At 42.1% G+C, this 121896-nt stretch overlaps 1 protein-coding gene across 2 annotated transcripts; it reads left to right on the forward strand.

The window, feature by feature from the left end:
- Window positions 1-25262: 25262 nt before the first annotated feature.
- Window positions 25263-113977, forward strand: ELFN2 (extracellular leucine rich repeat and fibronectin type III domain containing 2). Of its 2 annotated transcripts, none has more exons than XM_069968855.1 (3): window positions 25263-25352; window positions 111160-111338; window positions 111591-113977. In XM_069968855.1, the coding sequence occupies exons 2-3, from the start codon at window positions 111335-111337 to the stop codon at window positions 113948-113950; spliced, it is 2364 nt and encodes a 787-aa protein (XP_069824956.1). In that variant the 5' UTR covers window positions 25263-25352; window positions 111160-111334; the 3' UTR covers window positions 113951-113977. The 2 variants fall into 2 exon arrangements, with proteins under 2 accessions (XP_069824956.1, XP_069824957.1); XM_069968856.1 differs by lacking the exon at window positions 25263-25352 and adding an exon at window positions 40570-40641.
- Window positions 113978-121896: the final 7919 nt, after the last annotated feature.

The following is a 121896-nucleotide window of genomic DNA, read 5'->3' on the forward strand; positions in this document are numbered from 1 at the left end:
TATAATGACAGACGGAAAAAAAATAAAAAAAAAGGAAAGCAGACAGCTGGTAAATGTGACAATGAAAAAATAGGTCAAACTTTATTTTGCACAGGGGAAGCGGCTGTATCCTGTCCCTTATCCACACCAGATCCTATAATTTCTTGTTGACATGCTATACAATCGTTGTTGAACCAAGTTCTGTTAATTATAGGGTGTACAGTTTTATTCCCTATAATAATTGCTATTGGTTGCAGGTTAGTCCTTTCCTATTTTCAGCTGAATTAAATCCCCCCCCCCTACTTGCAACCTCTATTAGATAACATGGTCTTCATGTCTATTAGGACTCTAGGTAGAAGTCCAATACAGTCCAGTGGGATGGCTTATTATGATGAAGATAGTAATCCTTAGGTGTCATGGACTGGTCATGGTGGTCATATTAGTTGGGTCTTTCCGCTAGACCTTCTTCACTACTCGGAGTTTGTGGAGCCTCATTTTAAAGTCTTGGGACTAGCCAGATATCCATCCAGGGAAGGACCTAGCCAAGGGGTGGCTCCTGTAACTACTTGGACTTGCATAGTAATAGGGGTGTTGAAATTGATAGTAGTCTTTCAGGATATTCCCTGTGTAGGTGCAACATGGGGTGCCATCAATGGTGGAGTGCAAGCAATTACCAAGAGACGGAGGTAACGTGGAACAGTAAACTCATGATTTTTCATTGCTTTGCCAAGTTACACTTCCACCATCAATATGGAGGCAAGTTTTTTTGGGTCTGGAGCAGGTTTTCTTCATTTTGCAAACTATTTTTCTCTCTCTACTCCTTCGTAAACAGGTTTCTCAAGGTTCAGACAGACATGCAATTTCTTTCCACTCAGTCTCAAAGTCCGTGTAATTCCAAGCTACATGGCACACACACGTTGGCACTGCAATTCCCAGCTGCGGGTTGCAGATGTGTACCTACAAATCCATAATAGAGACACAGAGTCTCTGCCTCCGTACAATCTCGATGCACATGGCTCTTCCATGTGTATGAGGCATGTGTATGTGAGTTGATCTAAAACCCTGCAGAGGTAGCCCAGGCCTCTTATAGACTTTTATGAATCCATTCCCGTATGAAGACAAGGTTTGAAGTTGACAACATGCCTTGAATATTTTTAAAGTATTCTTTCCACCTTTGCTCCATCGCCAGATGTTAAAGTGGAATCGTCCTATTGTCAAATCTTCAATAGAGCTATCTTTCAATATGAAACCCTTTGCCTTCACACAGAGCTCAGTTCTCTCAGATAAGAGAATTGATGGGCACCTGCGGATCGTGTCCACAGCTTCCTCTATCCATTTTAAACTTTTGTCGGAAGTGGTCGTGATCCTAACTTTTAACAGAATGGAAGCTTTTTACTGTATTTTTACCCTTGAAACTATTAAACATGACAACACCCAACATAGTCCAAGAACCCTTCGGATATCCTAGAGACTTTTTATTTCTATGGCAATATCTTGTATGAGTGCTACCACCTGGACCCGTCACATTAAACAAACATTTCTTCATCGCACAATGAACAGTTTTTCCTTTCAATCAGCCCATAAGACCATAAAATCAAGCAGAACAGTAGAAAACTGGCAAGAGAAAAAGCTAAGTGCAAACACGCTCATTTTTCTCTCAGCAGTCGGCACAATTCAGTAGCTGCAGAGGTAAAAGCCCCACAACTTTACTAAATATCACCCGTAACCCACCAACACACAAAAGGCAAACGGCATGCCCACCGCTCCTTCTACCCATTACACAGCTTGGTGACTCTTCCCCACTGGTTTGTGACGTCACCGGTTTGAAAGGAAAGGCCTGAACCCATGATTATTTTTTAATTTTTTCATGTTCATAAATGACTCATTGTGTGTCCCTGTTTATTGCAGGATAATCCATCCCAGACTTTTCCTCTGTCACCGGCAGCGTGATTAATTTATTTATTTTGTTTTCGTACACAATTCAGTAGCGAGCGATTAAAATAGAAAAGATTAAAAGATTAAAGAGAGCTGGAGAGAGTGGCCCTCTCTAATGTAGGAGCCGTCTGCTACCCTATCCCTCCACGCATTTCGCATTTCCATTTCTTTTATGTTCCTCGTACCACATGTTCCTCCACTTTCAACTTTTTAATCATTTTTTAAATATGATTTTTTTTTAGCATTTTGTGTATTTTGCTTTAGCCTTCACGTAATTTTTCAAATTCCCAAATCGGATGTCGTCCGATTTATTTTTACACCCCATCTGATTTCTTCCACGCTTCTCTGGTTCCTTCATGCCTTGATGTGCGTTCCCTCTCGCCCTCCTCACATCTGGTCTGCTCCACCCCAGATAGCCTTTTCTCTTCTGTGCAAGTGGGTCACAGCTCTGCCTGAACATTACAGCTGTGCTAACCCTTTCAATGTCCAGCAATTGAATGCTCCGACCATGGGGCTATACCTAGACTACAACTAATGATTTTTTTTCTTTATTACTGCAGAAGACTATTTTTAGTCCCTGCATTTTTTGTTGTATTTTTCTTCATGGCATTTTTCCCTGATTATTCTTTCATTTTGATATTCACATGAATATTAAAACCCTCTACTGACCAATAACTTACAGTAACAGCATCGGTAGGGTGAGTCGAGACCATACCCCACTCTTATCTGCAGCTGATACCCATCAGTAACGTCCGCATTGGATATCACTCTGATGTTGGTCATTTATTTGTTTGAAGTGAATTTGTATCACTGGATGCACAAAACTACTGGTACTGCTCTGTTGTGGTTCTTAATCCACGACTGGTCCCAGGTCTGTCTGTCTCCTGAAGCTGGAATCCGGGCTTAAAGCAACTTTTATTTCACAGTGTCATTGAGGCGGGGCCTAAAGAAACCCCTCCCCTCTGTGACACTGCTCCATTAATTGTATTGGAGCGAGGTGCTGTGAGCGGGAATCGGAAAATTGTACATTCGCTTTAAATGCTGTGATCAATAGTGATAGAGACTTTTCTCATTTTAATGTAAATTACTTTAGGCAAAAGAATACAAACTGCCCTGAAAAAAACCCCGCTAAACCAAAAAAAATCCTGGGGGTATTGCATTTCATTTTTACCCAATGACTCCCAGCTAAGAAAAATGACATATGCCAAAGTTTTCTTTAAAAATGTCCGGCCCTTAGAGATTATAAAGCTTGATAGTTCCAAAGGCTGATAAATTGAATTAAAATAATTTTTCTGGAAACAGTGCCATCCTCATCTGTAGGTTGTGTCTGGTATTGCAGGTTAGTCCTATTCATGGGAATGGTAGCTAAGTTGTACTACTGAATAGTCTATGAAAAGGAGTGGAGCAGCTTTATATCTGAATATACATCTAAATATCTAAATATTTACAGTTATGTTTATATAATACATCTACTGTACAAAATTTTATATACTTTTTAAACTTTTGTAAAAACAAAACTCCTAATATCCCAGGTCCTGTACTCGTATAATCACTGTAACATAGCTTGTATGCTTTAGGCTAATCTTTATATCACATGACCTGGTTACACTCATATGTTCTATGTCTGACTATTCACTACGCTGAGTTTGACATTCCTCAGGGCGATTGCTATAACATGACTATCATGTACTGTTCTGAGCCAGTATCCCCGTAACAGTGATTCAGTGCAGTGCTCTAGGCCAGTAACATTCATGTTGCTGTTGTATGTTCCTCTAGGTAGCTGTAACATTGATAAGTAATGTACACTTATTTGGTCCGGATTGCGTATAACATTAATAAAGGTGTATTACCATCTCTAATATTTTTTTCAAACCATAGGATATGCCATAAATGTCTGGTGGATGGTCATCTACCTTTGCAACTTGCACATATTTTGAGAACAGGGCCCATCCTTCCAAAACCCTAGACCCATCTGGCCGACTGGCTGCAGCCTTAGGTGATCACCATGTGAAAAAACAACAGGCTAATTTATGTAGCTCCCATAGAGGTTAATGGGATTTGTATAAATTACCCAGCACCACAAGTTACTGTATTGGATTGTTTATCATTTCACCAATTTTGCCTCTGAATACTTCATCTATAATTTTCAGTTTTCTCTGTGCTAGTGAGTGTAGACTAGCTGCTATGAGGTCTCCCATACACTGAACAGAGAAGAAGGGATCCTGCTGCTCTATATCTCTATGGGACATCCTCAGAAGCAGCAGCCCTGAGGTCATTATAGAGCAGCACAGAGCAGTACAAGGTGTGCATCGTTTTCATAAAAAGTTCAATGTATCTATAAAAGTGTAATGCTGGTGGTCGGAGCCCACCAGCGTACAGCGTGCTTTAACACTCACTCTCCTTCAGCACACTTTTTCTGTTCCATCTGTCCACTGACTGCCATATCCTTCCACCACTGGCAATTCTCTTGCTGTTTGCAACATGCCTGCAGTTCCTGGTCTGTCCTCTAGGGGCTACACACATGCTGTGGCTGCAACTTATAGAGTTAGGGTATGTTCACACTGCGTAAAACAGGCGGAATTCCGCCTGCCTCAGTGTGACACTGCTTCCCTATGGGAAAACGTGCACTCCTCCGCTGCCACCGCTCTCCACTTGAAGGAGTGACATGTCACTTCTTTGAGCGGAGAGCCACGGCAGCGGAGGAGCGTGTTCTCTCTCATAGGGAAGCAGTGTCACACTGAGGCAGGCGGAATTCCGCCTCTTTTACTCAGTGTGAACATACCCTTAGTGCATGCCTCTCTAAGGTGTTGCCCACCTACATCCGTCTGGCTCCATCTATTTGGGGTGACTCTATCCGCTTTCCTAGGCCTGAGCAACGACATAGTACTGCTACTGTGACCAGTATCCTGTATTTAACCAGTTCCTGTTTCCTGACCTTGCTTCTGCCTGACCCTTGTGTACCTTGCATATTCTTCTGTGTATCATCAGGCCAGTTGACTCTGCTTCATCTGGCTATAGCCACTCTGTGCACTCACTTAGCTCTGCTACACAATATGCTGTGGACTCTTCTGCATCCATGCATCTGGCTGTAGTAGCTATCACCGATCATCCAGCTCTGCAAGCTGTCAGCTCTACTGCATCATCTTCTGCTCACCTGCGCCACCTGCTGGATCTGCTCCACACAGCTACGCTGAAATGTGCTAACCCTCCTGCAACTGTCCCTACCGCACCTGCCTGCCCAACCGTCATCTCTACAGGTGACACAATGGATCCACACCTGTGAGGTTGTAACAAATTGAAACCAAAGCTATTATTTAGCAAAGACTTAAAGGGGGACATTTATCAAACTGGTGTAAAGTAGAATTGGCTCAGTGGCCCCTAGCAACCAATCAGATTCCACCTTTCATTTTCCAAAGAATCAGTGAGGAATGAAAAGTGGAATCTGATTGGTTGCTAGGGGCAAATGAGAAAGCTCTACTTTACACCAGTTTGATATATTTCCCCCAAAGTTTATAAATATGCACAATTTCCTTTAGGTAAAACAGAGACATTTATTTCTTTTCTTTCTTTCTTTCCTTCAAAAAACAAAACAAAAAAATAGCGGACGCACATGCTGTCTGGAGCATCACAGGACGGCAGAAAGGTATTAACCATAATCCCTAGCGCCCGTCCAATCAGCTACAGGCCCCTCTGTGATGTCAGCACCTCCCCCTCTATATAAGGCGGTTCGGTAACGGAGGTGGTCAGTCGGCTGTATGTGGAGGAGAGAGCAGGATGGCAGCAGGCAGTTACAGCAGAGCAGAGAGAGACTAACAGAGCGATATAAAGATAGAGTAGAGGAATGGAAGAAATTGGATGACTGGCTAATTGACATTTTTTTAAATTGTGATTTTTCGATTTTTGACACTTTTAAAACAACATGCTTTCACAAATTCGCCGTTCTGTAATAGTCCCAGTAATAGTCCTACTATAGTTTTGGCTGTTGAAATTCGTTAAGATTCAATTCAGGATTTACGAGCTTCACAAATTTTTGGTAAAACTTATTAAGATTTGTGAATCGAATCTTAACTAGTTTGACTGAAAATTTGCTAAACTCGCAAAATGAATTTCTAGCTTCTTAGCTCATCTCTAGTTGAGATGATATAAATGTTCTGGAGGACCCAGAAAATCAATGCATTTTGTGGCACTGTATCTCTTTTTTTTCTAAAGGGGGGGTCTCCTAAAAAGTTATTTCACTAACCACACAATGTGTAATAACTAGTTGATCGTCGGGGGTCCAACTAGTGGGATCCCTAGAGACCACAAGAACAGAAGTCTCTAGTATGCTTGGTACAGTAAATAATGTGCCAGTATTCTATCAACAAGAGATCTTTTGGGCTATGTTCACACATTGGAGTTTCATTGCAGTACTTTAGCATCTTCACAGAAATTATGCAATACTTCAATTGTGGTGAGCTCCTGGATAGTGTTGTAGAGGTGGGATGGCCAGTCACTTGCTAGATGGATGTGTAATGCCCCCTATGGTGGTGGATGGCCGTGATACAGACGGATCTTAAGTGTTTGTCACGTGATACCAGTGCCTGGTGGGCACACAGGTGTGATGGCACGCCTGCTTTTAAGGAGTTTGGGTGGTTGTACCCTTCTCCCCTTTGGTCGGTGTCCTGTTGGGTTGCTGTAGGGTCCCTTGGGAAAGTGTGTTCACAGGTGGCCAGAGCGGTGTAATGACCCTCCCGAATAGTAGAACCCGCCACCCACAGAAAGGGGAAATGTCCCAAGGTTGCGGTGTAAGTGCTGTGCATGTGTTAGTGAATAATCACAGACTCTAGTGATAACGTTGACTTGATTTACTACTTGTAAATGTGCAGCAGGTAATACAACGGATCTTGACATACACATACAGTTCTAATAAATACTCGAACATAGAACCACCAGATCTGTGTGACAAGTGCTGAGTAGCATATAGTACAGTTGGTAAGGTTGTACTGAGGTAGTGTAGTAGAGAGGAGGGTGCCGTGAGAGTCTCAACCCAGGTAGTAATGTGCTCTGCTGGGATGTTGGAGTGTTTAGAAGAATACTTGTAGAAGAAGAAGACGACAAACTGTGCCTGTGTTTTGACCTTTGCTATAGTCTTCACACCACCTTATGCCCACTAGTTTTGGCTGAACGGTACTGATGGGTGACACAGGCCCCAGACCTAGTTACCTGGGATGAGCATAGTGCTGAGGGTTTCCTGTTGACACTTGTGCTGCGAGATGGAGTTCATAGACTTTCCAGTAACTTTGCTCCACCCGGATCCGTTCCTAGCTCTTTGGCTCTTTTATGAATACTGTCCTGCAATGTAGGTTACTCCTAGTCCTCGACGTGGGTTGAGGTGATCTGTTGGCTAGTCCTCTCCTGAAGGGTTTAGCACTTCATCACTCAGCGTGTTGCTGCTTCAAGAAAGAAGTTTGTAAGCGGTCACTGTCCTGCGTCCTACCCATGCGGGGTACTAACTAAGACTAGGACTTCTCTGTAGAGGGGACCTGGCAGAGGGCCAGGGCCTAGGTAGAATCACTGTGGAGAGCTATCTGAGCTGTGTCCTCTCTCCACCAAAGCTCAACTAAGACTCCTCCTTCACCCAAGGGACTAACTTCCTGGCACATACAAATACAAAAACCCTTTGAGATACCTCAGCCGTGCAGCTTCTATACTTCAATATACAGTGCAGCGACATCTAGTGGTCATCTTTCAGTAATACTTTGGCTGCAATAGGAACACAAAAAGTAAAGACTTTTACGAAGGGTGTGAACAGTAGTAACACCCCTAGTGGGATACCACACACTGAAACTGCAATATGTGATCACAGCCTTAAACAAAAAGAAGGTTGATAGCTGAAAATCCTAATAAGTAAATTGACAAGTATGTACTGTATATGTGAAATTTCATGATGGGAAAAGTTGCACCCTTCTATAGTACAAATGCAGGCGTATAATATAGTAATAAGAACACATGCAATACAAGATAGATGTATACTAGAAATAAAAGATCAGTGTAAACTGAAATCAGTGTAGACAATGTTGTTTGCCGTCTTTTCCTTTTAGGCACTGCTACTGTGGACTAGCCAATCTGTGGCTGTCATGGAAGAACATCACCCATTCTTACAGACTGCCTCTAAATTTATGGATGGTTGGCAAGTGGCAGCCCTGCAACTTTATGAATACTTGGCTGATACTCAGCAAAGGGCCTTGTGGGGATTTTAATACTTCACAGCTGCTCTCATCTTTTCTGGTGCGTTTCCTTCAACATGATGTACTAGTATGGCTGCGCTGACAGGGGATGCTGTCTGCTATCATAAGCTCATGAGCTGCTAGGTTATTATACTGAAGCTTAAGTGCATTAGTATAGAAGAAGATCAGTCTGGAGGAGATGGGCCTGAGCAGACAGTTGTTAGCTATGAATGCAGCAGGGGCAGACTGGGGACTTAAAAGAGTTAAGGAATTGTCCAGTATTTTTTTTTTTGTCAATTTACCAGCGTGAGATTTTTCTTATTTATAATCTTTTAATATATTTAGTATATATACTATACATACTATACTATATATACTATACTTAGTTGTTTTTATTTAATTCAGCCTAGCCCATAAAAAATGCACACAACAGAGTTAAAGTAACTCAGGAAAAAACATTAAAAAGCGGCCTCACAATATAACATAAAAAGTACTATCTTATCGGTACACAGGGGCTTATAAGGTATGGCAGCTTTGTGGTTAGTAACAGTGGCGTAACTACCGGGGTCGCAGCGGTCGCCGCTGCGACCCGGCCCGCCACGAGGGGGGCCCGCAGGGCCCCTGAGCCCCCCACAGTCAATCCCTCTTGTGACCGCAAGCATTGTTTTGCTTGCGGTCACAAGAGGCTGACTCCGTCTTCCCCCCGGCTGATGTGCGGCTGCCGGGGGTGTCCGAAACTATCCCCGGCAGTGCGCGCATCTAAACTCCCTGTGCCGCCTGGGGCCCTGACTTCCGGTACAGAGAGCGTCTCGCTTCCTGTGCCGGAAGTCCCAGCCCCGGCGTACAGGGAGTTCAGATGCGCGCGCTGCCGGGGATAGGTCCGGACACCCCCGGCAGCCGCACATCAGCCGGTGCTATATATGAGGGGAGATGGGGCCATCTATAGAGAGGGGGGAGAGGGGGCCATCTATAGAGAGGGGGAGAGGGGGCTATCTATGAGGGGAGAGGGGGCCATCTATAGAAAGGGGGGTAGCTATTTTAAATCCAGGGAGTGAAGAAAAATGGCCTCTGCAGTGTATTACTTTTGATGAACTTAACAGCCTGGAAAACATGGACTCCTTGGTTCAAGAATCCAACTTCTTCTGCCACCAGTAATGAAGTCTTCCAGTACTTATCAGCTGCCAAATGTAATTCTGATGTGCGGCCTGGTTGGTGTGTTGGCATTTAGCATCTTGAATTAACAAGTTTCAAAAAGTTATATAGATTTGTAAATGTAGAAATATCAAGCCTTCCCATACCTATAAGTTCTCTGCTGCCATCTCTGTCCATGTCAGGAACTGTCCAGAGCAGGAGAGGTTTTCTATGGGGATTTGCTACTACTTTGGACAGTTCCTGACATGGACAGAGGCGTCAGCAGAGAGCACTGTGTAAGACTGGAAATCATATATCACTTCCTGCAGGACACACAACAGCTGATAAGTACTGGAAGACTTGAAACCCACAATATTGTGTGTGCACGTGTGGTGACCTCCTGCGGTGGTGTGGAGGACGTACGGCCGGTCACTTGCCAGAAGGTAGAGTGTGACGCCACTCCGGTGGTGGTTGGTCGAGATATAGCCATGCCCAGAGATGTTATGTTGTGATGCCAGTGCAGATTGAGCACACAGGTATGGTGGCATACCTGCTTTTATTTTAGAGGGCCGGCTATATCTTGTTCCCTTGTGGTCAGTGACGTGCAGGGCTGTTTCGGAGTCCCTTGGGTTGTAGTCACAGTGGTTCGGAGTGGAGTAGTGACCCACCCGGACAATTGGCACTGCCACCAACAGAAAGGGGAGATGACCCAAGGAATGTTCGTGTACTGTGTTGGTGGGGGGTGAAAAATCACAGAGTCTCTATCATAAATAAGATTTGCTTTACTTGGAGAATACTTGTGTGCAGCAGGGCATACAACTTTGCGTTGACATAGAACTTCACACTTAATAAGACACTTGAAAGGTTAGGATCTAGATCTGCAGTGAGCGAATACGAAGCAGTACAGTTGTGTGGACTGAGTAGCGTGCTGAGAATCGAGAATCATAAGAGTAGAGAGGAGGATATTGTGAGAGTCCCAACCCAATTAGTACTATGCTCTGCCGGGATGTCGGAGGATGAGGTAGAAGAATACTTGAGAAGAAAGAGAGAATACTTGTGCCTGTGCCTGGGTCTTCGCACCACAAGTGTCGGGGGACCTGTCCTAGTTGGTGACACAAGCCCCAGACCTTGTTTCCTGGGATGAGCGGAATGCTGAGGTTTTCCTATCCACACCCACGCTGCGAGATAGAGTTCATAGGCTTCTAGCAACTTTGCTCTATCCGGATCAGTTATTAGCCTTGCTTTGTGGATACTGTCCTGCACTGTGACTCTCCTTGGGTTGAGATGATCTCTAACTTGTCCTCTCTAGTAAAGGGTTTAACACTGCATAGTGTCGAGTGGAGTTACTTGAGAAGGAAAATTTAACTTCATGTGCCTAAGTCTGCTTCTGGACTTCACACTGAGACTGGGGACCTGGCAGAGGGCAAGGGCCCAACTAGACTGCTGTAGAGAGCGTTCTGGCTTGTGTCCTTCCTCCACAGAGCCCAGTGACAAAAGACCTCTACAATTCCTCTACCCATGTGACTTCCTATCTACAGCCCCCTATATGGTGCACTGTGAATGGGTGAAGAGTGCATATAGAAGACGTTAAGAGAGAAGTCATAGGACAGAAGACGAGAACATGCTCGTTGGTCTACAGATCCATGTGACATACCAATAAACAATAACCTTTCAGTTCCACAGCTGTGCATCAACTAAGTATATATACTTACAATAGCAACATCTTGTGGCGAAATTTTAACACTACTTCATCACCACTGACACACAAAAGTACAGGCTTTTGCAAAGGGTGTAACTAATAGCAACACCTGTGGTGGTGTTGTTTCTATATAACTGTGTGGCTACATGTAGTTTTATTATTTGTTTACCTGGAGTTTTTTTGTAGAGTAATGTGAACTTTACTGTCAATGAAAGAAACATATTACAGACTGTTCCTTTACCCCATTTAATGGCTTTTATTGTGTGTAACATAATGTAACTTAACAACAGTCATGTTAAAACCATTTAAAAAGCACAGAACAATGCCATGACCTCTGATTGGGTCAAAGAACAAACCCCCCATGGTTACCCTACAATACAACAAGGCACAGTTTACACTGTCAGTGAACTAAGAAAACATTTTTAGAAAAAAAAGAAGTATAAAAAACAGAAAGTAATCAATAAAGGAATAAAGTCAAATAACAGAATAAAGTCAAATAATACAATATACATTAAAAAGGTCCGTATAAACCAATTCACATAGTACCCATAAAAGAAAAAAAAATACTCATAAGACTCCCTTAACAAAGCTTTACATGCAAAACATGCCTAGAATGTTTTATTCCTTGTTATATTTTTTGTTATCTTTGCATACAGAATAATTATGTTTTTGCATTTCACTTGGTGTTTTGGGTCCATCCACTGTAAAAAAAAATTTTGTTTTTTGGTACGGTACTTTTAAGGGATTTTTTTTTTATTATTTTTATTATGTTCAACATATCTCATTTTTGTGGCTAGGTTTTGGTTGCCTTTTATGACTTCATGTGGGTGTGACAGCCCATTTTTATTAACATAATCTTTTCTTTGATGCTTCCCTCAGACACAAATATTGCTCAAAAAACTTCCAGCAGTTTCTCCTTCTGTGGACCACGCCAACAAGTCTTTTGACGGCTGTTTTTTTTTTTTTTTTTTTAAATGGCCATAGTTTTGCACCCAAATAATGGTTGTTGCTGTTATTTAGGCGCAAAATGGTCAAATGGCCAAAAAAAGATGTGTGGTTGTTGTCTTTTGGTATTTTGTTTCTGGCAATGTTTCTGCAAATATGATGGAAACGCCAAACTACCTGGGGGGAAAAAAAACCAAAAAACACCATAGCAAAAAACATCAGGTAGGTATTGTGTTTCATTTTTCCCAACTGACTCTCAGCTAACATCTGGTTGCAACATTCACCAATTGTGGCATGTTTTTTGGGGGCAAAAGTCCAGCCTTTGGCTATGTTCACATACAGTATTTCCCTCAGTATTTTGGTCAGTATTTTTCCAAGCGAAACCAGGAGTTTATTGAAAACACAGAAAGACTACAGTATGTTCACACATTGTATTTCTGTAAGTCTTTTTTCAACCAAAACCAGTAGTCGAACTGAGAAATTGCAGTATGACAGTGACCTGTAGCAATGTGAGGTGAGGACATTGTTTACATATGTATTTTGTGTTTTTAAAAATATTTAAACTTGTCTGATTCTTAGCTAGATTATCCAAACGATATGTTTATCAAATGTGGTAACACGGACAACACGATGACTCTATTGATATGTATACTTTGTGGTGCCCAACTTTTCAGTTTTTTTTTTTTTTACATAGAGATCTACAGTGATTAAAGATCTATTCGGAAGAACCACTTCATGGCTTTCTACAACCAGCCTTTGTATGGTGCTCCATGTGACAATATATAGTATTATGGGGTTATTCTGCTTTGCTTCTAGGGCACAATAGAATCAAATGATGCATGCAACATCTGTTTGTAGCTCTAGCTAGCACATATTAGTTATTTTAAGATGTCTTCTCCAGAGTTTTTCTTTATTTTTTTTAGAGATGAGCAAATCCTGCATGCTCAGGTTTAGACGAATCTGAATGTGCTCGAGGTTCGCTCTTCACTAGTTATTATTTTTAGGGTGCCTTCACAAACAACGGATCCGCAGCAGATTTCACACTGCGGATTCGCAGCAAAATTCGCTGGGGATCCATTGTCAATGCGTCCCTAAGAGAATACATTGAAATCCTGCTGTGTGTATGTAAGTTAACCCCCTGGCAGCTGGAGCATACATCACCTACTCTCACTCCGGCTTGCTTCAGGGGTACTCGGCTAGACATCCCGCTCAGCCAATCAGTGCGCTGCGGCGTGGCAGCACACTGATTGGCTGAGCGGGATGAGCAGACGTCGGGAGCCCCTTAGCGAGCCGGAGCGGGGAGGAGGTGATGTATGCTCCAGCCACTGGGGGGGTGGATGTCAATCCTGCTGCGAGTATGTATTTTCATAGGGATACACTGCGAATCCGTAGCGTGAAATCCGCTGTGGATCCGGTGTGTGACAAGTCACCCTTATTATTATTATTATTATTATACTTATTATTATATCTGTTTTTGTATCTATTTCAATATACATATTGAAATATATTAGTCTGATTATTATAGCTCCATGGTGAATGGCATAATATCTTAACCAGAAAGTGTTTAATGGACATAATGTCTAATTAGATAGATTGATCAATCAAAATCCGGTAGTGTTTAAAGGGGCTTTCCCCTTCTTTTTATGTGGGTGGGACCTGCTAGTTCAGCCAGTCACTGAGTTGGCAATTTCTTCCTGCATGAAATTCCATCAGAAGCAGGAAGACCAGGGCAACATCAGGGGAAGCAGGAGAGGTGAGTACAGTTTTTTTTTTTAATGCAGCTGAAACAGGTAACTAAAAAATATTTCCATGCAGAACACCCCTCACCATTGTATGCTGGTCTTCCAACATGTACCCCCAACAATGTTATGTGAATGGGGCCTTACATTTGTGAATGGAAAAAAACAAACAAAAAAAAACTTAAATTATAAGAAGCAAACTAGAATTTTTTGGTCATCCCCGATTCTATTATGTCTGAAGCCAAGTAAAAGCAGAATTCCATAAATTAGGTAGTATTGCCATGATGTATGGATGCTGTGTTGCCTCAGGATCTAGACAGCTGGCCATTATTGAAGGAACCATGAATTCTGCACTGTACCAGAAAATTCTTAAGGAGAATATCTGGCCATCTGTCTAGAAGCTGGAGATGAAGTGTAACTGGGTTATGCAGTCAGACAGTGATTCAAAACACAAAAGAAATATACGTGTGAACATGGAAAGGCTTAGGTGAAAAAACATTAAGACAAGTCAATCTCCTGACTGGGCACTGGATGGGTGTGTAAGCAAAACTGGAGATGAAAGGTGTCTGATCTGTGGAACAAATGGGCAGAAATGATCCATGGGGCAAATAAATATTTAGAAAAAGTCCCAGGAAAAAATGTATGATGGACTTCACCTGTTACTGCTATAACAAGACACATCATGTCCATCAAAATACCGGACAGATGTCTTCTTCTTTACCTTTCTTCTTGGATCAAGATATTTGGAGATGAGTAGTGTAAAATGAGCAGATCTGAAAAAAAATAAAATAAATAAATTCCGCAACATGAAACGACTGTCAGAATATCGACAATTTATTTAGGTAATTCAAGCTTCTCCTGGAAGAATATTTAGCTGTATATTTCTGCCTGTGGCTTAGAACAGCTTGGTTGAATATTCTATAAGGCAGTAAGGAATTGTGGCCAACTTTAAAAAGAAAAAAAAAAAAAGTAAGTGTTAAAGGGGTATCCCAGAAGATAAATTTAAAACATTTTGCCATGTTGCACACACTCTCTCCAATCATGAGATAAAGCTGGGAAGAGAGTGAGGCAATGTGTCTTCCTTTCCTGCCCCGGTGCTCCATCTTACTGATTGCAGGAGACAGGCTCCATTATAAGTCTATGTTGGCTGTCGCTGTTGGATTGAGTGCCGAGCAGGGGGGTGTAGTGTGCTGTCGTGTGTCTTTTATATGCTGTCAGACAGTCAGCGAGTAGAAGATTGAGACAGGCCGGACTGAAAATTACTTATGACCAATCAGTCCAATTAAGTACGGTGTGCCACTCGCGACACAAAAAGTCTAGTCTATGGCTGAGTTCACACTATGTCATTTTCCAGCCGCCATTGTTGTCGGCCGTCAAAAAGACGTCCGATATTTGCTATCGGATGTCTTTTTGATGGCTGTTGGCAATGACGGCCAAAAATTACGTAGTGTGAACTTAGCCTATATGTATGTTCACATCACCACCAAAAACTATTAAGTGCTTGCAGTGCTCACAAGTCAGAGAATGAAGGGCCTATCACACAGAGAGATTATTTGCCAAATCAGGGATGTGCTCACCAGTCGGCTCATTGCTCATTATAAACACATCAGAGGATAATCTGCTGTCGGCCGCACATCTGTCTGTGTACCAAGTGCAACCAATGGCTAATGAGAGAAAAGGGCTGCACGGACATTGCTAGCCATGTTTGTGAAGCCCTGGCTTCATGGTTTTCAAGCCGTGTAATAGGCTCTCTAAGCAAGCAGCTATCTAGCAGATAGGTGCTTGCTTTACCACAGGTCAGGCCATGTACTACACTGCCTAAAACTGCTCAATGGGAGCTGTGATCTATCATACTTACTTACCTTCACAACTCTATCCTGTATAAGAAGTCTTTGCCTGAATTGTGGGTAAACTTTCAAGTATGTATTGTATGTATGTACTATATGTATCATTGCAGCACCTTCCTTGACAAGGGGGAATGCTGGGCTCACAAAGGACCACCAGGTAAGTAACAACACTCTGCAATGTGTCTTAAAGGCATACTCCGGTGAAAAAAATTCTTTCAGATTAACTCAGAAAGTTATTTAGATTTGTAATTTACTTATATTTCTACTCCTTTCTTGAGTCTTCCAGTACTTATCAGCTGTTGTATTTCCTGCAGGAAGTGGTGTATTATTTCCAGTCTGACATGGTGATCTCTGCTGCCACCTCTGCCCATGTCAGGAACTGTCCAAAGCAGGGGAGGTTTTCTGTGGGGATTTGCTACTGCTCTGGACAGTTCCTGTTATGGACAGAGGTGGCAGCAGAGTGCACTGTGTAAGACTGGAAAAAATACATCACTTCCTGCAGGACATATAGCAACTGTTATGTATTGGAAGACCTGAGATTTTTAAATAGAAGTAAATTACAAATGGATGACTTTCTGATTTGAAAGAAAAAAGTATCACTGGAGTACCCCTTTAACGCTACTACTCCCACAGCATAACACTCATCATCCCCATGGGTACTAATCAACAGAGCAGTTTTCCCCATCACTGGTTAGTGGCAATGTTATACTGTACTGCACATGCACTTTACTAACACAGTACCCAATGAATGTACCCAACACAAGACACTGATTGCCTAATAATAAGCATTGTACATGCGAGATGCCCAAACTGATTGGCTAGGTTTTCTCACCAGATTGCATTATGGGAGCTCAGATAATTAGAACTAAGCACAGCAGCTGATAGTTTCCAATGGAAACTAATAGAAATCTGATGTAAATTCAAACAAGCATAAGTAATTGTAGATGAAAACTTGGAAACGTAAAGTAAAATGTCACATTAATAAGAAATGGGATACGTATACAGTAGGTAGAAAAAATGAAAGTTTTATCCATTTACCTATTGCATCTATTTAGCTGTGATTTCCTTTCCCCTCATTTTTACATCCTTTTGATGAAGTGCTAGCGTTTAATGAGACATGATAAGCACTATTATTCTTATTAATATCTCATTACAGCCCCTTATATACATAGAGGTTTATTTAATATCATGTTGTATTGTATTAGTGTTTTGATGTGTTTCTATGTTATACATTTTTATGAGAACGAACGTTAACAAGGTCTTAGCTGTTGTATATTATATAAGCCGAGTTCTGTCAGGAGATTTGGTTTTCTAGTAGTGTGTTTTCTCTCTTTTATAATGGATTACATGACAATGGATTACAACAATACATTACATTATCCTTAATATTCAAATAGTCAATGATTACAATATTTATTTTTAATGAATGGCTTTTCTATCGCTGTTTAGATTCATTCTGACTATTATATTCCTAATTCTTATTATAATGTTAGATGCATGTATTGTAATTTCTGCATTTTTTTTTCTTTAAACACACAGGTCATAGATATTAGCATAAACTGAATAACCCCAGATGGACCCTGACAGTAAATGCAATGAGGATGCCCTCAGCTGAACATCCCTGTGTCTGGACAACTTTGGTTCAGGAGATTTATAAGCAATCATACAAGTCCGGCGATTTTTAAAATTTGACGGCCGGTAGGGGTAGGGTAGGAATTTAATTAAACACCAATAGAAAAACAACTGAACCTCTGATATATTACAATATGTATAAATTTTATTGTTAAAAACACAATACAATAACAATTCATGAGAAATAGTAAATAAATACACAATGAACCATGGCTGAAAGAATGTTAAAAACAACGACTGCTGCAGATGGACACAAGTAAATGGATAAATAAATAATTAATAATAAATACAACACAGTAAGACTATAAGAGAAGTAGTAATATATAAATAAACAAGTAAAGTGCTATAGAAAGTTCATAAAGCCCTAATAATATAGAGCTACTAAAGTGTTATACCAATAGTGATGGGAAGTCCAGGTGTCCACCGGCGGCCCCCACCCCAACGCACGTTTCGGCGTAGCCTTTTTCAAGGGGTATAAATACCTAAAGTGCTGCATGATTGCCCAATCGCCCACCCGCTTCACATGTATAACATATTAGACATAATGTAATTACCTGCCGTACTGGAACACTAGTTCCGAGTTCGATTGACGTCAGCGCTGGTGCCGCGGCGTAATGACGTCCTGGCAGCCAGTCACATGATGCGCGCCGATATACGTAAGTAGCGTGGGCGCGCGCATGCCCATTCCATTGAAAGTTGAAAAGACAAAATTCTGCTGCCATCTATTGGCGAGAAGATAAACAGCTGATATAGAAGAAAAGTCAAGATGAGACTCTGACATTGCTATTATCTGACGTACCTATGAACAAGTCTATATGTGTAATTAATAAGCAATAAGCCACTCTGATATAATTTAAATGTGCTACCGGACCAAAATCCAATTAAATTATGTATAAACATAAATAAATAAATAATGAAAAAATAAATAATAATAATAATAAAAATAAATTAATAACAAATACGATCCTACCTCTCCCCATCCCCGTGGTGAGCGGCGGGACTGGCCTCTGGACCCTTGCCTGACCCAGTTGATAGACTGGCCTTTCAGCCAATCAGTGACTACCAGTCATTGAATGGCTGAGCGGCCAGTCCATCAGCCAGTTCATGATGTGTCAGCGCTGGGAGATCCTGGAGCCCAGCGGGGATCCCGAGGCCAGTCCTGCCATTCACTGTGGGCACAGGGAGAGGTAAGTTTGTACTTCTAATTAAAGTGCCCTCTGCCCCTGCCAGCTGCAAAATCTTAAAAATCCCTGGACTTCTCCTGCATAGCCTGACTAGGTACATACAGTGTCAGACTGGCCCACCAGAGGACTGGAGAATCCTCCGGAGGGCCCCCAGCATTGGAGCCTGCACTAACACTGACTGACATTTAATTTCTCACTGGTTCTTCACTGGTGGGCCCCCAGGATTATTTCCTCTGGTGGGCTCCAGATACAGGTACATAGGCTTCTTCAATAGTTTACATTAATATTGTATCACAATTTCGTATATTGAGAAAATCCCAAAGGTTGGCTGTGGATGGATATTGAGCCAAGATGAAATTATTTTAATCAAAAAATATGATTTTATTGTTGTGTGTGTGTGTGTGTGTGTGTGGGGGGGGGGGTGAAATTTATTGTGAAATTTATTGAGCAAACTGACTCATACAGCTTAAAAGGGTTGCCCAGTCCAAAAGATTCTCCATGACAGGGGGGAGGGGGGGGGGTGTTGTTAAAATAATAAACAAGCTATTCTCACCTATCCTATCACCTGTCACAGCCGCAGTTATGCCGTCTTCTAGGCCCTGGTTCTCTTGGTTTCTTCTTGGTTTCTCTGACCTTGCGACCATGAATAAACTTGCCTGCTCAGCCAATCAGTGGCAGTGGAAGTATCTTACCAGCGATTGGCTCAACAGTTGGATCCTCACAGGAAAAAAAGAGCTGACCAGCAGAAAATTGTGAGCAGCATCGACTTGGGGTGGTGAGTATAACTTATATATTATTTTTACAAAGCTTCAGGTTTGGAAATTTTATTTTTTCCATACAAAGTTCTGTACAAAGTCTGGTATAATGATGACAAATCACTGTCAAATGTAAATTACTAGAGCAAGTTCTTCATCCTGCAAAAGCATTGGGAGGGGGAAGTTGGCTCTGATGTGACCAGAATTGTAATACAGCCATGGACAAGTACATAGTCAGAGAAGCAGTGTTTGAACTGTAAATATGTGTGTGTATATATATATATATATATATATATATATATATATATATATATATATATATATAATGTGTGTGTGTGTGTGTGTCAGGATTCACCGTATGTACCTCGCTCGTACATACCCCCTTTGCCCCTTATAAAAATTTAAATTCTTAGCAAACCATTTGATCAAATAGAATGCACCAACTTACTGTGTTAAGGTGAACCCCCTCGGTCTATAAGTCTACAAAACTGGACATATAAGATCCACTTTACTCTGTGTAAAACAACCACAAAAGCTGGGTGAAGTGCACGGCTAAAAGAAGGTAGTCACACACCCCACATGTGACACAAAAAGTGTGTGTGTGTGTGTGTGTGTGTGGTTGTTTGTCTTTTCCCTTCTTTCCTCCACAATTTTCCAATACAATATGTTTGATGACTAAGACCCTCCACCACTTGTACCTCATCTTTGGATCCTTTCTATTTTATCAATACACCGTACACACATGGTTATACTGCTATACTGGTTATACCTCTAGCTATACAGCCCAGCACACAATTTGCTTTCTCTACCCCCTGGTTGCACTGGTTTGACTCATTTTAAAGCTGTCAGAAATCACTGTCCCCTTCTCTTCTAAAGTCTTTGCCAACACAGAATTTCTGATATGATACTCGGGTAGTGGATTCCTTCTGTTTAAAAAGGGGCACTATGCCAACACTGTCTTTGTAAATTTTTGGTGACTGGCATTACTTTTCCATCTTCTTAACCAGTCGTTTTCAAAGATTTAATAGTTGAAGTAATAGTTACAAGATAATTATACTTTTATCTAAATCAGAATTCTACATTTCTAAATAAAACTACTTAATATGTTTGAAACATTGCCTAAATCTTTATGCAGATTTCCCATTCCCTATAGATTACAATGGTTTAGATGATTTCTGGTCTTTTTGGCTTTTTCAAAAAGCTTCTCAGTATGACAGGCTCTTTAATAGGATCTTGTGATTCTCTCATAGGTCAGGATTTTTTTTAAAGCCATCTTTTTTCTCGGTTCTTGCCCAAACACACTTGGTCAGTAGATATGAGAAAACAAAGATGGGAGTTCTTCCATAGCAGTATGTCATCAAAGCTGTTGGTTTCCTATCGATTTTTCCTTTGTATTTCTGCCTTTATTGATATAAGGAGTAAGATAAGGAATGCTGACATTTCAGTCCTAGAGAGTTGGTACTAAGATTTGGGGGTATAAACGTCTAAATGATGGACGTTTTGATCAAGAATCTGAGTGTTGTCCACCTATTCATAGCAAAGGGTTCTAATCACTGGACACGCCAATGCTGGGACTCCACTGATCAGGAGAACAGGGTGCCAATATCCACCATTTGAATAGAATAGAGGTCTGGCATACTCACTGCTGCTCTATGTAATGTCTATGAGAATGACAGAGATAACCGAGCACTGTACTTGGTCAATGCCAAATGGAACAATAACAACCATGCCAGAGCATCATTGGAAATTAAACAAATTGAGCTATCATTCTCATGAATGGTGGTGGTGGTGGTGGGGGTGGTCTATGTCACAGCAATAGACACTTAGCATCTATCCTGTACCTAGTGTTCTTTTTGTGAGAAAAAAATCCCTTTAAGCATTAGTTCTACAGCTGAGTGGTGTAGGCTAGGTTCACCCCACATGTGTGTTAAATGTTTGGTAAATGTATATGCCATGAAAATCTCAAAATTAATGATATACATATTGCCTATATATGCTGGTTTACCATTGCTTAAAGGTTTGATCAGCAAGATTGGTGCTCATTTTCAAGACATGATGAGTTGGGCAGCCATTAATATCCATTGTTATGGGCCAAACATCTCCTGTTTACACAGACCACCAGTCAAAAGTTCCAATCAGCCGACAATGGCTACTACAGGGACTCTTGCCCCTCATCAGAACAGAGGCCCTTGTTGTGGGACTGAAGTAGTAATGTATCTTCTTGAGCAGAACACCAAAACGACTGTGGAATCTTCCAGGCCATGCAAGCTTGAGAACTTGTTCTCTGTCCACAGATGGGTAATGTCGCCTTCTGAAATAGATTGTGCATGTATTATCATAGTCATAAACAATTCATTCATTCGGGATTATAGTACAGGTGGATATTTACATATACACAAATCATACAGTTGCATAGTCTTACACCAAAACTAAGATTAGATTTGCTAGGTCTTAAACTTCCATGAAGTATAACATTATATACACCTAAATGTTCTTCTTCAGCGATGTTCTTGGGAACCACAGTCGTTTCAAAACATCCATCCCACAACCGAGATCTTATTGTAGATCTTAAAATAGGAATAAATTTATACAGTGAGAATATTACACATATAAGACTTCTAGTGCTCAAATATATCAGAGCACTTGCCAGAGAATCCTACGGTTCATCAGATGGAGGCAGATATGGATGATGGGTGCTTGAAGTATCAAGGAAAGTGTGAAATCTATTTATTTGAACCAAAAAGAGACATTTGTCATGTCCAAATATACAGTCACATACGGAAAAAACATATATACATTTATGCACATATTTACCAAGGAAACCCAGAATTCTCCTAGTGGACAGTAAGAACCTATTGCACTGTAAGAACCTAATATTTATGTTGTACTGCTGAATGAGACTCACTGGCAGCAGCGCCATCCTGTCGGCTCCTTTGCTATGGTCCATGCTCGTCTGGGGATGCTTGTGTCTTCTGGCATTTTCTTTCTTCTTCTGCTGCAATAACACCTCTGCCCACTAGGGTGCATATGCTCTTATAGGGGCAGCTTGTCTCCACCTGCTACTGCCGTCTTCCAATACAGAGCCACCTGCACCTATTTAAACTAGCTTCATTTGCCCCTCCCTACCTGAGTGTTGTTGCATTCCAGCACATGTGGCAAAGGTATTTGTCTGTTCTTCCTGCTGAATTCTAGTATATCCTCACATGTGCCTGTTGTCTGGATTACACTTTCTGCCTGACCGTTGTCTCCTACTTGCCTCTCTTGCTGCTAACTCGGGTTGCCTGACCCTTCGCCTGTCTAACCCACAATTCCTGTCTTGTTTCTGGTAATGCACTGACTCTAACACTAATGACCTGGCCTGCTGACCACATATACTTGACTGTTCCCTGGTGGCTTGCACAAACTTTTTTTGGTCTTTGGGGGCCAGCTGCTGCTCACATATGGACCATGCTTGTAGAACGACCTGGTGTCCTCTAGCTGAGTCGAGCTTTCGCATCCTGGAGTGGGATAAATGGTGAAAACCTAGTGGGCACTTCACTCCCTGGCGTAGCCCAAAGCCAATCCGGTTGAGCAGCCCATGTTGCACTTTTTTCTCATAGATGCCACATGCCCTCGTTGCCAAGTGAGATTTTCTCTTAATGGGTTTAATCAGCAGTCATGAGGAAAGCAATGGAGAATTTCCTCTAGGAATCATATGGAGTTAAAACATTACATAAGGCCAGATTTACCAAACATGGTGTAAAGTGACCCTGGCCCAGTTGCCCCTAGCAACCAATCAGATTCCACCTTCCATTCCTCACAGACTCTTTGAAAAAAATGAAAAGTGGAATCTGATTGGTTGCTAGGGGCAACTGAGCCAGTTTCACTTTACACCATGTTTGATAAATCTCCCCCATAGTTTCTAAGGCTAAAAAATGTAATGTGTCCATCTGGTTCAGTCTATTGTCCTGTAATGTTGTTCTAGATTAGGGCAACAAACCCATACAAGATAGAAACCAATTTTTCTTCCCTTCCAGACTCTAAATCTGGCAAACAGAAAAAATCCCCCTATCAAGACACTTTCCAGAATCTAATCACTATAGCCTGTAATACTATTATTACACTCCAAAATCCATCTAGACCCCCTTACTGAACACACCATGAGCACTTACATAGTCTCACTGCTCTTACAGTAAAGAATCACTTTCTGGGTTGTTGTGGAAACCTTTCCTTTAGACATAGAGGATACCCCCATGTTATAGAGTGGCTTGGTAAGTACCCACAACTCTATAGGACAAACCCATGAGGACTCAAAAAGCTACACCTAAATGCTGCTAATCTCTAAAATAGGGTCGGACATTAAAAATCCAAACCACCGGACTCTTCTGTCCACCGACATCATCCATCAGCGGAGAGTCAGGAGGCCGCCATATACCTTAGGCTTAGGTTTATATTATAAATGATTCCATGTGTTTTTTCATGGTTCTCATGAATTTCAGAAATTTCCATACAATTTTGTTTTTTTAATTTTTAATTATGTTGATGCTTACAGAAAGCAGGTGACACCACTGAGGCCATTGCTTGGCATATGATTCAGCTAATCAGGAGATCACAGTATTTGTTTGGCTCGAGTAATATGGCATAGAGCTAGCTCGGTATAACATGGTATATTGGCGTCTTGCCGCTCTGGACCTGGCTTGCCGTTGCAGGATAATTCCTGTATTACACATTTCCCTCTCTCTCTCTTGTATTCCACTCTCATTTAATTTTGATTGATTGATCTGCAGGTCACAGAGACTTGTAGGGGAGGCCATAATCTCCCTGACACTTCTCATTATGTAGCAGGTGATTCAGACTATAGGAAGGAGGTTCCATATGTACAAGGACAGGGAGGACCATTGGTCATTAAAGTGACATCTCTAGAAAATACAAAAAATTCTATCTATCTATCTATCTATCTATCTATCTATCTCCTATCTATCAATCTATCTATCTATCTATCTATCTATCTATCTATCTATCTATCTATCTATCTATCTCCCTCCTATCTATCTCTCTATTCATCATCTCTATCTTTGCTACTGAAGGAATTCTTGGCTTTGTTCCATCCAGACGAGCTTCTCTGGTACCTTCTCCAGGGGATTGTGGGATGATGGCACCGCGGTGAGATACACAGAGGGCAGCTAATGACTGTATATCTGGACATGACAAATAATGTTCAGGACAGTCAGTGAAGTGGATCATATACTCCTATTACCAACTAGCTACCTATAGAGACTGATGATGTATACAGATGTACTATTGCAGCACACATGGCAGTGCCTTGTGGCTGCCTGTCCCATTTGTTCTGTCATTCTCCTAACATGGTGTGTGTGTATATTTTATCTCCATTATCTTTCACCCTCCTGTAATGCCGCCTGCCCCCTCCTCTCCTATCACATACAGTACACTGTACACACAATCTGGGCTCCTTCCAATTCCTCCTTTCCTTGTCTTTCCTTCCTCCTTCTCTCTCTTTTCCTTCATTTATTTTTTTCTCCCCATGTCATCTCTCTCCTGGTTTTCTTGGCACTCTCTGATTCACACAGTCTCTCTCTTCATCCTTTCCTCTCTGGCTTTTCAATCAGGTTTGACCCACAATAATCTCCTCTCTGGCTTAGCGTGGTGCTGCACTGGCGGAGTCTGTTCATGATTTGCAAGGCTTCTGTCCCCACCACTTTGATTTTATGCTCCCTCTCCCTCTCTCTCTCTCGCTCAATGTGCGCCTATCATCCATCATGCTACTGCCTTCTATTTGCTAGATGTCCCTCATCTCTTATGCAGTGTCTAATGCCTCATTCACGCTGATTTTTTTTTCTTCTCCTTATAGATCTTTGCTATTCTAAATTGGTATAATACGTTATTTTTCCTCGCAGCCTGCTTCTTCTGCCATCCATCCTCTTCGCTCCATCGCTGTATTCTGTTTGCTGTATTCTTTCCCCTTTTCTATCCTCCTCCTATTTTCGCTCCCCTCCCTTCTTCTTCTTCTCCTTCTCCTTCTTCTCCTCTCTCTCTCTCTCTCTCTCTCTCTCGCTTGCTGTGTGGGTGCCTATATGTTGGAGTAAGACAGCTGGAGAGATCTGGAAAGATTTCTGTCTGGGTGCCTGTCTCTGGCGCCGCGAGGGACACAGCTCTGCTGGTGACACCGTATAGGGGGGAGCGTCAGTGACAAGAAGAGCAAGAAAAGTGACAGGGACACCGGTTGCTAAGCGGATGAGCAGATCCCTAATGCCATAGAGATGAGAACCAGGGACCGATAATACAGAGACACTGATAAACTGCGTGAGTGGTCACATAGATCTTTTTTTTTCTGCGTCTATCTGTATATATGTGGATGTCTACGAGGGCACATCTATATGTCTAAATGCATGCATGCCTTCCATCCAGTCTTTGCTGCATTTTACATATGCATCTCTTCTATTAGGTGTGAGCATTTTGCAATGGAGTATGAAACCCATGTGATAAAGCCGTGATCCCAATACCATGTGAAACACGTGAAGGTGTCGGATTGTGTGATCACTTTGGGTGTGTTCTGATTTGCGATGGGTTATTTAGCTGGGATATTGCATGTGTAACTATTAAGTGTGTCTGCTTGTGTTAATCGGTGCACCTCACTGGATATGCAGATCTCCCGTCTCTCTACGCCAATTCAATGCCAGTGTGTGCAGATCCATGTCTATGCTGTAGTATCCATTCTGTCATAGACTCATCCATGCTGCTTTGTTTTTTATGATATTTGCATATGGTAATTGTGTTTCAAGGCATCTGTTACCCCCGTGTCTCAGCGTAGTCTTATTGTATGACTTTCCGGATATTGGAATTTATGACGGGTTTACAGTACGTGTAGGTCAAGCGAGCTGTTTATTGCTTTGTATAGACATTTATGTGTCTGATTTGTATTCATTCAAGGCTACTGTATGTGCATCTGTGCGTAGCTGTGTTTTACTATGCTTGTGCATGCTCTAAGTGAACGAAGGACTGTAAATAGGATTGAGGAATATATTTATTACCCATTTTCTATCTGTGATCTGGTCTGTAATGCTTGCAAGAGTCCCAGCTAGGGTTCCACATAGTTCATACGTTCATTGGTGTTTGAGGGTAGCCACCTTCTTAGCACTTGGATGGAGACCAGATACCGTGCATTCCTTTAGTCATTATTTGGATCCGGATAGAAGCATCATTTCCATAGTGTGATGATGATTAGAAATTTTCCAACTCCCATGCATGTCCGGTCATGACGATTATGTGGGTAGATCCAATATTTTTCCAAAGGGTTTTCCCATATGATTCAAAATGTAATTTTTTTTTCCCAATTAAAATCTGAATCCTGAATCTCCTATGTCTTATGATGGATCACAGCTTCATATCTTTGCTTTCCTTTATAGTAGTAGATCTAAGGTTGTATAAAATAAATTGACACTAAAGGTGCACTTTTTACTCCCATTTACACTTCAGGTCTTAAGTTGGGATGAGACGGAGGGACATATTGTATTGGCTTCTATGTGCACAACCATGCAACAGTCTCTATGGTAACACTGTATATACAGATTTTTATATACAGCCTGTCCATGGATAACGCTCTATGGAAGTGTGACACCCCGTCTCTAGACAGTCAGTAAGGTGTGCTAGTAAGTGTCAGCACCTATTGTTGGGTAAAATAAATGTGATGCGTGGACACCTCTTAAACCGGCAATATATTTAGGCATTTTACTGTATTATAACCAATCTTTCACCATGCAAATTGCTATAAAGTTTATATGGCCCTCATAATTTCCATTGACTTCCTCAAGTCAGAGAGAAATTTAAGAGTTTGTGCTCTCTCTGTAGCCGCACCGCTTCTTGCATCTGCTGTGAGACCCATTGGAAATTAGGGTCTAATGTTGATTGTGGCAGAAAATCCAATATGGCGACATATTGGTGGCTCCATGACTTAGAGTGATATTGTCACCCCTTTACTCTATGTGTGGTTCTCTGCACCATCCACAAGCTTAGATGCTGCACATTGGATATATACCTGTATAAAACTTGTCTGTGTCTTCTTTCTGCTCTAAAATCGCTTAATTTCATTGATTGAAAGTGTCACCTAGGCGGGGCTTCATGACAGTTAGGCCCTCTCTCAAGAGGAATAAGGCCCAACTACCATGAAGCCCCGCCCAGGTAACACTGTTCACTGACGAATTGAAACTGTCCACCGATGAAGTGGAGCAATTTAAGAGCACAAAGAAAAAATTATTTCACAGGTATATATCGAATAAGCTTATGGATGGTAAGGAGAACAGCACATGGGGGGGGGGGGGGTGACTATATCACTTTAAGGGAATAATGACTGGTTATGTAATAGTGTTTGAAGTGCCACTCGGATATGAGTTTAATCATGGTTTTCCACTTATGAGCAGATCTCTAGGAGATAACTCCTTACTGTTGATTGGTGGCTGCATGGGTTTACATTCGGTCTCAAGGGGTCCCTTGAGATGACTGTAAGGGTCTCACTATAGAGAAGTCCTGTGATCAGCTGTGTTAGCAACATTGTTCAATGCTTTAGCAGGATTGCTTAGAATATATATCACTACAGGGAGCTTGGAAACATTTTTGGTCATCCACAATGTCGTTTTTTTTTAAATGACTTTTTTCGAGGATCAGGACATCCTCTGAAAATCCAGCCGGCAGCATCCACTGAATAATCTAGCCAACACTGCACAGAATAATCAACTTTTTTTTCCTAGGCCCCCTCACATACTAGGTATCAGTAGCGCTATCTCTTGAGCGAATGTGCTAGTTGTCCACTAGATGAACGCCCACCAACCTGTGGCTCTCCAGATGTTGCAAAGCTGAAGATCCACAGGTTGGAGGACGCTGCCCTAGACAATCCCCGCAGGTCCAATTCCAATGGGAAGAGGGCTTGGTTTCACGCCTAGTTCTATGGATATCTTCAATCTAAGGATATTGCTGTAGCTAGAGGTGAGCGAAGCAAATCTGGCGAATCAAGATTTGCTGCGAATTGCGCATTTGTTATGCAAAGCAAATTTCTGCCAATTCGTTAAGGAAATTCGCAAAAAAAACAAAATGGCGACTGCACATGCTGTCTGGAGCGTCACTGGGCGGGAGAAAGGGATTAACCATAATCGTTAGCATCGTCCAATCAGCTGCAGGCCCCTCTGGGATGTCAGCAACCCCCCCTCACCCTCTATATAAGGCAGTCCGGTAACAGAGGTGGCCAGTCGGTTGTGTGTGGAGGAGAGAGCAGGATGGCAGCAGAGCGGGAAGAGACTTAGGGCCCTATTCCACTGGACGATTATCGTTCAGATTATCGTTAAATCGTTCGAATCTAAACGATAATCGTTCGGTTGAAATGCAGTTAACGATTAACGACCGAACGAGAAATCGTTGATCGCTTTATAAGACCTGGACCTATTTTTATCGTTGCTCGTTCGCAAATCGTTCGCGTTGAATAAGACATCGTTCGGTCGTTCGCAATAGATACGAATGCAATAGCGAATAAATAGCGAAGAAAAAACGATCGCAATTACGATCATAAGTAACGATTATCGTTCAATGGAAATGAGTGAACGTTTTCAGGTCTTTCGCAATAGTGGTCGTTTGCGATCGTTAATCGTTAATGATATGCAAACGATAATCGTCCAGTGGAATAGGGCCCTAAGAGTGATATAGGGACAGAGAGGAATGGTGAAAATTGGGTGATTGACTGGCTGATTGACTTTTTTTTTTTTCATTGTGATTTTCCAATTTTTGACACTTTTACAGCAACATGCTTCAACAAATTTGTCTTTCTGTAATAGTTCCAGTATTAAAGCTTCTATAGTTTTCGCTGTTTTAAATTCGTTAAGATTCCATTCACGAATCTTAACGAGTTTGACCGAAAATTCACGAAGCTCGCAAAACAAATTTCCAGCTGCTTCACTCATCTCTAGTTGTAGCCTCTGGACTGTTAAGAGGCAGGTCACTACCACTGGGGAGTGAATATAAGACATAAGAGTTAGAGGCCATACAGTTGAGGGTATAGGGAAAAAAAAAAATCTGATTCATCTTTGCAGCAGTGACTTTGAATGGATGCTGCAAAGTGGAATATTCTGGTAGATGACAGGCCCTCCCATCATATTGCGTTATCCTCTATCCACGGGATAGGAGATAACAAGCAGATCAATGGGGATCTGATTGTTGGGAACTCATCAATCACAAGAATAGGGATATAATTTTCCCCAAAATAAATGAATATCTAGTTTTTTTCTGTGTACACCCCCAGAATTGTTAAGTGCTGTGCAGTGGAGGATTAACTTTATCATAGGCCCCGGGATGTTCACCAAGCCTGGGCCCCCCACCCCACTGTAACTATGGCAGCACTAGCGTGGTGTTTATAGTACAGGATAATATAATTGCAAATCATGGCAGAAATGTAGCCAGGAGACAGTATACCACTTAAAGTATAATTCTTTTTGAGTGGCCATGGGCCCCCCAGGAGCTCAGGGCCCCGGGCTACAACCCGAAAAGGACCTATTATAATCCACTATTGGTGCTGTGGAATCTGTTGGCACTATATATATATATATATATATATATATATATATATATATATTTGAATATTATTATTATTTCATATTATTATTATCCGTAGACTGGTGGGCAGGCACATGAGGTGCGCTCCATTAATTCCAGTGACAATAATGTCCCTTTTCTTCGGATTGGTGGGAGTCCCAGCAGTTGGACACACACAATCTGCTTGTTTACTCTATCCTATGGATAAGTTAGAGCGGTACCCAAGAAAAGAAAAAATAGCTTTCAGATCAACTGGTGTCAGAAAGATACAGATTTGTAAATTTGTATTTCCGGTATCTATCAGCTGCTGTACGTCCTGTAGGATGGGGTGTATTCTTTCCAGTCTGACACAGTGCCCTCTGCTGCCACCTCTGTCCGTAACCGGGACTGTCCAGAGTACCAGCAAATCCCCACAGACAGAGGTGGCAGTTACAGCAGAGCAGGGGAGACTAACAGAGTGATATGGGGACAGAGGCGAGGAATGGTGGAAATTGGATGACTGACTGGCTAATTGACTTTTTTTTTAAATGGTGATTTTCCGATTTTTGATACTTTTACAACAACATGCTTTAAAGTGGCACTTCTCAGAGAACCTGCTGATATGCCGCAGTAGTTGTGTCCCTCAGTGTCAGATATCCACTACTTACACCCCTCTCCTCCCCCGCATTGTTTCTAAAATCGCTAAATGCTCTTATGCAAATTACTTGCTTAAGGGCATTGCTCTGGGCTGGAGAGCATTGCTGCAACCCGCCCAGCCCGCTCCCTCCCATCCCGCCCACTATGCATATTCATAACTGCATAGTGGGCTCTCTACACGCCAGCTGCGCAGGTTAGCTCTCAGAGACAGGCTGCTTCGCGTGCATACGTGAATCTCCCAGGCCTCCGCCGATCCTCCCGGAGGTTCCTCGAGACGTAGGTATGTACGCTTTGTACACGATAGTGCCACTTTAACAAATTCTCCCTTCTGTAGTTTTTCCAGTATTGTAGATACTATAGTTTTGTCTGTTTTAATGAAATTCGTTAAGATTTCGAGTTTGACCGAAAATTTGCGAGGCTCGCTAAACAAATTTCCGTCTGCTTCGCTCATCTCTAGTCTTGAGCATAAATATTGGTGGAAAGGCAGCATCCAACAACCATAAGCAATCCCTGTTTAGCTCCTGATAGCAGTTCCAGGTAACCCCTACCTTAGAGGTTAATAGACTCCGATACATAACTACACCAATGAGCCAGCCCAATATTGGGACAGCAGCTCTTCCTTGCAGATGGTGCATTATCTCATTTCACCAGTTGCTTATAACAGGTTCCATTACTAATTTGGTAGCAGCTATTTTTACAACGTGAAAAGTATAGTACAGACAATGTGAGAAAAAAACAATGCAGTCTGTAACTTCATTATGTATCATAGTTGGCCAATCGATAGCTATACTGTATATACATTAAGGAGATTCGCTCGATCTGAACAGCCCTAATAAATCAGTGTATTGTATTAGTAAAACGTTGTAGCGGGGACAGGCACGTATGCTTATAATGGGTGATCGGTCATGGAAATCCTGCTAATACAACATAACATGGAAAAAGTAAATAGCTGTGACACAATAACGCACAAAACAATGGAAAATACAGAATACATAGGGTCAGTTCTTGTAGGCTCCATTAAAGAATAGGTTTATGTTTTACGCTGTACTGAGCAATTATATTCTTCATAGCAGATTCAGTTCAACAGTGGTAAATAGAGCTGGCGGGTTCACTGCATGTCAGGCACCAACAAAGACCTTAGAAAAAAAAACATATGTCTCTATTTGTGCCTTTACTTCCCCCCAAGTCCTGCTGTGATCCATCTGGTCCCCTCTTCTTCCTGCCTCTATGAGTGCTCAATAAGCTTAGCCAATCATAGGCCAGGACAGGAGACTGCTGTGGCTAGTGATTGGCTGAGCTGGCAAGTCCTGCTCCCAAGGGCTCATCTAGTAAGGCTGGGTTCACACTTCACTCTTTCAATCCGTTTATTTTCATCTGTTTTTGCAAAAAAAAAAAAAGGATTGAAAAAAGGATGCTTTTGTTTGCATCTGTTTGATCCAATTTTCCATTGACTTTCATTTAAAAAAAAGGATCAAAACGCATCCTTTTTTTTTACGTACACAAAAACATAGCCGATCTTCTTTTCGTGAATGTTAAAAAAAACAAAAACAAATGTGATTTGATTATGTTTTTTGTTTTATAATGAAAGTTAATGGAAAAAATGGATCAAAATGGATGTACACAAAGGCATCAGTTTATCCATCTATTTCTTGCAAAAACAGATGAAAAAAAAAATCAGGATTTTAAGAACGTAGTGTGAATCAAGCCCAAGGCCTTATTCACACATTCAGTAAAGTTGTCCGAAATTGTGGATCCGCAATCGCGATTCAACTTCAAGCACATTTATTTATATTGGGCTAATCACACAGTCCGTTTTAATTTTTTATCCATAATCTGTTCCGTTAAAAAAGGACATGCACTAGTGCGGACTGTGATTGTGGAAAGGATTACCAATTGAAGTCTATGGGATCCATATTTTTTACGGACTCCACGGATGTCACATCAGTGACGTCCACAAAAAACATGGATCAAATCTAGTACTAAAACTAGTACTATTTAACGGATACGGAAATAGGAACAAATGAAAAAACGGATGAATTTATACTGATAGCGGAGTAAAAATAGCAGAAGATTTTGCAGTCCAGAAAAATTACTGAGCATGTGAATGAGGCCTAAGCGGAAAGAAGAGAGATCGCGGACTGGGATTTTATCTATTAAGTATAGGATTTTATCTATTTTGTAAGGGGCCCAGTGCAATATTAATTTTAGGCCTCAGGCCAGGATACCCCTGTAAGCTGACCATACACAATAAATAAATCTTGGCAGTTGGATTTCAACTACCTGATCCTTTTGTTCTCAGGAAGATATGCCGCCACCTTAGAAGTCTAGTGGTGTCTCCTCTCCTATTGATAGGATCTGACTACACGGCTGTTCTAATGTATAGGCCCTATTCCACCAACAGATCTGATGACAGATTATCTGCCAAAGATTTGAAGCCAAACCCAGGAACAGACTATAAATAGAGAACAGGTCATAAAGGAAAGACTGGGTTTCTCCTCTTTTCAAATCCACTCCTGGGTTTGGCTGTAAATCTTTGGCAGATAATCTGTCGTCAGATCTGTTGGTGGAATAGGGCCTTATGTAAGGGCTCAGTATTGACACAATAAAATCTATCAACAGCCTCTTACCTGCTTATTATAACAATTTGCTGTACAAATAAATAAGTCAAAATTGCTAAAGAAGTTATAACTATACATTACAAAAATGGACGGTTTTAGCAGATTTGCTATTTGCTGATTTGTGGGAGAGCTTTATTTTAGAAGGGATCTAATCTTTTCATACGTAAAGCTGTTTGGTCGTGAAATGAAAAATAAATCATTGTGTGACCTAAACCTGCTCTATTTAGTATGGTTTTCTATTTGGATAAATGTACCAGCAAAGTTACCCTGAGATGTGTTCTTTTTGATTGCTATGGCTATGTGTATGGACATTATATATATATATATATATATATATATATATATATATATATATATATATATATATATCATACAGCACATAAATATATGCAGGCTTATGAAACTTGTTACTCTTACTCCATTCTATACTATATACATGTATGGGAGGTTTAGTGAAAATATAAAAACTCAAACCTCATCTCAGCATGTAAGTTTGCAAATTGTTTGGGATCTGTGTGTGTTTATGAGCTATGGTAAGTAGCTGAAATCAAAGAGTTACACTAAGCAGTGAGCAGCTACTGAGACACTAAAGGGAGGGAAAGATCACACTGCAGCGTTAAGGACATACATCAGTTGATACCCTGAGATTGTGGTGAGACATGAGAGTGAAGCCTTGATTTGACTTTATGAATCATAAGCAGAAGCCAAGACTGGCTCACCTTTAAAGGAACTCAAAGCCAAGATTTCTCAGTCTCTTTTTGCTCCTGTATATAGCAGTAGCTATCTCTCATTCCATTTCCTGTATCTTTTACTGGGTCTCTCTTACTAGAGACAGAAATCTCCTGACAACAGGCAGTGGACAGCAGTTTGCTAAGAAGGGAGACATCTAGTGACCACAATTTTAAAGCTGTAATTTTACATGAAGTTATACAGAAATATAATGAGAATCACATTGGCGACAGCCCATTTATGGCTTTAAAGCCAAAGTCAAAAGTGTATACACCAAGAGGGAAATTTTAAATTCTTCCTTTAAATTTCTTATTCCTTGTGATTTACTTTTGGCTCATAAAATTGCTAAACAGCCTACTATAGTATTTTCAAATGCAATCGTTTGCCCAACATTCTGCATGAAAATCTATGGTGAAATATTAAGTGCACCATAAACAATAGCTTAGATTTACAAATACTATCTAAAAACCTGATTACATGAAATGATTATCGACCTTACTTGGCTTAATACAGGCTGTTCAGGCCAATAAATGTTTGGTGTAATAGGACATGTTAAAAGGCAAGTAATCATGGTTTTTCAATATGTTGAAAAATCCTGATCATGTCAGCGACGGTCTGCTGTGTGTTGCTCGGTGCAACAGGAACCGCTGCTGACTTCAATGGGCAGCCCGAACGATCTAAGGATCATTCGGGCAGTCCCTTCCACTCCTCCCCGCTCCTCCCTGCTCCTCCCCTCTCATTTTTTGTGCATGTAATAACACAGGCAGTGGCCGGGAAAGAGGGGGTAGCGAGCACTGAACTGACAGATCGGCACTCGTTTCCCCCTCATTTTCATGTGGTGTAATATGGCCATAAGTTTTAGACAGTGTAAGTTTATACTAGGCTAAAAATGCACAAGATTTATCACGATGGCTCAGGCTGATAAATTTGGCACATTTTTACACTGTGTAGTCTAAAGACCAACTATTACAGTATTTTGCCTACTTTACACCAAAATAATACCCCACAATTTTGGCAGCACGAAGCTAGTTGCGAACATGTTCGGAAATGTTTGTATGTTCGTTTGAAGATGAGACTAATTGTTTGGATCCTCAAAAGTAAAACCAATGTCTTCCAAGAGCTGCTTCAAAGGCATCTCACCCATCCAACCACATGGCTGCATTCATAAGTAGCAGATAGAGTTGAGCGAGCATGTTCGGTCTAGCATAGTGCTCGATCAAGCATCGGGTTGAGAGGCCTTTCAACAAGCTTTAAGGCTGTGGAAGTGCATAATACATTTCTATAGCCTTAAACCCATGGGCATGTGTGTGTTAAATTATACCCACCACTCCGTTCTTCTATGTTCACTATCACCATCAATTAGCGACTAAGGCGGGACACTGCTGCAGCCCCTGATTGGCTGAGTGAGGATAATGAAGTTAGAGGAATGGAAGTATAATTTCAACCCCCCCAGCACAGTCTGGCCCCTAGGAGGTTAACTTAACCCCCCTGAGGGCCAGACTGCAAGGGAATGTGCACACTATGGAAACCTGGCGGATCAACCGCCGCCGAACTGGTTCATTCTTTGGGCAGACGGCAGAATCTATCTAACCATAGAATGGAGTCTATGGCAGAGGCTAGTGAAGCGGGAGTGCGCGGGGATGAGAGGCGGAATCTGTGTTTTACTCAGTGTGCACATATCCTCACTTTGTAACTTCTGGGGTTAACCAGGTACCCTAATCAAGTCTCCCATTATTGTAAGTTGGGCTTGTTACTTGAATTGTCCACTTGAGCACTAAAAAATGCTCGACTCTAGTAACGAACCCTCAAGCATTTTGGTGCTTGATCAACAGTAGTAGCAAAAACTCTGAAACAGTACTGTCTACAGGTGGACGTTGCTGGTTTGGCTGATATCCTTAGTCATGTTTGGAGTCTCTTCAATAGGTAGGATATTGTTACCTTTCGACAACACTAGAGACCTACCTAGAAGAGCTAATTAGAAAATGTACAGGACACAAAAGAATTCGACCTCCTTTATTCTGTCTTTTTAAGAACAGGGTTAAACTGGATCTCGTTCTTGGTATATTGAACGTTAATAGCAACTTGATATAAATGGATGGGTAGCAGTACCTTTCAACAGGATGCAAAGACTTGACATGGAAAAATCTTGTTCCTGGTCCTCCTGAAGCACATTTACTTAGAATCTATAGTGTTCATAGAATTATAGGAGGGGTCAGCTGTAACAACAGAAGGCCGTACTCTCATATTCATTAGTATTTTGATTTCTTGTTTGTCTGAAACTGGAAAATCCTGGTACAGATAAATGGATAAATCAAACCTATGACAAATCAGTCTGCAGTGCCTTAGATGTGAATTGCAAAGATGAACATGACTCAACCTTTCCCGAGATTGAGTAAGTGATATATTGGTCATTGGCAATAATGATGGGTGTCTGGAACATATCAAAGCAGGGTGGGTCATACAGATGGGTTATTTATGAGTGAGTTATATATATCCTATTTGTGTACACAATCTAAAAATGCACATTTACATCTCGAAGCTCTCCCTCCCGGCCGAACCAATCCTCAGCCGGAGATAATGCTTACGGAGCATGACCTCATGAGACTCCAAAAACTGCAGCAAGTATGATGTTGATATATATATATATATATATTAAAATATATATTCTACTCTCTAAATCAACCATTACCTAAAGGTGGCCAGCCCTCTATAAGAAGCTTAGCATAGGATGGATTCGCATACAGTGTTTTAGCCATTTGACATTGCATGTGGCCAGATGTTATGTATAAGTGAACAGGAACATATTAGAGGGATTGTAAGCTTTGGGCAATCTCTTCTTTTTAATAGAAAGGTCTAACAATAAACTGATTGCAGGGTGTCCTGCTGCTACGAGCCAAAGCGATCAGTCTTATCTGTTGGGGTCATGGTAGAAAGTGTTCAGTTTCTGTGCAGCCCCACCACAGGGAAAAGGACGCTTTATGTAGTGCTCATTGAAATCAATGGGCTACCTGTACTTTACAAGGGGAAGCTGGGTCCCCTAGAGGAACAGGAGCTTTTTGTGGGTCTGGTTAATAGATGAGTAACCTGAATAGAAGACCCCACTCTATTAGATTAAATGAGGTAGAATAGTTATAAAATGGGTCTAAAGAGGAAACCCCTTAGCATTCTGCTCATAATATACAGTACCACTGCCATTCAGGTGCCAGTCATCTATATATAAGTGTCTATTAGTGAAAATATGTAGATTCTGTATTCAGATCTGATAATAGTGTGCGCCTATGACCAATAGTGTACCCTTAGTCATGCATACAGAATATCCCATACAATCAAGAAGACAGACTTCCACTACAAATACTCTATATTCAAGAGCCTTGTTTTCATATTCCATATCTAAGTTTAGTTTACTCATCAAAGACATACAAAGAAGATCTCTGCCATCTTTTAGATGTAGCTTTACTTTTAAGCCAGTATGTCGCTCCAACCAGGAGCCATCACTGGAGGAATATCTGGCTAGTCCTGTGTTTTAAGACTCATAAATGAGTTTTTTGCACATCCCAACCAGGGGTCTTACAACATGACTAGAGATATATGTCAAGCCAGAAGGAGAAAATTTTCTTGAAGGGAAATCTACATTTTAAAGGTGGGATTAGAGTGCTGCTTTAGGTATACTTCTTCTCAGAATTCTCAGTGGAGTAAGAATGGCCTTTAGGGCTCTATAAGTCTTTAAGATGCTCTCCCCAAAGAGAAATGTTACCCCATTGGTCTCATTAAAGGGGTATTCCACTAAAACATAACTTTTTATATGTTGCTGCCCATGGTGAGACTAACAATTCCTTCCATACTTGTTATTATCTATTCAATCTCCTTCCCCCAGTTCTGAGCTGCTGCTTTCTAAAAAAGGCACAAAAATCTGTGTGTGACCTGTTCTCTCTCCCTCCCCCTCCTCCCCCTCCCTTCTGAGACCGGTGATGTAAAACATTGTAGCTTCTTTGTAATGCTGGGAGAGATAATCTGAAATAAAGTTGCTGATAAACTCACTGTGATAAGCCCTCCCAGTATTACAACTTTGTAGAAGCTACAAAGTTGCAGATAAAGCCTGTCGGGAACTTGTTTACATCAGCCATGTCAAACCAGAGGGGGAGGAGGGGGAGACACACAGATTTTTGTGTTTTCAGCAGAAAGAACTAGGGAAAGGAGACTGAATAGATAATAACAAGTATGGAAGGAATTGTTAGTCTAACGATGGGCAGCAACATATCAAAAGTTATGTTTGAGTGGAATTCGCCTTTTAATGCAGGGATGGGGAACTTTTGGCCCTACAGATGTTGCATGCTTACAGTTTCCATCAAACCTAGTGAGCTAAATCTTTGGCTATCCAGATATAATGGGAGTTGTAGTTGTGCAATAGCTGGAAGGCGGAAGGTTCCCCATCCCTCCATCAAAGACAGCACTTTGTAGAAGGTGTGAAGGCAGTTATTGCACTAGACAATAAGCCTTAGGCTACATTCACACAACGTAAATTTTCTATTAATCATGGCCAATGTTGCCGATTTGCAAGAACGGACTTGATTATTGGAAAACTTATGTTGCACTGCAGTCCCGGCCGGGATCCCTAGCGGCCGCAACGACAACTGACATGTCAGTTTTGTGCAGCCGCTATTCATTAAATAGAAATGAAGTTTATCCGAGCTGAGATAAACTTCACTGACACCAAGCGTTCTGTGACATGGCCGGGTCACAGAACAGCCAGTTTCATACTAAGTGTGAACTTGGTCATAGGGCGCTTACAGGATTTGCAATATCTATTACTCACCTCAAATCTGCATAAAAATACATGTGAATTGGGTTATAAAGACACGAATAACATTTATAAAAGATGTCACTTCTTTAATTTATAAGAAATCTGCACAATCCGCAGGTAAATATGCATGTAACACAAGCAGATTTAGCTGCAGAAACACTGCAGAATTGGGCATGGAATCGGGGCATAGAAATTCTGAAACATCGTGATGAAATGAAGAGGTATCAATAATAACCACTAAATGTAATCTAGGGCACCATAATAGATAATCACACCTGACGGCCTGTAATAAGGGTAATAATGTATGCCCATAGTCTACATCAGAAGTAACACAAGGGTACAGTTAGAGAATGTTAGAGATAAAGAATATAATTCATATACTGTAAATATAGGCAATCAGAAATCTATGCATATAAAAATCTAATGCTTCCATACATCAGATATATTGTGGAGCAGTGATCCCCAGTCCTCAGGTACTCCCCGTAGATCTTGTTTGGAGAATTTTCTTAGTATTGCACAGGTTAATGCATCTATAACTTTGGAGTTCTTGACAGTATATCCTCGAAACTTGACTTATTGATGTAAGAGTAGAACACCCAAGCATAATGACATCATAATGACATCAATTGTAAAGTTTCAACTCTTGTTCTGTTAAGGGGACCATACACCTTCAATAGAAAGGCTTGGCTGACAACTATCTCTCCAACTCCCTCCAGATATGAACATTAGGCTTGCCCATATGTTTTGTGAATGAGGCGAGGTAAGATGCTGACGAACAAAAAGTTCTCTTCTCCCACCATCATTAATCTGGTGAGAGTCAGGAGACCCCCATACACATTGGAGAGTCGGCAGGTCTCAGCGTCAACCAACTCTTCACTAAAGTATTTGGAGGCTTTAAAGGGAACCAATTACGCAGAAAATCACCCTAATGATAAGAAAATGTGCTGGCACATCACCCAGCACGCTTCCCAAACATCCCCCTGTACCCTCCGTGCCCCCCCTCTATTAGATTGTATTCTTACTTTTATGATGTCCCGCGCTGTATGTAAATGCCGGGCAAGTAGTCACGGTGGGCGGTCCTGGGCGCATCTAGTCACGGTCCTGGGCGGTGGAATAGCTGTAATCATGCCCAGAGGGGCGTGATTGAAAGACCTGCGTTCCGCCGACGTCACTTGGGGGCTGCATTCCACGTCGTCGGCGTGCCAATGTCTTCAGGATGCCGTGCATGCGCAGTGCGTCAGAATCTTCTCCCGCCGTACATGCTAAAAACGTTGCCGCGCCGCCTACGTGAAACGCAGGCCCCGGATGATGTAATCGAAACACAAGTATTTCATTTACGCCCCTCTAGGCATGATTACAGCTATTCCACCACCCAGGACCGTAACTAGATCCGCCCAGGACCACCCACCGTGACTACTTGCCCGGCATTTACATACAGCGCGGGACATCATAAAAGTAAGAATATGATCTAATAGAGGAGGGCACGGAGGGTACAGGGGGATGTTTGGGAAGCGTGCTGGGTGATGCGCCAGCACGTTTCCTTATCATTAGGGTTAGGGATGGTCCGATCCTGCCGAGGTTTGGGTTCGTACGAACCCGAACTCTCGGCAATGATTCCCGCTGTCTGCCCGCTCCGTGGAGAGGGTGGACACAGCGGGAGGACCGCCTGGAAAACTGGGATACAGCCATAGCCATAGGCTGTATCACAGTTTTCCAGGCGGTCCTCCCGCTGTATCCACCCGCTGCACGGAGCGGCCAGACAGCGGGAATCTGATGACGAGCGTTCGGGTTCATACGAACCCAAACCTCGGCAGGTTCAGACCATCCTTAAAGGGTGATTTTCCGTGTGATTGGTTCCCTTTAAAATGTTTTGTCATTAAAGGATAACTCTGGTGCAAAAATAAATAAATAAAGGACTCTCAAATATAATATTCATACTTACGGATACATTAGGTGAAATAACAAGCAGATTCCAAATGTACAAGCATTGATGAACGTGTCCTGTTTGAGACATATGATGACTTACTAATATATGGTGTGGCTGTATTGTTTGATAACCTGCTGCCCTTGCCCTGCAAACTCCAGGAAGTACTGGCAGTTGGTCTCCCCTAAGCCTGCAAGCAATGGGGGATTATGGGAAAGTGTTTGTACTGTTGCATGGTAACAACAGAGCCCAAGTTCAGAGAGGAAATCAGGAAGTGAATAGATCCATGGGGGAGAGAAACAGTCCAGGGGTGTAAGTTACTTTAATAATACTACATATATATATATATATATATATATATATATATATATATATATATATATATATATATATGTTACACATCTGATTTTACCAAGTTTGCTATAGAACACAACAGATTGTTTTACAGTTTGCTTAGTCCAATGACTGGTTGCCTGTTTCCTGGTAATGTTTTCAACTCTTCTAAATCTACTAACCCTAAATGTTGGAGTGAGGGACCTACTCTAATAAAGGGGGTTGGTTGCTTTATACAGTGGCCGAGAATGTATAAGAATTATAAATGATCAAATACAGATGTAGCAGGTGCCACCATGAGTAATGCATATATAGCTATTTTTATACGAAATTACAGCTCAGAAAAGGGTGTGTGAACATAGCCTTGGTTCAAGTGAAGCCAAGTATTATACATTGCCCACCAGTTTCAACAAGCAGCATGTAATACTTTATTTCCCCTGTTGGGTAGTTGAACACTTGCCACCATGCTTTCCTGTTCTCAAAGACCTATTGGATAGGCCATTTCTTTTTTTAAAGCTAGCTGACCCCTTTAACATTCCTTACCACACGCCGAGATATGAGCATGAATAAGAGAACGCGATATAAATTTTGTTGACATACTTTATGCACTTTAGTGCGAATATTGATCAGCAAAGTTATTTTCGAGGCTGACTGGATAAGACTCTTAGCTTATTAGAAAAATTAATTTACGTGGATAAAAAAGAGATAGGCCAGCCCATATTCCTAACCCTCACAGCGTCTCCGTGAAAGCTTAGGGTCAGGACTATACAATATAAATGGAAAAGCTTTAATGAAGATATACAGAACAGTTCCAGAAGGGCACGCTGCTAAGTGATGCCAGGCACGTCACTCGCTAACAAGGCGCATCTCCTTTAATGCATATCCCCAAGCGGGTTGAAATATTCAAATCGGTTATTAAGTAATTCTGGCACCGCTCTCACTTAGTGCATCGCCCCTCAAGTAAGGACAGGGAAGGCAGAAAGCAAAGAGGACGAGCACAAACACGGAGACGATAAAGACATAGCCATCTCGCACCGAGATAGTGATGCCCTGATACTAGTATGGTGCTAACAGGCTCCAGGTCCCATTTAATTATACGCCGAGCATGAACAGAGTCCCACAGCACATCATCCTTCTGGAAATGCATTAAGGGCTTAACCAATCAATTTTCTCCTACTGCATCTTAAAATAAGATCATTGCTTTTCTTAACCTACTGCTACTGCATTAAGGTCACTGCACATTAACAGAGTGACACTGCTCGGAATTAACCGGTTGATATTTTCATCAATGTCATAGACAGTCATTTAACCACCTAGGTTGCTTATGTAGCACATTAACGTGCGCCGTCCCCTGCCATGGCGGCGAGATTGCAGTTATCTATTCATTGACATCAAGAGATGGGGAATATTTAGCCACTGGATGGTGCGGATTGATCGCCCTTTAGGCCTCAGTCAATCACGTTCAGCCAGATCTCCGTGCATTATTCAGCCTGCACTGCATTAAATCACTGCACATTAACTCACTGTCACAGGACTGTATAATTCCAGCGGATTTGCTGGGAAACCTGCTTTAGCGACGTCGCTTTAAGAGACTGCACATTAACACAATGGCATTACAAGTCATTTCCAGTATACTTAATGGCTTTGATCTAGGCCTTTAGAGCGGGGATTAAAATTTGCACTCTTGTATTACACAGCAGGTGTTGCTCTCTGGGCCCTAGAACTGCATTGAGGTCCCTGTACATTAACTTCCCAGCGCTGCATTAAGAGCAATGCATAAACTCTTATTCGGAATAAGGAATTGGTTTCCATGCAACCAAGAGCAACGCTACTCGATGGATGGGGGATTTGGGGGTGATGTTTGCAGGGGTGGTGGATTTTCCCAGTTGCTATAGAGACATGGTTTGATGTGTGTGTATATTCCTCAGGGGCCTTCCTGTATTCATCGGTTTTGAATACTAACATAAAATGTGAGAGTATAATGTATTGGGACATCAACATATTAATCCTCGAAACACAATGATAACGTTCATGGCAAGAATTCAAGGTCTGCCTTGTGACTGCTATAGAGTTGTCATCTATGCTGAGATTTATGCGACTTGATTTCTAGAACATTCTCTAAACTGTTTCCCTTAACTGTGTTGTTTTACGTTAACCCTGCAATTCATATTTGTAAGAATTTAAAGGGAATGTACCATCAGGTACATAGCTTTAAAGGGAACCAATCAGCCTAATTGGGCTGATATGGTTCCCTGGAGCAATGTATAAAGCTTCGGCAGCAGCCGTGGGACGTACCGGCCGCAGCTGCAGTGGGAGCTTTATACCGGGGAAAAATGACTTTTATTCCTCCGCCTCGTGACAGACACGGATGGGGAAGTAGTCTTCTGGGCGGCTCCCTGTCCTTGTCTAGTCACCGCGTTCTGCCTGTCAATCATCCTGCCGAGCGCACTGACAGGCAGAGCGATGTGACTAGACATGGGCGGGGAGCCCACCTACAGTGCTTAAGACCGGGCCAGTGCCTGGGAATAGACTGGCGCTATGCGGGCATTCCCGTGCCAGTGCCGTTTTATTCATATAAAAAACCTAAAGTGATGTACCTGATGGTACATTCCCTTTAATGGTAATTACATGGGAAAAAATTTGACTATATGGGACACTATCATTGGGGTCATTGATCAGACCATGTATAAAAAAACAAAAACATTTGTTCATCCGCTTCAGGCTTGGTTCGGCAGCTTATCTCCCCATGTTATAAGGGAGGGCAACGAATGGCAGCAGTAAAAGGCCACATGAATGTTCCAGTGATTGTTTGTGCTCCCATGATCATCGAGCCTCATAAACAGGTGCACATCCATGAGAGCACATCAGTGGGATATTGTACCCTTAGGGAGGCATTTTTTGAGCCAAAAAAGTAGTATTTTTTGGCTCAGAGGGGCCAGATGTGAATATATTTATTCGCAAAAGCCTGTTTTGCTAATAGATTTTCACATCTGGCCCCTCTACGCCCGTTGTGCCAGAGGGGTGGGGAGGGGGTGGGGCGAAAAGGGGCTCTGAGTCCGCTAAATAAAGAAACCTATGCCAGGTCTGAGCTGGCATAATTTTCACTCCGTGCGCACAGGATTTATGTAGATGCATTGTACCTCTACATGAATCTGCGAAGCACTGGCGCTGACCCCCCCCCCCCCCCAAACCACTTGTACCTTCGATTAGCTGCTTTTAATCCAAGATCTGTCCTGTGGTCCGTTCGGCAGGTGATGCAGGTATTGTCCTAAAAAAAAACTCTTAAACTTGCAGCCCTGTGCCCAACGGGCATGGCTTAGAATATCTGTGTCCTAACTTTGCACCACCCCTCCGTCCCTACTCCCGACCCTCTTCATTAGGAATGCCACTGAAACATTTTCTCCTGTCTGAACATTGCACAGGTGCCTTAACGATCCAGCCCATGTGCCGGGCTGACACAGGTGAGGAATAGGAGACAATCTGCCTGGAGCATTCCTAATGATGAGGAGGGTGGGGAGGAGAGAGAGAGAGGGTCTGCCAGCCTAATGCATACACAATCTAGGCCACCCGTGTACGGGGCTGCAAGTTTAAAAGTCACCTGCCGAATGGCCCCCAGGACAGATCTTGGATTAAAAGCAGCTATCCGAAGGCACAAGTGGTTTGGGGGGGGGGGGGGGGGGCAGATTGTGGGTACAGATTTACTTTAAGCCAGATTTAAAAAATGCCAGACTTAATAAATGTCCCCCTTAGACTTGTATTGGAGTGTTCTCCATATAAGCAAAATGTTTGGTCTCATTGGCCTCATTTAATGGATTGTCAAACTAGTACAATCCCGTATGTATTGAGCCCTCAAGGATCAGATCTGATCATTAAAACTTCCAGTTATCAACTATGGCTGTACAGTTTTCCTGCCACTTAGGGCCCTATTACATGGAGAAAATATAGGCCCTGGGCAATAGAACCATATGCTTTCTGATCAGCTGATCACATTATTTTAGCTTGCTAAAAAATCATTGTTCGCACATAAATGGCTAAATCTCCCTGCATGATAATCGAGCCTTGTTATAGGCTTGCTGAATTCCTATCTTTAGGGCACATGTCTAGTAGGGCCCTTAGGCTGCGTTTACACACACAGATATCTGACCAATTTATCTGACAGATTTTTAAAGCCAAAACCAGGAACAGACCATAAACAGAGAACAGGTCATAAAGGAAAGACTGCAAAAGAAGAATCCATGGAACTTTATTGAAGAGTCTCAAAACAAAGGACTAGCCAGATATCCCTCTGGGAAGGACCCATAAAGGAAAGACTGAGATTTCTCCTCTTTTCAAATCTATTCCTGGCTTTGGCTTCAAAAATCTGTCAGATAAATTGGTCAATTATCTGTGTAAATGCAGCCTAAGTAACGATTCAAATAAATGGGGGGCAGTATAAAGGAACTGTATGGGGTAAGGAAATGTATTTTCTTTTAGAAACAGAGAGACACTTGTTTGTTGGTCTAGTTTAGCAGTTCAGATATGCGGAGGTAAATAGAACGTAAAGGGTACGCCTGTGGAAAAAAGAATTCTTTCAAATCAACTGATGTCAGAAAGTACCTGAGATTTGTAATTTACTTCTATTCAAAAATCTCAAGTCTTCCAGTACTTATGAGTTGCTGTCTGTCCTGCAGGAAGTGGTGTAATATTTGCAGTCTGACACAGTGCTCTCTGCTGCCACCGGTGTCTGTGACAAGAACTGTCGCAAACAGAAGCAAATAATCTATAGAAAACATTTCCTGCTCTCCAGTGGTGAAAAGAATACACAACTTTCTGTATACAGCAGTTAATAAGTAAATAACAAATCTCTGACACTTTTTGGCACCAGTTGATTTAAAAGATTTTTTTTTTTTTTTGCTGGTATACCCCTTTAAAGGTCCTTTCTATGGGGCAAATTTCCAATAGGCCAATTATTGCCCTGCATTAAAGGCACAAAAGCTGGCAAGCTGGCAAACTGATCACTGGGATTGTGTGGTCCTAAAATCATTGGTGGTCTGCCGCACATCCCTCTGTGTAAAGAGAAGTTGTGTAGCTGACAGTAATGTGATCGAAGGGGTCAGTTATCCAGCAATTCTTCCTGCAGCCCTGCCAGTGGTATTATTGTACAGTGTAAATGACTTATTACACGAGGTCCGATCTGCTAGATTAGTGCTCATATCCGACATATTTACAGTGAATTGTTCCTCTGTTTAATAGCTTGGGGTCTCCAGTGGGACACTCCACCCCTTGGCATCCATATGTCCTAGTAAAACATATGGAGAGGTGTTGTCTAACAGGTGCTGCCTATACCTAATTGGTGTCTATGGGGATCAGCACTTCTCCTTTTTAGTTTTCTGATGATTTTTTTTTTTATTTTAGTTAGAAAATAAATCCTGTAGACTTCATCTACCTTAAATTCCCCTCTTTCATAACTTATAATCGTTCTACATAGTGGTTATGACCCGTTTTGTGCTTTTATAAGGTGTTTTTAGTTTTTTGCTGCTTCCAAACTATAAGGGTCCATTTGCACATAAAGATTATCTGCCAAAGATTTGAAGCCAAAGCCAGGAACAGACCTTAAACTGAGATTAGGTCATAAAGGAAAGCTTGAGATTTCTCCTCTTTTCAAAACCATTTCTGGCTTTGGCTTCAAATCTTTGGCAGATAATCTTTCTGTAAATGGACCCTAAGGGCCGCTCTGGCTTTTCCCCACCCTGCTAAGTTTAATTGACAGATCTATTGGTGCGTTTACACGGAATGATTATCGTTCGAATTTTCGCAATAACGATTGCATTTGAGCGATAATCTGCTCGTGTAAACACAGAAAACGATCAAGCGACGAGCGGGAAATCGTTCAATGTGATCTTTCACCATGTTCTCAAGCCTATGTGTGAGATGGGCTTAAGCGATTTTAAAAACAATTTTACTAATCATTTTTCTAACGATTTAGTCTTCTAAATGCTGATTGTTATATAAACCAAATTGTTGCTTCAAAATCCTTAAACGATCGATTGGGCGAATTATCGCTCTGTGTTAACGTAGCATATCTCTATCTGCATATAAGGAGACACCTGGTAATCAACTGGTTTTCCCCAGTGGGGTCGGGCCCTGGAAGGCCACGGGGGAATTTATGTAATTATTTAAAAACTGATTAACAGATTTGTGTATATGCTGATTGAGTAGTAGAACATGATCGGATAGGCTTTACTATCACACAGCTGAAGGCTTAAAGGGGTTGGCCACTTTATAGTAAAATAGGTCAGTACAAAGTATTAGTAAGTGTGCTCAATGTATATACTGACAGCAGCTCCCTGTGTACCTCATAGAGCTAAAATCAGACTCCCCTTCACCAGGCTGTGGTGCCCTGCTCTGTTTTATTTCAGTCCACAAAATGGCCGACATGGAGGAGCATGTGACCAGGCCCTGGAGGAGGGGAGTCTGATATTAGCTCTATGAGGTACACAGGGAGCTGCAGTCAGTATATACAGTGAGTACACTTACTAATACTGTACACTTACCAATTTTACTATAAAGTGGCCAACCCCTTTAAGGGATGTCAAGTACATATTTGGTCTATCGTATGCATTTTTTCACTTATATGGACTGCACCACCATTAAAGTGTGAATTGTGCCAGTGCTAGCTGTTGGCCAGAGTGGGGCAGATGCCGACAGTGTTACCGACCCACCTCTGTCACGGTATCAACCTGGAATAAAGAACTTTGTTACTTAAGAAACCAGATCACATAGCATCACACATGCATGCATATCCACGCTGTCAGTTTTCCCTTTAAGACGTATCACCTCAAAAAGGTCCCTGCTTCTAAAGGGAATTGAGTGTTAGTCTTTAGAGATGAACGAAACTCGAGTTCGCTCGTCCAAACTTGAGCATGTGGCATTTATTTACCGGTGTCTCAAGAAGTTGGATGCAGCCCTAGGGAGTCCTGAAAAACATGGATACAGCCTGTGGCCTATGGCTGTATTCATATTTTCCAGTTAGCCTTAGGGCTGCATCCAACTTCTTCAGCCACCGGTAATCCAATGCCATACGCTTAAGTTTGGACGAGCATACTCAATGCTTTCTCATCTTTAGTAGTCATTAGAGATGAGCGAACCGGGTTCGGGTTCGAGTCGATCCGAGCCCGAACCTTCGGCATTTGATTAACGGTGGCTGCTGAAGTTGGATAAAGCCCTAAGGCTATGTGGAAATCATGGATATAGTCATTGGCTGTATCCATATTTTCCAGACAACCTTAGAGCTTTATCCAAGTTCAGCAGCCCCAGCTAATCAAATACCGAACGTTCGGGTTCGGATCGACTCATCTCTAGTAGTCATGCATGCTCACTGCTGCTCAATTCGCTCAATAATATCTGGGGGAAATTGTACAGCTCTTTACTTGACTATATCTGGGGGGGCTTCATGGCCAATGAATAAATTACTTCATTTACAGAGAGACATCAGACCCCAGCAGTCAAACCTCCTGTGATCATTCACTCATGGATCGGAGATTGGTCTTGATAGTGGGACATCCCCTTTAAGTGCAATGGCTTGTCTACCGTGAGAGGTTTCAATGCATATGACATAAAAAATAGACCCAATTTATTCTATCTATCAAAAATGGAAGGTTCTATGACTGAAGCCAGTACTTAGAAAAGATAGAATCTGTAAAGTTAATATAGATTAGGAGTCTAATGCTGAGAGTGCACAGATGTCACAGATGGAGATGAGAGAATCAATAAGGAAAAATGAATTCAAGTTCCCCATGCTTGAACAGTTTGTCCAATTTAATACCTTGAATTCCCAATTGAAAAGCCATTGATATAAAGCAATATGGGTAATTTCATCCAACTGCATCATAACCACTTACAGAACGGGAATGCAACGGCAAGAATTACAAATGGTAGTCGCATCGTCCTAAGAGCAAAGAGGGACGTGATTACAAGGTATACGAGGTACAACTGGAGCACCGATACAAGGGGTATAATAGATGGAGAGGGCTCTCCTACTTATCACATGTATATGAGCAGACAGACTTCTACTACACTACATGTTCTATCTCAAGATCCCTTGTCGACACAAATATTTGTTAAAGGGGAACTTCAGCAAAACTCTTTTTTTTTTTTTTTTCAAATCGACTGGTTTCAGAAAGTTATATAGATTTGTAATTTAAAGTTCCCCTATTCTATTCTATTTAAAAATCTCAAGTCTTCCCATACTTATCAGCTGCTGGATCTCCTGCAGGAAATGGTGTTTTCTTTTCAGTCTGACACAGTGCTCTCTGCTGCCACCTCTGTCCGAGACAGGAACTGTCCAGAGCAGCAGCAAATTTCCATAAAAATCCTCTCCTGCTCCGGACAGTTCCTGACATGGACGGAGGTGTCAGCAGAGAGCACTGTGTCAGTCTGGAAAGAACGCACCACTTCCTGCAGGACATACAGCAGCTGATAAATACTGGAAAACTTGAGATTTTTTAAATAGAAGTAAATTACAAATCTAAATAACTTTCTGGAACCAGTTGATTTGAAAGAAAAAGATTTACACTGGATAACTCCTTTAAAGGGGTTACAACGGACTGCTGAGCTATCCAGCTAGCCACACTTATTCTACACAGGTGATGGAGGTCTATAGATTTATATAGGTTTATCATGTATATTGGGACTTTTTCCAATGCATATGGAAAATGGTTAAAAAAAAAGCCCTCAACAACAATAGTGTAATAATCCTGTGTGGATGATGGAAGACAACAGTCTTTGCAGATATGACGCGCTAAAATCTGATTAATAAGAGATGGAAGGTGACGCAACCGCCAGTGAATTGGAGTGGGCAGCCTGGCAGCCCTGATTATTTAATCACTATATGAGTCTTGTGGCACAGGAATTAAAGATAGACTCATTCAGAATACTAGATGAAAGGATCACTGGAGATTTTCATAGAGAATATTATTATTATTATTATTATTATTATTATTATTATTATTTGTAGACATTTTCTAAACATTCATTCATATCACTTAAACTATTTATTTTGGATTAAAAAAATGTACACTCTATATGGAGAAAAGATGGTATTAAAGGGAATCAATCCTATATTACTCTAATATAGGGAAATAAAACAAATAACTCCAGTCTCCTAGCTGTTGGCTATGTCCAAAGTTATAAAAGTCATATTTTTCTTCCAAGCTCAAGTGTCATAGAGGCTGGGCTGAGCTGCAGTATGCGCACCTCGCTCCCTGCAGCTTAGAGCATGGTATAAAACTGACAGCTGAAATACCCCTTAGAAAGTATAGCTGATTTCTTCTTAAAGCAGAGTTGTGACATAAATATGTTGTCCTACAGTATGTCAGGATAGTTTATTATAAGGACAGGTCCACTACAATATATTGTGCTGTTTCACTAATAGAACCAATCAAAGAATACAGCAGACTCGCTGATAGGATTGACTGTGGTGTATGGACTGTGCAGGGGCAAGAGGAGGCAAGTAGGATGACTCTGTGTTCTTACATCTCTCCTTTTCATCTATTGTTTGGACTAATAGGAAGACAGACCTGTTATAAGTAATATGCTGTCTTGCATAGGACACAGATGTGCTGTCAGGGTTTCCAGCAGGCCCTGCCCCAATGCGTGGGTTCAGCTTATAGGTGATGGCATGCCTTATAACTCTGTAATAGAATATTTAGGATTTGTGAAAATATAGACATATCATTTCAGAAAAAGGAGACTGTGCCCATGCAGCTGCCCCGTAACTAATGTCTGGGACCTCATTATTAGAACCCACATGCTCCTATCTTAATGACGCCTTTGAATCCTAAACATAAGAAGTGATGGCATAATACTACATTATACCATCAAGGCAACTGCTGCAGATCCTTTAGTCTTCCCATCCCGGCTACTGCTATCGAGTCCCCCATAAAGTTCAACATTACAAGGGAGGGAAGGGGGGGGGATTACAGTGCCGGACAAGATGGGGAAGGGGGACTTAGGGTACTATAACACCAAGTGATTTTTTTTAGGACTAACGATTAACGATAAACCATCTCAAACGACCGCTATGGCAAATGACCCGAAATCGTTCGCCCAATTACACGGAGCGATGATCGTTTCTTATGATCGTTCTTACGGTCGTTTTGTCGTCGCTATTGCGTACGTTTTAGCTATGACTTCTTTTCCGAACGATCAAACGATAAAATATGCACAAGCCAAAAAGACAGAAATGGCTGCACATCGCACCCATGGCTGACACGAAAGCTTATTCAGCTACATTTTAAACCAACATCAGAAGTTAGTATATAATTTGGCCAAACCATATTGCCTCATGTACCACGTGCAGGTCTTCTGATACACATGAGTCCCTAACCAAAAAACATCACTGTGACGGTCAGCGACCACAATCCCCGCAAAACATGTGTAAGCAGAGAAGGGGGGCCACGGAATGGCCCTGCAACCCCATTGTCACAGGACCAGATCCTAAAGGGCCCCCCCGGACCCCGCAGGCGCCACCGGCGAAAAAAGTGGACGCCAAGCAACACAAGTGTGAACAAGCTCTTACCTCTCTCTCCATTCCTCTGCAGGTAGAATGGGAGAATACTCGGAGATCCTCCCCTTATGTACACAGGTGTTTCCTGCTAATTTGGATCACATGGGTCTTACAAAGAATGAGTGCTAACCACAATGAAAAAAGGGACAGAATACATAAAATATGCACAAGCCAAAAAGACAGAAATGGCTGCACATCGCACCCATGGCTGACACGAAAGCTTATTCAGCTACATTTAAAACCAACATCACAAGTTAGTATATAATTTGGCCAAACCATATTGCCTCATGTACCACGTGCAGGTCTTCTGATACACATGAGTCCCTAACCAAAAAACATTACTGTGCCGGTCAGCGACCACAATCCCCGCAAAACGTGCGCAAGCCGGGTGCTGGCCGGGTTCTGGTGTGGCATTTTTGGGTCTGGTCCTGTGATATGGGGATCGCAGGGCCGTTCCATGGCCTCCCTTCCCTGACTGTGACTGTGGCACAGTGTGCACTTAGTGTAGGGACCCATGTGTATGAGATACCTGCACGCGGTACATGGGGCAGTGTGGCTTGATCAATTTATACACAAAATTCTGATGTTTTTTATGCAGCCGAGAGGCACTAGTGTCAGCCATAGGTGTGAGGTGCAGCGCTCTTTTCTCTCCTGTATTGCATTTTGCTTTCTTTCTTTCTCAGTGTTTTTGCACTCCTCCTGGTAAGACCCACATGACTGCAATTAGCAGGAGACACCTGAGTGCACATGCTTTTAATCCCTCCTGTTTGTCCCATTCTATCTGCAGTAGCTATGGTGAGTGCATTACCTCATTCAGACTCGTGCTGTTTGGGGGCGACCTTCTCCGCCGGTGGTGCTGGCCGGGTTCTGGTGTGGCATTTTTGGGTCTGGTCCTGTGATATGGGGGTCGCAGGGCCGTTCCATGGCCTCCATTCCCTGACTGTTCACGCCTGTGGGGGTGGTGGTCACTAACCGGCACAGTGTGGACTTAGTGTAGGGACCCATGTGTATCAGATACCTGCATGCGGTACATGGGGCAGTGTGGCTTGATCAATTCATACACAAAATTCTGATGTTTTTTATGCAGCCGAGAGGCACTAGTGTCAGCCATAGGTGTGAGGTGCAGCGCTCTTTTCTCTCCTGTATTAGATCAAACGATAAAAATAGGTCCGAATTTTATCAAATGACCAACGATTTCTCGTTGGTCGTTTAATCGTCGTCTGCTATTACACAAAACGATTATTATTTAAATCCGAACGATCTAACAATTTTTTGAACGATAATTGTCCTGTGTAATATGGCCCTTAAGGAAGAAGTTCCACAAAACTAAAAAAAGGCAGGCAGGCAGGCAGGGAGGTACGGGAAAATAATAAAGAAAGCAAACCCATCCATCCTCATGCCTCTATAGCGCTGCTTCCAGGTTCTGTTGGTGGCTGCCGGCTGTAATTTTTGTCTGGAATCCAGGTATGTCACGTACCTGTCTCCTCCAGCTGTAGTGTCATAGCTCGGCTGGGCGATTGCTGTTCAGTCACTGGGGAGGTGTCCTGCCACAGTCACTGATTAGAAGAGCAGGCAATCACTCAGCTGGGTATGTGACGTTGCAGCTCGAAGCTCAACAGGACTCTGGAGCACTATGGGGCATGAGGATAGGTAAGTTTACTTTGTTTAGTATTTTCCCGCACAACCCCGCCTACCTTTTTTCAGCTTCGGTGGACTTCTCCTTTGTGACACTGTCATCCCGGTGGCACCAACATTTAGAACTTTTTTTTTGGCAAAAAGAAGCCCCAGACTTCCCTAAAAAAAGATAAAGGTGCAATGTGCAGCAGTCGCTTCTGCAAACGCCGTCCATGCAAACACGGGTAACACTATCACTTTAAGTACATTTTTTGTAAAATGAAATAATACCCCCTAGGGCTGCTCACTGCACATCCCAATCTGTTTATTACAACAACAACAAAATGTAATTAACCCCTAGACGACCCAGGACATAGAATTATGTCATGGAAGTCTGTCACCAGACGACCCTGGACGTAACTCTACGTCCTGGGTGTTTCTCCGGCTATGAAGCGCGCTCCGGAGTGGAGCGCGCTTCACAGTAGGTGGGGGCCGGCTGCAATCAGCAGCCGGGACCACACCGGTAATGACACGCTGCAGCGATCGTGCTGCCGCGTGTCAGTAACCCTTTAAACGCCGCGATATATATATACGAGCAAATATGTTGTTTTCAATAAAGTTACTTACACCCCTGTACTGTTTTTCCTCCTTATGCATCTAATTGCTTCCTGGGCTTAGTGGAGACCACCATCAAGTACTTCCTGGAGATTGCAACTCATAATCTTTCAGCAAGCAGGGGCTGGGAGGAACATAATAAACAAGCTGTACTTACCTCTTCCCGTGCCTCCACTGCACCGGGCACCTGTGTCTCCTTCTGAAGAGACATCGCAAAATGGTTAATGGACTGCCTGCTCAGCCAGTCAGTGACTGAGGTGGGACACTGGTGTAGTCACTGACTGGCTGTGTAGGCAATCCATCAGCCAGCTCAGGTATTTTCTCTGGGAAAAATAAGTTCTGGCGGGTGTCCCAGAGTGGAGGCACAGGGAGAGGTAAGTACTGTTTGTTTATTATGTTCCCCCCTGCCTTCTGAAAAATTATGGTTTTCACTGGATTTCTCCTTTAATTATGCATTATGCACCAGTTAAGACCAAGGTTTCTTAATGTCACAACCCTTTAAAGCAACTCTGTACCCACAATCTGTCCCCCCCAAACCACTTGTACCTTCGGATAGCTGCTTTTAATCCAAGATCTGTTCTGGGGTCCGTTCGGCAGGGGATGCAGTTATTGTCCTAAAAACAACTTTTAATCCTGCAGCGCTGTGTCTAACGGCCGGGGCTTACATTTGTATATGCATTAGGCTGGCACCACCTCTCCGTCCTTCCTCCCCACCCTCCTCATCATTAGGAATGATCCAGGAACATTTACTGCTGTTTGAGCTTAGCACAGGTGTATTAACGACCCAGCCCATGTTCATTATACACACATGTGGGGAATAGGAAGCAATCTGCCTGAAGCATTCCTAATGATAAGGAGGGTCGTGAAGAAGGACAGAGAGGACAGAGAAGGACAAATGCAAGCCCCGGCCGTTAGACACAGCGCTGCCGGATTAAAAGTCGTTTTTATGACAATGACTGCATCCCCTGCCGAACGGACCCCAGGACAGATCTTGGATTAAAAGCAGCTATCCAAAGGTACAAGTGGTTTGGGGGGGGTCAGATTGTGGGCACAGAGTTGCTTTAAGTAGACAAGTGGCTGGTTCTACACAGTGATCTGTGTATGAATATGCATATAGAAAAAGAGTAGGACCGCCCATAGTGTAGCCTATAATGAGTAGTGTTTTACAAATATCCTGTAACTTTTCCCCTAACATTATATATATACAGTATATATATATATATATATATATATATATATATATATATATATATATACAGTACATATATCAATCAGTCTGTTTGGCTATAAAACAATGCCTGCAGATAGAACTTGAACACAGCCAGAAGTAAGAAGCAAAAATGACTTCATATCAGGATTGTATCTGTTAAATTGTGGCACGTGGATGTAACTCTTTCCAGTATTAATGGTATTACAGCTCAGTTCCATTGAAGTGAACGCAGCAAAGTGGCAATACCCAACACGTCCTGAGGACAGGTAGGGCGCTGTTTTTGGAAGAAAGAAGTCATGTTTTTTATTTTTTTTTTATTTTAATCTTTCACAACCCCTTTAATGTTTGAATTAAAAACTTTTCCCTGTATCATGTGGCTATACCCTAATGGAGATTTCTTATATATACTTATGATTAGTTGATATTGAGAAGGCGAGACACATTCTTCTTCATTTGTTGTATTTCATCTCCGACGGCAGGAGCTTTGAAGAGCAATTTACGCTTTTTAATTTTGTATAAAATATTCGGTAACTTTGTTAATACTTTGCCTTACTTATCTTGTTCGGCTTTTGAATAACATGATATTTTCTTCTCGTTTCAACTTTGAAGCTAAGTTGAGAATTTTGCCGATGTGTGGTTGGTGTTCAGATGAAAGTTACAAAGTCAGATCTAAAGCTGTTTGGTCAGATGTCTGATAGCGGAAAGAAGGGAAAACGCAGACAAGGGCAACCAGCGATAGAGTAACTTTTTATTAGTACAAAAGCTGTAAATCAATAAAGTGTTTGTTAGGTTTCTCAGTGTCTATACTTTGGGTGATTCTTCACGGCAGTATTTTCTATCAGTATTTTGTAAGTAAAAACCAGGAGGGAAACTGACACAGAGGAAAAGCTGTAATGGAATGATTTGCTCGTCTACTGTGTTTTGGATGCTCTCCTAGTTTTCACTTACAAATACTAATGGAAATATACTGAAGGTCTAGGGTTCCGTTCACATCACATTTGGCTATCCTGTTGAAACATCTGATTGATTTTTTTTCTTCCCAAACCAATCCATTCCTTTTTTAACCTTTTAAAGGAGCACTCCAGAGAAAAGTTTTTTTTTTCAAATCAAATGGCGTCAGTTATACAGATTTGTAAATTACTTTTATTTAAACTTGTCTTCCAATATTTATCAGCTGCTGAATGTTCTGCAGGTAGTGGTGTATTTTTTCCAGTGTGACACAGTGCTCTCTGCTGCCTCGTCTGTCTGTGACAGGAACTGTCCAATTCAGGAGAGGTTTTCTATAGGGATTTACAGACCGAAGAAACAGTACCAGGAACTCCCAGCTTTAAGTATTCCCGATGAGGGTGCAGGGGAAATGGGGATAAAGACTTTCAGGGGTGCTGAATCTCATATTATAAAGTCAGACAATCCGAATAAAAAAGAGAAAAGAGAGTGCATTCCAGTGTACATGACAGCTGTTTTGTGTAACCAAGACACTTCCTCTGACGTCAGAGGAAGTGCATTGATTACTTGAAACAGCTGTCACGTACATTGGAGGTGTCGGCGTTCAGCCACTTTTATGGACAGGATTGAAGTACCGAAATAAAGGACATTTTTAGGGTAAGTGCACTCTCTTTTATTTTTTTGTGTTTCGTAAAAAAAAAAAACTTCATTTTATTATAATCTATACCAAAAAGGAAATAAATTGTTTGTGAGGTGACGTAAAATTGCCATGTTATCCATAATGCTCAGGTTGTAGTATTTAGGGTCTCTGTCATAGACTCCATTCACTGGGGGCAAACAGAGCGACCCCATCTGCTGCGCAAGGGACTCCAACAGAGCCTGACAACAAAAGCCTGAATGTATTCTGCAAAGCAGATGTTAGCCTAGCACAGTTTAAATACCTATAAAAAAGGCAAAAAAAAAAAAAAAGGATCAGTTTAAGACTATGGGGGAGAGGTGTAAAGTGAAACTGTCTCAGTTGCCCCTAGCAACCAATCAGTTTCCACTTTTCATTCCTCACAGACTCTTTGAAAAATGAAAGGTGAAATCTGATTGGTTGCTAGGGGCAACTGAGACAGTTTCACTTTACACCATGTTTGATAAATCCCCCCTCATGTTCACACATAGTATTTTTGCTCAGTATTTTGGTCAGTACTTTTCAACCAAAGCCAGGAATGGATTAAAAACACAGAAAGGCTATGTTCACACACTGTTGAAATGGAGACCGCCATTTCATGACAAATAATTACCTTTATTTTAAAACAACGGTAAAAAAACTGTCTTTTTTTTTTATTAAATTGCGGCTATCCATTATATTTTAACGGTGTGTGAACATAGCCTTTCTGTGTTTTTATCCACTCCTGGTTTTGGTTAAAAAATACTGACCAAAAATACTGTGTTGGCCTAAAAACAGATGAAAACTGATTTAAATGGATCTATCAAAAGAGAATTGAGAGTGTATAGCTCCATTAGGGGAGCTCTATTGCACAATTAGCGCATTTAGCTGAACCCAAACAAACGAATCTTGCTAAATAACCAAACACCAGACAGGAACCCGATAGAACCCAATAATATCTGGCACCATTTTTAAGGCGTAAATGGACATAAACATTATAAGAGAAGTGTGGCGGATTATAAAATCCGGCAGCCAGCAGGGGGAAAACTGATTACAAGTACTAACTTACCTCTCCCTGTACCCCCCCGTAGAGTGGCAGGGTCAGCCATGGGACCCCTGTCGGGCTCCGGGATCTCCGGCACTGACATGTCACGACCCGGCTGATGGCCTGGCTGATGGACTGGCTGCTCAGCCAGTGAGTGATTGGGGTGGGACACTGCTTCAGTCACTGATTGGCTGAGCAGACAGGTGACATCAACACAACTCAGGGGAAAATGCCTTTCCCTCAGTCCCACTGATCCCCATGGACACGGGGAGAGGTAAGTTCATACTTGTAATCAAATTTCCCTCTGCCCCTGCCAGATTTTATAATCTGTCGGACTTCTCCTTTTAAAGCTTCCTGATATTTCCTGTAAAAAAAAAATGCTTTTTTTTATTTAAAAAAAAATAAACAAGATAGAAAAGAATGTTTCAATAGGATACAAAAAGACATGATGTGAACCTAGATTTCAGCTTTGTTCTCATGTGCTTTGGTGGTTTCTGTTGGGGTTTCCGTGATCTTTTGATAGCAAGAATAGAGCCGCATATGCTTTTTACAGGCCCATCGGTGACTCTTTAGATCTGTCACAGCATCATGGCTAAAGTCCAAACTAAATCCCTATTTATCCTACAGAGCTTGTTAATCGGAAACAGAAAATCACCAGGGACCACCTGCTCTGTGATGGGGGGTGGGCTCCATACAACCTCCTATATCTCAGCTTTTCAGAGTGGTTTAAAACCATGCACACTTGAATTTTCAGCTATTAGCGGTTTACGCATTTACATTACTAAAACAGTTTATACCGTATTTCAGGGTTTTTCGATTTTTTTTTTTACTTTATACTCAGTTTTGCTCCTGCAGTCTTCCTCTACGTTAAGCATTCTTCTGTTACTTTGATAGTTCAGGATTTGGCTCGCTTCTCTAATACTTTTGCTTTTCTCCCCCATCAAGCATTCCTCTGGTACTCTAACATGACAGCGGTTTCCACACTCAATACGAGTGCTATTTTCATATTCCATTTCACACTCTTGTAGCTGTTTGTTTTTTGTTTCTATGTTAGCGCGCTCCCATAGCACCCGGGTCTACTGGAATATTACTTTATCTCTATAGAAGTGGAAGAAATAGGCAGAACTGAGCAAAATTCCTTCTATTTGATGGGCTGAAGCACAGTATGTACTTATCCCACAAGGAGGTTATAGACTTGGAGGGATCCAAATATAGATTTCTAGATGTCCCAGTAATCAGGACTATGTGGAAACGGTTATTATTAAGCAATGTGCTGTATTTTACACCCCCCCTCCTTTAATAAGGTGAAAAATAATACACAGTAATATAGGATGTTCTGAGCTGTATCCATACTACATTGATAGTCGCATCTCCTGCATGTGAGCAGAGTTGATTTACTATTATATATATATATATATATATTTTTTTTTTTTTTTTTTTTTTTTTTCTCTATCATTGACCCTTATGATATAAGGTATTATGTAATATTCTATTACAGTCATTTTTGAAGCTGCATCAATGGATACATCATGAAGTTGTATAAATAGTCATTCTGGAATATAATGTTATTATTAGCAATGCTTCATTTATCTGCTGAACCGTGACAATGACCTGAGCTAGGAGGATTTTTATTTAAATACATGTATATTCTTCAAGCCTCTAAATAAACAAGGAAAATTTCCTGCGGCTACTTTGCTTGGGATCAGTACCAGAGAGAAGACACTACACGCCATCGAAAGAGCTCATGCAGCAAGGGTGAACCCCTACAAAGTGGGACAGCTCGGGCCAAACCACTAAGAAGAACAAGAGGAACAGGGGGATGTCATCAAGAAATAACTCTTTAAACATGTTTGCCCCTTTAAAATACCACTAGAATATGAAGATTGGGGATCCCCACTAATTGTGAGAATGAAGGGGGATGCAGTCCTGGTTTAGTGATATACAGTATGTATTTGATTATTTTCCGTGGTTGTGCAGGGAACTGCCCCTAATTTGAGTGAGTGGGATCGGCTTTACAGCTAGGTGACAGGAAGCGCCATTGTGTGGGGAAAAACTCAAAACAGAGTGCATTGATGGCGTAGCTTCATTCTCAGGATTGGTACGAGTTCCAGAGGTTGGACCCTTGCTGACCATAAACTGATGGCCAATTCTAGTGTTATGTTATGACTTTATTACATGGGAATATTCTCTGGCCATACAAGCTAGGCAGCAGTATGGCCAGCCCAAAAACTGCTAGATCAAAGTGGTGGTTCGAACCTAAAAAATTCACAGCAAGAAATCAGCTGCAGATCGGCCCTATGTGTTTGTACCCTAAACAGAGACAGCGAAATATGTATATTGACTTTCAGGCTATAAGAAGATATGGCATGTCAAAATCCAATATACCCAATTCTTGTTTGCCTGACAGCAAATGTTCGATGTGACCGAGTGAGCAAATCTAAATGGCCACTTTACAAAGGGGTAAAAAGCTGTGAGCCTTCCTAACCCAGAAGTGGGGTGATGGCAAGATTTTGTACTGGAGAGGAACGAAGCATTGAAAAATTTGGTTCAGATTTACCACAAAGTTTGCTAACTTTGCGAACTGAACGTAACAAATTTATATATACCTGCCATACCCTTAGTCAATCACTGGCCGCAGCGCTGCCCATTCTCAGTTAGTCAGTGATTGGCTGAGTGGAGAGTGACAGGCCACTCAGTCAATCACTGAATAACTGAGGACGGACAGCACAGCAGACAGTGGTTGACTGATTGGGTTGTCACTCTTGTGTCTCGAGAGTAACAGCCAATCACCGGCTGCAGTGCTGTCCCTCAGTCAATGATTGCAGCGGCTGAAGGCACAGAAGAGGACACCGGGGGAGCACGGACAAGGGATACATTTTTATTTTGGTGAATTTTGTTAACAAATTTAGCAAAAATTGGCTTAGTTAATGAATTCATTTCACTTCACTCCACTCTACTCATAACTATGACTACAAGACTACCTCATAATGATATTTTCTCAGAGCTACAGAGATATTACCTCACCCTGATTTTAATGGTGCCTTTCCTTACTTGCTAAATCCCTCAGACCCTGAGATAAAAGGGTTTTACTGTTACATTCACTATTTGCATATTTTATTATACAGTCAGATAGACGGGATCTTTATTTTATAATGCGATGTGAATTGTAAGCTAAGGGGATTAGGAGGCTGTGGGTAATAAATCATGTTCAGGGGGTAGTGGTTATGAAGTTCCTAATCACGTCCCCAGAGCCTCTTCATTTTACAATAATATTCCCGCCCATCTGGCTCTTCAGTAAAGTGCGGAATGTCAAACGAATAGTGAATATTATCAGTGTAGTTTTTAGAATATTCTTATCATGCAGGATTTCTCTGTTCTGGCACTGTGCTGCCACATATGTCTTTCCGTCGTATTTCGTAGCTCTGTCCTTCTCACTGAATGTTCTTGTATTAGAGGGGATGCCAAAATCATCTACTACATTGTTTTTTTTTTTTTCCATTTCCAATTCGGTGCTCTTAATCGTCCGCCTAGGACGTTTTTAATAGTGACCTCCCGCCGCAGCCATGTGTATCGTCTCTGGATTAGCTCCACCATTCTGGTCTTTTCTATTTAGCCTGTCCGCTTGTAATCCCCACATTTCTGGATTTAGTCCACTGGTTACGTGAACACATCCAAACTGTCTGATCTAGCGTTTAATCAGAGCGCCGCTCCCCGTATTATATGGAAAGAATATTTCCCGATATCTGTGATCATATTTACATCCTAGACTACTCGGTTTATTAGCACACATCTATGTTCATCCGTCACGATTCGTTTCCTATCCCTCATATCTTTTAATTGACTTTTTTTTCCCCCCTTTCCTTGGCCTTTCGCTTCCCTAGCCATATTCCGATTGCTCTCTCTTTCTTTTCCTCATTAGGCACCCCCTCTCTGCTCTTTTTCCCCACTGATATAAGGCAGTAGAATAGCGGGGAGCTGTCTTTCAGCATCACGTAGAAAAATGACACATCTTTTCCCACTCCCTCCTTCGCATTCATACACAAGGACCCACACCTTCCTTTCTAGCAGTATAATCCACATTTCAGCGTGGTGCAATGCTCTGCTTGTCCCTCTGCATTGGAATTAACCCTCAGCAACACGTTATAATCACATTCCCCGGCCCCTCCCCCGCCGTGCTGCACACAGCTCTAATTAACTGCCTCGTTAGGAGATGGAGAAGCATTACCATATGAAAACACCAGGCACTGTTTGTTTTAGTCTGTGTGGGTGCGAGGGAGGGAGTGCGCTTGTCTGAGGAGGGGGCGGCCATGTGTTTCGGGGAGACCCTTAACTTTTTCGCTGCCACATTGACCTGCTATTCATTCCTTTGGCAGCATGTACATATTTTAAGGAAGGAGGCAGAAAAGCAGTCATTGAGATGTCGCAGTCATTCGACTTCGAATACCATTTCTTCAGCCCTTCTTTTCTGATATTGTAAGGGTCTCCATGACATGCACTTTTCAGTATATTTAAATGCTGGTATATTTCACGTCGTGAATTTCAAACATTTTTCACGGCGTTTCTGTGCAATTTTTATTTTTTTTATTTTGTTACATTGGTAACATGTAATTTCTTTTCTACTATTGTTCAAGTCCTCTTGAGAGGCTTGTGGGCAAAGTGCCAAGAGAATAACATTTTTCATTTATGTATGTAGGCTTTTCAATAGTTTCTTAAAGGTTTTTTTGTGTCTTTTTTTCAATGTAAATATCAGAATAGGAGAAGAGTGTAAAAAACATACTCCCCTCCCACTGATCCCCTATTGGTGCTGTTCTGAAGGTGTCATCCCTGCTGCCCGGAGCTTCCTGACATACAGGAAGTACCTGCACAGCCAATCAGTGGCCACAACACTTTGCTGAGCTGGCATAGAAAACAAGATGCTCCGAGCAGCTAAGATGGCACCAGCACAGCATCTGCAGGGGATTGGTGGCAGGGGAGTATGTATAGTTTTATTTTGTCTCCACACCCTAAGGACTTTTTCATATAAAGAAATTTACTCGAGCAACCCCTGTAAGCCAATTTTACTCTTTGGTCCTGGATTACTTGCTCATTCTTGATTATTGACGTATACATTCATTCCTGGTTGTTCCCCCATGTATAAGGCCCTGCGATCAAAAGATTGAACGCTCATGTCAGCAGCACACCCCCTCTGTATAAACACGGGATGTGCTGTCGACAGTAATATATGCGAACAACCGCATAAACGATTGATCATTCACGCAGCTTTTCCCTCCCGACAATTGTGCTGTGTAAATGGTCCTACCAACAGGAGCCGATCAACTTGTATATAATCAATTTTCACTCGGAACAGGCAATAATCTTCTTGTATAAGAATTCCCTTGTATGTAACATCTGGCCGCAGTGTTTCGACCTAACAATATCGTGCAAAACGCTGCATGTGAATCCAGCCTTAATGTTTTTGTAAATCCCCTTTTATATGGTCGAGTACAATAGAGAATTTTGACTCCTCTGCGCCTTGCACTGTGTGTCCCTATCGCTCTTATTCTTTCTCTATTTATATCACCATACTGCTGATTCTTTGCTTCTGCCATTCTTAACACCTTCTCCTCTCGCCACCACCACACACCTCAGCTGCTGTCACCATTCTCTTTTATTTTCCAGCACACTCATTCTTCTGCCTCTTTCTTTTCCATGTTCTGTTCATGTTTCAACATCTTGTATTCCCATCGCAGAATACCACTCCCTCCATATACCTTCTTCCCATACTGTATCTCTGAGCGTCTCCCCCCACACACACATCTGCCTCTTTTTGTTCTTTCGCACTCTCCTCCTCCTCCACCCTCTCCTTTCTCTCATTCCTTTATTTTCTCCTTCATCAAGTGCCATACTCTGTGGTTTATTCGCTCAATGCAAGGAGGCCTATTCTTTTTAGGAGGAAAGGCAGTTTTTTTTTTTTTTATACAAAAGGAACATATACCTACAACCAGAAAAATGTATATATGTTATAGAAATGTAGGATTTTTTTTTTTGTGTGAACTGCTAGATTTTTTTTTTTAAAAAAGCAGACTTACATCTTAGGAACCTGTAGGCATATAATGGTCACACCTAAAGTGAAAAGTTGCCCTTGAACACCATTTATATTGCTACTTAAATTAATAATTATTAATTTATTAATACATTTATATATCAATCAAAACTTTCATTTTCTGATACAGAACAAAATATCTTACCTGCCTGCAGCCATCACTAAAAAATTATGCACCTAAGCTCCCTCCAAAAGTGAGTGTAGGCAACTACATCTATGTGTATTTAGGGTATTAAGAATTCTATATTAGAACAATGACGTTTCGATTGATATAGAATTACTGTTTTTAAACAATTAAAAATTATTGTTTGATGTTGAAAAGGACAACCACTTACATTAATAAATGGCTTTCAGACATTTGCCAGGGATTCCATAGTCTGCTACTTGTTTACCAAAGCTATGATCCTACAGTTGTGATGCCCCTTAGGCTCAATGCTGGATGATTTTATATGCTTCTCATTGCTTCCGCTCTCTGCTGTTTTCTCCATATGCAGTTGCAGTTTATGCTACCTACACTTATTCATTTCAACAACCTACTGGGAAATCAACAAGACAATACATGTCTATAGAGGAATATGGCAAAAGCAGAAAAACTTTTTCTTAAAAAAAAAGTAATTCCCTTTGGGTCCTATTAGACGAAGAGATTTTAAACGATTAGCAATTAACGGTAAACAATCGCAAAACGAGATTGTTTATCGTTAACCTGAAATCATTCATCATATTACACAGAACGATAGTTGTTAGTTAGGATTGTTTACTCTATCTGATCCCAGCATAAGAAGGAACTATTTGAAATTACACTGAACGATTAGTGAACGAATGCGGAATTACAGCGAACGATTAGCGAACGATTAATAATGATTTTAGGGTCAGATCAAAATAAACAATCAACGACCGATTGATTTTTCGATCGTTGCCTGCAATTACATGGAACGATTAAATTTGAAAGATACAATGATTTTTGTGCTCGATAATCGGCCCGTGTAATAGGGCCCTTATTTCTGATACTGATGAAAATGTAATTGGTTCCTGTGGGTGTCATTCTACCCTCATATGAGGTATATCGATACGAATGTGTCTACCCTTACCTTTTTGCAAATATCCCACTATTCTGCAAATACCTTTCTGCAAATCTTGACATCAAAATATATCCAGAACCCCAACAGATAACTACTGGGTGGTCATACAGTAACATACATAGCATGTATATCTCCTGATGTCACAGATCTCAGGACATGCTGAGCTAAAAGAAAAAGTTGGCCTGGCTCCATTGTGAACTATCCTTGACAAGACCATAGAATTGTCATCTTGCACTTCCTCTCGCTCCTATGTGGGTCCTCTTCTTTTATGCATACGTCTCTATAATTTACATATACACACTTAGATATGCATTCATATGTAAATGTTTTGTAAAGCAAGTGCCTTTCCTTCAGGGCCATGCTGTGTCTATGGGTAAATCTGCTCTTAAAGCTATAGAAGAGTAAAGCACTTAGTTATATTACAGTAGGTAAGTAAAAGGCCTTGTAACATAGTAACATAATAACATAGTTTATAAGGCTGGGAACAGACAGATGTGTATCCAGGTCGCCTATTAGTCTACAAAATTGATCCATTGAAGGTAAACCCACCTTTGAGACTAGAAGCCAATTTTTCTTCACTAAAGTCTGGTCAGAATACATCCCTGGATCAGCAACGCTTCTCCAGATTATTATACTTCAGAAATATATCCATTATTGAATTTCAGCTTTTTTCGGCAGAGAGTTTCGTAATGCCACTCAGTGTTGGACTGGGATATCTAGGGCCCACCAGAGGAAATGATTCTGGGGGCCCACCAATGAAGAACCAATGAGAAACAGTATGTAAGTCAGTGTTAGTGCAGGTTATAAAGCTGGGGGCCCAACGGAGAATCTCCGGTCTCCAATCCTCTGGTGGGCCAGTCCGACTGGTCACTGCTTTTACAGTAAAGATGTGCAGTAAGCCTGGTGTGAACTGGGCTTGTTTTTAATTTTTATGTGACACACCCGCTTGCTTTTCAGCCTATTGGCAATGCAGGAGTTACACTGTTCACTGCTAGCCTTGATTGCGGCAGCTGAGCAGTGTTCTTTGATGGACACATGCCTCTGCCTGTCCGGAAACCTTGAGGATCAGAGCACCGGTCAAATGGGGATCCGGACCGGGCTCTTAATCCTCATAAATGAAAGCAAAGCCAGTCCTTCCCTGCTGTCTATCAAGGTTCCTTCCCTGATCCCCCTGCGATCCCCGTACCTAATTCCTCTGCCTGATTTACCTGTTACCTGACCTCCTGTCTGACCTTTGACTATCAGTTTCCTCTCCGACTTTGTACCGCGTTGCCCATTTGGTTCTGACTTGGCTCCCTGACTCCCATTGTGTTTGTCTGTCTGTCTTGTTCTGTGTTGCACGTATCTAGTACAGGGAACGTCTTCCTGGTTGTCCGCTGCTGCCTAGGGCCAATTGAGGCAAGTAGGTAGGCACAGTGGGTGGGTTCAGTGTCAGGGACCACTGTCTCATCTTTTGCTTACCTCCCTGTCCTGAAAAAAGAATCCTCTTCTATGTTGGGTTACAATCCTTATTACCTCCAAACATAGAGGATGCCCCTTTGTTATGATACAGTGCTGAGTATATTCTATGTCTTTCTTGTGCACTGCTGGCCAAAATTGCACACAATATTCCATGTGCGATCTGGCTAGTGATGTGTAAACTGGTACAACTATCTTACCCTTTTGCGCATCTATGCCCTTTTTGATGCACCCGATGATCTTACAGGCCTTGGCAGCAGCTGGCTGATGCTGAGAACTACAGTTACACTTACTGTCACCTAAATATCCTAAGTCCTTTTCCTTGTCCGATTTACTCAGTGTTTTCCAATTTAGAAAAAAATCTTGCAGTGCATTTTCTCTTTCCATGCGAATACTTGTACCTTTATCATTAGGGATAAGCAAACCTCTCGACATTCATGCCCAGAGTTTTTGCTCTAATCTGGTTGTCAGATATGCTTAATATTCCTCCTGGATTCGGTTTTCATTACACCCAATGATCAAGTGATCAACAATTTTATATATATATATATATATATATATATATAGCAAAAATACTCTGCAGCACTCGGAAGTTCTTGAGCAAACGTGACGTGGGTTTATTTCAACATCGTAAACACAGCAAACAAGAAGTAAAGAGACACGACGTTTCGGCGTACCTTACGCCATTTTCAAGTGAGGTACGCCGAAACGTCGTGTCTCTTTACTTCTTGTTTGCTGTGTTTACGATGTTGAAATAAACCCACGTCACGTTTGCTCAAGAACTTCCGAGTGCTGCAGAGTATTTTTGCTACATAACTACTTCGGTCCGTTGTCCAGGACCCGTCTGCGGGCACCTATCTCGTGCATTCAAGGTGCTGCCTACATTTCTTAAGATATATATATATATATATATATATATATATGTATATATATATATATATATATATATATATATATATATATATATGTATATACAGTTTCTCTTCATAAATAAAAAAGATGATAAGGGTAATATAATAAGGCCTTCACATTACTTAGCTCCCTTATAACACAGGGGTGAATGCCCTTTGGATCTAGTGCTCCATCTATGCTAATATTTTTAAAGGGAAATGATCAGCAGGTTAGAGAGTTAGACAAATCTAAACCGATGATATGTCACTATAGCACATGGGGTACTAAGGATGAGGGTACGTTTCTAACCTTCATTCTTGATGTTGTTTTCATGCACTTTGTAGTTAAATCCCTATTCTAATAAGGTGGTTAGGTGCACTGGGGGCCAGGGGACACCCCATTACCCCCCCCCCCCCCATCTTGTTTCATTTCATCTAGGCTGTGCTTCACAGCAGTTAGGCACCATCTCAGGAAGAATGCAGGGGGAAGGCCCAACTGTCTTGAAGCCCTGCCTAGATTACGCTGTCCACTGATGAAATGAAATTATTTTAGAGCAGAAAGAAGACAAAGACAAGTTTTATACAGGTGTAGCGTACAGTGATGCATGGGAGTGTGTTTCGGTTGTGTCCCTGCCGGGTCAGTTGATACGGTGGTGTGGTAGCTGAGTGGGTCTAAGATCACTTGGGCACTTGACATGGTAGCCTCGAGTGGTTTAGAACCCACCCCGGACAGTTTGGCGCCTCACCAGCACACGAAAAAAAAAGGTTAAACCAAGTGTACAGGTGTGTGAGTGTGGGTGCGTATAAAAAAGGGCAAGAGTCCAATGCTTAGAATCAAAACTAGAACTGTTCACTTGGAAGGAGAGTGCAATACAATAGTACCTTGGTAAGAAGTTCAGTACAATACAAACGTACAATCTTGTAGGTTACTTAGGTGCTTGTAGTTAAGGTAGAAACAACATGTTTTTAAGAAAAGAGCTTTGTAGTAGAGAGAGGAGAGGAGAGGGGGTGTCTGAGGGGCCTTGTCCAATGTAGAAGTGTAGTCTGCCTGGAACAGTTGTAGGTGTGTAGAAGAGATAAATAGAGAATACTCGTACTCACGTATAGACTCTAGTCTGACCTCCTTCTGCCCTACAGTTGCAAGCTACTTGTCCTACTAGGGTACTACGAGCCCCAGGCCTTGTTATCTGGGCTAAGCAGACTCCAGAGACTTCCCAGTCATCCTGCACTGCACAGTGGAATACATAGACTTTCATTAACTTTGTTCTACTGGGGTCAGTTCCTGTGACTGCTGAGGTAACTGCTCTGCATGTTTACAGAGGTTCCTGGTGTGGATAAGGTGATCCCTGTGTGGCTTCTCTTCCCCTGGTTCTTCCTTAGCACTGCATCGAGCTTGTGTTACTCATAAGGAAGAATCTGTGGCTTGCTTGGTTGTGTCCCTGTCACAGGACCTGGCTGCTTCTTCTTACTCTGAATACAGACTCTAGACTGACTACACTCCTCCCACAAGAAACTAAGTCGTTCCTACAGGGGTCTGTCTAAATCTGTCTGTGATTGGTGGGACTGTCTGTGTGTGTGTAGAGAGAGAGAGAGAAGGCAAAGAATAGGATAGAGAAAGGGGAGAAAGCACCTGCACCTGTTAATGGGTGAAGAACAACATGTCAGTTAACCCTTGGTCTACTTCAGCTGTGCATAGGACAAAACAACAGACACTTTAGTAACACCTAGTGGGAAAAACACAAACTGACAGGGATACCTTATCCCACGTGTGTGAACCCGGGGGAGTTAACTTACTCAGGTAAAATAGAGGTTTAGGGGCCCGTACCGGGTCACTGTTGTTAGTTACTCTTTAAGGTGCTGTAATTTTTCTTCCTTGGTCAAATAGGGGATAATAAATATAGAGTTCCCTTTACCCCTTTCTATTTTACCTGACATTTTACTCTGTGAACACAACAATCTCTTTCTCATTGCCTAAAGAGTCAACACTTTGTTTCCTTTTGCTTATTTTGATCTTTTTATTATTTATTTAATTGAAATACATTTAGTGTTAGTTTTACTAGTTTTGGCAATGAGCGTCTGTCACCATCTTTGCTGCCTTGATAGTGTTTTTTTTTAACATATTTGCTTTCCTTATAGCTTTTCAGTGCTTCCCTGGCACTCCTGTAGTATCTCATGTTCTGCAGCCCACAGGCAGGTCACAGTCCCGGCAATGGTGTAACATCTAATCTGAGGTTGTTGAGGTGATGTAATCGTTGCTATTTGCTAATTGTTCAGTTCCCACATTCACAGCAAATCATTTGCATTGTGGTGAAATAATGCAGAAGGGATTTTTTAAGATGAGTTCATCTCTTATTTATAGGCTAAGCTGTTTAGTCATGAAAAAAAAACTTGGTGTAAAGTTTATTTCTATTGTGCATTATTTCATTCTGGTTGTCATGGTTATGGCCTGGAATATGTATATGCTGTATCTCTGTGTGGAAGTTCACTTCTCTAGTCTGTATTAGATAAAAAAAAATATAAGCATAACATTCAAAAGTTATACTGAAATAAAAAAAATATTGTTTTGCTCCCTCATTTTACCATGGACCAGGTCTACGACCTATACAACTCACAACATGGCATCTTACTGTGGGCCTTAGGGTTTCCTTAGTTGCCCTGAAATTACCCAACAGTTATTAAAGGACAACTCCCGCGGGACCCCCCCCCCCCAAAAAAAAAACACAGACACACACAGACACCATACTCACCATCCCTCCGGTGACGATCGCCACTCCATTCGCTCGCCGTCCGCCTCACCGTCACCGCTGTCCGCCGTCCAGCGATGTCTCTGATTTCCGGGTCCTGGGAATGGAAAAGGCTGCCAGTGCGCTTGCGCACCGGCAGCCTTTTCATTGGCTGGAGCGCATCACATGGCTTCCAGCAACCTCAGCCAATCAGGGCTGACGAAGCTCGAAGCCATGTGATGCGCTCCAGCCAATGAAAAGGCTGCTGGTGCGCATGTGCACCAGCAGCCTTTTCCGTCCCATTCACTCTCTATGAAGACGCCGAGGAGGAAGAAGACCCGGACCGCCCCCCGGCTCTGACGTCGTCGTCACCAGATGCCGCCCGGGAGAAGAGGACCGTGTCGATCGTAATAGGTAATGTATATATTCTTTAACTTCCGGGCGGGGGGGTCGGGGGTCCGAAAGTGGGGGAAGGGGGCCAGACCGGGTATTTAACCACATTACAAAGTTATATAACTTTGTAATGTGTGTTAAATAAGCTAAAAAAAATTTTCGTGGGAGTTGTCCTTTAAGAGTCATCTTGCCTTACTTTTTTTTTTTTCTTCATTGAGGACATCACAGGTACCTTGTGACTCCACACCTCCAATCCCTTTGCTTTCCTATCATTGCTCCTCCCATATTTTCTTTTTCTCTAATTTTTATTTGTTTTAACTATTGATATATATATCTTTTACTTTCTGTTTAGTCTTTAGCCAGGGTCAGGGTGTTGTGTTGCCCACTTATGTTTATGTGTGGAAGGGGGTTCCTAAAAGATATACCTTTCATCTGACTAGTGCCCAAGATTTAAAACATGGCCAACTCCTTTGCAGATGATGACAGCCTTCTGTCAATTGACTAAAACAATAATTTATTGTAAAATTGAATGACTGTCATCAAGTTTAATCCAATGTGTATGAGAACTTTGAAGGGGTTATCCAAAAGGTCCTCCATCTTCTGCTTTCCTGCGCTCCACTTCCTCCCTTAGACCATCACTGGTGATAACTTCCAAGACAAGAGGGGGACGGGAGCATGTTGCAGGCAGTGATCAATAGCTGCCCAATGTTACAGATGTTGCAATGCCCACAACATGCCCCTGCCTCATCTCAGAAGGTATCCCCAGAGACTGTTAAAGGAAGAAAGTGGAGCGACGGATAGTAAAGGAGGTAGGACCTTGTCTGCTCTCAAATAACCCCAAATAAGACTTGACTAATGTCTATAGAGGGAGGTGGAACCCGATGAAGCTGAATATTATTGATTAGATAGAGACTAAATGTTTCATGCAGATGAATATTTGGGTGAATGCGGTGACTGTGCGACAGGGAAGGAGTGGAGAATACTAATAATGAAGAATTACTTACTTGGACAATGCTAAGGGACCATGTTTCACTTCTTCCCGAGCTTGGTGCAGTCACATAACATCATCATGGAATATATCTGCCTATAAAATATTCATCTTGATGAATTGTGTTTCATTGGCTGAATGAGCTCCTCACGATGTCATAATATCGGGTCGTATTTGCTTTGCTATCTATAAAAAAAAAATTTGAAAATCCACAAGGGATTTATGTTGAACTTAAACATAAGAAGTTCCGTTTTTCCAGTGTTAAAAATACCTATTTGTGTATATTCATTGATAGTATAACTTCTTTAAAGGATTTTCTATCCAGCTTCATATATGATGCTTCATTCTTTTGAGACATGCCAGTAATATCTAATCTTGTCTGATAACTGGCATACTGTGTACAAATCAGATCTATTCACTACCTTATATTACCCTGGTGTAAACCCTGCATTGTCGTGACTCCAAATATCCCTCCAGCTTCTTAACGGGAGGTTAAATGTTAGTTGTCATCTTGAGAGATATAAAGAGCCACTGCAATCCTAACAAGACTAGATGGAGGCTAACGGGGTCTTGTGATAAAAGTCCTGGAGTGTTAAAGTGGCCAGCTCACACTTACAGAGCATATGACTTCTCTGTAAGGACATATTCACACAAGCTAAGGTTGCACTACATATTTTACAGCAGAGTAAACATATTATTCAAAGTATTTACAGACTCTATTGGAGATTACAGTGCAGTTATATCCAGTGACTGACAGTTGACATCATCTCCACAGAACCTGCCAGATAACCATCTTGAGCTCCACACTTTTCCAGCACCTACACCACCCAATACTCCTTATACCCCCTTGATGTGCCAAACAACAGAGTGGGTACATGAGTTGGCTGGGGTGGGGTTGGAGGTTAGTTGTTTTGGGGAGAAGCAGGTAGTTGCCCCCCCCATTAATTAGTTTGTCCCTTTAGTTAGTATCCCCTGTAGAATCTTCTCTGTATTTAAGGTGCTATCTTCTATCCCCGTGCAGGTAAGCCCCACAACAGGTAGTATATCCCATGTACCTTTCCACCTGTATGTAGTCCTCCTCAGTAGGTAGGCCTCCCAGTGGGTAGTATTCTCCATGTAGCCAAATGTGCAATACGTGAATTTAGCCATATGCCACTTTCACATGGCCAGCTTTAGACAGCATGTAGATGCTCCCTAAATTCATGCAAGCTGGCATGTAGACAAAGAATGGGACATCTAACACACCCAATCCTCCTCGCCTTAAACATCCGATGTCCAGGGTGAGTTTGGACCCCCCCATATACATAAAATATTCTGCTGCTCCAGCCAAAATCAGTAGGTTCATTTTTTAGCTAATGTATGTGGGCTATGGAAACACAGTATGATACCTAAATACATATAGAATAGGACTTGTGAAAAAGGCGAAATGCATGAAGCATCAGAAAAAAACTGAGAATCAGCCCTGAATCAGATATTATTTAATCATGAGCTATTTTATCATTGCAGAGCTGTTTTTTTCCAGTTTTGCTATGGAGATTTATTATAGTTGCAGGTGTTGACTTGCAGCAGTTTTACAGAACCGGAGCCTCCAGGAACATGAGTCATGATACCACACACTATTTCCAGATGATGTTTTCTCCTAGAAGCTAATGTTCTAGCGAAAAAGAAATGGGTATTGGGGCAAATATATCACTGAGCATGTTTGCACTCTTTTTTTGGCTGATTCTGAGTTTTTGCGCATAGTGTAAATTTTTTGCGCAACATTTATCAAGGCAAATTTATCAAGGCTAGATTTCTATAGACAACATTACGTTTGTCAGTTCTCAGTTTGTCTCACCAGGGGAGGGCATGGTTTCAGATTAACTGGCTGATTTTTCATGTGCAAGGTTTTAATTTTTGTACAAAAATGATGCTGCAGTACTCCACTGCTAGCATAGTGTAGTTTTTATTTTTTTAAATTTTTTTGCCAAGATGTTTAAGGCAATAATTATGCAAAAAAAAAATTGTGCAAGAGTTATTAAGGCACTTGCTTTTATTGATAATTTTTGCATAAAAAACGTAAAATTTGCCTAGCCTATAAAAAGTACCACCTGTTAAAAAAAAGTAGTAAAGGGTAAAAGGAGGCACTCACCAGCAGTGTATTCAGACCATGCGGCTTTTATTGCCGTGTGCAGGGGGAGCCGGGGAGACAAGGTGGGTGACCGCAGTTTCACGGCTTAGTGCCGCTTTGACGAACCCTCGGGTTCGTCAAAGCGGCACTAAGCCGCGAAACTGCGGTCACCCACCTTGTCTCCCCCGCTCCCCCTGTGCACAGCAATAACAGCCGGATGGTCTGAACACACTGCTAGTGAGTGCCTCCTTTTATCCTTTATTCATTGTACATACAGCATGTTTATTTTGTATTGAGCACCACCACATACCGGACCCAGCCTGAGATAGTGCCATCTAGTGGAGAGCCAGGCAGTGCCATCACTTTTTTCTTTCTTGTTGGATTAAAAAAAAGTAGTGCAGATGATACATTCCCCTCATTGCGCTACACTCCCCCCATTATGCTTTCAGAATTTCATAATTGATACATATAGATGCAGCAGAGCTGAATGTGTCTTTTCTCCCACCTCCGTGTCACTACATGGCCTTGTCATTATATCTATAGAACATTACCGTACATCAAAGTAAACAAATGGACATGTCCCTCTTTCATGTCCTTTTTTTAATTTATAGCTCTGTCCGTCTTTCTTCATCTATTTGTCTCTCCCTCCCACATTTCGTTTCCATCGTTTTCCCTATGTTTTCCATACTCTTATGTTTCTCTGCCTCGTTCTCATCGCTGGGCACCTCGTGCCTCCTCTCTGGTGGATGTACAACGTTAGAGGCAGCAGCTGGCACTGCGAGATAACAGGCTAATTAAATCGGCATTGTGTGAGCAAACTTGAGGGGAGAAAGGGAGCGTAAAGAAATGCCATTCAGTGCCACGCAGTGCCACGGCAACCGCTTAGCCCCATTTGTGCCAAATTCCTGCATCCCCCTGAAATATTCATAGACTTAAATGTCTAAGCACATGTCTGATGGCCATTGAAGAGGTGAACAGTTCTGTAATTCTCCTGGAGAGGTTGCAGTTTAATATTCAGTGCACAGGTGAAATAGTGAATCGGACGTCAGCGCTGTCAGTGGATATTTCCCTGCCTGTTACCAGTTGAGCATTTTTTGCAACATTAATTTTCTACAGGAGGTTAGGCTAAAAATAGTTTCCCGTTCCAGTTCGGCATGCCTGAAAACGAAATGTATAAGAACAATCAGATGGCATGCCAGAATTATTAAACACAATAGAGATGGATCAATTCACCACCCTAGCTGGCTTCTCTTTCTCTGATCTGCTGTCGTCTTTCTCTCTCTTAATCTCTCATGTACAACTGCGAGACGTCTCATAGGCTGCTCCCGTTTTTTGGCACCTACTAACTTATTTAGTTCTATTAACCTATCTGTGTCCCCTTTTATCGTTTCAAGACTTCAAGTTTCTGGAACCTCCTTGTCTAATTCTATTACCCAGTTTTCGTTACTTCTTTTTTGATCTATTGAAAAATTTCACTCTCTTAAAGCAAATATACCTTCAGATACTTCGCTTTAAGTTTTTTATATGAATAGACCAGTGCCGGCGCAGAGATGGTGGTGCTGCAGTCCTGTTTTTGAACCGCAGCCCAGTTCCCATGCACGGCGCTGGTCTATTCCTTGGCATCGGTCCAGCCTGAAGCACTGTAGGCAAAACCCCCTCTCCTCTGTGACACTGCTCTATTACAATCAATGGAGCCCCGTCACAGGGAAGGGGTTCCATCACACCGGCGATTGGTGGGTCAGCCTCCAGTGCTTCAGGCCGGGGCGGTGAACGGGAACAGACCAGCGAACCAGGCCACGGTTCAAAAAAAGGACCGCAGCATCGGCATCCCCATGACGGCACCAGTCTATTCATATAGAAAACTTAAAGTGATGTACCTGATGGTACATTAAATTTAACCTTATATGTACAACTGAAAGACATCTTCTCAGCTGCCTTTTTTCCTTTTTAGCTTTTCTACACCCCTGGTTTACTGGTGTCCTTTTCTCTCTTAATCTCTTATGTACAAGGCTTCTTTCAACCTGCTTCTCTTTTCTAGAATCCTCTTTCTTGTCCAATTCTACTTCCCCAAATGGCTTTTCTTCTCTCGTTCTGACCTACTGTTGTCTTTCACTAAATCTCTCATGTGCTGTCAACTCCAGGACTTCATTCAAGCAGTTCTGTTTCATCTTATTTGTCCAATTCTACTGCCCTAATGTGCTCTTTTACTCTTCTTCTGATCTACTGTTGTGGTCTTGTCTCTTACATACAACTACGAGACTTTTCTTAAGCTGCCCCTATTTTCTGGAGCCATCTTTTATGTCCAATTCTACCATCAACTAGCTATTTTTACCCGTCTTCTGATCTACTGTACTCTTAACTATTAATCTTTTGCACAACTGAAAGACTTCTCTCAAGCTGCCCTTTTTTTTCTGAAATCCTCTTTCTTGTCCAGTTCTACTATTCTCAATGATTTCTCATTGCCTCTTCCGATCTACTGTTGGTTCCTTGTCAGGCTACCTCTATTTTCTCGAACCCTCTTTCTTGTCTAATCCTTCTGCCTTTTCTTTTTTTTTTTTTTTAACTCTTTTTCTGATCTACTGTTTCTTTCTCTCCAATTTTCTACTGTTTTATTACTACAAAACTTCATTCAAACCTTATTTTTCTCAGTTTCTACTACCCTACCTTACGTTCCTACTTCTCTTCTGATCTATTATTATCTTACTCTCAATCTCTTTTACAAATGCAAGTCTTCTTCCGAGCTGTCCCTGTTTTCTGGAATCTTATTTTTCCAATTTACCACTTTACCTAACTTTTCTACCTTACCTTACCTTCAATTAAAAGGATTGTCTGGGGTGCAGAGTACTGCTAAAGCCTTCTGCTTCCTGTTTTTTAACACCCCCCCCACTTCTTCCTCCAATACATGAAGGGGTAGGTCTAAGTGTCTATCATCACACTCAGGCATGGTTTTACATGGTGGATTAATTGGACTTGGACCCACCCATTATTGCTACTTCTGAGATGTGGAATGACAAGAAGTGTCGGGAAGCAAAACGCTTCGGATTTCTTCCCGGACAACCCCTTACTTTTTCTACTATCCTCACTTCTCCCCATTTTTTTATGTACATTTCTCTTTGCTTTTCCAATCAATTGTTGACAATTATCCATCCTTTATATGTTTTCGTTCCTTCCCAACCTATTAATTTTTGAACCCCCAAGGTGGGTGGTTATTATTAAGTAGTTTATAATTAATTTTAATTACATTGCACCAGCACTATGGCACTGGACAATTATCAGTAAGTTACTGTGGAAAAAAGCTTAGTGTTACATTGTGTTTACCAATTTCTATTACAGTTTATAATTTTTATTACAGCGATAACAACACAATAGAATACATACAGATGCATTAGAACATCCCTGTTTTGCATATAAATTAGCAAAAAATCTAACAATATTGCTTCTGGATGTAAAACTATAAGAAAGATGGTTTAAAGAAAATGGAAGTTAATATCCAGGGGTGAACAGAGCAATTTTCTCCAACCTGTGGATCTCCAGCTGTTGGAATGCTACAGATCCCATCGTGTGTATCAGACGCTAGCATTTATCTGTTTATCTTTTTAAAAGGTTTAGAATCCATAAAAGCAAGGAGAAGAAACGAGACGTATGGAATGTATGGATTACTTAGGAGTTAAGTATAGGTTAATATAATAGGAAAGTAAACGTTATTGTGGGCAGTTATCCCATGGGTCAGAAGAGGTAACACAGGGTATAGTATATTGAGAGAATATTTCACATAAATGGAAATTTCTTAACAGAGAACAAGCACTGGGTACTTGGAGTTTATCCTATTGTATGTTGACCTTTCTCATGTTTCGTTTGCATTATTAATGCAGATGCTAAGGAAGTACAGTGTATTATAGGCATAGTGGAAGTCACTGGGATATTTAGTATGAACATTATTCCTTATTATTCCCTATATTATTAAAATATATATTATCTTATTATATTATAATAGGGACATATTGGCAGGTTAGATACTTCAAACCTGCTGATAGTTTCCCTTTAAAACTTACCATCCTCAGTGCCCCATGCTCTATAGGGACATATCGGCAGGTTAGATACTTCTAACCTGCTGATAGTTTCCCTTTAAAGCATACCTGTCATTTCAGGTCACTCTTATGGATAGGTTATCGTGTGTACGTGGCCTTTATTAATCTTTCATAAGGCATTTATAAGATTATGCACTGCAAGTTGTCTTTAAGCTGCCTTTCTTTCTCTGCACACCCCCTCCCATTCTTCTTCTCCTTATTGCCCCTTCAATAGACTTGTTACAGATTAAAAGTCATAACCAGTAAACAAAAATCATTGCTAAAATGATTTAGATTGTGGATGACAGTTTAAGCAGGAAGGGGGGAAGAAGGGAAGATGCTTGATAAAAAGAGAAGGAAGCATTATTATCTGATAAGATATATTGTAATGTTTATCATATTTGACACTCATTTAAGTAGCTTATTACATGGCTCTGGGGGAGATGTGCGGACAGCTAACTGTTTAAAGTGTATGGGAGCCTCCTGACTCTCAAAAACACAACAATATCTGAGCTCAAGGAAATCAGCAAAAAAATTCATTGGAGTACTCATTCATGAGTCTCCATTGATTCATTACCCCCTAAAAAATTTGAATATGAAAAAAAAGAAAAAGGGATCCATGGAGCCACAGTCATAAGTCTTCAAACACAGGAATAGTCAGATATTTCTTCTGGGAAGGAAACCTGTTGCTAAGTGGTGCCTTCCAGTGGGGAGATCATCAAACCACCTTGATATGTAGCCCCTAAAGTCCCCCTCAGTTTCGAGTCTTAGGACACAAGTAGGGAAATACCAGGGTGGCCCCTTTTTGCGTCAAAGTCTTATTCAGTTGGGAGTATTGTATCATGACAAGGGAAATACCAAAGCCAGGCATCCATCTACAGACAGATGAAAAAGGGGTCACTTTGGTATTTCACTAATGTGTCCTAAAACTAGCAATTGAGTGGGACTTTAGGGGCTACGTATCAGGGTGGTTTGGTGTTCTCCCCATTGGGAGGCACCCTTTAACAATGAGTTTCCTTCCTAGGAGGGGTATCTTGCTATTCCCATGTTTTAAGTCATGTTTCTGAGGCTCCACAACCTCCTGACTCTCCCTCGACAAATAATGTTGGATGAGATAATGATGGGACTTGTTAGATTTCCGTTGCCTGACCCTACTGTTTTTGGAGAAATATGCAGCTGCCTAAGCAGGTAGCAGCCTACCCCGCCTCTGTCCATTGAGAATATGAACAGTCATGTGTATGGGGAGAACTGGTGAGATAGCTGTTCGCTGTATGAATGTTTGGCCAGCAGCTATTAAAGGTGTATCACCGTCTTTGGTGGTTAGCACTGTTCCATGCAGTAGTAAGATCCTGAGTTGTATTTATGTTTCTTCAGGGTACTCTGGTTTCCTCCCACACTCCAGAAGTCATACTGGCAGGTTAATTTGCATCATTAAAATTCGCCTAGTAGGTGTATAGATGAGATGGGGGATATAAGATTATGAGCCCCCTCTGTACATTACAGTGGAATATACTGTCTGTATATGAGCAGCAGGAGAAAAAGATACTGAAGGGTTGGACACAAGCTGGGGCATATACTGGATTAAGACCTTCCCCAATGATACTTATACCATCAGGGCGTAATGAGAACGAGTGAATACTAAAAACCAGAAACACTTTATTCTGCAATAACAGGAGTCAAGTGTTATGTTCCGATCTGTTAAATAATGGTAATAAAAAAAAACTTTAAAACCATAGCAACTAGTCAGCCGTCACATTAAAATTTTTCTAGTGCAGGTTGAGAACAATGAAAACAATGAATCCCGCGCCTCGTCTGAATAGTGTTTGTAATTAACCCTCATTGCATCCAAATACATTGACATAGAGGAGGGGGAACGATGCTGCAATTACCATATAACAATACCCTTTTAATGACTTTCAGATATTAATGAATGCCAGAGTCACCTGCCCAGTTTTTGACGTTTTGGGCATTTTTTTGTCCAGCTTTCTTCTCCGTATTAATGTGTTGGTTTTTTTTTTAATTCTTTCCAAGTCATTTATACCTCCTCTGTAGATTGGAAGCTAAATATAGCTAGTCAAATTCTGACTTTCTCATTATCTTCTACATAATAGTGTATGATGATATGATCCTGACTTGCTTATTCATGCTTATAATTAGTGATATGTATAATTGGGGTAAACAGACAAATAGAAGATAAGTGTCCATGTGGGAAAGTAAAATGAGGGTTCTAATCACGGTAATTGCACGCCTTGGGTTTTATCGCTTGTCTAACAAGCTTGGATACAAAATGCTAAGAAGCTGAGAAGTTATGGTCTTTGTTTTATTTGTGATCAATTTTTTTTTTTGGCTCCATACTAGAAAATTTAGGATAGGGTAAGCCTAATTTCAGAATCTAGTGGTGAGTTGCACTGATCTGGTTAGTTTACTTGAAGAAAGGTGGCACACATCGAACTTCTTACTTGCTGGGTCAGAGGAAGCGTGCTGCGCATGTGCACGAAACAGCTGTTGCCATTCTTGTCAGCGTCCATGACTCCACTTTTCATGGAATAAAGTTAATCTTTTGCAAGTAAGAAGTCCGGTGAGTGCCACCTTTCTTCAAGTGAACTGTTTTGATTGACTATTACCAATGTTAGTGAGCAACGCCAGTCACTTGCCGGGTTCACAGCTGCAGGTGCAGACATCCAGACTGGAGTATATGTGTGTTTGTGTTGTGCCGGGATCCTGCTGTGTTGAGACTGATCTGGTTAGTTGCTAAAGATGAAGAGACAAAGAAAGTTCCTCAATTTGGAGAAAATTGGTGGTCACTATCATTTTATACAGTTTTGTTGGTATTTTGCATAAAGTCCATATGCAGTGATAGAGTGCGTAACTATATAATACTGCCATAACCTGCCCTGCCGTATAGTTCCCTGATAAAACACAATTCCCATTTACGTTGATCAGCAATAGCCCAAAAATGACTGCCTTTATAAAAGGGTAACTCAGTGTCCAAATATTCCCATTATATTGTGCCTCTATCATACTCCCATGGGTTTATAATAAAATGCAACTATCCAGTGTAAATATAATGGTGCCATAAAATGTCCAAACCATATATTCGTACTTTGGTCACCAAATTCTGCCATACACCATTGTGCAGCTGTTATCTGGCTGCACAGCTCTCTCTAGCGTCTCCTTGGCACTAATGTCAGAACTAGAAGGGAAAGCTATATTTAGTCAGACATGTTAATCAGTCACGGTCTTGTCCGAGCAGGGTGGTGCTACAATTTAGAGATGTAAATATTGCACAGGAACCGCCTACTAAACCCCTAGACCACCAGGAGCTTTAATATTAACCTCATTATGACCATAGAACCCCTACAAAATTACTTTTAACCCCTTCATCACTATAGCTGTCCAGCAATATCTCTATTAATACCCTTATTACTCTAGACTAGGTATAGAGAACCTTCGGCCCTCCAGCTGTTGCAAAACTTTAATTCCCTTCACGCCTGGACAGCTAAATCTTTAGCATGGAACATGGAACCATTAACCCCTTCAACAGACAAAGTTACCATTATAAGACCTTTGCAATGACATAGACCAGCAGATATTTTTAACCCTAGTAATACAATGGATAAATAGGAATGGTAACACCAGCTCCTTTACTTCCCCAGGGATATAACCATTAATCTCACCAAACTTTTATTTGTGATTGCAGTGTGAGAGTATCCGTTACTAGTTTGGATAATATCTCTTTAGCCCCTATGTTACCCCTCCTGAGCCAACTTATAAGCTGATTTATGATTAGATGAAAGGTCATCTTTGATGTGGTCATGAATCAGCAAACAATTCAGAGGAGAGTATGGCTGGTAAAAACAATCAGACAATAGCATTTTATATGGACTTCACTGATAATAACTACCCTCTCCCCCTAAAAAAAAAAACAACCCAAAAACTATAATTCTATGAATAAACATCTACTATTTCCATATGGCAGGACATCTAGTAGGACTAGGAAGCAATTGCATAGATGTAACTTGTGCACCGTACCTTAAGGCCCTATTCCACGGAACAATTATCGCTCATAAACTCGCTCCAACGACCGCTCGTTAACGATCACTAAACGATTTTTTTTTAACAAACGATAACACATAACGTGAACGATATATGTAGTGTAACGAATATTTTGCGGTCCTTACATGGTAGTTTAAAACATTCGCCGGGGTGATCATGACCATACGACACATCTACTTTTTTAAAAACTTTTTACGAACGACTGAAAGATTTCTAATTTTACGAACCGATTACCGAATTATCTTTCAAAGATCAACAATTTTTTTCCGACATGCTGAAAAACAATTTTGAACGACAATTTAACGATTTTGCCTTTGTCGTTCGCTCGTTTACACCAATTCCACTAAGCGATTATCGTTAACGAGTAGTCGTTGGAGCGAGTTTATGAACAATAATCGTTCCGTGGAATAGGGCCTTTAGTCTGACACTACATGCAGTTACTTACTTCTCTGGGGTCATTACTGAATTTCAGGACAGGAATTTCTGAACTTCTTGCTATGATGATGTTCACTGGGAAGCAAACAATGTTCTATGTCGAAGTATGTATGAGCAAAATCTGAACCGCCCATTACATGCTGATTTTGTTGTAGAATTTTCAGCATAAGTTTTAGTCACTGTAACGTATAGGTTTTATAAACTATCTTCTGTAGCTCTGCATTTACCTCTTTATAAAGGATCTGTCTTCACTCTTTACCTGTCTGTATTAGCAAATACATGCAATGCCCGTGAAATAATTCTGGAACTTTTTTTCCTTATAGCTCTGTGATGTGTCGTTTCTCTGATATTCCTAAACAAATCTATGATTAAAAAAACAACTGGGTGTTACCAGCTGGGGTGTGTGTCACTTTCGTATTTAAAATTCTCAGCTCTGATTGGTTAGTGTCAGACGGTGTAGTGACACGCCCCCAATTGGGGACATCCAGTCATTTATTGAGTAATACATTTCTAGTAAGAATAACAGAGGAACAACACAACACAGAGCTAAAAGATTTGTTATCTTATAGTCATTGGGGGAGGTTTATCAAACATGGTGTAAAGTGAAACTGGCTCAGTTGCCCCTAGCAACCAATCAGATTCCACCTTTCATTTTCCAAAGAGTCTGTGAGAAATGAAAAGGAGAATCTGATTGGTTGCTAGGGTCAACTGAGCCAGTTTCACTTTACACCATGTTTGATAAATCTCCCCCATTGTATGTAGAGATGAGTAAACTTTTTAAAAGTTAAGTTCGACAGGTTTGGTATAAAATTCCGGTTTGTACAAACTAAACCTTAAACGAACTGCACTAAAACAGCTAAACAATTGCAGATGTTTAGCTGTTTTGTTTGGTGCGGACAGTCAATCTCATCTCCACTTTCCTGTCTGTGCTCCCCCATTATTCTTGGTCTCTAATGTCCCCCACAGCCAAAATCCCTCTTAGCTTATCACTGACTGGGGGACAGGGCCGCAACTCGAGACACCAGAGTGACAGCCTGCTCAGCCAATCACTGATCGCAGCGCTGTCCCGTCTGACAGACAGGTCAGGAGAGGTGACAGGTCCTCCTTAAGGCACCTCCTCCTAGTCATTATATGTTTAAATATAAGCAAAGTGTTGCGGTAATCCATAGGTTTGCAACAAATGATCGGGATGATCCATATGTGAATGAAATGTTTTTCAGCATATGGATCCATGGGCAATATTTACTCCATGATATGCATGAGCGTTTACAGCAGCCTGTTGTTCTTTTATAAAGCATTAGTCTGTAATAAAATAAATGTTACGTCAGGTGACCTAATCAATCACAACTATGTAGCCTTAGATGCTTTGTAATATTATAGTAGCCTGTAATAGATGGAAATTGGACGTAAACTTTCTGAGGGATTTTACATTCTTGGTTGCTGAAGTAACCTGGTATCCCTTGAAGTAACCTGGTATCCCTTGAAGTAACCTGGTATCCCTTGGATACATTCTGCACAGGTATCTCAGCAGAGAATATAGAAACACTTCTGCATTGCTAATATAGTCCATATACAGGTGTGTATGTTCTTGTGTAAGGTATATCCACTGAAGAAATCAGAATATGGCAGCATAGGCTATACACGTCAAACCCCTGTAACGCTATGGTTTTTAGATTAAATTGACTTTGTTGGTCTAATGATAATAATTTTTATTTTATCTACTTTTTTTTTTTTTTGAACTTTCATTATGCATTTATGGCCAGCTGGCCCTTAATCATAGATTCTTTGATTAAGGGCCAACCGGCCATAAACGCCCAAGATCGTGCATCTTTTTGTCTCCTTACTTGTGACTTTTTTACCATGAGATTTTTATACATCGGAATAAAGTACGAAATTTTTAAATCTTAGGACGTGCTGACCTCCCTTTTCTTTTTTTGGTTCATACTGCATTGGGGACTGGGATATCCTAAGGTCAGGCACACACCAGGTGAGCTGGATGAACTGTTTGCTTATGCCCAAGCTATGTACTCTATGTACAAAAATTAACTTACTTTTCTTCCTCTGGATCAACAGGGTAGGGTTATGGGTTGAACCTAAGACACTCTTGTGTTTTTCCAATGTTATCAACTATGTACTGTAACTATATTCAGGTTAATAGATGGTGAGAAATAGATAGATAGATAGATAGATAGATAGATAGATAGATAGATAGATGATAGATAGATAGATAGATAGATAGATAGATAGATAGATAGCAGTTGCTATGGGGCCCATGCAGGAGGTGGGCCCGGGGGAGAAGGTAAGAGCGTGTGTCCTTCTGCTTAACCCCTTATGTACTGCAGTGTGTAAGTAGTGCAGGTGCAGAGGTCAGGGGTTATCAGTGCACCAGAAGTAAAGCATATATATATATATAAGCAGTGCTTTGTGTTGTTGCGTAGGGAAGAGGGGTCCCTTACATTTTTTTGCTATGGGGCCCCATAAATCCTAGCTACGCCCTTAATAGATAGATAGATAGATAGATAGATAGATAGATTGATTTGGGCAATCCCAAACAATGTAGTATAAACCACAACTGTTATAGGGAATTATCAAGGGATCAGATTCAGCAAGAAACTGTTTTGTTGAAGTTCCGACGATGACAGAACAAGTTAGTCGAAACATTTAATGGCAGTCTTAATGGGAGTAAGCTTTTTCTGTGAGTTTAAAGAAAATTAAATTATATTTTATCTCAGAAAAGATTTATTACAGTGGAAATGAAAAGTTATAGCGAGAAATTATAGACACAGACATAGAATGAGCCACTGTGGTACATGAAGGACAGGGTAATTGAAAAGTTATCACGACCACTTAAGGAAGATTTGATAGGGGCTCCTTATGGGGAAAGATATAAGAAGATTTATTAGGATCCATTATTTTAGTATCAGATAAGGCCCCGTTTTCCATTCAGTAAATTGAGCAAAGGGCTATTAGAGCGGGACAGGGAATTTCCACGTGTAAATCTTTTTTAGTGGATTTTGATCATCTGCATCTGTAGTGGGAGAAGATAGGAGTCACAATAAGTTACTAAATCTGCCTATTTTGAACTGTAAACATAGGGGGAGATTTATCAAACATGGTGTGAAGTGAAACTGGCTCAGTTGCCCCTAGCAACCAATCAGATTCCACCGTTCACTTTCCAAAGAGTCTGTGAGGAATGAAAGGTGGACTCTGATTGGTTGCTAGGGGCAACTGAGCTAGTTTCACTTTACACCATGTTTGATAAATCTCCCCCATAGTATGCTCAAACATACAGTATATTGTATACTGGTTTCAGATCAGCCTTCCCATGCCCTGTCCTTCTGATAAAGTTTTCATTACCTCAAAGCAAGCATCAAGTTTTACCATATGGCGGCTTATACCTTCAGATTTAATACTTTGCTTTTTTGTGTTTCCACTGTTGTCATCTACTGTGCAGTATACAGATCTTTCTAAAAGTTTGCAGATCTCTAGTCATTATGACTTAACCCCTAGACGACCCAGGGCGTATAGTTACGCCATGGAAGTCTGTCCCCAGACGACCTAGGGCGTAACTGTACGCCCTGGGTGTTTCTCCCGCTATGAAGCGTGCTCCGGAGCGGAGCGCGCTTCATAGCAGGTGGGGGCCGGCTGCAGTGAGCAGCCGGGACCTCACCGGTAATGACACGCTGCAGCGATCGCGCTGCCGCGTGTCATTAACCCCTTAAACGCCGCGGCGTTTAAGTGTAAGTGACAGGGGGAGTCCCCTGTCACTTACCGATCGGGACCCCCGCAGTGTGACTGCGGGGGTCCCGATCAGTAAAACGGACTGCAGGAGGTCTCTCACCTGCCTCCATGCGGTCCGATCGGCGATCTGCTACTCTAAGCCTGCACAGGCAGGCTCAATGAGCAGATCGCCGATAACACTGATCAATGCTATGCCTATGGCATAGCATTCATCAGTGTAGAAATCAGACTAATCTATGTACAAGTCCCCCAAAGGGACTTCAAATGTGTAAAAAAAAAAAAGTTAAAAACACTAACACACAACCCCAAAACCCCCTCCCCCAATAAAAGTTGAAATCACCCCCCTTTCCCATTATATAAATAAAACATATAAAAATAAATAAATAGATAAACATATAATATACCGTAGCGTGCGTAATTGTCCGATCTATTAAAATATAACAAGCGTCATTGCGAATGGTAAACGGCGTACACGAAAAGAGGGAAAAAAGTGCGCGGATTACCGATTTTATGTTACATTATATATATAAAAAAATTAATAAAAAGTGATCAAAACGTCCGATCTTCACAAATATGGTATTAATAAAAACTAGAGATCATGGCGGAAAAAATGACACCCCATACAGCCCCGTAGGTGAAAAAATAAAAACGTTATAAGCGTCACAATAGGCCCATTTTATTTATAATTAATTGCCAAAAAAAAGGATTTCATTTAAAAAAAAAATATAACATTAGAGAATCTGTGTAACCTGCATATGGTTGTGTTCGGACTGACCTATAGAATAATTGTATCATGTCGCTGTTACCATATAGTGCATTACGTAGACACAGGAACCCCCCAAACGTTACCATATTGCATTCTTTTTTGCGATTTCACCTATTTATATCTTCATAAATAATATATTTGGGATTCCATCATACATGTTATGGTAAAATGAATGACGCCATTACAAAGTACAACTATTCCTGTAACAAATAAGCCCTTACATGGCCTGTAGATAAAAAACTGAGAGTGCTAGAGCTCTTAGAAAGGGGGGAGGGAAAAACGAAAACACGAAGATCAAAATTTGCGCGGTCCACTGGGTCATTTTGGGCCTGGTCCTCAAAGGGTTAAAGTGATACTCCAGCGATTTTATTTTTTTTTTCCATTGAAATCAATTGGTTTCAGAAAGTTATGCAGATTTGTAATTTACTTTTATTTAAAGATCTCAATACTTCCAGTACTTATCAGCTGCTGTATGTCCTGCAGGAAGTGGTATATTCTTTCCTGTATGACACTGTGCTCTCTGATGCCACCTTAGTCAGTGTCACTGTCTAGATTTGTAGCAAATCCCCATAGAAAACCATTCCTGGGGGGCGGAGCCTAGCTGCCTATGGAGTAGCACGCGTTTCTCTGTGCTCCTCTACCAACTTTGGGTCTTCACATCACAGGGTGGAACCGGACACCCCAGAATGAGCAGAGCCACCAGAGACAAGCACAAGAACACCCCCAGAACCTCTCGAGTGCGGAATCTGCAACCCGACATGGAGAAATACCTCAATAAAAGGTCAGCCTCTCCTGCTCCGGCCGGATCCAAGATGGCGCCGTCGGGGAAGAAGCAGCCCACGCAGACCCGCGACTCTGATAATGATAGCATGGGCGAGTATTCTGAGACGGGGGAAGAGGTAGAAGCCGGCCCGGTCTCCAAAAGCTTCATGAGGAGGTTGGTGGCCCCGATAATCCGTGAACTGTCAGACCTACGATATGATGTGCAGCATATAGGCCTCAGAGTGGAACAGGTAGAGACTCAGCAAGCGGACATCATCCGCCATAGCGCCGTGGTCGCACAAAACCTTAACTCTTATGGAGCCCGACTGAATGATGCTATATTGGCCATAGAAGACCAGGAAAACCGCAACCGGCAGAAGAATATTCGCTTCCGCGGTATCCCTGAATCCTTTGCCCATGAGGCCCTACCCCAGATTGCGGCCTCTATATTTACAGACTTGCTGGGCACTGATAGAGCTGAACCTGTAAGAATTGAGCGCATACACAGGGCCCTGCGCGCCAAACCGGCCCAAGGCGAACCGCCCCGAGACGTTATTTGTGGCTTGTTGGCCTACCCTGATGCTGCAGCTATCCTCAAAGCAGCGAGAAAAAAATCCCCCTTATCTATAGAGGGTTTCGATTACCAGATCTTCCAAGATATTGCTGCCTCCACTCTCAGCAAGCGACGCATGCTTAAGCCACTACTGGACGCTCTCCGGTCCCGAAACATCCCCTTTCGCTGGCTGTACCCGTTTGGACTGGGGATTATGCTACAAGGCAGAATGCTGGCAGTCCGCACGCCACCTGACCTAGACGCGCTCTGGACCAAGCTGGATATGGAGCCGCTAGACATCCCCTCGTGGCTCCCAGTGCCTCCGTTATCGGATCTACCTTCACTACCCGACCCTGGTGTTTGGTCGGTCAAAGGCAAGACCAAGTCTCCACGACAAAAGAAGGATCGCCGCAACCTGGGAGAGGGCTGATCGCCCTTTGATCGCTCTACAGTATCCTGACTTTCTACTTGCCTGCTCACATATACGTGAGACTCTGTTACTTGGCTCTCCGAGCTGTTCTTCACCTACGCTACTTGTTTATGGTTTGTTTAGTTCACTTTTAGTAATGTTCACTCTCTAGTTCGGTTCCACTAATCTGTTTACATAGCTTTTTACCCTATCACACCCTTGGTTGGTAGTAGTACTAGGCCCATGGTTGTACTTTCTACCCCTCCCCCCACTTGCCTCTCTACTCAGAGGCACGCTTATATTTTGCTTTCTCTAGTTTTCAGTGGACCCTACCCCCGGGTCATGTTGCACTTATTTACATGCACTGCATGTAAATAAGTTTGTTACCTTTGTTATCCTCCCCCCTCCCCCCCCACCCTGTCGTGTCTCCCAATGTCTGGGGTTTGCTCTCCTTTTGGGATGGACACTGTACCATCTCCCACTATTCATGATCATGGCGAGCTTGAACTGTATCTCTTATAATGTCAAAGGTATGAATATTCCACAAAAACGCTCGCAGGTGATTAGACTCATGAAGGCTCAAAAAGCATCTATCCTTTTCTTGCAGGAAACTCATTTTAGAGCTGCCAATTTGCCTAAAATGTCCACCGCGGTCTTCTCCCAGTGGTTTCATTGCCCACACCCTAACAAAGCAGTGGCTGGCGTGAGCATTGGCATCTCTAAACATGTTCCATTTATACTCTTCAGCAGACTGACCCTAATGGCAGATACCTTTTCCTCAAAGGTTCCATTGCACATGAAAAATTCTCCTTTGCTTGTCTGTACGCCCCTAATGCAGATCCTGTTCCTTGGATTTGTGAGACCCTGCGGCTTTTTTCTACTTTTGCAGAAGGGACCTGTGTGGTTGGCGGTGATCTCAACACCCCTTTGGAACCATCACTGGACTCGACTTCCACTTCCTCTCACGTTTCCTACTGCAAACTGGGCCGCCTGAAAAGAGAACTAGCCCACATGCACCTGGTCGATGTCTGGAGATTATTGCACCCCACAGGAAGAGACTTTTCCTTTTATTCTAACCCCAGGAACTCATACCACAGGATTGACTTTCTCTTTGTATCCCAAAGGATCTGCCAAAAGGTGAGGTCTGCTGAAGTAGGTACTATTACAATTTCAGACCATGCCCCTGTTTCATGCGCTATCTCCATACTTGAAGAGCGCAGACCTATGCAGTGGGCGCTAAACGAAACACTCCTCAGTGACCCCCAATGCTCCACCGATATACAAACAAAACTTAGATTGTTTTTCGCCGAGAATGATTCACCTGTCATCTCTGCCCCCATTTTGTGGGAAACCCACAAGGCAGTGATGAGGGGAGAACTCATTGCCCTGGCCTCGGCCAGGAAAAAGGAAAAAATGAAGCGACTTAATTCCCTTTTCTTACAAATTTCTACTCTAGAATCCCTCCACAAGAAATCCAGAGTGACTCAAACTTTAGCTGATCTAACCTCCCTGCGTAACCAACTCAAAGACCTACTCAATGCGCAAACTGCTAGAGCCTTCATGAGATCTAAATGTAAGTTTTATCTACATGATGATAAATGTTCACGCCTCACCTCGTTCCTGCTGAGAGAACGAGCTTCTCAGTCCCATATTGGAGCCATTCGTTCCTCCAGGGGCTCTCGGGTTACTAAGACGGAGGATATTGCCTCTGAGTTCTCCGCCTTCTACCAGTCTCTCTATACCAGCCCCTCACCTTCTGAATCTGCCTATACTGAACACTTATCTCAGATTAACTCTTTCCTGAACTCTGTCTCCTTACCCTCCCTCTCTCCCTCCAAACAATCCTCCCTTCTAACCCCCATCACCTCGGAGGAGGTGGAGAGGGTCCTCGGCTCGATCCCCTCAGGTAAAGCCCCCGGTCCAGACGGCTTTCCCATCCTATATTACAAAAAATTCAGTGATATCCTGATACCTCGCTTTGTAACACTCTGCAATTCTCTGCTAATGGGTAACCCTCTTCCTTAACAGGCTTTGGAAGCCCATATCACCATCATTCCCAAAGAGGGGAAAGACCCTGAACTGTGTGGCAGCTATCGCCGTATCTCTCTCCTCAACACAGATGTCAAATGGTGGGCTAAAATATTGGCCTCCAGACTGAGCAGCCTTTTACCCTTCCTCGTTGGCGAGGAACAAGCGGGTTTTGTACCCGGTCGTGAAGGTAAACATAATACAAATAGGGTGATAGCTGCCACGCACTTTGCTAGATCTACCAAGACTCCGTTGGTCCTTTTCGGCACAGATGCTTTCGATAGAGTTAACTGGCTTTATATGAAACATGTTCTACTAAAATTTGGCCTGCCCCCCTCTTTCGTCTCCGCTATTTTCTCCTTATATTCCTCCCCATATGCCAAACTAAAAATAAACTGCACCCTCTCCCCGATATTCCACATAACTAATGGTGCCCGTCAGGGTTGCCCCCTATCCCCCTCCCTTTTCATCCTGGTTATGGAAACTCTCATACAAAAAATCCGCTCTGACCCCAAAATCTCGGGCCTCAGGGTAGGCTCCTTAGAACATTCCACAGCTGCCATTGCTGATGACCTTCTAATATTTCTTTCCAACCCCAAAAGCCTCTTTTCCAGCCCTGATGGATATTTTTAATGCTTTTGGCCAAATCTCCGACTTCAAAATTAATTATTCTAAGTCTGAAGCACTGAACGTCTCTGCCCCAGCCTCTGTGATCTCCTACTTGAAAGCCCATTACCCCTTCCTATGGCCGGACAAGGGCATCACATATTTAGGTGTATTTATCCCCCCCAACCCCTCTCATCTATTCTCAGTTAACTCCCCCCCCCCCCCCCCCCCCCCCACTCTCTAAGATCTCCTCTCAGCTTAAAAACTTCCAGCTCCCTTTTATGTCCTGGGTAGGGAAGAAGAACTATCTAAAAGCCTATATTATGCCTCAGTTATTATATCTCATTCAATGTGCCCCTGTCCATATCCCAAAATCCTACTTCACTAATGTGAGAAGATCCTTCTCTCGCTTTCTTTGGTGTAATAGCAAACCTCGTATTGCCTATGACAAACTCACCCTTCCCAAGTCTCATGGAGGGTTCGCCCTCCCTGACCTTAGGAAGTACTACGAGGCCTCTCATTTAGCCAGATGGCTTTCCCTAGTCCGTGCCGCCTCTAACCCCGTTAGGGCTCCCCATATTGATTTAGAAATATCTCTTCTATCCCCTTCCAAAGAACTGTTGCTTTGGAACCCATCCTTATTGAGCCCTGCCTTATTACATAACTGCCCATTGCTGACGACTACCCTTTCAGTCCTCAAAGAGCTGTGTGGTCGAGCCGACACCTTCTCCATCCCTTCCCCGCTTACCCCTCTCTACCTTTTACCCGCTCTTCACTCTCTAGCCCCCCCACCTCCTCTCTGGAAACATTTGACTAAACATCGCCTTAGGGACCTGTTTAGACAACTCAATCCACTTGATGTGTCTACTCTGTTACCCGCTAGGCACTTCCAATCTCAACATATCCAGAATCTATGTCAGTCCTATGTTTCTTCCACTCTGACCCTGAGAGGTACCAACTGGCTGGAGAGATTAGTGTTGTTTCCTAATAATCCGTTGAGGCCTATCTCCAAAATTTACACAGGTCTCATATCTCCCCCGGATGACCAGTTGCCTGGTTGCCTTTGTGAGTGGGAGCGAGAATTGCAGACCTCCTTCACGGCTGAACAAGCCAAATTCATGATGATACATTCACATGGGTTTTCCCCCTGTATTCGCATTCAGGAATCCTCATTTAAACTGTTCTCTCGCTGGTATAGGACCCCGGCTTTCCTATTTGACCATGGCATTACCCCCAATGACCTTTGCTGGAGGTGCCTAAAACATAGAGGGACCTTCTCCCACATCTGGTGGTTTTGCCCACTCATTCGGCCCTTCTGGGACCAGGTCTTGATGCTGATTGCGTCACTGCCAGGCCCCACGTTGGACATCACCCCGGAACTAGTCCTGTTGTGGGCACCCTCCGCTCATTTTTCCCCTAAAAGGGAGAACCTAGTCACGCAACTTCTGGCCGCGGCCAAAATGATGATACCCTTATACTGGAGGTCAACTTCCCCCCCCCCCCCAGTTGCCAGGTGGATAAAGAAAGTTGAGGATGTTAGGCGCTTGGAGGAGGTCTGTAGTTGGCAATCCCTTTCACACGACAAGCACTCCACCTTATGGTCTCCCTGGACATCTCTTCTGCAACGGCACTTTAGTCCATCCTCGTCTCAGTAGTTTGCCCGCACATTCAACCCCATTACTCCCTCCCCCCCTGATTATGTTGCCCCCTGTACCCTGGTTTTCCCTTCCCTTAACCCTCCTGTTCACCCCCCCTCCCCCCTCCCAACTGCCCTAGGTCCTTCACTGCACCGTCACCTGCTGTGGTTTTCCCCAATCTGTGTATATCTTGTTTAATTGTATGCTTATGTGGATGGTTGGAGAGGCCCTCCCTCTCTGTTTCCTACTCCTTATGTTGTACACTGTGTTTATATGAAAATACATGTTTGCAATAAAAGAGATTTGATAAGAAAACCATTCCTGTTCTGGACATACAAAAAAGGACACTCTTCTCTAGTAATATAGTTAATCTTGTACGGCTTGCTAAGATAAATATTTTTGCAAATATGTTCATTTAGCAAATTTGCCTGATATGTCCACCCTTTTCCTTCTATTGTTGACAAATTGTTGTCAAGGTTACTGACCACAGCTCTGCTCTAAAAACTATGGTCTGGCTGATGTATAAAGATATAGACCCAGATTTATCAAAGTGTGTAAAATAAAAGCTGGTGTAAACTCCCCACAGCAACCAATCATCATTCAGACTCTATTTCACCACAGTTGAAAGCTGAGCTGTGATTGGTTGCTGGGCATCAATACGTATTTTGCACACTTCTGGGCCACAGTGTGTGTGTGTGTGAGTATATATATATATTGCCGAGTGGTGGTCGGTAACCTAGAGAATGACCTGTCACAAATGGGAGAGAAAGAGCAGCATATCAGAAGGAGGCACGTTTGCTAAATATTTACCTTGATGATACCTACAAGTATAACAATATTAGTTGAGATGGGAAAAACCCTTTAAATGCACAGGGTCCTTTCCTCAGTGTCGCCAAAGCCCAGGTAAGTGCAGCTCAAGTTTGCTTTATCTAGTGATGAATGGGGGTGGGGGTGAAAGTGGATGCAGAGGCGGAGCAGAAGTGAACTTACCTGGACTCTTGCAGGACTAAGGAACGCCCCCTGGGCACTTAAGTCTCATTTACGTTTTAACAACTATTATCCTGTTGATAACAACTGTTATCCTGATGACTAGCCATATCTAACCATGTAGTTACTTACATCCCTGGCCAAAAAGCGGTTAATACAGTATAAGGTATAATGCGTGATAATAGCCCAAGGGCCTGTTAGATCGATGAAAACATCAGTAGCATTTAACAACAATATACAGTTCGCTGGATGTAGTGCCTACCGTTATATGAACAGAGCCTTAGACAGCGTATCCTTACCAACCAGTCTGTCTCAGTGACTCAGATCTTCAGCCCACAGCTGGATTGGCACCATGCTGACAGCAGCAAAGGTAAAAAGCAGGTCATGTCATTCCCTTTGTAAGCCTGCATAAATGATAAGGATTTTCTAAAAATACATTCCAGCGGAGAACCTCTTTAATTAGAGGAAAACAATGAATAATGAATGGTGGTTCACACACTTTAAGGTAACAGAGTCCAGACAGATTGTTCTATTACGCCTATAAAAAGTCTACAGATTTGTCTTTTGTCCAGAGTAAAGGCTGTACAGATGGCAGAGACGGGGCCATCTTGAGTCATGGAAGAACTTCGGGCTGTTCTACCATGACAGATCCTTGAATAGGCTAGACAAGGCTGCTAACCGTAGTCTGTAGTCAGTAGTCTACCTGTCCTCTTGTCCAATCACTAGTACCTAGAAAGGGTCCAGCTGCCCACAATTACAGATAGACCCTAATCTATTTGGTCAAAAAAGACTACATGTAGGTTCTTTGAGTCTTTCTGATCCCAAAATTACTCAGGGCTGGGTAGCAAACATTACTACCATTACGTGTCTTATGCTAGATTTATAACAGGAGTGGCAGAAGCCTTCTTGGTGCCCAAGTCACAAGTCTCATACTGTGGCCCATCGGCCTTCATCATGAAATGTGGTAATGCATAATAGCTGTTACCCATTTCTATAATTTAGATATAAAAAAAAAAACATTAGTATGATGATGAATATCCCTAAAGGAGGATGTCACCATATATAGTAGACGGCTAATGCAGTTCCTACAGGGCCCCAATAAACAAGTACCACAGGTTATATTAGCCTTCTCTCTCTAAGCCATTAGAATTTTGTGTAAGCATATGACTGCTCGACGCTACATGAAGTATCATGAAAGTTAGAAAAAAAGGCACATTAGTGGTCACACAAGTCTTCTTGTCTAAAAGGAAATGTCCAATATCAGAATTTGCATCATAGGGTTTTCTTGACCACCAACCAGTGAGGAGGGCCAGTTGACCTATCTTTAGGAGAGGGGGGAAATCCTATCAGGGTACTGGAATGACATCTAATCCTGGGGCTTGGTTGTGTATTTAAAATACTGTAGGTGATTCAAGTCATCTCCCAGCCGTTTACCTGATCTTTCAGCATTTGAATACTGGTAGCTGAAAAAGTAGGAAACAGCCCTAAGGAGCCCTGGAAAAGAGAGCAAGAGAATGCTGACCTGACAGGTCGGCGCTCGCTTGCTCTAAACATCGACCCGTGTAATAGGGGCTTTAGAAATGACCAGAGCAGTGTTTGACATTGGTAGCTCCTTTGAGTTTATCTGATTGTCATTTTTTCTAAAACCAAAGGATTTCCTTACAGTATGGAGGCAGATTTTATAAGGGTCTGACTAACCTGTCCGTATCTTCTTAGTGAGCAGTGGAGGAATTTTTTGTACCTAAACAAAACCACTAAACCAAGTGGAACATACAAGAACTTTATAAAGATGTTTCTCCTGCTGGATTTGAACTCAGAACCCCAGTACTATAAGAAAGCAATACAAAGCTCTGAGCTACCCTGCCCTAACTAAAATCTTAAATAGCCGATATGTATGTCATGATAATAAGATAATGCTCACGTACAAAGATAACTTACTGTAGTTGCTCCTCTCTTTCTCCCATCTGGCAGAATCATTGAGGTTTCTCCCACACAATCTTCTATATCTCTTTAGCACAAGGGGGAAAATTTGCCAGTTCTCATACACCAGTTTTAGTAGATCCGATTGGGCGAATGTGGTCGAGGCTTTATTTAAGAGAAGCATGCCTCCTAGTAAAGCTGGCAGGACCTGTGCCTGTCACGTGTACAGGAGCTCTGAAGCAGGTGTAAATTTCTGCATGGATTGCTCCCCTTTGCAGGTGTAAACCACGACAAAGTACGCACTGGAGGGGTCCACGCTTCCTTCAGGCTATTCTGCAACCCCCCCCCCCCCCCCAGGACTTATGGTTGGCGCCTTTTCTGAAGGGTACGGCAGGGGGGGCGTTTTTGATAAATCTACCCCAAAATACTCCTGACATCACATCACTAAAACTAAAATGAAATAACCAAGACCAGCACAGCACTTGTTTGGCTCATTACATGTATAATTCTATCAATTTTTTCTTTTACAACCATAAAGCTTCAGCTGTTAGTATATTACACCCACACACTTTTCTAGTTTTGTCATAAGGCAGCAATGTGGCTATTGAAGATATCAATCACAAATGAGCCCCTATTTTTAGCATGACCATAGACCCCCATATCCTACATTAGAGAACAGTATTCACAGGGCCAGATTTTAGGAAGACATGCAGCACATGTTCTGGGTATCTTGGTGACTTAGGGGACCTGCACAACCCACCATCCTTATGTTTTTTGGTGATGCAACCCAGCACAGAATAGGTGCAGAGGTATCATGGCCATGCATGCATGTCTCTCTTTCTCTTTTGAAGTCACTGACATGACTCCCGCAAACGTCAATGTTCAAGGCCAAGTGGATCTACTTTTCTATGTGTGGTTGCAAGTAGGTGGGTACAAAGCACCAGGGCTCTTCTGTTTTGGGTGGCAAAACCTGGTACTATTCTTAGTAGGGGTTGACGCTCTTTGATTTCTTCTTCTTCCTTTAAGTGAAATTTTAATGGGATGAATTTAAATTGATATAAGGAACAGTAAAACAATTAGGAAGTCGCTAGAAGAATCTAGGTGAAGAACACCATTGAGATGTTTTATTTAAAAAAAAAAAATCTTTTGAAAATTATTTACCTGGCATAGGCACTACGAGAGTGGTTTCTAAAAGAGAGTAAAGTCAATGGTCTTAATATACTTTTATTTAATCTGTGTCAATGTACTAATCCAAACTTGCCTTTTGTAGGTAATGAGTTAAGAAAAAAGCTCTTACCTGTCAGTACAAATCTCAAACCCATTAGTCTTAGGACATCTCTCCTAGGATGGTGGGGGTTAAAACATAAATTTCTAGCAGAGCCCACTTAGCACAGTAATATCATGCTCTGCTGCTTCTCAGCTGGGACTTACGCACAGCCGCCTCTTGCTTTCTATCTCATGTCAGATGTGATCTGCAAGAGAAAGGGTGGTGTGATACTCTGCAGTCCAGTAATGGTGCTAGACTGAGAAGATCGCTGAACGGGATATTAATGGTGTGAAGCTCTGCAGCTCCTGCATGATGTTATTAGCCTGATGCTCAAGGTTTTTTTTTTTTTTTAGTGGACTGCCAGTGGCGTCATGATATGCAATCTACAGGTTCTTGCCTTTCATTATCGGCAGCTTGGAAACCTCTGTAAATCAAATTGCAGAATTCCAGGAACACTGTCCAATAGCCCGAGGCTCAAACAATTAACTGGAAATAATAAAGTAGTGTGTGAAGTATAAGACTGCAAACAAATATAACATGACATTCAAGGAAAGACATACACATAGGGGCAATTTTACTAAACACTGGCATTTTAGATGCCGGTCTTTCGTTAAAGTGTCCTGAATTATGTCGCTACTAACTTATTAGGAGGTGCAATCACGCTAATCCTAAGTCTCTCTTTCCTGAGGAATATGGCTGAGTTGTTGGCGCCAAGTGAATCTTAAAAGTCTCATACCGCGGAGTATTGTGCTGCAATGAGTACTGTAACCTGGAAGATGTATACCCTTGGCAGCCACCTGGTTCCTAGGCCCAGCCTAAAGCCCTGGCATTCTGGTTCCTATGCCCAGCCTAAAGCCCTGGCATTCTGGTTCCTATGCCCAGCCTAAAGCCATAGCATTCTGGTTCCTAGGCCCAGCTTAAAGCCCTGGCATTTCTGAAGGTTAGCTATGGGGCACTTGTTCAGCTTCTCCCTACAGACTCTGTGTAGTCCTCTTTTTTCACACTTTTTTTCTCCCTCTTTATCTTTTCCTAAATAAGTTCAGGATGAAGCAGATTCTTTACAGGAGCCCCAACAATCCTGGGTTTAAATCAAATTTTTAGAAGAGGGAAGCCAAAGAACTACTCTCACTTCCTCACTCTATACTACAGTAAAGGCCCTATTCCACGCAATGATTATCGGCTGTATTCGTCTGATATCGGCAGTTACAGCCAATAATCGTCCCGTGAAATGAAAGGCAACAATCAGCCGACATCGTTCATGCCGGCTGATCATTGCGTCGTTTGTCTTTCAAACATGTTGAAAGACAAACGACTTATACAGCAACGATCTGCTGCCGTCACTTCGTAGAATAGGAGCGACGGCAGCAGACCGTTGCCATATGCTATGGGCTGCCCGGACGATCTAGCAATCACCCGGGGCGCCCCCCGCAGCTCCCCGCGGCCCCCCCTGTACTCACCCCCTTGCTGCTGCCGCGTGGAATGGTGGTGGCAGCGAGCGGGGAACGAGGAGCAAATGAGCACTAATAGCGCTTGTTTGCTCCTCTCTGTCGGCCTGTGGAATAGGGCCTTAACTCCCTCACTCTCTTTTGCCAGAGAACAAGATAGAGAGGCAGAGCTAAGGGCAAGCTCCTTTTTTATTCTAGAATGTTCCCTCTGTAAGTGTATGAGAATACATGTAACAGCAAAAGTAATACAAATGCAACAACATAAAAATAGTGGAAAACAATGCAGAAGTGCAAAATTACATGTAAAACAACTAACCAACACCCAACCAACAGGCCTTAGAGTGTACATAGTGGGACACTGCAATAAAAGCCACCTCACTAGCTTATTGGCCAAAACAAACAAAATATGGTAAGAATTTGGCATCATGAGCTACTAATCTCTAATGATTATAAGCTCTCAGTATCACACAATCTTGCACCTTTACCTTTTTATCTCTAGCTCTACTTCTGGTATTACCAACACATTAGGAGTAGTGTTGAGCGAGAACTTAAATGCTCTGGTGCTCATTGCACGAGTCGAGAATTTTTCAATTTAAAACCAATGGAAATCTGGCATTTAACAAGGTGCTCCTTGCTCAGCAAAGCGGAAAGTACCTAGTTAACCTACTAGATTTTTTTTTTTTTGTTCAAATTTTTGATTTTAGAACTCTGGCGATAGGCCGATAATTGCATGCTCGCTAAATGTTAAGATATCTGAGAACAAATTTTTACCAGCCATAGTAAAGGATACTAAGGAGCAGGGGCGGGCTGGGCCGGGGGGCAGGGGGGCATATGCCCCCTGGGCCGGTCTTCCCCCAGTTGTCAGGGCCGCATGGCTGCTGACAGCTGGCTGGAGTCCTCAGTGCCTCCCCTGCTTACAGCCCCGCCCTCTTCTGTCATATTTACCTGTGGCTGTGGATCCGGCCTGTGCTGGAAGCGGCCGCTGAAGCCCCGCCCCCATGCCGGTAAGCCCCGCCCCCTTTATGGCCATTATGCTTTCCTATAAGCCTATGAGGCTTATGGTAAAAAGCAAACTGCTGTAGGCAGTATCTTCCTCCGGCCACCAGAGGCCGCTCTCTCCTCCCAGCTGGTTCTCCTGTGTCTGGGCTAGAAGAGCCTGAAGACAGAGAAGATGGTGTCTGCAGGAAGCCAGGTACCTACACAGCAGGACATCTACACAGCAGGCCATAGGGCAGGGGGAGGGAAGCAAGGCCCTCCATCTGTTGCAGAACTACAACTCCCATCATACCTGGGTAGCCATAGGCTGTCCATGCATGATGGGAGTTGTAGTTTTGCAACAGCTGAAGAGCCAAGGTTCCCTATCCCTGACATATAGGATACATATATACAGGAGACCTACACAGGAGGATACATATATACAGGAGACCTACACAGGAGGATACATATATACAGGAGACCTACACAGGAGGATACATATATACAGGAGGAGACATACAGAGGAGTATATAGAGGATACATATATACAGGAGGAGACATATATACAGTGGTACATGGAGGATACATATACACAGGAGGAGACATATATACAGGGGTACATGGAGGATACATATATACAGGAGGAGACATATATACAGGGGTACATGGAGGATACATATATACAGGAGGAGACATATATACAGGGGTACATGGAGGATACATATATACAGGAGGAGACATATATACAGGGGTACATGGAGGATACATATATACAGGAGGAGACATATATACAGGGGTACATGGAGGATACATATATACAGGAGGAGACATATATACAGGGGTACATGGAGGATACATATATACAAGAGGAGACATACAGAGGAATTAGGGCTGGGTGAGTAAACAAATTAGTTCGCCCAGAAGGTTAGAATCGATTAGATTTTTGTAAAAATCTTAAATTAAATTTTCACAAAAAATCATTGCAGGCGGAGCAGCATGGATTGTCGGGTTGGCGGCCGGGCAAGAGGTGCAGGTCAAGCGGGCGGCGTGGAGGTGAGGTGCATGGCGGGCTTATGGCGGTGTGTGGAGTGTCGGGCCGGAGGTGAGGTGCAGGGCGGTCGGGCAGTCCGCCTAACAGAGCTGCGACTGACCTGCCCGAGCTATACATATCACATCCTGCTCCCCTCCCGGCCACACGTGCAGGTCCCCGGTCTCTGGAGCAGGTGATATCACCACTACAGTCCCTGCGGCCTCCTTCAAAGACTGGGGACCTGCATGTGTGGCCGGGAGGGGAACTTGTGTGCCAGGGTGAGAGGAAGAGGAGGAGGGCTATGTGCACTCCTGCCCCAATCACCTCCAGCTGCCCCAGTCCCCCTAGAGTCACCCCCAGTCTGCCTCAGTGCCCCTCAATCACCCCCAGTCTGCCCCAGTCCCCCCCAATCACCCCCAGTCTGCCCCAGTCCCCCTCAATCACCCCCAGTCTGCCTCAGTGCCCCTCAATCACCCCCAGTCTGCCTCAGTGCCCCTCAATCACCCCCAGTCTGCCCCAGTCCCCCCCAATCACCCCCAGCTGCCCCAGTCTCCCTAGAGTCACCCCCAGTCTGCCTCAGTGCCCCTCAATCACCCCCAGTCTGCCTCAGTGCCCCTCAATCACCCCCAGTCTGCCCCAGTCCCCCTCAGTCACCCCCAGTCTTTCCCATTTCCCCTCCGTCATCCCCAGTCTGCCCCAGTCCCCCTTCAGTCAACTCCAACTGTCCCCAGTCCCCCTTCAGTCAACCCCAGTTTGCCCCATTCACCCCCAGCTCTCCCAGTCACCCCCAGCTCCCCCAGTTTGCCCCGTACACCCCCAGCTCTCCCAGTCACCCCCAGCTCCCCCAGTTTGCCCCATACACCCCCAGCTCTCCCAGTCACCCCCAGCTCCCCCAGTTTGCCCCATACACCCCCAGCTCTCCCAGTCACCCCCAGCTCCCCCAGTTTGCCCCATACACCCCCAGTTTGCCCCGTATACCCCCAGCTCCCCCAGTTTGCCCCATACACCCCCAGCTCTCCCAGTCACCCCCAGCTCTCACAGTCACCCCCAGCTCCCCCAGTTTGCCCCATACACCCCCAGCTCTCCCAGTCACCCCCAGCTCCCCCAGTTTGCCCCGTACACCCCCAGCTCTCCCAGTCACCCCCAGCTGCCCCAGTTTCCCCCAGTGACCCCTCAGCTATACCCGTATTATTACTACACCCCTCATCTATACCTGTACTACTACTACAGCCCACATCTGTACCTGTACTACTAATCCCCCTCATCTGTACTACTAATACACCCCTCATTTATACCTGTACTACCATACCCCTCATCTTTACCTGTACTACTACTACTAATGCCCCTCATCTGTATTACTAATACCCCCCATATCTATACCTGTACTACCTCACCCCTCATCTTTACCTGTACTACTACACCCCTTATTCACTATACCTCCACTACTACACCCTACCTAGATGGAGGCACCAGTGGTATGGTGGTATAAGTAACTATGTGGTGAAGGAGTGGTGATAATATTTGTTACTTATATAATGGTAATAGATGATGTGGCTATGGGGTCATAGAGCGCAGTTATGGGCGTGGCTATGTCCCTCTTTCCCCCCAGCAAAAGTTGGGGGGTATGCATATATACAGAAGTACATAGAGAAGACATATATACAGAAGTATATAGATGATACATACAGTATATACAGTAGTACATAGAGGAGACATATATACAGAAGTATATAGATGATACATATATACAGGAGTACATAGAGGATACATCATATATCCTCTATGTACTCCTGTATATATGCATCCTCTATGTACTGCTGTATATATGTCTCCTCTGTACTCCTGTATATATGTCTCCTCTATGTACTGCTGTATATATGTCTCCTCTATGTACTCCTGTATATATGCATCCTCTATGTACTGCTGTGTAGGTCTCCTCCTGTGTGTATATATATATATATATATATATATATATATATATATATATATATATATAGTTACACTGATCCAAATTTTCCTGCATTGCTGCATTGCATATTCCCTCGAGAATATATATATATATATATATATATATATATATATATATATGTATATACGCACACACAGGAGGAGACCTACACAGCAGTACATAGAGGATACATATATACAGCAGTACATAGAGGATACATATATACAGGAGTAGACATACACAGCAGTACATAGAGGGGACATATATACAGGAGGAGACATATACAGGAGTACATAGAGGATACATATATACAGGAGTACATAGAGGATACATATATACAGGGGGAGGCATATATACAGTAGTATATAGAGGATACATATAAGTATGTGTGTTTGTTGTTTTGTTTATTATTATTTTTACTAATGGGGGGTGCACACACGAGGGGGGTGTTCTAAAAAGAAGAATGCCTATACCCACAGGACCACAGCATTGATATAAACTATTGTAAAAAAAAATACAGAAACCCCAGCTTTCCCAGCATCTTGTATTTGTAGTCAGTATAATGGAGGTCACCCAGCTTTTCCACCATCTTATACTCAGTATGATGGAGGTCACCCAGCTTTCCCAGCATCTTATAGTCAGTAGGATGGAGGTCACCCAGCTTTCGCACCATCTTATACTCAGTATGATGGAGATCACCCAGCTTTTCCACCATCTTATACTGCGTATGATGGAGGTCACCCAGCTTTCCCAGCATCTTATAGTCAGTAGGATGGAGGTCACCCAGCTTTCCCAGCATCTTATAGTCAGTAGGATGGAGGTCACCCAGCTTTCTCACCATCCTATACTCAGTATGATGGAGGTCACCCAGCTTTCCCAGCATCTTATAGTCAGTAGGATGGAGGTCACCCAGCTTTCCAGCATCTTATACTCAGTATGATGGAGATCACCCAGCTTTCCCAGCATCTTATACTCAGTTTGATGAAGGTCAACCAGCTTTCCAGCATCATATACTCAGTACGATAGAGGTCACCCAGCATTCCTTGCATCTGTCTATGGGTACGTTCCGTGTCATCGCTGAGCCGCCCCATAGACTTATACAGGAAAGTGACTTCTGATCCCTTCACAGGGCACAGTAGGATATTTGGTCACAAATGACGAAGATGTTATAGGTAAGGGCCAGAGTGGTCCTTAAAGGATGGGCCGCCAGCCTGCTACTTATGGGCCAGTGCTGTGTGCTTGCCCCCCGGGCTAAAATTTGCCAGCCAGCCCCTGCTAAGGAGGTTTTAGTCAGTAAAGGTATTACCACGAGTAAACATAGAATTGTAATATGTATATTTGTTAAATACTATATTTTGATTTTTACCAATGGTGTCTTGCTGGGTCATATGGTGTCCTAATCTGCCGGCAAATTCTAAGTAGAATGAAATGTAGTGCTATCTGATGCTAAACAATCTGCTGGAAGGAGACAGTGAGAGCAGATATGCCTGGGATTTTCCTTATAATATGCACTACAGTAATTAAGTCGACTGACAGATGCTGGTCTTTTTAGATGAAGCCAGAACCGCAGACTAAATCAGGCCTCTCGTAAGCCTCTCCAGCCTAGACTGTGACCACGATTCCTCTGCTCAGCAATTATTACATCCCAAAATCAATAACTTTTAGTCTAATGAGTGCGTGGAGTGCGAATCGCAAAGAATATTATTTACTCAACACAGATGGATTGATACCATGAAAGAGTAATGATTTGTTTAACCAGAATGCTGGTGATATGGAGGTAACACAACAAGTAGATTGAAGAGCATTGAAATCTATGAGGATGTCAATGGGCTACATGCTGTGTGATGATAGAGGATAGCTAGTGCTCTATTCCGTAATTTACACCCCCAGAACATAGATGCGTGTACATAGTGGTTTACTTGTACACAGTGACTTTTACTTTTTGACAGGTACCGTGGACAACACTGGGAGTGTAAAATTCTCCCAACACACAGAAATGACTAATGACTATTAGTGTTGTCACAAATTGTACTGGCTTTAGTATGTTTTTGCTTGAATTACCCCAGGACAGGAAGTTGTGCAGTCCTTTTATTTTGAGTGTGGTGTTGTCTTAGCAGCTCTCTGGGGAGTAGGGAGAGCAGGAGGGCAGGGATGGAGAGCTGAGGGAGAGCAATGCATTCCGGTAAGCGAAATACTGAGCCACTATTTAACCAGGAAGTACACTATCTAAAATCGGAATAGACTCACATCTAAAACAAATAGATTTTTGGTGGTTTCAGAACTTGGGCATACAAGTAAGCAATAATTTATTGAAATGAGTGAACCTTGAGCATGCTTAGGTTTATCCAAACCCAAACTCTCTGCATTTGATTACCGGTGGCTGAAAAAATTGGATTCAGCCCTAAGGAGTCCTGGAAAACATGGAAATAGATTTTGACTGTATCAATGTTTTCCAGGTAGCCTTAGGGCTGCATCCAAATTCTTCAGCCACCAGTAATTACATGCCGAGAGATCAGGTCCAAACAAATGCTCGAGGTTTGCTCATCTCTTATAGCATATGACATAGAAGTTTTTTTTCCTGACTTCAGAATACTACTTTAAGCAGGAAACTAATGCTCAGCACAACAACTTTAAGTAGACATTAATACATAACCGTGGAACAGAGGAGAACCTCAAATGAAGAGACCTTAGGGATGTAGTGGGGAGTAGCTGTGACTAACTCTATAGAAGTGAATGGAGCGGTAGCTGAGTAGTGAATGGAGCGGTAGCTGGGAAGGTAATGGAGGGGTAGCTGAGTAGCGAATGGAGCGGTAGCTGAGAAGTGAATGGAGGGGTAGCTGAGTAGTGAATGGAGCGATAGCTGAGTAGTGAATGGAGCGTTAGCTGAGTAGTGAATGGAGCAGTAGCTAAGTGGTGAATGAAGCGGTAGCTGAGTAGTGAATGGAGCGGTAGCTGAGTAGTGAATGGAAGGGTAACTGAGTAGTGAGTGGAGCAGTAGCTGAGCAGTGAATGGAGCGGTAGCTGAGTAGTGAATGGAGCGGTAGCTAAGTGGTGAATGGAGCGGTAGCTGAGTAGTGAATGGAGGGGTAGCTGGGTAGTGAATGGAGCGGTAGCTGAGTATTGAATGGAGCGGTAGCTAAGTAGTGAATGGAGCGGTAGCTGAGTAGCGAATGGAGTGGTAGCTGAGAAGTGAATGGAGCGGTAGCTGAGTAGTGAATGGAGTGGTAGCTGAGTAGTGAATGGAGCGGTAGCTGAGTAGCGAATGGAGCGGTAGCTGAGAAGTCAATGGAGGGGTAGCTGAGTAGTGAATGGAGCGGTAGCTGAGAAGTGAATGGAGCGGTAGCTGAGTAGTGAATGGAGCGGTAGCTGAGTAGTGAGTGGAGCGGTAGCTGAGTAGTGAATGGAGGGGTAGCTGAGTAGTGAGTGGAGCGCTAGCTGAGTAGTGAATGGAGCGGTAGCTGAGTAGAGAATGAAGTAGTAGCTGAGTAGTGAATGGAGCGGTAGCTGAGTAGCGAATGGAGCGGTAGCTGAGTAGTGAATGGAGCGGTAGCTGAGTAGTGAGTGGAACGGTAGCTGAGTAGTGAATGGAGGGGTAGCTGAGTAGTGAATGGAGCGGTAGCTGAGTAGTAAATGGAGCGGTAGCTGGGTAGTGAATGGAGCGGTAGCTAAGTAGTGAATGGAGGGGTAGCTGAGTAGTGAATGGAGGGGTAGCTGAGTAGTGAATGGACAGTGGCTGTGCTAGTCCTTAGGCAAACTCCACAGCATTTATGTCATTTGTGAATTTACCTTTAACATAAACATGGAGTTCCACGACCTGCAGAAAGGTAGACGGTGGATGGATCTCCTAGGAGACTTCTAATGTTCTTATTATCCTATCATTATTATGAATCATGCTAATTTCATTTATTTTATTATCTGTTCTGTTCTCTCGTATCTTTTTAAATTATTCAATCCCACACTTCTCTCTACGCATTAGCACATAAACTAGATCATGATTATGACTGCAGGTATAATATATCTGCTATTCTCCAGCGGCGTAGCTGGCCCAATATGGTCATTCCCTGCTGGGTGCAGTAATGCGCCTGGAAGCTTTCCCAAATATAAAGACTTTGCCATGCTGGAAATGGAAATCCCTCCTAGAAAGAATCATAGCCTCACAGTTTATATAATCGGCATTGTTTTCTTATAACAGATCCCAAACTCGTGGCCATCCATAGTTATCTGGATACGAAACTGTGCTATGTGATGATCAGAAAGACAAATGAGTATATATATCTCTTACATAGTCATCATTACGATACTACAGTTCAAAGCATAAAAAAAATGTTAAAATGTATATATAATATGATAATGCGCCATGTCATAAAGCTAGAATCATCTCAGACTGGTTTCTTGAACATGACAATGAGTTCACTGTACTCAAATGGCCTCCACAGTCACCAGATCTCAATCCAATAGAGCATCTTTGGGATGTGGTGGAACGGGAAATTCGCATCATGGATGTGCAGCCGACAAATCTGCGGCAACTGTGTGATGCCATCATGTCAATATGGACCAAAATCTCTGAGGAAGCTTCCAGCACCTTGTTGTATCTATGCCACGAAGAATTGAGGCAGTTCTAAAGGCAAAAGGGGGTCCAACCCGTTACTAGCATGGTGTACCTAATAAAGTGGCCGGTGAGTGTATATATATATATATATATATATATATATATATATATATATATATATATATCATATTTTGCGGTCAGGAAGGGGTTAACTGTGGCTAAATAAAAAAAAAAAAAAAAACATTTAACTCACCTGGGGCCTGTTCTCGGCATTGGCCCACCTCCCGTACCATTCCCGGCGTGATAGTGGGATGTACACTGCCTGCGCCAGAGACGCAAATCCCCGAACCTCCCCCAGACAGCCAAGCCTCCCATCGGAGAGGCTCGGAGACGCTTGGCTGCCGGGAGAGCTTCAGGAGAATGAGAGAGGCTTCAGGTACTTCCGTCGCATCTCTCATTTTCCCCAAGCTCTCTCCGAGCCTCTCCGATGAGACGCTTAGCTGCTTGGGAGAGGTTCAGGGATCGCCTTCTCCGGAGCAGGCAGTGTACACCTTGCGCCAGGAATGGTACAGGAGGTGCGCCGATGCTGGGAACAGGCTTTAGGTAAGCTGTTTGTTTTTTTTATAGTGGTCGCCACATACGGTCATTTTTGAGCCCCCCCCCCACCGAATTTTCGGAGTTTTAGTTGCCCCTAGCAACCGATGAGACTCCACCTTTCATTCCTTACAGACTCTTTTGAAAATGAAAGGTGGAATCTGATTGGTTGCTAGGGGCTACTAAGACATTTCTACTTTACACTAGTTTGATAAATCTCCCCTATAGTGTCTGCAGTAGGGGATTATAATAGGTCCGTTTTAGGCGGTAGCCCAGGGTCCTGGGCTCCAGATGGGCCCATAGCCACCAAAGTAGACTTATACTTTCAGTGGTGTATTGTCTCCTGGCTACAATTTTGTCATAGTTTGCAAAAATATTGCTGTTTTTTTTACCACAATTTTGCACAAATCAGGGCTATACTGCAAGCAGGAACATTAAAGAACATACTGAAGGACCTAATCACGTGACTATGATGTCACCACAGGTCCTTTATCTAATTCAAAATGGAAGTATTTTAGAAAATGAAATGTGAGTACAGTACGGCCTGATCATGTTTCATTAAACTTTAGAGCTACATTGTAAATATGACATTATCTATCCCATGCTATGAACATCACATTGGTGCTGCCGTACTTGCCGTACAGTGTGTGTGTGTGTGTGTGTGGGGGGGGGGCAAGCTTGGTGAACAGCCCATGGTAAAGTTAATCGACCCCTGAGTGTCTGCTATCTTCTATGATGGGGTTTACCGGTTATGTGTGTGCTGTATGAATAGTCAAATGCTCTGTCAATTTATGTTACATAGAAAAATAATCTGTAGTCAGGATGTAACTACATTGACTTGACAGCTGACGTGGTCTGATCCTGCCACTTGGCATAGGTTCTGACTGAGCAGATCTGCATAGATGGATTATGTAGACATCATGTCCTAATAATCTGCAAATAGAAAGATGTAATATATTATATATGAACCTGACTAAAATAAGGGACAATCAGGGAATATATGGGGTGAAGGATTTACTTAGATCTAAAAGAAAATGTACGTAATAGAATCATAAAGAGGCACATTGGATTGGAGAGAGTTGTATAGATTGAACGGTAAAACATTGGACCCCATGACCTTCCTCATCCCTATCACCAAAACTGCCTTTCACTATCTACCAATTATCATGGCTGGGGAAAGTCATGAAGAACTGGTGTTCTTTATCAGTCTGCTTTTTTCTACTTTATACTATGTTCACACAACGTTTCTTCAGCTCCGTTTAAAATGACGTCCGTTATTTTGAGTCTAAAATGATGGACGTCATTTAGCTGTCTGGCCTCCCCTTAGTGCAATGACTGGTATTTGTATATTATTCTAGTTTGGGGTTACTAATTGGACTTTGGGTGGAGCTTAATTGAAAAGTCCATTGAATTTAATAGTAAAAACGTAGAAAGAACGGTGGAAAAAGAAAAGCTGCGTGTGAACAACTAATAAAAAAATGTCCGCTGTTTGCAAAAGATGTCCGAAAATAATAATCATGTTCATTATTTTGCCATCCGCGGTAAAAATGTCCGTTATTCAATGCATTGTGTGCATTGGACACCCGTCTTCCCATTTACTTCAATGCATTGCCATTGCAGTTAGTTAAATTGCAGCAAAAACTGACATTTAAAAAAAAAAAATCAAAATTAGCCGCCTTTTCTCTATGTTGGATGTTGTGTGAACATAGCCTTACAGTGATTTTTACATTTACTTGTAGACTGGGGACAAGCACAAGAAGCACAAGCTCTGAAACCCCAACATTATACACATTTATAAAAGGAACCTTAAAATCATTTTAAGATATGGTATTGCCCAACAAAAGTTATAAAAATTACTAATAGACACTAATTATGGGAAATGCACCTATAGTGTATTTTCCCTGCACTTACTACAGCATGGTTTGTTGAGGTCTCTGTAAAGTTGGTGATGTCACTTCACATACACTGCCAACTCCTGCTGCTCCAGTCTGTCTCACCGCTGCAGCAGGAGTCGGCAGTTTATGTGACGTGACATCACCAACTTTACAAAGACCTCAACAAACCATGCTGTAGTAAGTGCAGAGAAAATGCACTATAGGTGTGTTTACCATAATTAGTGTCTATTAGTAATTTTCATAACTTTTGTTGGGCAATAACATATCCTAAAATTATTTTTTGCCCAGACTTCCCCTTTAAGTGCCTTAATCTACTGTGCAACCTTGTGGGCAGTTTAGAGGTCTTCACTAAAGAACCCCCTCCGATTAGATGAAAGAGAGAACTGCAAAGGTCCATAATAAAGAGGAGCCTTATTGCTGGAGAAGATACTGGGAAAGAGATGCTTTACTGCTGGAAAGGGTGCAGGGAAAGAGGAGCCTCACTGCTGGAGAGGATGCTGGAAAGGAGTAGCCTTACTGCTGGAAAGGGGAAAGTGAAAGAGGACCATTATGACATGCTTTCTCGGGCCTTATGGTCACAAATTTTTTAACTCCTTTCTAAACAATGTGGTTACCTGGTCAGTGCAGACCCTGCTTTGGCCTTTCTCATATGTTTTCGAGCCTTTCCTATCCAATAAAAATTATTGATATGAAAGGTGCTACCTATAGCTAAATTACTGGTAACAAGATGCAAGAAGCGACAACAAGCCCCACTAGACAAAGTTCTTGTGTTTCTCTTTATTGTACTTGTTCCATTTTCCTGGTAAAGTACTATATACTTTTTAGGGATCCCTGGTTACTTTGCGTACTTTTGTGATAAATGCCACCACTGTAGCTTATTGTATGAATTCCTCATCTCATATTTGTATAGCTGAGGTTCACAAGATAGCATCTTCCTCTTGCTTTGTTTGCACTTGTTAAAACTATAAAATACTTTTCAATAAAAAAGATTGAAACATACAAAGGCACATTGACTTTTTATGAATGTGCCCAAGCCACAACTCTAGCTTCTTTTCTATTCAATATCTCATCTTTATGGATTGGTCTTATACCAATAAATAAACATATTTGTTAACTGAATAAATTTGCATTTTTTTCTCAGAATTCTGTATTTATTTATTCTAAGAGTCACGATCTTCCATGAAATACAGTATTACATGACCTTCTTCTGATAACGTCCTGCGGTGGAGCTACATACTGTATTATTCTGACCATAGTCTGATTATGATTCCTCTGTATTTGCAGTCCTGTTAATCTGCAGTCATAAAGGCAACTTTTCCCTGAACCCTTGCACACCATCAGGTATATATAACATTATATAAAGATCATGCAATCTCCAAGTCTGTCCTGAAAACATACAATGAGACCGTCACACTTCACTGTGTTAAATCGGAAACCGAACTACACCGCCATAGACATAATCCTCCTATATCAATATATTTCAAAACATGAGAACAAGCTGTCCCTGCTCCTCGGTATGATAGTACCATCATGTCAATAGGGAAGATGAGTTGTCGTAGAGAGCTTTGTATCATGTGAAGAGGATAGGAAGCTTTCCACCAAGCTAACCCTGCCCCCACCTCCCGTTGCCTCCAAACAGCTTTTTCCTATTGATACTGCTGTACAAGTGAACATCTGTGAAGGTTTTTTTTTTCCCTTTTATTTAAGGCAGATCCAAGCGATGCCTACCCAAGCAGCCATCTATGCAGCCACTAAATTGCTGTTGTTTGTTTTAAGTATATGGCAATTAGGGAATGATAGTTTCTCTTACCCAGCATGTAATAGCCTCATACATCAATACAAAAGGCAATGTAGTTTCTGTGTGTAGCAATGACCTATATTTATCTTCTGTATGACTATGTCAGATGTAGAAACAATGTGTCTTAAATTCATTTGGGAATATTTGCACTATAAACACCGGGAGAAGAAGAAAAAGAGAGCATCTGACAAACACAATCTTTATGCAATGCTTATTAATGCCCAGATAGTGCCCATTGATGGTGTGAGTTGCGTTGATTTTGTGCCGGTTCTTGTCTACATTAATTTACATCAACCTCTTCAATCCTCATTCTTTCACTCTTCCTCTCTTCATCTTTCAACCCACTGGCTTTGATTGCTGCTATATCTCCTTCTAATCTCCCTCCGACCCCCCCGTCTGTGTAGCGTGAGGATCATTTACATATTTATCACCTACTTCCACTCGCCTAAGTCCCTCATTTTTTCCCCCTCTCTCGCTCTCGCATGGTATCTTTTCTTTTATTCATTATCTAGAATCAATTCTGTCACTTTTAGTCCCATCTCTGACACCATGCCTTTCTTTCCTCTCCATATCCATCTCTTTTCTGCCTCCAAGCATCTGCCTTTCTTTCCCTCTCTCCCTCCCGTTTTCGTCTTTGCTGACGTAGCCTTGTCTCTCTCTCTCTCTTTTTTTCTAGATCCTGGTGGCAGCTGGAGACGGACAGACACAGAGAAGGATTCATCTTTTGAAAGCTACATCTCAGGGCACAGAGGCGGCTGGCACACACATACACATTCTCTGTCTTCTGCCTCCAATCATTCTTTCTGTCCGTTTTCATTTACCAAGGCTCGATAGAAGATGTGAAGATACAAATGGGTAACTGTTGCTAGCAACCTAGTGGATGAGACTGTTTTATGTAGAAGAGGCTTGCTCTCATATCCTGTCCTGTAGAACATGATGCACAGAATTTTCAGAAGGACTGTGGAACACAGACTTCTCTAACTTAGGCACAAATCTCCAGAGTTGGACCTCATCTCTTGCCTTGGCCCTTCATTCTTGATATGGCCATCATGATATGCGGGTGGGCCATTGTGACAATAACTTTCTGTTTCTTGTACTTCCCACCAGGAGCACAGAGCGATTGCTGGTTAATTGAAGGAGACAAGGGTTATGTCTGGTTGGCTATATGTAGTCAGAATCAACCCCCTTATGAGACCATTCCTCAGCATATCAACAGTACCGTGCATGATCTCAGGCTTAATGAAAATAAATTAAAGATAATTGGTTATGCTTCCCTATCACGCTTTGGAAACCTGACAGATTTGAACCTGACCAAGAATGAGATCTCCTACATTGAAGATGGAGCCTTCCTCGGACAATCCAATTTACAGATTCTTCAGCTTGGTTATAACAAGTTAACCAATTTGTCCGAGGGAATGCTTAGGGGTATGCCCAGGTTAGAATTCCTCTTTGTCCAGCATAACCTGATTGAAGTAGTGACTCCAGGAGCTTTCTCTGAATGCTTGAGCCTCCTGAGCATTGACTTATCCTCTAATCGACTGCAAAGGCTGGATAGTTCTACCTTTGTTGGTCTTCGAGCACTGACGGCCTGTGAACTTGCTGCAAACCCTTTTCATTGTAGTTGCGAGCTCTATGGCTTTCTCGATTGGCTTGTTATGTTCAACAATGTCACTCGAAATTATGATCGTTTACAATGTGAAAGTCCTCGGGAGTTTGCTGGTTACCCACTACTTAGCCCCAGGCCTCACCACAGCCGAAATGCTATAACTGTTCTTCAGGCTCGATGTAAAAATGGAGGAATATTTTCTGTTCCACGCGAAAGACCAACTCCACTCATACCAGATTCCTTACATGATCCAGATGAAAACTCCGGCTATAGTCCTGGAGATGTTCTTTATCCTGAGCCAACACCAACTTCCACTGACTCTTCTGTTATGCCCACCATAGAAATTCATCATGTGACTGGAAGTTCAGCTACTTTGATTGTCACTATTCCATATCCATACAAAAAGATGTATATTCTGGTCCAGTATAATAACAGTTTTGTATATGACGTAACAACTTTGAAGCACAAGAAGGAATATATAACCTTAGATAAGTTGAAGGCTCATGTCAATTATACTTTCTGTGTGGCTTCCATTCGCAACTCAAAACGCTACAACCATACCTGCCTCTTTGTATTCACTCGTTCCAAGGATAAGGAAGACTTTCCCCCTAATACTTCCACCACTACACACTATATCATGACAATACTGGGCTGCCTCTTTGGTATGGTCATCATACTAGGGGTTGTGTATTACTGCTTAAGGAAAAAAAGGATGCAAGAAGAGAAGAAAAAATCACTCAATGTCAAAAAGACTATTCTTGAAATGCGGTATGGTTCAGATGTTGATCCGTGTCTGGGACCTCATTCATCACAGAAGATGTCAGAACATCCCATCCCTATATCTCGCATTTCTTCACTGCCCACTTCAGTTTCTGGGCTTGGAAGTGGAGATAAAGGCATTTCTAAGCCTATGAATTCTCAAATGGGAACACCCAAAGGTCCGAAGGGAACAAACTACATGGAAGTGCGAAGTGGAGAAGGACTAGATAGAGGACAAAGAGGGATGTCAGGAGGGGATGAAGATGAAGAAGACTTTCGGGAACTGGACAATGGTGAGGGCTCAGCATCTGAGATATCAACAATTGCCAAGGAGGTAGATAAAGTGAACCAAATAATCAATAATTGCATTGATGCCCTTAAACTAGACACGGCTTCTTTTTTAGGAGGGGGGGACCCGGAGCTGGGTTACGATTGCCAGTCAATCCCAGCCAGTTCTTCGGGTCATCTGGAACGGTTGAGCTTCCTCTCTCCTCCATACAAAGAAGGTGTCCATCCTCTTCAACGGCAGCTGAGTGCAGACGCTGCTACAGTTGCGAAGAAGCGTTGCAGCATTTCGTCTAGCGGCTCCATTAAAAGTGCCAGAGTATTTAGCTTGGATGTACCTGATCAGCCACTAAAGTGTGACTCCAAGTATATTGAGAAGAGCAGCCCTCTGAATAGCCCTTTGGATCGCCTTCCACTAGTTTCTTCTTCTGGAGTCCACCATTTAGATGTCAAGCCTTCCTATCACTGTAGTGAACACCGCCACTCCTTTCCTGCTCTGTATTATGAGGAAAGCGCTGATACATTAAGCCAGAGAGTCAGCTTTTTGAAGCCACTTTCCCGTTCCAAGAGAGACTCTAGCTATTCCCAGCTGTCACCCAGACACCATTTCTCTGGATATTCCTCCAGTCCAGAGTACTCCACTGAAAACACCCACAAGATTTGGGAGCGCTTCCGTCCTTATAAAAAACACACCCGGGAAGAGGTCTACATAGCAGCTGGACATGCCTTGCGCAAAAAGGTCCAGTTTGCCAAAGGGGAGGACTTGCACGATATCTTGGATTACTGGAAGGGAGTGTCTGCTCAACAGAAACTGTAAATAGCACCGATCAAGGTGCTCAGTGCCGGCTAGGGCTGTGGACATGTCTCTGCTCAGAATTGTGGTGCTGAAGCGCTACGATTTGCAATTAAAGTTTACATTGGAGGTGGGGATGTACCCTCACGGAGGGGAGACAAAGAGATTTGTGAGTTCTGCACAGGGAATTTTCTGGCACAGACCTCCTCCCCTTTTTAACACTTCCCCCCACGTCTCCACACACTGTATTGGTGACTTTCTTTCCATTTACATATTTTCGTTGCTGAATATTTTCTTTTCTTTTTTTAACATTTTGTTTTATTAAAAAAAATGATATGTATTGCTCTAAATGTTGCAAGCTGATGTCATGCGCCATCCCGTCCCACAGTGAGCCATACCAATAATAATTTTAAATAATAAGCCTAACCTCTGCTTTCTTCAGTACGTGTATAAATTGGTAACAATAAGCTACGACACAAAGCTGGCATTACGGCAGCAATCTAAGGATACAGTGAATTTTCTTCCAAGACCAAAGAGAATAGTCTGTCCTGCTTACACTAATGAAATAGTGATCTTAAATAGAATTTGTCATCATAAGCTAAAAATAGGTTTTCCAAAGTATCCTTAAATGTTCTGTAATGTTCAGGCGTGTTGACTATGATTACTGGAGAAGTTTGAGTCAGCATAAGAAAATCCATTTAACGTGATTTTAATGTGGACTGAAAAACCTGCCTCCTATCCAGAACTTCACAGCAAAAATGAATTAATTTTGGTATAAATAGTTTTACTTGGAATTAGCCATTTCATAGTGACCCTATTCCATTGCTTATATGTGATGACATTACAGGTTCTTATGATAGATCCCATTTCTTTATATGCTTAGCTAGCTGAAGGGTAGTGTCCTCCATTCATCTAAGAGTTACGGATAGTACAATTAAATGATTTTCAAAATGTAGTTGCAAATCCAATAAAATTCATACAATTTATAATGGCATTGTCTACAGTAGCCCATAAAGCACATTTACAAAGCACTTATCGCACCCTTAGAAACCCTTGCCAATGTATATGTCTGCTTCTCTTCACATAAAGAACTCTATGGGCTATCCAGAATTAGAAAATATACCGCTGTCTTCTTGAAAAAACAGCACCACCTCTATCCTCAGGTTGTGTTTGGTATTACAATTCAGCTCCATTCACTTCAAAGGAAGTGAGCTGCAGAACCACATCCACACTGAAGAAGTAGGGCTGTTTCTGATTCTGAATAACCCGTTTAACTACTTTAAGACTGGCAATATAGATCTTCCCTTTTCCGGAGCGCTATATATATGAAATGCACAAAAATGATAAATTATAAATTATATTTCCTCAAATACATTTATTTATATATTTCCTCCCTAATTCTGTGTCTGGCTGGTAAAGTCCCCATACACTTTATTCAAGAGTTGGCCAAACAGGCGGACTTTGGCAGAATCGGACAGCTGTGTAAAGTGTATGGTGGGCTCCCAGCTCTCCCCTGATAGGTGATAACAGAGAGAAAGATATGTTAAATTATGTTTTTGTTCTCAAAGAGAAAAGTCACTGCTTTCCTCTCCTTTCTCATGACGAATCTCCATGTATATGGGGGGATCGGGAGAGGTAACTAAAGTTTAAGGAAAGTGTATTGCCACTTTACGACAATCAGCTACAAAAGAAGACTCCTCCCTGCTCTGTCTGCAGTAGGAGACCTTAACCATTTAGCCACACCCCTTTAACTAAGCCCCACCCTAATCATCTACCGAACAAAAATGAAAAAAATAAAAAACAAATAAGGGTTTATTCTGTTAAATTTTGACATTTATATCTAGATTTAACTTAATCCAGATATCATTATACTCATTTGGGTTTGCAAAATATTTGTTGATGAAATATAATAATATAGTAGTACAAAGAATAGATTATAAAACTATATCATGTGTATGGATAGCTCATTTTTAGTTGTTGAGGGGTCATACAAAGTACAGAGATGAATATAACAACTTCAGTCGTCCACACTAAAAGCTTTGTGCTCTGAGAATCTAATCTTCAAGGGTCTGTCTTCAGTTGTATCTTTAGACTCAAAGATTACCTAAAGGAAGACATGAGCCATACTTTACACCATAGGGTCCCCTTATTCTATCCAAATGTCTTTATGATGTCAGCTTGCAACATCTCTTTCTGTAGTTGAACAGTGCATGGTTTTAACTTTGTCACTTCTACATTGCCCTGTGTTTCTTGACTTCTTAGAAGCTAATTGCCATAATGGCGTTTTTTTAGGTTAATTTTGTATGTTAAAAAACACACAAAAAAATGCTCACATACATTGGAGGCAGCCATTTTGTGGCTAATTTAAAGGTACTAATTCACAGGGGTCAAGTCATTTAAGGTATCTCAATGATATCGCTCATGTAAACCGGTATTCCCTTGAATACTTTTTCGGCCTTCAAAGTGGGTGCCTGTATTGTGAGTAAAAGCTGCAGGTATACTTTAAAGGTTTACTGCTGTGGTTTCAGATACATAATATGTTTTGAGCTTTTTTGTTTTTGGTTTCAATTTTTGTTGGGTGGAATTGGGGGTATGGGAGGGTTTGGGAAAAGGGGATGGAGGGGAATGTACACAAGGACTTTTGGCCAATGATTTTCAAGAGAGGATATGGGAACTGTATTTTTTGCATGCATTAGTGTAAAAAAAAACAAAAACAAAAAAACACAAAAAAGAACAAAAACATTTGAGATGAAGAAGTTAAAGAAATATAAAAGCACTCGGCACATTTCACTTTTAAAAGAAATCCAGCAGGGGCAAATGGAGATGTCCTTCTTGCTGAGGATTGACTGGTATCTGATGGGACCTAGAAGGCAATCCAATTCACTGTGTCTATAAATATAATGCATTGTCCGTATCTTGCATTATCTTATGAAAAAGAAAAAAAGAAATCAAAACATAATATGGACTCCAAATTTCTTCTATGTAAATGCATGCTAACAAATCTACCCATAGTATTTAGTCACACACTCATTAGGCTGATGTCTCCCCATTGTCAACTCTGACTTTCTACACTACATTGCACCTAACAATACAGTATTTGGCATAGTAATGGTCATGATTTCTGAAGTGAAACAGAAAACAGGTCTCGGTAGGTTTGCCATAGGCTTCATACCTCATCTTGTCAGCTCTGGTAAGAAGAGTTCTTGAGATTCAAGACAATGGGTTTTATAACATGATACAATGAGAATGGTTTGTTCAGCAGATCGTTGGCCCTTCATCTATTTGCTTTTCCCAATGTGCAGCCTGACAAGTATGTGAAATGAATGGTAACCGAAAAAGAAATATAAAACCACAAGACATCTAGCGAAAATGTTTTCCTAAAAACGAGAAGCTATCTCAACATAGCACAGTAGGTGTGGATATAAAGGTATGCTTATCACATAATAACCAATATATAATGGTAAAAGAAGAGTCATCTGGGGCTGGCAAATTTGTTGGGACTCTGTAGTAATGTCACTAGTCAAGTTCTGCTTCACCTATTCCATCAGGTAAGTTTGACGTGATCAAAAGTTGGAATTTGTTATAGAGGTTTTGGATTAATCCCATGGTACTTGCCCAAAATTGATTACAGATTACAAAAGCTTAAAGGGGTATTCTAGGAGTTCTCCATTGATGCTTTATCCTCAAGACAGGCCATCGTTGTCTGATCGGTGGGGGTCTGACAATCATTACCCCTGCGGATCAGCCATGGGCAATGCTGTATTAAAGCTGCTCAGCTACCATTGTAGCTCCATTCAGGTATTGGATGCCCACTAATCTCACATTGATGGCCAATCCTCAGGATAGACCATCAATAAAAAATAACTGAAGAACGCATTTAACACATTTTTATGACCATATTATCTGATTACTTCCCAATGTGGTAAGATTATGTGGATTTGCTTTCTCCGGCCCTTGTTTAATGGTTGATATACTGAACGAAGGTGACATTGGCAGGATCCTGGAGGTTTGCCAAATATATGGACTGCTTGTGTCTCTAAACATCGTTCTGAAGGAGAGGCAGTTGTGGTTTTTCGTTAAGTCAAGACTGGCCAAGACTTGCTTTTCAACTTGAACTGTAGACTTTAGGTGGGAATTTATTTTTGAAAAAATAATGAAAAATGTTGTATCTCCAAAAGCTCAATTTATGGATAACCCTTTTTAGTGTTTTCTTAATTCAAGTAAAACAGGTTTACCTTTGGTATAATAAATTATAGAAAAATGGCAGGACTACCTGACAAAGGTCTGAATTCTCTTATATCCTCTGAGGTGGCTGAGACAAATTCTAATCCACTACTTATGATGAGGCATATATAACCTAGCTGTACTTTCATCCAATGTCCCCCACTTTCTTTTCAAGTCATAATTTTTCCAATGTACAACATTATTCTAAACAATCCTTTGTGAACATTAGATCACTAGATACACCCCAAAATTCTCACGCTCATAGGCTCTATACATGCTCAATCTTGTTAAGTTATATTGGGAACTCCTTTTTTCAAAGTCTTATATAGGAAATTTTTTTAAATTCCTGCTTTGAACTCATTTTAATGCAAAATAATTTTGTCCATAGGTCTTTATTAAAACTTTTGCTTACTTTTACTTTTGCATCCTCTGCAGCTAAATGCATTAGCTCTATTATATCCCCACATTGTGCTTTCCTTTCTTTGCAGGCCTTTGTTAGCTGTTTTTCAGGACTTTTCTCCCTCCTGTCCACAATCTAGAGCTAGTGTGTAAACCCCTCCCCATCTCTGCTGCTAAGAAATCAGAAAGTCTGTATAGCAGCTACATAGTAGGACATTTTTAATGAAGACTATTCAGTTTATTTGCTTAATTTTGTATTCAGAAAAAAACAGTGCAAAGGTCTCCATATCCTTTAATGATTCAAGACAATTAATTAATCTAATAATATCCGTAAAGCCTTGCCCTGATCACATCCTTAGCACTGAATATTTGGCTCAAGTCCATGTGTCCTAAAAAAAAGTTGAACTTCTATTATATTCCTAGGGACTATACATAGTCTTATTTTCCATTTCACAGATTTAATATGAACAATAAAACGTATAAATTATATATTTTCCTCATTCTTTATCATGTCATTGGAGCACCAAGACAATCCACATGGACATTTACCACTTTCGACATTAATCGTTCGTGGCATTGGAACCATGTCTGTCCTGGTGTATAACACTCACTAAAAGGATTTGAATATACAGACATATTCTAGTTGGCATTTCATAGATAAATAAAAGAGCAACTATAGAACAAGGTCAATCTCATTGTTATATATAACAATTGCCTGTTATAAGTAAGAGATACGTCTGCTAATTGGACAACCATAACCTTAGGCAGAGCCTTAAGGTTACATCTGTCCAGCAAGTAGGGCAGCAATATCATAGCTCTTCACTGACCTTCCCTGTTTAAGATTGGTATAAGAGAGGACTTGAGGCAAGTGAGTAATGAATGGATATCCTATAGTTCTAATTAGTTGCCCCTTGGCTCCATCCATTCTTATGACATCCATTCATTACTCACATAGGCAGCAACACCAGAAGAATTAAGAATTAATAATAAAACATTGGTGTTGTGTGATTATTATAATGGTGTAGTTCACTGGGATACTCTTAAAATGTCAAGACTTAATAGGTCATGTTCGTTCATGGAATAAACCTTACGAGGGCATGAATCAATTATTAAACAATAAGGTCTTTCTCGCTGATTAACATAAATAAACATGGCCAGGTTCAAACATTGCATGAACACTATACATAAATGGGCATGGGGTGTATTTAAAGGGATTGTCCAGGAAATTAGACAAATCCAGCTATTTTTCTTCCCAAAGGCACCAAAGCTTGAGTGCAACTTCTTCCTTTCCTCTGTACCCCTACACACATAAGATGATATATTAGGTAGCTTAACTGCTACCAAAAAACACTAAAAATTTTAAACAACCAATTATAATGTAAAGTTTCAGAAGTTAGAATCTGTTTATAGGTATATATAAAGGCATTTACACACACAATTTGTAGATATGTGTACTGCTGAAGTTGAGCTTTTAAAGAGTTGACCACAAAATTCAACCCTGCAACCAAAATTAGATGTCAGCAAATTTCTGCAACCGGAGGTACCTCCCACCTAACCCAAAGAAGAGTTTCACGTTCTCCAGAATCGTGGCAAAGAGGAGACCAGACATTAGGAAATCTAATTATTAAAGTTGATTTTCACAAGTGCTTTCACTTGTAAGTTTCATTTCTTGTATTCACTCAGTTTCTTTTCCTGTCTGACATATCACGAAAGTCTTAAAGAGGTTCCCCAGCTAAATAGAGGGTTGACTTATTGGAAACTGATTATACTTACTAATATACTTTCAGTATGATGGTTACCATGAAGTTCTGCTGTCAGCACAAGTTCAGACCCATAACTAGATTGTTGTGACACACAAGGGCTTTGTTCACACATGGTCTTTTTTTGGCCCCTTAGCATCAAATAATGTTTGTTATTTTATATTGACAGCCATTGTTTTTTAAATTAATTGAATTCATTTGAATTATTTGAACATAGTCTAAGGGCCCTATTCCACTGTAACGATAATCGGCTGAATCGCCCCATTTGGCCCGATTCGGCCGATTGTCACTCTGTGAAATAGAGAGAACGATCAGCCGATGATCGTGTCATCGGCTGATCGTTCATTTAGGGCCAGACCTAAAATCATCGTTCCCCCACCGCGCATCGCTACGGTTGAATAGTGGTGCACGGCGGGCGACCGACGATTTGAGAAGCAGCAGCATACATTACCTGCAGGGCATCTCCTCAGCTCTGTCTTCCTCCCCGGGTCCCGCGCGCTCTATCTTCAGAATGGCCTGTCAGCTGACGGAGCGCTCAGCCAATCACAGGCCGGGACCACTGCGGCCTGTGATTGGCTGAGTGGCCTGTCAGCTGACAGGCCATTCTGAAGATAGAGCGTGTCGGACCCGGGGAGGAGGATGGAGCGGAGCAGAAGACCTGACAGGTAATGTATGCTGCAAGGGCTGCAAGGACATCGGTAACGATGTCCCTGCAGCCCTCGCTCAACAATCATTGGGCCCTGGAATAGGCCCAGTAAACGAGCGGCGATCTAGCAGATTGGCGCTCGTTTACATCGTTGATCGAGCCCTCCTCAGCCCGTGAAATAGGACCCTTAGAGTGCTTTCACTGCCTCTGTGCACAGGACTAGTAATGTGTCTGAAAGGGTCTGGCCGTGTAGTTGAGTTCAGTAGATAAGACAGCTCCCTTCTCTGTCCCTGCATCAGCTGTAATGAAGAAGGGGACTGTTTGCCTGTTTCAGTTCAATACATAAGCCAACTATCTTCTCTGTGTGTAGAAGTGAGGAGGATGGCACGTCCGTCAGTGGTGGTGCCCGAGGTAGTGGTAATCCAGATAGTAGAAAGGACCTGGCACTCACCAAGTAGTTCTGCTAATTTATTTTAGTGCAGTAGACATCAGGTACAGTAAGGATGCGTTACAGCCAAGCATGGCCTTTATCAGCTTAAGGGTGCCTTCACACGTACCGTATTGCTGCGTACTTATCGCTGTGAGTTTCTCGCACATAAATCTACAGTGATACTGATAGCTATAAAGTTAATTTATGTGTATTCTCGCTGCGTGTTTGGTGCGTGTTTGGTACAATTTTTACATGATTTTCACAGGAGAGTTAAACACCACAAAAAACGCAGCTACTTTCGTGCGAGTTTCGTGCGAGTTTTGTGCGATAAATACGCAGCGATACGGTATGTGTGAAGGCACCCTAAGGAGTACTCCTTGAGATGATGAAGATCATGTTTGGCAGAAGCGCGTCCTTACTGTACATGATGTCTACTGCACTATAATAAAATAGCAGAACTACTTGGTGAGTGTCGGGTCCTTTCTACTACCTGTCTGAACTCCCTTCTCTT

Source organism: Dendropsophus ebraccatus, chromosome 4 (genome assembly GCF_027789765.1).
Source record: "Dendropsophus ebraccatus isolate aDenEbr1 chromosome 4, aDenEbr1.pat, whole genome shotgun sequence".
NCBI lineage: Eukaryota > Metazoa > Chordata > Amphibia > Anura > Hylidae > Dendropsophus > Dendropsophus ebraccatus.